The 128232-nt window shown below is 52.8% G+C and overlaps 9 protein-coding genes and 1 long non-coding RNA gene across 37 annotated transcripts; 5 read left to right on the forward strand and 5 right to left on the reverse strand.

Moving 5' to 3' along the window:
• Nucleotides 18522-41322, forward strand: AGFG2 (ArfGAP with FG repeats 2). 2 transcript variants are annotated; one of them, XM_005661910.3, is made up of 13 exons: nucleotides 18522-19077; nucleotides 27900-27993; nucleotides 28817-28932; nucleotides 30000-30153; nucleotides 30720-30885; nucleotides 31683-31808; nucleotides 32457-32489; nucleotides 38104-38224; nucleotides 38410-38492; nucleotides 38655-38735; nucleotides 39445-39576; nucleotides 39878-39963; nucleotides 40269-41322. In XM_005661910.3, exons 1-13 carry the CDS (start codon nucleotides 18857-18859, stop codon nucleotides 40326-40328), a joined length of 1473 nt encoding a protein of 490 aa, XP_005661967.1. In that variant the 5' UTR covers nucleotides 18522-18856; the 3' UTR covers nucleotides 40329-41322. The 2 variants fall into 2 exon arrangements, with proteins under 2 accessions (XP_005661967.1, XP_013850910.1); XM_013995456.2 differs by lacking the exon at nucleotides 18522-19077 and adding an exon at nucleotides 19124-22317.
• Nucleotides 33052-45635, reverse strand: LOC106509647. 15 transcript variants are annotated; one of them, XR_002342293.1, is made up of 7 exons: nucleotides 44733-45635; nucleotides 44232-44411; nucleotides 42628-42757; nucleotides 41636-41761; nucleotides 38361-38531; nucleotides 35380-35748; nucleotides 33052-33180 (listed from the first exon to the last, which is right to left on the reverse strand). It is a non-coding gene; the product is annotated as an uncharacterized LOC106509647 (long non-coding RNA). The 15 variants fall into 15 exon arrangements; XR_002342289.1 differs by lacking the exon at nucleotides 33052-33180 and adding an exon at nucleotides 42255-42443 and having other exon boundaries at nucleotides 34035-35748; nucleotides 42628-42687; XR_002342294.1 differs by lacking the exon at nucleotides 33052-33180 and having other exon boundaries at nucleotides 34035-35467; nucleotides 35589-35748.
• LOC100515824 (insulin receptor substrate 1-like) lies at nucleotides 45009-47822 on the forward strand. 2 transcript variants are annotated; one of them, XM_013995453.2, is made up of 2 exons: nucleotides 45009-45709; nucleotides 45899-47822. In XM_013995453.2, exons 1-2 carry the CDS (start codon nucleotides 45304-45306, stop codon nucleotides 47029-47031), a joined length of 1539 nt encoding a protein of 512 aa, XP_013850907.1. In that variant the 5' UTR covers nucleotides 45009-45303; the 3' UTR covers nucleotides 47032-47822. The 2 variants fall into 2 exon arrangements, with proteins under 2 accessions (XP_013850907.1, XP_013850906.1); XM_013995452.2 differs by having other exon boundaries at nucleotides 45291-45709; nucleotides 45788-47822.
• On the reverse strand, nucleotides 47922-51019 carry SAP25 (Sin3A associated protein 25). The gene is made up of 6 exons (XM_003124361.5): nucleotides 49295-51019; nucleotides 48992-49092; nucleotides 48796-48902; nucleotides 48555-48702; nucleotides 48378-48475; nucleotides 47922-48294 (listed from the first exon to the last, which is right to left on the reverse strand). The coding sequence occupies exons 1-6, from the start codon at nucleotides 49426-49428 to the stop codon at nucleotides 48001-48003; spliced, it is 882 nt and encodes a 293-aa protein (XP_003124409.3). The 5' UTR covers nucleotides 49429-51019; the 3' UTR covers nucleotides 47922-48000.
• Nucleotides 47929-61834, reverse strand: LRCH4 (leucine rich repeats and calponin homology domain containing 4). Of its 6 annotated transcripts, none has more exons than XR_002342282.1 (23): nucleotides 61468-61815; nucleotides 57870-58014; nucleotides 57584-57710; nucleotides 57294-57399; nucleotides 54427-54563; nucleotides 54169-54284; nucleotides 53936-54035; nucleotides 53601-53691; nucleotides 53437-53513; nucleotides 53267-53328; nucleotides 53034-53162; nucleotides 52835-52903; nucleotides 52624-52730; nucleotides 52433-52516; nucleotides 51848-51933; nucleotides 51567-51704; nucleotides 51396-51473; nucleotides 49295-50119; nucleotides 48992-49092; nucleotides 48796-48902; nucleotides 48555-48702; nucleotides 48378-48475; nucleotides 47929-48294 (listed from the first exon to the last, which is right to left on the reverse strand). XR_002342282.1 is itself a non-coding variant. In XM_021086231.1 (18 exons), the coding sequence occupies exons 1-18, from the start codon at nucleotides 61685-61687 to the stop codon at nucleotides 50888-50890; spliced, it is 2070 nt and encodes a 689-aa protein (XP_020941890.1). In that variant the 5' UTR covers nucleotides 61688-61756; the 3' UTR covers nucleotides 49742-50887. The 6 variants fall into 6 exon arrangements, 4 of the variants coding, with proteins under 4 accessions (XP_020941890.1, XP_020941888.1, XP_020941887.1 ...); XR_002342281.1 differs by having other exon boundaries at nucleotides 52624-52733; nucleotides 61468-61755; XM_021086231.1 differs by lacking the exons at nucleotides 47929-48294; nucleotides 48378-48475; nucleotides 48555-48702; nucleotides 48796-48902; nucleotides 48992-49092 and having other exon boundaries at nucleotides 49742-51085; nucleotides 61468-61756.
• FBXO24 (F-box protein 24) lies at nucleotides 61899-79216 on the forward strand. The gene is given in 20 exon segments (XM_021086233.1): nucleotides 61899-64031; nucleotides 64034-64171; nucleotides 64431-64529; nucleotides 64635-64818; nucleotides 66029-66267; nucleotides 66498-66732; nucleotides 67795-67953; nucleotides 68218-68339; nucleotides 68584-68715; nucleotides 71727-71897; nucleotides 72231-74245; nucleotides 75114-75222; nucleotides 75662-75920; nucleotides 76118-76191; nucleotides 76810-76934; nucleotides 77500-77636; nucleotides 77948-78219; nucleotides 78480-78557; nucleotides 78689-78859; nucleotides 79004-79216. Coding segments are annotated over 11 exon segments (1872 nt in total). The 5' UTR covers nucleotides 61899-64001; the 3' UTR covers nucleotides 72594-74245; nucleotides 75114-75222; nucleotides 75662-75920; nucleotides 76118-76191; nucleotides 76810-76934; nucleotides 77500-77636; nucleotides 77948-78219; nucleotides 78480-78557; nucleotides 78689-78859; nucleotides 79004-79216.
• Nucleotides 73928-79222, forward strand: PCOLCE (procollagen C-endopeptidase enhancer). Its single transcript, XM_003354474.4, has 9 exons — nucleotides 73928-74245; nucleotides 75114-75222; nucleotides 75662-75920; nucleotides 76810-76934; nucleotides 77500-77636; nucleotides 77948-78219; nucleotides 78480-78557; nucleotides 78689-78859; nucleotides 79004-79222. Exons 1-9 carry the CDS (start codon nucleotides 74151-74153, stop codon nucleotides 79168-79170), a joined length of 1413 nt encoding a protein of 470 aa, XP_003354522.1. The 5' UTR covers nucleotides 73928-74150; the 3' UTR covers nucleotides 79171-79222.
• MOSPD3 (motile sperm domain containing 3) lies at nucleotides 82218-84301 on the forward strand (the record flags this gene model as incomplete). Its single annotated transcript, NM_001195356.1, is given in 5 exon segments — nucleotides 82218-82477; nucleotides 82699-82774; nucleotides 83003-83232; nucleotides 83782-83946; nucleotides 84068-84301. Coding segments are annotated over 5 exon segments (708 nt in total). The 3' UTR covers nucleotides 84100-84301.
• TFR2 (transferrin receptor 2) lies at nucleotides 89789-104466 on the reverse strand. 5 transcript variants are annotated; one of them, XR_002342297.1, is made up of 19 exons: nucleotides 104385-104464; nucleotides 103185-103244; nucleotides 102694-102943; nucleotides 102408-102594; nucleotides 99582-99722; nucleotides 99386-99500; nucleotides 99139-99261; nucleotides 98439-98555; nucleotides 98168-98307; nucleotides 97641-97804; nucleotides 96610-96729; nucleotides 95978-96060; nucleotides 95835-95898; nucleotides 95679-95746; nucleotides 95521-95597; nucleotides 95349-95433; nucleotides 95033-95260; nucleotides 94311-94666; nucleotides 89789-90557 (listed from the first exon to the last, which is right to left on the reverse strand). XR_002342297.1 is itself a non-coding variant. In XM_003124374.5 (19 exons), exons 2-19 carry the CDS (start codon nucleotides 103215-103217, stop codon nucleotides 90279-90281), a joined length of 2415 nt encoding a protein of 804 aa, XP_003124422.2. In that variant the 5' UTR covers nucleotides 103218-103244; nucleotides 104385-104466; the 3' UTR covers nucleotides 89789-90278. The 5 variants fall into 5 exon arrangements, 4 of the variants coding, with proteins under 4 accessions (XP_003124422.2, XP_020941896.1, XP_020941895.1 ...); XM_003124374.5 differs by having other exon boundaries at nucleotides 94526-94666; nucleotides 104385-104466; XM_021086237.1 differs by having other exon boundaries at nucleotides 94526-94666; nucleotides 104148-104397.
• ACTL6B (actin like 6B) lies at nucleotides 104795-119247 on the reverse strand. Of its 3 annotated transcripts, none has more exons than XM_003124370.5 (14): nucleotides 119118-119247; nucleotides 118587-118663; nucleotides 118227-118392; nucleotides 117821-117921; nucleotides 111707-111804; nucleotides 110963-111057; nucleotides 110792-110898; nucleotides 110034-110123; nucleotides 109824-109885; nucleotides 109599-109713; nucleotides 109407-109487; nucleotides 109200-109295; nucleotides 108903-108989; nucleotides 104795-105096 (listed from the first exon to the last, which is right to left on the reverse strand). In XM_003124370.5, the coding sequence occupies exons 1-14, from the start codon at nucleotides 119140-119142 to the stop codon at nucleotides 105016-105018; spliced, it is 1281 nt and encodes a 426-aa protein (XP_003124418.1). In that variant the 5' UTR covers nucleotides 119143-119247; the 3' UTR covers nucleotides 104795-105015. The 3 variants fall into 3 exon arrangements, with proteins under 3 accessions (XP_003124418.1, XP_013850924.1, XP_013850925.1); XM_013995470.2 differs by having other exon boundaries at nucleotides 104795-105132; XM_013995471.2 differs by lacking the exons at nucleotides 117821-117921; nucleotides 118227-118392 and having other exon boundaries at nucleotides 104795-105132.

Below are 128232 nucleotides of genomic sequence, written 5' to 3' on the forward strand. Positions count from 1 at the left end.
AGATCCTTAACCTACTGCACTGGCCAGAGATGGAACCTGTGTGCCAGTGCTCCAGAGACGCCACCAATCCTGTTCGGCCACAGCAGGAACTCCAATTATATTTTGAATTCTTAGTTTTTCCAGTTTTAGCCCTACTCTATTGACTTACCACTGAGGACAATGCGATGAGATCCAGCTCTCTTTCCTTTCCCAGTCTCTCTCTCTCTTCCTCGCACACATGCACACACACACACACACACACACACATCCCATGCCACCACCTTCCACGTATGTTTGTGATTTTAATTAGCTATTTAGGATTATATTTTTATAACTATGTAAATGCTATTCACAACTGAGCCATATGATAGAATGTTATCATTTTTCCACATGTTTTCCTTGGCACTAATAACTGCCTGTCTAAAACCATAATTCAAAAAGATACATTCACCCTAATGTTCACTGCAGCACTATTCACGATAGCCAAGACATGAAGCAACCTAAATGTCCATCAAGAAATGAATGGATAGGAGTTCCCATCGTGGCACAGTGGAAATGAATATGAATAGGAACCATGAGGTTTCGCTCCCTGGCCTCTCTCAGTAGGTTAAGGATCCGACGTTGCCGTGAGCTGTGGTGTAGGTCACAGACATGGCTCGGACCTGGCACAGCTGTGGCTGTGGTGTAGGCCAGCAGCTGCAGCTCAGATTAGACCCCTAGCCTGGGAACCTCCATATGCTGTGGGTGTGGCCCTAAAAAGACAAAAAAAAAAAAAAAAGAATGGATAAAGCAGATGTGGTATATACATACAATGGAATATTACTCAGCCATAAAAAGAATAAAATAATACTATTTGAAGCAATATGGATGAACCTAAAGATTATCATACTAAGTGAAGTAAGCCAAAGATAAATAACAAATGATATTGCTTATATGTGGAATATTAAAAAAAAAAGATACAAATGAACTTATACATAAACCAGAAAAAGACCCACAGACATAGAAAACTTATGTTACCAAAGAAGAAAGAGGGAGAGAGGGACAAATTAGGAGTTTGTTGTTACCATATACACACTACTATACACAAAAAAGATAACCAACAAGAACCTAGTGTATAGCACAGAGAATTATACTCAATATTTTGTAATAATCTATAAGGGAAAGGAATCTGAAAAATAATATATATGCATATCTATATCTATATATCGTGTATGTCTATATCTCTCTATATAAATGTATTCATGTATCTGAATCATTTTGCCCTACACCTGAAACTAACACAATATTGTAAATTAACTCTACTTCAGTTTTTAAAAACTGAGTTGTTCTGTTTGTCTAGTTTTCTAGGTATTTATTCCTAATTAAACCCCTGATACATAAATGTCTTCTCATTATGTTCAAGCATATGGAGTAGACTATCACAGAGGGAAATGCATGTTGCTGTGCCTGCCAGGGGAAGGTAAATTATGAGGTCTTTCTGTCAGTTTCATCTCCTTAAAGAAATCCCTCCTAGAACCTTCTGATCTTTTCTACTCTGGGCTGGCTGCCATCTAGGCCCGTAGCTCAGCTGTCATCTTGAAATCTCCTTTCACCAATACCCAGGGAAGTATTTTTATCTTTCTGGGGTTGGATACCCTTTTTCATGAATCCTAAGTTTTCCTATTTCTTGCTTCATCCTTTCACTTTGGTAGTACAGCTGCCCTCCACAAGAACCCACAGATACAGAGGGCCAATTGTACTATAAATTACCACTTTATATAAGGGACTTGAGCATCATGGATATTGGTAAGGGGTGGGGGTTCTGAAACCAATCTCCTGCAAATACCAAGGGACAACTATATATTCCACCAGGAGTTCTGAAGAAGAGTGCTCAGGAAATATTCAAGACTATGTATCAGAGATTGCTACTTATTCTGCACATGTCCATCTTCTATTTTTTCCATTTAATAAGGGGTTTTTTTGGTCACACCCACAGCATGGGAAAGTTCCTAGGCCAGGGATCAAACCTATGCCACGGCAGTAACTTGAGCCACAGCAGTGACAATGCCAGGTCCTTAACCCACCAGAGAACTCCAACAAATTCTTTAGCTGGACACAAGACCATCCAAAATCAAGTCTTTATTTCTATGTATTCCAGCCTCGCTTTCAGCTATGTGTGGCCATCTGGTCAAACTCTGACCAATGGGATGTAAGCAGAAGTATTATTTGGCAGCTTCTGAGAATCTTCCTAAAGACACAGGTGACAAATGCCCCTTGTTCCTTCTTCATCATCCCTTCCTCCATCTGGTGTCTGGTACTCAGATGCTACCACCCTGAACCATGAGGATGAGGCCTACACTCTGGGAAGAGTGAGGGTGGAATGAACCTGAGTTGTTGACAGTTTCATGGAGCAGAGCCACTCTAGTGACCTGGATTTTTATGTGAGAAAGAAAATTGTAATTATTGTTTTGGGGTTTCTGTCACTTGCATCTGAACCTTGAATTAACGAAAATGCCTTTATTCTAGACTAATTCATAATTGTAGGTTAGCTGTGTATGGAATTGCAGGTTGGAAATTATTTTCCTACTGAATTTTTCATGCACTGCTCCTTTGCCTTCTAGCTTTCAGTGTTGCTATTATAAATTCTAATTTGGCCCATTTGTTTGTATCCTAAGAAATACATGTTAGAAACATTTCCGCGGCATATGGAGGTTCCCAGGCTAGGGGTCGAATCGGAGCTGTAGCCACTGGCCTATGCCAGAGCCACAGCAACGCAGGATCCGAGCCGCGTCTGCAACCTACACCACAGCTCACGGCAACGCCGGATCGTTAACCCACTGAGCAAGGGCAGGGACCGAACCTGCGACCTCATGGTTCCTAGTCGGATTCGTTAACCACTGCGCCACGACGGGAACTCCCCAGAAACATATATTTAATCTCCACTATTCTCAGTTTCATGAGGATGTGCCTTGGTGAGGCTCTTAGTTTTTTCAACTGTGCTGGGACACTTGATAATTCTTTTATATCTAGAAACTCATGCCCTTCTATTTTGGGACATTTCTTAAATTTTTTCAGTAATTCTTTTCACTCCATTTTTTTCTCTTCTCACATTTTTCATATTTTTAATTTCTAACATGTCTTTCTTGTTCTCTATTCTTTTTAAAATGCATCCTATTTCTGTTTCATGAAAGTACTATCTTCTCTTATCTCTAAGGATATTAATTATGGTGGGACATTTGTTGAAATGTTCTTCTCTTTGCATTGTATCTTCTTTCAAGTTGCTTACTTCTGTTTCTGGCTTTGGTTTTTGGTTTGATTTTGGTTTTGCACCTATGCCTTTCATATAAGAGGCTTTCCTCAGAAATACTGGTGATCCTTCGCAGGACCCTACAGGGAGTGCTACAAGTTGACTGGCAGCTCTGTGTGCCTGGGTGGAGCTTTTTGCCTGTGGGGTTCACTGAGCCAATTCCGTGGAGAAATTTCAAAGTCAGTGTCTTTAAGTCTGTTCTCTTGGGCTAGCCATATTTCAGAAAATACTTCTAAGCTTCTGCCTAGAGGATAAAGGCCTCCTGCCAGCATTCTGAGAACTGAGACTGGAGTTGGGGGTGGGTTGGAAGTCTCAACATACATCTGGTGCACTAGCTTAGGGCTGCACTCACAGCATGTGGAGGTTCCCAGGCTAGGGGTCGAAATGGAGCTACAGCTGCTGGCCTACGCCACAGCCACAGCAATGCCAGATCCAAGCAACAACGGATCCTTAACCCACTGAGCGAGGCCAGGGATCAAACCCATAACCTCATAGTTCCTAGTCGAATTCATTTCCATTGTGCCACGACGGGATCTCCCCGCACTAGCTCTCTTTCAATCCCCTTATTTTCAATCAGTTACCCTCACCCTCAACTGGGCTTATGTTCCAGGGTCCAGAAATCTTCTGTTTTATCTTGTCCAGGAATAAACTTCCATTGTTACTTCCAGGTGGAGAAGTCACCCACATGAGGTTCCCAAATAGGAAGGGAATCTAGTGGTGTAATGTCTTTTTTTAATTGAGTGAAATTCATATAATATACAAGTGACCATTATAAAGTATACAATTCGGTGACATTTAGTACATTCACAGTATCTATCTAGTTCTAAAGCATTTTCATCACCCCCAAAGAAAGCCTCAGAGACCTTAAGGAGACACTCCTCACGCCCCTCTCCCCCAGACCCAAGCAACCACCAATATGTGTTCTGTCTCGATATATTTACCTACTCTGGATATTTCATATAAATGGAATCATACAACTTGTGCCCTTTTGTACTGAATTCTTTTACGTAGCATAATGTTTTTGAGATTCCTCTACATTGCAGCATGTCAGCACTTCATTCCTTTTCATAGCTGAACAATATTCCATTGTATGTATATACCACAATTTCTTATCCATCTATTGATAGATGTGTGGGTTGTTTCCACCTTTTGGCTACTGTGAATAGTGCTGCTAGGAATGTTTGTGTACAAGTATTCGTTGAGTACCTGTTTTCAATCCTTTGGGTATATACAGGCATACCTTATTTCACCGCACTTCACATATTGTGTGTGTTTTTTTGTTGTTGTTTTTTGGTTTGTTTTTTACAAATTGAAGGTTTGTGGTAACCCTGTGTCAAGCAAGTTCATCTGCACCATTTTTTCCAATAGCATTTGTGCACTTCATGTCCCTATGTCATATTTTAGTAATTCTCAAGCTATTTCAATTTTTCATTGTTATTATATTTGTTATGGTCATCTGTGATCAGCAGTAATCCTTGATGTTACCAATGTAATTGTCTTAGGGCACCAGGAACTATGCCCATATAAGACAACAAACTGAAGCAATAAATGTTGTCTGTGTTCTGACTTCTCAACCGACTGGCCGTTCCCCCACATTTCTCCCTCTTTTGGGGCCTCTCTATTCCCTGAGACAACACTGAAATTAGACCAATTAATAACACTACAATGGCCTCTGAGAGTTCTAGTGGAAGGAAGAATCACACGTCTCTCACTTTAAATCAAAAGCTAGAAATGATTAAGCTTAATGAGGAAGGCATGCGGAAAGCAAAGACAGACCAATAACTAGGCCTCTTGCATCAAACAGCTAGCCAAATTATGAATGCAAAGGAAAAGTTCTTGAAGGAAATTAAAAGTGCTAGTTCAGTGAACACATAAATGAAAAGAAAGCAAAAAAGTCTTACTGCTGATATGGAGAAAGAGTTAGTGATCTGCAGAAAAGATCAAACCAGCCATAACCTTCCCTTTAGCCAACGCCTAATTCAGAGCAAGCCCCCCCTCCCCCGCCTTTTTGTCTTTTTAGGGGCACACATGGCATACGGAGGTTCCTAGGCTAGGGGTCAAATCGGAGCTGTAGCCCCTGGCCTACGCCACAGCAATTCCAGATCCGAGCCACATCTGCAACCTACACCACAGCTCATGGCAATGCCAGATCCTTAACCCGCTAAGCAGGGCCAGGGATAGAACCTGCTTCCTCATGAGTACTAGTCATATTTGTTTCTGCAGAGCCACAACAGGAACTCCAGAGCAAGGCCCTTTTACTTTCTTCAATTCTGTGAAGGCTGAGAGAGGTAAGGAAGATGCAGAAGAAAAATATGGAGCTATCAGAGGTTGGTTTAGGAGTTTAAAGGAAAAAGGCTGTTTCCATAATATGAAAGTACAAGGTAAAGCAGCAACTGCTGATGTAGAAGTTGCAGCAAGTTATCCAGAAGACTTAGTGAAGATAACGAATGAAGGTAGGTATGCTAAACAGATTTTTCAATGTAGATAAAACAGCCTTCTATTACAAGAAGTTGCCATCTAGGGCTTTCCTACCTAAAGAGAAGTCAATTGCCTGGCTTCAGAGCTTCAAAGGACTTCTCTTGTTAGGGGCTAATGCAGTTGGTGACTTTAGGTTGAAGCCAGTGCTCATTTACCATTCCAAAAATCCCAGTGCCCCTAAAAACTAGGCTAAATCTACTCTGCCTGTGTTCTATAAATGGAACAATGAAGCTTGGATGACAACACATCTGTTTACAACATGGTCTACTGAATATTTGAAGCCCACTGTTGAGATCTGCTGCTCAGAAAAAAAGGACCCCTTTCAAAATATTACTATTCACTGACAATGTACCCAGTCACCCAAGAGCTTTTTTTTTTTTTAATGTTTTATTTTGACCAAGAGATTGATGGAGATGGAGGAAATTAATGTTTTCATACCTGCTAACACAACATCCATTCTGCAGCCCATGGATCAAGGAGTCATTTTGACTTTCAAGTCTTTTTTTTTTTTTTTTTGATCTTTTTGTCTTTTTAGGGTCACACCTGAGGCATATGGAGGTTCCCAGGCTGAGGGTCCAATTGGAACTGTAGCCACCAGCCTGCACCACAGCCACAGCAACATGGGATCCGAGCCGAGTCTGCGACCTACACCACAGCTCCTGGCAACGCTGAATCCATAACCCACTGAGTGAGGCCAGGGATTGAACCCGCATCCCCATGGATGCTAGTTGGGTTCACTAACTTCTGAGCCACAATGGGAACTCCAACTTTCAAGTCTTATTATTTAAGAAATACATTTTGTAAGGTTATAGCTGCTACAGATAGTGATCCTTCTGATGAATCTGGGAAAAGTCAATTGAAAACCTTCTGGAGGAGTTCCCGTCGTGGCGCAGTGGTTAACGAATCTGACTAGGAACCATGAGGTTGCGGGTTCGGTCCCTGCCCTTGCTCAGTGGGTTAACGATCCGGCGTTGCCATGAGCTGTGGTGTAGGTTGCAGACACGGCTCGGATCCCACGTTGCTGTGGCTCTGGTGTAGCCTGGTGGCTACAGCTCCGATTCGACCCCTAGCCTGGGAACCTCCATGTGCCGCGGGAGCGGCCCAAGAAATAGCAACAACAACAACAACAAAAAGACAAAAGACAAAAAAAAAAAAAAAAGGAAAAAAGAAAACCTTCTGGAAAGGAGTCACCATTCTAGATGCCATGAAGAACATTCATAATTCATGGGAAGAAGTCAAAATATCAACATTAACAGGAGTGTGGAAGAAGTTGATTCCAACCCTCATGGATGACTTTGAGGGATTCAGGACTTCATTGGAAGGAGTAACTGCAGATGTGGTACAAACAATAAAAGAACTTCCACTAGAAGTGGAGCCTGATGATGTGACTGAATTGCTACAATTTCATGATAAAAGTTTCATAGACGAGGAGTTGCTTCTTATGGATGAGCAAAGAAAGTGGTTTCTTGAGGTGGAATCTACTTCTGGTGAAGATTCTGTGAAGATTGTTGAAACAACAAAAGAGGATTGAGAATAGTACAAAACTTAGTTGATAAAGCAGTGGCTGGCTTTGAGAGGATTAACTTCAGTTCTACTGTGGGTAAAAAGCTATCAAACAGCATTGCATGCTACCAAGAAATCATTTGTGAAAGGAAGAGTTAATTAATGTGTCAAACTTCATTGTTGTCTTATTTGAAGAAATTACAACAGCTACCCCAACCTTCATCAACCACCCCAATCAGTCAGCAGCCATCAACAAAGGCAAGGCCCTCTATCAGCAAAAAGATTATGACTTGCTGAAGGTTTGAATGGTGGTTAGCATTTTTTTAAGCAATAAAGTATTCTTAAATTAGCGTATGTACATTGTTTTTAAGACATAATCTATTGCACACTTAATAGACTACAGAATAGTGTAAATATAATTTTTACATGCACTGGGAAACAAAAAATTTGTGTGACTCACTTTACTATGATATTTGCTTTGTTTTGGTGGTCCAGAATCAAACCTACAATATCTTCAAGGTACGCCTATACCTAGGAGTGGAACTGCTGAGTCATATGATAATTCTATATTTGCCTTTTTGAGGAAGTGTCAAACTGTTTTCCATAGCGGCCGTAGCATTTTACATTTCCATCAGCAATGTACAAGGGTTCTAATTTCTCCATATCTTCACTGACAATTGTCACTTTTATTTTTCCTTTCTTTTTTTGCAAAATTATAGCCATTCTAGTGGGTGTGAGTGAAGTGGATATGATTTGCATTTCCTAATGACTAATGATATTGAGCATCTTTTCATGTGCTTATCGGCCATTTATACATATTCTTTGGAGAAATGTCTATTCAAGTCCTTTGCCTTTCTTTTTAATTGGGTGGTTTTTCTTTTTGCTGTTGAGCTTAATGCCATATAAACTGGCTTTCAATTAAATCTGAAATCTTGTTGTTAGTCCCCATATTAACCTTACTTCCACAAGTACTTGCTGCCACCAATTCCTAAAGGGTCCAATTAAAGTTTTGCCACAGCTTACTGGTGTTCCGTTTGTTTGTGGGGTTTTTCCCATCTTTTTTTTTTTTTCTTTTAATGGTTGCACTGGTGGCATATGGAAGTTCCCAGGCCAGGGATCAAACTGGAGCTGCAGTTGTGGCCTATGCCATACCCTGGCAATGCCAAATCCTTAACCTACTGAGCGAGGCCAGGGATTGAACCTGCATCATCACAGAAACATTAGTTCCTTAACCCATTGAGCCACAACAGGAACTCCTTTCCCAACTTCTTTTCCCCCCGTGCTTCATTTTTACTAGTTTCTACTAGTATGTCTTCAAGTTCATAATCTCTTCTTCTGTAATGCCTAGTCTGCTGTTAATCCCATTTGCCACACTTTTCATCTCAGACATTTTATTTTCATTTCTAGAACTTATATCACCTTTTATATCACCTTATATCACCTTATCTCCCCTTATCAAGCTCATACTTTGCTTCAAAAAATATTTTTCTTTTTACGGCTGCACCTGCCACCATAAGGAAGTTCCCAGGCTAGGGTCAAATAGGAGCTGCAGCTGCTGTCCTACACCACAGCCACAGGAGATCTGAGCCACATATGCAACCTATGCCACAGCTCACAGCAATGAGGGATCCTCAACACACTGAGCAAGGCCAGGGATCAAACCCACATCCTCATGAATACTAGTCAAGTTCATAAGCTGCTGAGCTATAATGGGAACACCATATGATATATATTTTTAATAGCTATTTTGATGTCTTTGTCTACTAAGTCTATCATGTCTTTTTTTTTTTTTTTTTTTTTGTCTTTTTGCCATTTCTTGGGCTGCTCCAGCAGCATATGGAGGTTCCCAGGCTAGGGGTCGAATCGGAGCTGTAGCCACCGGCCTACGCCAGAGCCACAGCAACGCAAGATCCGAGCCGCGTCTGCAACCTACACCACAGTTCACGGCAACGCCGGATCGTTAACCCACTGGGCAAGGTCAGGGATCGAACCCGCAACCTCATGGTTCCTAGTCAGATTCGTTAACCACTGCGCCACGACGGGAACGCCTATCATGTGTCATTTCTGAGTCTGATTCTTTTCTTTTTCTTCAACCACACCTACACACCTGGGCCAAGGATAGAATCTGAGCCACAGCTGGGACCTACACCACAGCTGCAGCAACACCAAATCCTTAACCCACTGCATGGGGCCGGGGACCAAACCCATGCCTCAGCAGCAACCTGAGCTGCTACAGAGACAATGCTAGGTCCTTAACCTGCTTTGCCACAGTGGGAACTCCTGGTTTCTATTGTTTGATTTTCTCACCTCACTATGGATTCTTTTCCTGCTTCTTTGAATTTCTGGTTCTTCTTTTACTGGATACCAGACATTGTGAATTTTACATTTGGATGCCGAATTTCTTTGTGTTTCTTTACATATTTTGGCCTCTCTGTTGGGATGTAGCTAAGCTATTTGGAAATAGTTTGTGATTTTTTTTTTCAAGGCTTGCTTTTAAGTTTTGTCAGTGGAGACCAAAGCAGCCTTTAGTCTAGGGCTAATTTGGCTATAATACTATTTAGCAAATACCCTTCAGAGTACTGTGATGCCTTGTGTATTTACAAAGTTTCTCCATTCCATCTATTAGGAATGTGAACTTCCCTAGATTTGTGAGGCCTCCAAAAATTATCTCACTTGTTCCTTTCTGGCAGTTCATTATCCCGCCTTGAGTAGTTTCTTTATCCACATGTGATGATAAGTACTCAGTCAAAGACTCAAGAGAAACCTGCTGAAGATTCAGGAGCTCTTTCTCTTCCTCTGTGCAGCCCCTTCCAATACTTTGCTCTGTAAACTCAAACTCTCTTGGTCTAAGTTCTGTTTCCTCAACTCAGGGAACCCAGTGGGCTGTGTGTGGGTTCCCCCTCTTTGTACTGAAGACTGGGAACTCTACCCAGGCAGTGAGCTGGGGCAATGATAAGGCTGACCTCATTCTTCCCTTTTCTCAGAGATCACTATCCTAGCCTGCCCATTGTCCAATGTCTGAAAACAATTTTTTCACATATTTCATCTATTTTTAAGTCATTTAAAGTAGGCCAGCGAGTGCAGACCCTGTTATTCCTTCATGGACAGAGCTGAAGTCTCCTTGCTTGTCTCGTTACACCAGACAATTTTTTTTTTTTTTTTTTGGCTGCACATATGGCATGTGGAAGTTCCCAGGCCAAGGATCACACCCACACTGCACTTGGGACAACTGCAGCTTTAGCAATGCCAGATCCTTAATCTGCTGCACCACAGAGAACTTTCTACACTGACAACTTTAAAGGCCACAGGCCATTGTGTGATTTGCCTGTCTTAGGATCATGGGTCTTCCCCAGTCAGTTGTGGCCAATGACCCTTAGTACAAAATGCTACAGTGGGCTGCCCATGCAGTGTGGACCATGGGTAGTCGGGTTGATATCCTTAGAAGAATCTGTGGGCCTGTGACCAACTTGCATAGAGCAAGCTTCCTTAGGAGTCCTTGTGACTCATTTACTGGTTGGTCTGAAAATATGAGGAGAAGACAAAAAAGGAAGTTTTGAAATTAGTCCAGGCGAGAGAGCACAACACCCTTATGGCCTTGCCAACCCAGTATTACTAGAGATGTCTAATCCAATGAACTTTGGCATGCCCAACAAAGAGTCACAGTGGGTTCCTGGGGGTTTGAAGCAAGACCACATTTCATCAGATACCTATTCTCCTTCTAGGAAACATCTTTTATCTTGCTGCTAAAGTATGGTATAAATACCTGGGATAAAAATTACCATGAAACCTGAACTGAGCATTATCTAATCCATCCTGCCTCAAAATGGGGCAATCTAGAGCTTTCCATTACTAAGTAGACTCCAGATTCTGAAGGCCTAACTTGAGCATGTTGTTTATATCTTCATACACTGCTCCCCTCCCCTGTCAGATATGCTTTCACTTGCCCCATTGCAGAAAGAATCACCTATGATTAGCTAAATAAGGCTGAAAAGACTCTAGGCAGATTTACAGATGGTTCCATGTGGTACTACCCAGAAGTGAACAGGTGCAACATTATTATATTAAAAGCCTATGGAAAGTTCTGTTTTAAAAACGGTAGCATATTTGACCCCTAGCCTGGGAACCTCCGTATGCCACATATGTGGCCCTAAAAAGACCAAAAACAGAAAAAAAGGAAAAATAAATAAGTAAACAAATAAATAAAATTTTAAAAAACAGTAGCATAAAAGGCCACGTTTCCTCTCTACCCTCCTGCAACCATCCAGGAGCAATGGAGAGAATAAGAAACAAAAATACAAATTTTAATTTCAGCAAAACAATGAACTTGCTCAATCTGCAAACCACAGTTCAAATGGAATGGCTGCCAACAGCAAAGGAGTTCTAGTGGAGGTGCATGCAGAAGGATAGGCAGCAAGGTCACTACTACTGCAGATCTCAAAAACTGCCAGGACTAGAACAAACAATCCTAAAATTTATATGGAACCATAAAAGATTCAGAATTGTGAAAGCAATCTGAGGAAAAAGATCAAAGCAGGAGGCATAGCCCTCCCAGACTTCAGACAATACCACAAAGCTACATTAACCAAAACAGCATGGTACTGGCACTGAAATGGACATATGGCTCAATGGAACAGAATAGACAGCCCATAAATAAACTCACACACCTCAGGTCAATTAATCTTTGACAAAGGAGACAAGAGTATACAATGGAAAAAAGACAGCCTCTTTAGCAAGAGGTATTGGGAAATTTGGATAGCTACATGGAAATCAATGAAGTTAAAACACACCCTCTCACCATACACAAAAATAAATTCAAAAATTGCCAGAATGATACAGGTCTCAAGGGTAAAGGGCATATCATGATGTGCAAAAGCCCCTCAGGGCCTGTCTCAGGTGTTCAACATGGGGGAACTGAGTAAGCAGGTGCTTACTAGACCCCGTTTAACTCAGAGAAAGAGAAGTGGAGTGAATGACAGTCTGGCAAGACATGGCATGACACTGTCTTTCTCTGGGGTAGCCATGTAAAAGACTTTACATTATGAAAAACTCTACAAGTAAGGAGTTGGATGAGCTCAACAGCATAATAAGGTAGGTCTGATATCATCAAACACATCATAGTTTCAGGTATCCAGAGAAAAATCACAGAAATTGGCTCTATATTAAGTTACAAAGAAAGTCTAGTTAAATTCAATGAAAAAGAACTAAAATCATTCTCCAATCACTATGTATATATAACTAAACATTAATATTAAAACTAAGAGAGGAGTTCCTGTCGTAGTTCAATGGTTAACGAACCCAACTAGTATCCATGAGGACGTAGGTTCGATCCCTGGCCTTGCACAGTGGGTTAAGGATCTAACATTGCGGTGAGCTGTGGTGTAGGTCACAGACATGGCTCAGATCTCACAGTGCTGTGGCTGTGGCATAGGCCGGTGGCTACAGCTCCGATTGGACCCCTAGCCTGGGAACCTCCACATGCCATGGGTGCAGCCCTAAAAAGACAAAAAAAAAAAAAAAAAAACCTAAGAGAAAAAAGTCCCTATCACCTGAATATTTTTTATTGTTCTTCCTCTCTCTTTGCAGGCTGAAGGCAAAGGGAACATGAACTGGGCAGTGAAGAGGGGAGGTTATTCATACCAGCAACAGCTTTATGGTAGAAAAAGTCTGTAGCCTCTACATACAGTTCTTTAAAAGAAACTCTTGAGTCAATAAAAAAGAACAGATTAAAAATGCAGAACATTTAGAAAATAATAGCAAAGGCCACAATATCTGAGAATCTACAAGATATAGCTGAAACAGTGCTTAGATGAAGTGTTTTGGTCTTAATTAACAAAAAATTAAAATGAATAAGCACCCAACTCAAGAAATTAAGATCTTTAAGAATGTTAACTGGTGCATGCATCACAGTGGAGCCATGCCTCTCCATTGCCTGCTGGACTGTGTGTGCCCCCTCCTCACTCTGCAGCCGGCAGAAAGCACGCCCCATCCCACATTCTGGCTATGGTCCCCCTACCAGCCCCTAGCCCTTCCCATGGTGCATCAAAGAACACAGGTACTACTTTGTGAAGACCCCTTCAAAAGCTTTATGCCTTGCCCTAGTCTGCACCAATTTCAACTCCAATTAACAAAGGAGAAGCAGCACCAGAATCGAGGCAGATGGTCACAGCCAGAGACGCTATAGCCTTCTTGCAGTTTCTTCTGACATTTCTCTCCATAGAGAGGGAGAAAAGATATCCGCTACTATTTAACTGACTCTAGATATTCAAACAACTATATTACACAAGACAAAGTAACTAGAGCTTTAAAAAACAACCAAAAGAAGTTAAAACTACCATTACTTAAATATAGTGTGGTTTCTACCAGAAAAAAATGAAGGAAATAACTGAAAAAAAAAGGTAATATCAACAGTAAGTGACAATGAGACACCAACATCAAATGCTTTCACTGACATGTGGAATCTGAGAAAAGGACGGACTGAACTTCTTTGCAGAATAGATGCTGACTCACAGACATTGAAAAACTTACGGTCTCCGGAGGAGACAGTTTGGGGGGGTGGGGGGATATGCTTGGGTTATGGGATAGAAATCCTGTGAAACTGGATTGTGATGATCATTATACAACTACAGATGTGATACATTCATTCGAGTAATAAAAAAAATAAAATGAAATGAAACAAAATAAATAAGTAAATAAATAAAATTAAAAACAAAAACAAAAAAAACAGTAAGTGAAATCCGGGAGGCTGGAATACAGTCTTGAGGCCCAAACCAAGCACAAGGCTTCTTAGGAAACGGTCAGGAATCTGGTGGCAGGTCAGCTCTGTCAGGTCCCTTCTGTCCCTGAGGGTGTGGTCATTTAAACATTCTGGAAGAAACACTTAATCTCTATTTGGGTTTTCTTTCCCAGCAGGTCATGCCTCTGACTACTTCACCATCCCAGGAATTACTGACTCTGTGTAACACAGGGTGGTCCAGACAAAATTGTCTCCAACCAAGAGAGTCATTCTCCAGTCAAAGAAATACGACAGTTGGCCAGCCATGGGCCATGATCATATTTCCCATCCACCAGAAGCAGCTGGTCTTATAGAACAATGAAACAGTGTTCTGAAAACACATCTAGCAGTATCCAGGAGACCGCACCTGTGAGGCTGGGACGCTTTCTGGTAGAAAGTGATACGTGATCTCATTCAATGACTGAAATGCAGTGTCAGTTCTCCCTCGGCCAATATCAGAGGTTCAGAAACCAAGGGCTGGGGTGGGGGTGGAAGGTGGCAGCTCTCACTATTACTTTTCTCTCTAAAAACGTTTGCTTTCTACCCCCGCCAAGTCACTCATGTTCTGTGGGCTTAGCTGTCCAAGTGCAAGGTATGTTCACCAGAGAACCCGATGAGGATTCCACCTGGTCCTCTGGAACACCTCCTCCCACCAGGGCAATGGCAGAAGAGGGTGTTTCTATGCTAGCTGTGCTCAGATTATAAAGGAGAAACAGGGTTGTTACTCCCCGATAGGGCCTGGGAGGGGCAGGGGTGGCTGCCGCCTTGCACCACCACACCCAGGGGCACAAATTAACAGAAAAAGATCACAATCCAAATTAACGTTCTCATTTTCCTCCCCCACGACTACTGTATACACCAGGGCTTGGGGGAGCTAAGTCTACCAACTTGTTCAAGCTTCCAGGATAGTAAGAAATAAGCCTTGGCTAACAAGAAATAATAAGAGGAATGGGCTGCCCTTGGAAACTGTGAACTCCAGAAGGAATGTTTAAAGGGGTCTGAGATGTCACAGCTGCATATCTGGATGTGACTTGGTGTTGCCTTTTTTTTTTTTTTAAAGGGGTGTTGAAATGCATTTGCAGCTGTGATAACTGTGAAGAAATGAAACAAAGTACACACGGCGGTGCCCAGAGGTTCTGGGCCCTCTTCTCTGTCTACCTGCTGTAGCTAAGCAACCTCACCCAGTCTTGTGGTTTAAGTAGCTCCTGTACACTGATGACTCCTAAACCTACATTTCCAGCTCTGGCCTTAACTGCAAATCCAAACTGTCTACTTGATCAACATACTTGGAAGCCTCATAAGCATCTCAGGTCAACACATCCAAAGCAAAACTACTGATGCCTGGCTATCCGGATCCCCTGACACTGCTCCAGACCTGCTCCTACTACTGTTTTCCTTTTTTCCCCCCAATAAATGGTACCATAAGCCACAAAAAATAATCTAGAGCTGTCCTGTCCAAAACGGTAAGCATTAACCATAAATGACTATACAAATTTGAATTTTAATTAAAACAAAATTTTCAGGTTCTCAGCCTTACTATTCACATTTCAAGTGCCCAGTGGCCACGTGTAGCTAGTAGCTGCCATAATGGACAGTCAGATACAACATTCCATCATCACAGAGAGTTCGATCAGCCAGCGCTTCTCTAGAGAGGCTGCCACTGATTTCTCTTTCCCTCCCATATGTAATCCATTAACAAATCCTAAAGATTTTACCTCCAGAACATTCCCTGAATCAATCCATTATTCTCCCATCTGCTCTTAGAACCCTGGTCTATGCCACATCACTTTCTTTTTTTTTTTTTTCTTTTTAGGGGGGCACCTGTGGCATATGGAGGTTCCCAGGCTAGGGGTCGAATTGGAGCTGGCAGCTGCCGGCCTACACCACAGCCACACCAATGCAGGATCTGGAGCCACATCTATAACCTATACCACAGTTCATGGCAGTTCACGGCAACACCCAATCCTTAACCCACTATTCAAGATCAGGGATCGAACCAACATCCTCATGAATAATAGTAGGGTTCTAAACTACAATGGGAACTTCCGCCACATCACTTTCTATCTGGACTGCTGAACTCACTTCTTTTTTTTTTTTGGTTTTTTTTTTTTGTCTTTTTGCTATTTCTTGGGCCGCTCCCGTGGCATATGGAGGATCCCAGGCTAGGGAGTCTATTTGGAGCTGTAGCCACCGGCCTACACCACAGCCACAGCCACAACCACACCAGATCTGAGCTGCGTCTGCGACCTACACCACAGCTCATGGCAACACAGGATCCTTAACCCACTGAGAGAGGCCAGGGATTGAACCCGCAACCTCATGGTTCCTAGTCAGATTCGTTTCCGCTGCGCCACGATGAGAACTTCTGAACTCACTTAATTGCCCTAGTTCCAACTGTCCCCATTATAACTATTTCCCCTCTATACACAGAATGATTTTTTTCAAAACTGAAAATTAGATCCTATCTTGCCCCTGATATAGTCCTTCCAATGGCTTCTGTGGCAGATACTGTGCTTTTATCCTATTGCCTTTCTCCCTTTTACTTTGGTAATTGGACCTCTGAAGTTTAGATGAGCACATAGAAGCCCAAAATAAAGGAGACATTTTCCAGAGTCCCTCCTTGCACTTAGGTGTGGACATGTGACTGAGTTCTGTCCAGGGAGAGCCAGTGAGGTTGTATGCATGTCCTTAAAAGGAGCAGGCTCTTTCCTGCTGCTGTAACACACATGATGGCTGAAGCTGGAATAGAGGGGAGCATGGGAGTGGAGGTAATGCAGTGGGGAGCAAAACGATCGGAGTGTGGTCCCCCACACAGTGGAGCAACCCGCCAGCCCTGGAACACTTACCTGGACTTTTCCATGAGAGAGAAAAAACTTCATCTAAGGCCCAATTATTTGAGGTATTCTGTCATCGACAGACTTCTTTTTTTCTTTTTTTTTAAGGCCACATCCGTGGCATATGGAAATTCCCCAGGATAAGGGTAGAATCGGAGCTACAGTTGCCGACCATAGCCAGGGCCACAGCCACGCCAGATCCAAGCCTCATCTGCAACCTACACCACAGCTCACAGCAATGCCAGATCCTTAACCCACTTAGTGAGGCCACGGTCAAACCTGCATCCTCACACATTCTTAACCCGCTTAACCTGTCGGGTTCTTAACCCGCTGAGCCAGGAGGACTCCAAGGGACCTAATTCTAACTAATACAGCGTCCCATCACACTTAGAAGAAAATCCAAATCCTTACCAAAGTCTGGAAGGTTCTACATGATCAGTTTCCACTTCAGTATAATCCACCCCCACCACCCCCACTCTCCCCTCACTCACCACACTCCAGTCACTCTGCTTTCCTTTCTCTGCGTCCACACACCAGGCTTCTTCATGCTTTAAGGCCTCCACAGGTGCTGTTTCTCCTGCCTGGGTTGCTCCTTCTCAAATCTCCTCACAGCTGACTCCTCTTTAGTTACTCAGGTCTTACCTTAAATATCACAGCTTCTGAGATGGTTCCCTGACTGGTCTGAAATACCCAAGTCATCACTTTTAGGATACCTTATTTTGATTCTCTGCCTAGAACTAATCACCTGCTGCTGATTCTCTGATTTATTGTCTGCCTCCCCGACTAGAATGTAAGCTCCATGAGGATAGGAATTTTGACTGGTTGGTGCACTGCTATACTCCCCGCATCTACAGCTGTGCCTGAAACCAAGTGTTTGTCAAATGAATGGTCAAATACTGTTCCACGGATACTGTGATGGTTAAAAGCAGAGTTTCTTTCTTTTTTTTTTTTTTTTTTTTTTTGTCTTTTAGGGCTGCACCCGTTGCATAGGAAGGTTCCCAGGCTAGGGGTCCAATTGGAACTGTAGCTGCCAGACTACGCCAGAGCCACAGCAACGCAGTTACAAACAGCATCTGCACCCTACACCACAGATCACGGCAATGCCGGATCCTTAACCCACTAAGCGAGGCCAGGGGATCTAACCCGCGTCCTCGTGAAAGCTAGTAGGGTTCGCGAACCGCTGAGCCACCACGGGAACTCCAAAAGCAGAGTTTCTGAAGTCAAATGACCTAAATCAGAAACCTGGCTGGGCCACGAAAGTTGCATGACCTACAGCAAGTTGTATACCTAAAGCTCTCTGTACAATGAGATTTCCTACGGCACAGGGTAGGAGTAAATACAGAAGCGTATAGAAAGCACTCTTTCCCCTTCTCCCTTCCTTCCTCTGAGAGCCCCCTACCCTGGGCGCCTCATACAGCCACTTCCCTTCGACTTTGAGTTCCTCTCAGCACAGTCTAGCTGAGACTAGGCCTTTGAAATTTAGCGGGAAATAACACCTGGCAGGAGGACCAGAGCTGCGCACGCGCGGGACACCCACTCTTTCTCGCGCGCTATCTTTGCGGCCTCGACAGCCAGTAGAGTCAGCGTGGAGGCCGAGTTCCGAGGACTCACCAATCGAGTGTGGGAGGCGGGCCGCCCTGGAGGCAGTGGCGAGAGGGGGCGGGGACAAGGAGAGAGCACGCACGGTGCTCGCGGCCAGGGTCTCTGCAGGCCAATCCGAGGGGCCTGAGGTCTGAAGGCAGTGGGGCGTGGCGTTGGCGGCTCCCTCAATTCTAGACCGTCCAATGTCGCGCCAATCAGAGTGAGGAGGCGGAGGAGACTAGCCAATCAGCGTGCAGGACAGGCGAAGCAGGGGGTTGAGGAGTCTCGCGCGGATGCCGCCGGCTCCCTAGCTTCTGTCAGGGGAGCCGGGCGTGCAGAGGCGGCAGAGGAGGCGGGAAGGCGGCAGTGGTTGAAGGGGCGATTGCTGACTTGCCGGGAGGAGGTCTGCGGGATTGAGCGGCCATGGTGATGGCGGCGAAGAAGGGCCCAGGACCAGGTGGCGGGGTCGGCGGGGGAAAGGCGGAGGCAGAGGCGGCCTCCGAGGTGTGGTGTCGTCGGGTGCGGGAGCTGGGAGGCTGCAGCCAGGCCGGGAACCGCCACTGCTTCGAGTGCGCCCAGCGCGGGGTCACCTACGTGGATATCACTGTGGGCAGCTTCGTCTGTACCACCTGCTCCGGCCTCCTGTGAGTGGAACGACACGGGGGGAGGACAGGGAAGAAGCAGCGGAGTGTTGGCGTTGGGGACAGTGGGACCCCGGGCAGAGGGACAGAGCTGAGGTTGGGGGCGGCGGGGAGGCCTGGGACGCGCGGGATGTGCAGAGAGGGTCGTCTGCTGCAGAATTGTCATGGGAAAGGGAGAGGATCAGAGGAGACAAGACACGCTTGGAGTCGCGTTGCAGGGGAAAGGAAGGAAATGAGAGAACTGGAGAAACTCCCTAAAGGAGGCGACAATTGAAGGATTCTGGGGGTGAGGGGGTTAGAGATTTTAAAAGCTGGAAGATGACAAAAACACCTTGAAAGGGAACTTCGTGTAGGTGGAGGGCAAGCAAGAAAGCAATAGAGCAAGCTAGGCTCAGAATGAAGGGGTACCTTTCTTCCCTCTGGCTTGTGCCCATCCTGGAGTGTGGGACGGAGAAAACGATTTAAAATAGGTAAGTTAACCCACCTCGACAAGAAGAGATAATGGCAGGTACAGAGCCCTGTTCCAATGTTCAGGAGAAGATTCTAATCTTTGGAATGCTACCCAGAGGGAAATTTCTTACAAATCTAAGAGATGCTGGTGGATTGCCCTGTTAGAGAACTTAACTTTTCCAAAGGTTTGGGGTTCTGGGTGAGCCATCCTTAAGTGTAATAATTTACACTTTTAAGCTCCTTGTTGCCATGCCTTGCTCCTGGTAGTAGCATCTGGCAGCTCTTCCTAGATTTGAGGGGGCTTTGTTGTATAATCTGCAATGCTACCCTAGAGGTTGGCACTCTGTTTGGTCATGCCTGAGCTAATTTAGAGCCATGGTTCCAGCCCAGATTTCTGGTTACATAGTAAGGTTCTTCTTACCCCTTAGGGAATTATCTGGTTAGATGCATGACTAACATGTGATACCAAGCCTGTCTATTTTTTATAAGTTTATCAAGGGATTTATTTTGACTTTTTAGTATGAATACATTGGTTGGTTGATTTCATTTTTAACTAGGAGTGCATCCCTTGTTTCTTCTCACACCTTTAGGAGCCGAAGAGGGAGCAGCATTGTTCTTGCGTGACAGATGGGAGAACAGAACCAAAGAGAGGTTTAGTAACTTATTCAGTGCCAGATGGGGGTTGCTGTTTTCAGCCTTTGTTGTTTGATATTAGCTCTGATCATGGCAGAACAGAAATGAGAATCCAGGTCTCCTCATACAGTTTAGGATTTCTCTATTCAGTTTTTACCTCCTTAGTCAATCTTCTATGTTGATCAACCTCGCTCGTGTGCTGTGAGGATAGACCTGATTTTAGCCTAAGTGAAAAGCACTGTGGCTCTTGGGACAGTGGTTTAGAACCAAACAGGAATGTGTCAAAAGTACAGAGAGGCTCAAATGAAGTAGAAGGATAGAGACCTGAGGCTGGGACCTACTTTGAGGAGAATAGGAGCAAAGTTTAGGAATATTTATAGCATAGTGTAGAAAGCAGATTCCTGAAGATCCTGTTATGAAAAGGCAAATCTGATTATAGAGTCTGGAGAGAAGTAAAAGGAAGCAGGGGGATAAAATTGATGGCATACCAGAGTCTAGGCCCCAAGAAGAAAATGTTAGGAAACAGTGTTAATTCATTCCCATGGTTACTGTGATGGCATGAAAGATAAAATACTGAATAAATGGCAAGTGCTGACATCATTATCATTAGTTCATAGATCTTGGTTTAAAGTATCCTGTAGATAACATTTCCCTTCTACAATGAATATCCCTCAATCAGGACAGAAGGAGGGCCAAGGGATGTGGCTCACATTAAAAACCTGGTTTCTTCTGCTGGAAAAGTTAACTCCTTCATATCAGTGCACAATTTGCAGAACTTTCCCACTTTCCCCTGTGGTCTTTATTGTTGATCTCACTGCTGACAAGTCAAAACATCTGTGATCTGGACAGACACTGGGTGGAGGTAAGTGTGGCCTAAGGATTGATTAATAGAGAAGTATTTTAAGAGGCTTGTCTCTGTCTGTGGTGTATGAACTTGCAACTAGGGGCTTAGCTCCTTAAGAACTTAAGTTACAGTAGGACCAGGTAGGGGGAGTCCACCAACCCTCCCCTCCTTTTTTTAGTTTCAAAAAATTCTAGAAAGAATATTTTTGCCTAGTATTTTTGGCGAAGCATTATGAGAATCGCTCAGAATGATTCTTGCGACAGTAGACTTGAGGGAACACATTTTGATAGTTGGGAAATGAGAAGCTAGGCCACCCCTTTGTTAGCCGGAAGAGTGAAGGGTCAAGAAGCTGGACCAATACGTGAAGCTGCACTGAAGGCATATAGAGATGATAAGGAGAGACAGGTCAGAAGCAGCTCTACAAGAAAGCTTTGACATCCCTGGCTGGGAAGGGCTGCCCTGGTTCTGGTGGTTTGGTACTTCTCCTTTGCTAATTGGAATTGTAATTAGCATACACTAGGACAAGGCATATAAAGCTTGAAGGGGAGCGGGGGCTTCACAAAGTGTTACCTGTGTCTTTTGATGGACTTCTGGGAGCTGGCAGGTGGGTCAGAGGCAGAATACGGGATGGGGCGTGCTTCCTGCTGCCTGCAGAGTTGGGAGGGGGCACACACAGTCCAGCAGGCAGTGGAGAGGCATGGCTCCTCCGTGATGCATACATCTTAAATCCACATGGTTGACCATAGGATTCTTTGGTGCTAGGAAGTGAAAAATTGTAGTAGGCCAATAGCACACACGTTCAGTCAGTCAGTCAACAAACATTTATTGTCTCTCAAGCCCCAGCCACTGTTATAGGCACTGGAGATATGGTAATGAACAAAACTGACAAAGTCTCATCTTCATGTAGCTTGCATCCTAGTGGAGGCCATAGGCTGTAAATAAATCATAAATACATAATATAAGGTAGTGGTAAGTGCTTTGAAGTAAACTAAGGCTCAGGATGGGTTAGAGAGTGAGGGGCTCATACTGAGGATGACGATGAAAAGGATGAAAAGAGAAGAAATACTCTTTCTCAAAATGAAGAGGATGTTGCCGGGGTTGAGGCCAGGGGTGTGCGGCGGAGTTGAAGTATCACACTTAGCCCTATAGGCAGCGAAAGGAGACAGCAGGATTGAAAGCCAGTTTTCTGTTGACTGTGTTACAAACATGTTTTCTACATAGGGGGATGGAGTGTCCTGGGGGCAGTGAGCAGAATTACCAGGGTTCCCATCTGGCTGGACTGACTGATAGAACAAAGTTGACTGTTCCAACTGAAGGTGAATTTCCCAAGATCTGAAGAAAAAACATGAGATTTTAATATTGGTGGGTGGGTATGATTATGCTTCCTCTCTGCGTGTGTGAGTTCATTCTTGCTCTCTTTTTAAATGAGAAGTATTTTCTCAGCTGTAGCAAAAGCCCACAGTGTTGGTGTGAAGGCCTGAGAGAGAAGCTGCTAGTTTCTGCTGTTTCTAAATTTACATGCATGCTGCCACAATTGTAGGTCCCAAATTTGACCTAGTTTTATTCATTTGGTTTTCTTCCAATACCTAGTTTCCTTAACCTGGATATAGATCCATTTATTTTCCCTATACATGTGCCTGTTTGTTTACTTTTATTTCTAACTCTTCCAATAGAAGATGATTCTGCTGCTTTTGAAAAGAATTTACTTCCAAAGCAGTGCCTCAGTATTCTTTCTTGTTCTGGTTGGCTTGGGTGCCTCAATGAATAAACCACTTTTCTTTTAAAAGAAAATAGATGGAGGCCTGAGATCTCACTGGCATCAGGGCAGGGCACTATCTTTGACACCCAGTTTTTCACCCAAGTACGTGACGTGCTTCCCGGACCAGGTCTGTGTTCTGGGAGGGGGGGTGTCTTTTTAGGGCCCCATGTGTGGCATATGGAGGTTCCCAGGCTACGGGTCGAATTGAGCTGTAGCCACTGGCCTACACCACAGCCACAGCAATGCCGGATCCTTAACCCACTGAGAAGGGCCAGGGATCGAACCTGAGTCTTCATGGATACTAGTCAGATTTGTTTCCACTGAGCCACGACAGGAACGCCCCCTGCCCTGTTTTTGCCTATCCTTAAATCCACCCTCCTTCAGGTCTCAGTCCTTGTCTCTCCTGCTTCTGCACAACTTTACTGACAATGGGATTAGGTCAGGATTAAGGTGGACAGAGCTCTGGACTGGGTGTCAGCTCTTTATTTGTGACACATTGCTACCCTCCTGGTGCCTTAGTTTCCCTGTCGGTCTCGCTAGTAGCTGTTCCAGCTGAAGCACTTTTATCTCCAGGGAAGGAAACGTGTAGTATGTTGTTCAATAATTCAGTACTTTTCCATCTGTCTGGGGTGGAGAGGTAGACGTATGCCTTGCTCTTATTTTCGTCCTCCCCCTCCATCCCCTCCACCTCACCTTTCATATTCACGTCTGCTGGGCAGAGGTGGACAGGGTCTCTCAAATGACAGATTTGACAACTTGTCAAATCTTGGACAACTTGAAAAGTCCCTAAGAAAATCATCAATTACCAAAGGGATGAGATTGCCAAAGAGGGGGCAGGAATGAGAAAGGATTGAGATTGCACCTGAAGAGGAAGGTAGCTGGTGATAGGATTCTACAAGGTTCTCTGTGAGGGCAGCTGTTTTTTTTTTGTGGGGGGCTTGTCTGGGAGTTTTCTGGGCTGCACCTGCAGAATATGGAAGTTCCCGGGCCAGGGAACAAATCTGAGCCACAGCTGCAGCAATGCCGGATCCTTAACCCACTGTACCATGGCTGGGGATAGAACCCGAGCCACTGCAGAGAAATGTCAGATCCTTAGCCCGCTGCGCCACAGCAGGAATTCCAAGGGGGCAGCTGTCTATTCTTGTCACTGAGAAAGAACTTCAGGAATGGACTGAAGCAGTGAGATAAAGAAGAAATCCCCCAAACTAGTGAAATTGACCTTGGAGCAAGGTCACAGGGGAGCCGTCCTAATAGCAACTCTTCTTGGCAAGGTCTGAGTCCAAGGTAAGAGCTAACCCGGCTTAGCCAAACCCTGCTCAGAGGCAGAGGAATAGAATTCCAGGAGCAAAGGAACACAATCTAGGGTGTTTGAATTTGAACACAAATATTCAGAGGTAAGGAATTCCCAGGTCCAAACCTGGCATGAGTGAAAGAACTTGGGCGCTGGGTAGAATGGTTTTTTTCCACTGTCGACCTGGCAGAACCTTCTTAGCTGAGCAGCTGAGCAGGTTTGAGGCTTTTACGAAGCAAGATAGAAGCAAAATAGAAGCAAAATATGGGCCAGTTCGAGGATGATGACCACAGAGAAACAGAAGGTGTGGTATTTGCAGAAGGAGTAGTATGCTTCCTAGAATCAAAGGGAAGGAAAGAAGCAGAGAGAGAGAGGCTTGGGCAGACTTCAGGATCTCTGCAAGTTGCTTCCCTTGCCAAGTAATTCCGAGTACTTCAAAGAATGATTCCGAGTACTTCACATGCCATTTAGGCGCCCTGTAAAAAAGAAACCCGAGGGAGTTCCCGTTGTGGCGCAGTGGTTAACGAATCCGACTAGGAACCATGAGGTTGCGGGTTCGGTCCCTGCCCTTGCTCAGTGGGTTAGCGATCCGGCGTTGCCGTGAGCTGTGGTGTAGGTTGCAGACTCGGCTCGGATCCCGCGTTGCTGTGGCTCTGGTGTAGGCCAGTGGCTACAGCTCCGATTCGACCCCTAGCCTGGGAACCTCCATATGCCGCGGGAGCGGCCCAAGAAATAGCAACAACAACAATAACAACAAAAAAAGACAAAAAAAAAAAAAAAAAAAAAAAAAAAAGAAACCCGAGTAGAAGACGACCATGACTGGCCTGAGGCTGGCGCACCAGCAGTTTACCTTGCTTTCAATTAGGACAGCTTGCCCTGTTCTGGGCAAACACACTTATCTCTATTTCCCCAGCTCCTCCTGGTTTGAAATAACGGAAGAGATTTGCTGTGATAACCAAAGGGCAGGGCCTCCATCTAGCTTTCACTTCTCTGGGGGAGAACCTGAGCGTTATGTTGGGGAGACTGGGTGCAAGCTGGAGAGCTGGGTCTGTTTAATCCAGCCCAGTGATTCCCATCTGGCCCAGTGAATGACTCTGGGAGGTACTAGTAACAGACAACACTCCTAGACCATTTGATTTCAGCTACTGGGAGGCAAGGGGCTCTGGTTTCTAAATGCCTTCTCTCAGCCAGCAGTGGCCTCTGTGATTCAGAGACAGACGCTCTGACTCATAGGCCATGTAACTAGGCCCTCGTCCCGGGCTGCAGAGGGTTGCCTTGTAGACTCTCCCTGCCCCCAAACCATGGCTCTGGTTATACATAATCCAGTCGACAGACATCAAGGTCAGAGCAGTGCTTTTTGTACCGTGCTATGGAAACATCCTGTTCCATGAGATTCATTTGGCCCAAAGCACCTAAATCACTTATTTTCTCTGCCTTTCCTTTATCCTCTCCCCCACACGCCCCCAAAAATCCCCTCCAGTCCCAGCTCAGCCATAGGAAGTTCTGTTGTTCACAGCATCGCTGCTAGACTGATGAGTGGGTCAAGTTCCCGGGCCCCCCCCCCCAAGGAAGCACACCTCCCTGTTTACACTCTGCTCACAGTTCCTGGTTGTCCTTTCAGGAAATGTCAATGACCTTTTTGTGATAGGCTTAGAATCTGTTTTGCTAGTGTAAACATAATACATTTTACTTTTCCCATGACCGCTTCTCTTCCCTCACTGCTGCATCCTGGTGCCACATCCTCCCCGACCTGACCATGTGCACCTAAATGGCACCCTGCTGCGCTGAGGCGTGCCCTTGTCTGGGCTCCCTGCACCCTTCTTGGAAACGAGTGCCTGGAAATTGAGAACTAGGTCCTCTAATTTTTGTATCCCCTACAGTGCCGACCACAATGCCTTGTATTTTGGCAAAGTAAATATTTGTTAGTGGGAGGTGAAGAGGCAGCCCGGGATCATAGAACAGAGAGGTCTGCTCTGGCCAGACCTCAGAAAGGCCTGGCATTCACGGGGGAAGGGCGTAGTGGTTAAGGGGAGAAGGGCTGAGGGTATAAAAGCAGACTGTCTTGACTTTGGGACAAAACAAAACCAAGCCATTACAAAAGAGAGGCTCTGGGAGAGAAAACTGGAATCTCTCTGACATGCACTCAGGAGGGCGTCCAGGTCAAATCAAGTTTAAGAGCTGTTGTTTGACACCTGGTTACAAAGCCTTGCTTTTGGTTTTCCCTGCTCTCATCTTTCCTCCGGGCATCCATCCTCTTTGATATTGCTTCTCTTTTAAAGGGGTATTTTGAGACCCATCAGAGTCTGAAAACACCCCCAAGTGTAGCGTCCAGTGTTCCTCCTGTCCTTGGTTAGAATCTCAAAATCAGCCATTTAGAGCAGCCGCCCTTCGCCGTGTACTGCGTACTCTGCGCCTTCTCCCCAGCCCAGCTGCCTTCACTTAGGCTAACCCACTCACTGCCCTGCTGCCAGGCTAGCCGGGCACCTTCTTCAGCACGTGCACCTATGAGCTTGAACGTGCACATTCTCCCTTTTCCGACGGTTGCCATTTGGCAAGTTTTGTTGGCTTTCCTGAGGGCATCGGCCAGGACCCTATTCTGGAGTTACTTTACTTTCATGTCTTGGTTTTCCCACTTTTTCCAGGGCAGTGAAAGCCTGAAGAGGCTCCTCAGTTGAGTCTGCCTTTCCTGCATGTGGTCTTTCACTCCCGGCCCCAGGGCCTAGTTTGTTTTGGTTCAGCCAGTTTTGTTTTAATCTAATGAAGGCAGTGAGTCTAGACTAGAATAAAACGGAAGGTAAAGAAAGGGGAACCTCTGAAACCCTGCCCGGTTCAGCTTGTAGTTCCTGCTAGAACACTCCGAAGGGCAGCGGAATGGGGCTAGGAAGCCTTCTCTGCTGTAATCTCCACAGGGCATCTGTGGGCAGAGCTGGACTCCCAGGGAGTTAACAGAACACACAGGGCCGGCACAAAACATCACTACAGGATGTGTGTTCCTGACTCTTGCCAGTCTCACATCCCATGCTTGAACCTGACTTCCTCCTGCTTCGCTGAAAGATCTAGAAGTAAGAAAGTCTGGAATACTTCTTTCCCCCAAGATCACTTCCTAAAAGACAAGGCCGCACTCCATCCTTACACCACGCCAGCCTCCCATGTAGACAAGAGGAGCAGCCAGCCTGGGCACTCTTTTGTCTCTGAATCTCCGTTGGTACTACAGTCACGTGCCTTCATTTTTGCCTTCCCTCGTGCTTGAGGGGTTCGTGTCTTCATGGGCTCTGGGACCTTGAGGATGTGCTGTAGATCTGAAACAATGATAAAGCCAGAACTGGGAAGTGGTCACAGGCCTGAGTTCCCACAAGTACCCCTTCAGCCTCAACACTGAACTGCTAGGGTCTGAGCCGAGGGAGAGCAGGCCACTGGGTGGGGGCCCCATCTTCTTCTGCAGAATGACTGGGGTCCCAGGATGTTCCCAGGATCTCTTATGAGAAGCATCCAGAACATTCTTGCTTCCCTTCTTTCCTTGAACGAGGAAGTAGCTTCAGAGAGTTTAACGTTTGTGTTGGTTTAGTCTTTCTCCCTCCCTCTCCTCCCACAAACAGAACTGCGGTGTTAACGGCCTTCTACTTTTTTTTCCTTTTTTTTTTCTTTTTTTTTTTTTTAACGGGTGCACCTCTGGCATGTGGAAGTTCCCAAGCTAGGGGTTGAATCAGAGCCAGTCGGATCCTGAACCCACTGAGCAAGGCCGGGGATCGAACCTGCATCCTCACAGACAGTGTCGGGTTTTTAACCCGCTGAGCCACAACCGCAACTCCGGCATTCGACTTCTTTTTCGTTCCATTTCGCTCCCACAGGAGAGGGCTGAACCCCCCTCATCGAGTCAAGTCCATCTCCATGACAACCTTCACAGAGCCTGAAGTAGTGTTCCTGCAGTCCCGGGGAAACGAGGTGAGCCCCCACTGCCAGCTCTGGTTGCCCTGTCAGCAGAGCTTTGCCTCATGATCATAGGAAAACCCTACTGTTTTCTTTTTTGTTCCAGTTCCTCTTATTTTTTAGTATGTAAGGTATCTTATCTCATGTCCACGTGTATGTGCATGAATCTTAGTTACACAGACTGTGGTTTGTCTGGGCCCCTTGGAGGAATCAGGGGAAGGAGCAGAATGCCTGTTGGGGTGGCCCCTGGGCACTGGAGGGGGCAGTGCCCCACACTAATGGGTGTTCAGGTTGACGGGCGCCTCTGAGGAAGAGCTCCGGGAGCCAGCTCCGCTGACTTGAGCCTCAGCAACCGGGTTTAAGCCCATGTTGTTAACTTGAAAATGAGTTAATCCCCTTCTCCGGCTAAATCTGCAGATGGGAAGATAGATGCCAGCCTGGGTGTTAGCAGCACCCCTAGCTCACGGGGGATGGACTTACTTGCAGGGTGCCAGCAAGGGCCTCTGGAGAGTGCTCGGGGAGCCACAGCTCTGAAAATTGTTCCTGACCCACCCCCATCCTAATTTGGTTCCCCGTACTTCTCACGGCCCTTTATTTTCTTTCACAAGGTTTGTCATGCGTCATTCTAAACGTATTTGTATTTATCTAAGGCATGACCTTGCCCTTAGATGAGGGGCTCTGTGAGGACAGGGGTCATATCTGTCGTGGAAGGGTACCCACATCCTTACCCTCTGTCCAGGCTCAAGAAATCTTTACTGATGAAGACGCTGGAAATGGCACTATTCCCATTCCAGGTTTTCTGCCCCAACTCCTCTGTCGCCTGACTTCATTCCTTTAGGTGTGCAGGAAGATTTGGCTGGGGCTTTTTGATGCTCGGACATCCTTAATACCAGATTCCAGGGATCCTCAGAAAGTGAAGGAGTTTCTCCAGGAAAAATATGAGAAGAAGAGATGGTAAGGGGGCGGAAGGGATCGCACTGGAGAGAGGTGTCCTAGGCGTGCTTCGTCCTACAGGCCAGTTTCCAGAGTTGAATCAGGGCTTCTCTCAAAGGCTAGATGAGGGTTGAGTCTCTTCCCCTCAGATTCAGTGAGGGCTAAGTTCTGACTTCAAACAATAAAGGCACAGGAAAGAACAACGTGCTCTTGGTCACTAAGCCTGCAGGTTGGGGACCCTCTTTTGGGAAGACAGTAGACTGGAGGGGAGAGCAAGGCCCCCGACTAGGGAATGTGGTCAATTTTGACGGCTCAGCTGATCTCGTTTATGGGGAGAGGTGGCAGGAAGCACTTGGCCCAAAGCTTTATGCTTTTAACCCATGATGTATACGTACCTTGTTTTCCTGCTGCGGAAACGGCATCTCTGTTCCCCCTTCTCTATCCCCAGGTGTCACTTCCTATTGTTGGATCTCTGGGGTGTGTGCATGCTGGGGGGTAGCTGTGGGGTGGAGAAGAGAATGCAGGGAGCAAAGAGACTGGGAGAGATAAAACAGCATTTTGGACACAGAAGATACATCCCAAGCAGAGACCACATCCACTGGAGTGCAAGGGGATTTTATGAGAAGTAGCGGGAGCCGGCGGGATGGATGGTGAGCACTTAGAAGACAAGGGGGCAGAGACTTTTTTATGGGGCTGAGAAGCAGGAGCTTGAAGACACTCCCAGCAAATAAAAGGGGCCCTTGAGTAGGAAGCTGGAAAATAGGGTCACCTAGGTCAGCATGATTGCGGGTGTTAGTACTTGAAACTCAGATGGTTTGACACGTCAGAAGGAGGTGGGAGAGGTGAGGGGCAAAGAGACACAAGCCAGAGCAAACGGAACATTCCTGAGGAAGAAAAGGAGCATCTGACAGTAGAGGAGAAGCTCAAGTTGGGCAGAACTTTGCTAAGTTGCTAAATTCCCTTTAAGTTCAGAAAATAGGAAAATGAGAAAAGGCTTTGACTGCTATTACCTGTGTTTTCTCAAGTACCTAAGCTGAGCGAGGTCCGAGGTCCCCCACCCCTCTCAGCGCAACTCTTCTTTCTCAAAGGTATGTCCCCCCAGACCAAGTCAAGGGGCCCGAGTATACCAAAGGCAGTGCCTCCACCCCAGTCCAGGGCTCCATCCCGGAAGGGAAGCCCCTGCGGACACTTCTGGGAGACCCCGTGCCATCTCTCTCAGCTGCTGCCTCCACCTCCAGCCAGGTAACTCTCAGATCTGTGCCCCAACATTACTTGGGGATTTGGGCGGTAGGGGTGTCAGTTTCCTCAATCAAATCTCCTGGACCTAGCAGACGGCGGTACAGGACATGTGAGTTGGTTCTTGGCCCCGCTGTTACCTCTGTCTTGCATCTCTCACTGTGGACTTGTATGTTTGGGAAGAAAGGACCCAACAGGAAGTGGCCTTTAGGGGTGTCAGAGTATCACCTTCAACCCTGACCCTCCCTCCAAGGAAAGACAGAGGGGCCAGGAAGCTGCTTCAAGCACCTGGGAAGGATGAGGCAGTAACAGCTCCGGGGGGGCTGTTGGGCAACACCCCTGTGTATCTCAGGCTTACCTTGACGAACAGGCTCCAAAGTGTGTGGTTCTGGGAGCTGGCGCACTGAGATGACGAGGGATTAGGTGTGAGCAGGGCTCAGGCAACTTCTGCCCAGGAAACCTCTCCCTCTCCTCTCTCCACCTGCCCATCTGGGGGCAGCCCGGGGTGCCGTGCAGGGGCCTGAGTCATGTCGGGGATTCCAAGCGCTGCGTGTACTGCCTTCTCTTCCAAGGCTGTCAGTCAGTCTCAGCCTCGGACGTCCCAGCCCCGGAGCTCTCAGCCAGCTCCCCACTCCTCAGTCAAAAAAGCCAGTACGGACCTGTTGGCTGACATCGGCGGAGACCCTTTCGCTGCTCCCCAGGTGGCACCAGCTTTTGCTGCATTCCCAGCCTTTGGGGGTAAGTGGACTTGGGATAGAACCTTTCCACAGCATAGGTCCCCCAACACAAGGAATTCACTTGCCTCTAGCTCTCTGCAGGAATGAACGTGCGGGTAACTCTGGGGGGGGTGGGGTTCAGGTGAGCACAGCCAGGCTTAGGGTTGGGAGTTTGACCGTAAAGCCGTACAGCTGGGGGGTCCTAGCACTCCCTTTTAGAGCACAGGAAAGAGCCTTTCCTACTGCTTTCTCTATTAAAATGGGGCAAGAGGGAGTTCCCTGCTGGTATAGTGGTTAGGACTCGGCATTTTCACTGCTGTGGCCCAGGTTCAATCCCTGATCTGGGAACTGATATCTCACATGATGGCACTGCATGGTGCAGCCAAAAAAAATCAATCAGTCAATCAAAGGAGGCTAGGGAATTGTCATGTGTTCCCCCGCCCTCTTCCCAGAGATCAGCGGTGCCAATAGAGTGTTGCCCGAAAGAGTTATCTAGTTTCCCTTTTGCCTCTTTAAGCCCTTTCCCCGCAACAAAAATTTTTTCCCATTATTCCGCCCAAACTGGGCCCTGACAGAAATGTTAATGCCTCATGGAGTAAAGATACAAAATGGAGAGTGAGCCTGGAGGCCGCTGAGATCCCCTATCCGTCTGCATGTGTCTGACCCTCTGTCTCAGGCTTCTGCCAGCTCCCTCTGAAGAGGACCCTGTGGGAAGCCGATGTCCCACTGGGTGGCCTTTGGCCTTGAGAGTTAGCCTGGGTGGCACAGATTCCATAGCATTCTATATAGACATAACCTTAACGCTCTCTCCACCTACAGGCCAAACGCCGTCCCACGGGGGCTTTGCCAACTTCGATGCCTTTGGCAGCAGCGCCAGCTCCTCTGCGTTTGGAAGCATTCCTCCTGCTGGCCAAGCCCCGTTCCCGGCCCAGCCGGTGCCCCCAGGTAAACTCTGCCCCTCCCACCTCCCCTCTCTCTCTCTCTCTCTCACACCCGCCCCAGCTGTCCACACGCATACATCACCCTCCATTCACGTGTGCGGCCAGCCCAAGGACCTGGACAAAGGGACGCTCCAGAAGGAGGAGAGGAGTGTGGTGCAGTTCCCATCAGGAAGAAGGGGCTCTGTTGTAGTTTTTTCTCATAAGGAAAATGGCTACGACCGCAGCAGGAGCCGTCTAGGTTGCTCGCCAGGAGGTCGCTGATAGGGACGCAGGGGAGACCTGAGTCCTAGGAACCCTGAGAATGGACATGGCCTTTCCCCTAGAGCGCCCCCAGGGCCAGGCTGGGTCAGCGTCCGAGGGGGTCTACAGACGTCCTCACGCAGCCCTCAGACAGCAGCAGCCTGCAGACCCTGTGTTGTGCTGGTCATGTACCATCAAGAGTCCAAAGGCCCCTAAAGCAGTGGGTTCCTCCCTACGCCCCCCTCGTCTGTCTTCAGAGCTGTCAGGCTGCCCCCTTCCTTTGGAAATCCTGCACCCTGGAGGGCAGGGCAGCACAGCGAGGACAGACGTCTGAGGACAGCCAGTGACTGACACTCTCTCTCTCTCCCCTCCCCACCTGCCCGGCCTTGCCCTTTCCCACCCTCACTGCCAGCCAGTCGGATGCTAGCGGGAAGTTACAGCTTTGGTAAGTTATTCTTCCACCCCACAGCCAACCCAAGGCAAGAGCCCCATCTCAGATCATCTGACCCCAGAGTTTTGAGGTCTGGAAGGAACCCCTCAAATGTAGCCCTTTTACAGAGGAGGCTACAGCTCAGGAGTTCCTGACTCTCTGCTCTGCCCACAGCCCTCCCACCTCCCACCAGGGACTGGTTGCTTTTGTTTTTATCTTTATATATATTTTGGGGGGGGGGGCACACCCTGGCATATGGAAGTTCCCAGGCTAGGGGTTGAATTGGAGCTGCAGCTGCCAGCCTACACTAGGGCCACATCAACATGGGATCCAAGCTGTGTCTGCGACCTAAACCACAGCTCAAGGCAACGCCAGATCCTTAACCCTCTGAGCGAGGCTAGGGATCAAACCTTCATCCTCATGGATACTAGTCAGCTTCGTTACTGCTGAGCCACGATGGGAACTCTTAATATTTTTGAATGGAACAAGAAGAGACATTTTATATTGATAGAAGTTAAAATTCACAACAAAGTTCTCACACTGTGAATTTAAAGTAACTGACAGGGTAGCCTTGAAATTCATAAAGCAAAAACAGACACGTGAAAATTTAATAAACCAGCAAGATTAATAGATGGTGTAGACAGACAGGAAGTAGACCATCTGAGTAACACTTGAAGGAGTCTGACCTAAGAAATATAGAGGAACTCTGTAACAAAAAAGAAAATATATATTGTTTTCAAACATATAACCCATGTATAATCTGACCATATGCTGGGAAACAAAATCGCAAATTCTAACAGAGAAATTGCATAGGTCACTTTCTATATGGTAAAAGATGTCCTGGAGTTCCCATCATGGCAAAGTGGTTAACGAATCCGACTAGGAACCATGAGGTTGCAGGTTTGGTCCCTGCCCTTGCTCAGTGGGTTAATGATCTGGCATTGCTGTGAGCTGTGGTGTAGGTTGCAGATGCAGCTCGGATCCCGCGTTGCTGTGGCTCTGGCGTAGGCTGGCGCCTACAGCTCCGATTCGACCCCTAGCCCGGGAACCTCCATATGCAGAAATAGCAAAAAGACAAAAAAAAAAAAAAAAAAAAGTCCTAAAAAATTTTCCTAAAACAGGAGTTCCCATTGTGGCTCAGCGGTAACAAACCCAGCTAGTGTCCATAAAGACATAGGTTCGATCCCTGGCCCTGCTCCGTGGGTTAAGGATCTGCCATTACTGTGAGCTGTGGTGTAGGTCACAGATGTGGTATTGCTGTGGCATAGGCTGGCAGCTGCAGCTCCGATTCGACCCCAAGCTTGGAAACTTCCATATGCCATGGGTACAGCCCTTTAAAAAAAAAAAATTCCTAAAACAGGAGTTCCCATTGTGGCGCAGCAGAAACGGAGACGACTAGTAACCTTGAGGTTGTGGGTTCGATCCTTGGCCTCCCTCAGTGGGTTAAGGATCCAGCGCTGCCATGAGCTGTGGTGTAGGGTGCAGACGCAGCTTGGATCCTGCGTGGCTGTGGCTGTGGTGTAGGCCGGCAGCTGTAGCTCCCGTCTGACCCCTAGTCTGGGAACCTCCACATGCTGCAGGTGCAGCCCTAGAAAGCAAAAAAAAATTTCCTAAAACAATATTTCATGTCCTTAAAGACCTGAAGCATCTAAGGAGAAGATACATACTTACAATGTGGAAAACAAACAAAAAGTTAGTAACCTTAACATAGATGCCTTTTTATTTTATTTTTTTATTTTTTCCCACCCTACAGCATGGGGATCAAGTTACTCTTACATGTATACATTTTTTTCCCCACCCTTTATAGATGCCTTTTTAAAGTCCTCTGAATAAGAGAGATTAGAATAATGGACAAGGGTTAGAAGTAAATTCTACCCCAAAGGGAAATAAAATCACAAATTGAAAATGACCTCAACCTAACTCATCAGAGAAAACGCAAATTAAGATAATAATGTGGCACATTATAGTCACACAAGTTTTAAAGATTTATAATGGCCAGTATTGGGTGGGGAAATAGGCCTTGTGTGTGCTGTTGGTAAGGGTGTAAACGACTACGGGAATGCTGAGTTGAGCGAGAGAGAGCGGTGGTCCCGGGAATGGGGCCAAGGTGGTTAGGAACGGCCGCATTTAGAGCTGCTTTCCTCGCGCGACTCATCAGAGCGCGCGCCGAGGAGAGAAGGGAGGCCTCCGCCCCGGAGCTGTCCTGGGCTGAACCTTCTGTCCAGTGTCAGCCCGCACTGGACGCAGAGCCCCCCAGCACCCCGATGGTGTGCAAGGACGCCCCCGTAGTAGCTCCCTGAGGAAAGAAAGTTCCCCATTTTGTAGCTGAGGACACTGGCTCCGCTTGGCCAGTGACTTGGCCAAAACCCAGGTGTCAGATCAGTGGCGGATGCCATTCACTTCCCAGCACACCGTGATCACAGGGGTGTCCCTGTGCGTGTGCCACGAAGAACCACTGGGTACAAAGTAGGAAGATCTGAGTGAGAGGCGGGTGTCTCTCTGACAAGCCCAGCTGTATTTTTATATCTGAGGGGGAGTAGGGAGAAGGGGAGGTTTCTAAAAGTGCAGTTTTCCTGAAACTCTTAGAAGCTCAGTCCACAAATCCAGCTGTGGGAAGTGAGGCTCTGGAAGTGGCTAAGAAGCCATCAGGAGCACGGCTGCTCCCGGGTCCTCCCAGCCTTGGCCTCCTTTCTGAGAACGGCCCTCTGTGCAGGGCGCCCGCCCGGGGAGCAAGGCCCGCCTCTGCCCTCTAGTGTCCACCAGGCGGCACAGCTCTGCGGGCCTGGAGGGCCCAGGAGCTGCTCTACACCCATGGGCGCGCCCTGACCCCAGGGCCCAGAGCAGGACTGAAGAGTCAGGCCTAAGTGAGGACAGGGAGCTGCATCCCCCTGGAAATTCCTCGTACCTCGAGTCAGGCAGGCAAAGGCAAGGGTGGGGTCTGAGAAGCAGAAGATCCAGCACAAGGTCTCAGGTTTTCCCGGCTTCCTCGAGGCCTGTGGACCGGAGAGGGGTGAAGTCCCGCACTGTTCCTCTGGGAAGCCAGGGGACAGGAGGAGAGCAGCCAAGGAGAGCTCCGTCTTCTGAGCGCTGGCCCTCCCTCAAAAAGCAGCCCACCTCTGGAACCTCTCGGCCGGCGGGCCCTGGCGTCTGTCATCCCCGCCCGTATCTTGGGTTCTCCAAGTCAGAGCCGGGGCCGGTCAGGAGCGCTCAGCTCAGCACCCAGCACAGGGAAGACCCCTTAACCCGGGGTCTGGACACACACAGCAGCCTGACCCTTTAGAAGAGAAGGCATGGAGACTCCCGTTACAGTTCTGAGGGGTTAAAAAAAAAAAACCAAACTTTCACAACAAGACACGGGGGCTGAGGTGTGAGGGGCTGGGGAGCAGCCTGGCTTTGAGAGCGAGGCTGGCTCTGCCATTTCCTTCCTTGCCTCTTGCCCTCCTCTTTGCCTTTTCCTTCTTCCTCTTGTGTCTGAAAAAGAAAAGTGCCTTCTGAAGGTTACTCCCCCTCATCCTTTCTGCAGGGTTTGGCTGTATCACCTTTCCTGTCTGAACTGCACCTCCACTTTCTCCACTCTGTGGGCGTCTTCCCCTTTTCCCACAAATGCGATGCAAGGTGCTGGTCCTGCAAAGTGTTTCCGCAGCCTTCCCCACGCTGGGCTCCCTCGTGTCCCCTCCTCTCCAAGGCCCTACCCCTGGGAAAAGGAGCTGGTGGCCTTTTTTTTTTTTTTTTGGCCATGCCTGCAGCAGGCAAAAGTTCCCAGACAAGGGATCAAACCTGCACCACAGCAGCAGCCTGAGCTGCCACAGTGACAATGCTGACTCCTTAACCCTCTGCACCACAAGGGAACTCCTTCATTTACTCATTTCTTATTGTCCTGTTTTTTAACGACATGTGTTATGGTCTAACACACACACTGTTCTGCACCCCGGTGTTTCTTTAAGGTACTGTTATATTTTCATTAGTACATTAAGAGCTCCCTCGGTCTTTTTTATAGCTGCACCCCAGTCCCCTTTATGTCTATCCTGTAATTTATTTCCTCAGTCCCCTGTTGCTAAATATGTAGGATGTTCCAAACTTTTGCTATTAAACAGAGCTGCAGGAGTTCCCTAGTGACACAGTGGGTTAAGGATCTGGCATTGTCAACTGCTATGGCTCAGGTCACTGCTGTGGCGTGGGTTTGATCCCTGGCCTGGGAACTTTCACCTGCCATGGGCACAGCCAGGAAAAAGAAAAAGAGCTGCATAGTTAATAACTTTCTTTGCACAATGGAAAGTTATATCTGTAAGGAAACTCCCAGCAGTGGAATTGGTCCAGTTGATACAGAAAATACATCACTACAAATTCATCAAGTGCTAGGAATGAAAAGAACAAGGTTCTAGGAGAGAAAAATCGAATTCACATCTGGGTCAGGAAGGCCCATGAAGATGGTTCTGTTAAGCCTGCAGGGTGAGTAGGAGTCAGCAGGTCATGTCAAGGGTAGGGCCACTTGTTCAAGACAAGACTGAAAAAAAAAAAGCAAGATTTTTCCCCTTTGTAGCCTCATTTTACCCTCACTACGGCTCAGGGTAGTTGACAGGATCCCACACTCTGGGTGAGACTTAGGTCCTCAGATAAGGAGGCTTTCTTAAAATGATGGGGCCTGGGCCTCTTCTTGCCACACCACAGTACTCAGGGTTTCTAGAACTTGCCCTGAGGGCAGTTTTGTAAAGCTTCCCCTAGGAGGCTTGCCCTCCCTGCTTTTTCTTTACCTTTTTTTCTTTCTTTCTTTTTTTTCTTTTTCTTTTTTTTTTTTTTTTGGTCTTTTGAGGGCTGCACCTGCAGCACATGGAGGTCCCCCAGGCTAGGGGTCTAATCAGAGCTGTTGCTGCCGGCCTGCGCCACAGCCACAGCAATGCCAGATCCAAGCCATGTCTGCGACCTACACCACAGCTCACAGCAACGCCAGATCCTTAACCCACTAAGTGAGGCCAGGCATTGAACCCGTGTCCTCATGGATGCTAGCCAGGTTCACTAACCACTGGGCCACGACGGGAACTCCCCTCCCTGCTTTTTCTGTTCAGCTGTGAAGACCAGGGAGCACAGGGTCCCAGCCCTGCGCTGAGGTCGTGACAGGGGTCTCCTGAGGGGCGGAGGTGGCTCGGCCGGCAGTGGGAACGGTGCTGGCGAAGATTTACGCCCCTCACCTCCACGGCCATCTCCTCATTCAGGAGTCTCCCGAGTGTCCCTGAGCCCCTCTGCCCTTCCCGGCTCCTCCCCAGCCCCTTCCCCTGCCCCTTCACATCATTTCTCCACACGTGGAAATGCTGGTTTAGGCAAAGGATGAATTTTCCATCTCTTAAGGAAAAAATGGGAAGCGGAAGCCAAACTAGAGCAGGAGGGACAAGGACCTGCCTGAGCAAACACTGCTCTCCTCTCAGGGCCGGCGGTTTGGAGCACTAGGGAGCCCGAGATTCAGGTTGCCTAGAATTCCCAGTGGGAGACAAGCCGTCCTGAACTGGGCGGTCAGGAGGAGGGGCTGGCTCAGAGGACCCCGCTGGGGCCGTCCCTCCACCGCACCCCTGCCTCCATCCCCCTCCAGTCCGGTCTCACGCCCGCACTCCCTGTTCTGCTTCTTGTGCCTGCCCAGGGAGCAGCCAAGCGACTCCATTTGGTGCCTCTCCTCTTGCACCTGCCGGTCAGCCCAACAACCTGGGAGATATGGGCAGCCTGCTGGGACCGGGGGCATCAGCTGGAGGCATCCCTAACAGGTAGGACCAGACGTCGGGAGCTTGGCGTCGGGCAGGAGAGCCAGCCAAGCAGGCCTGGCCTCGCCTTCCCAGCCCGCTCCGCCCCTCCCTTTGGGCAGGACGTGTTCGCTGTCTCCCCGTCCCATGCCCAGCTTACCCCTTGGTGCTGGATGACGTGCATGCTGACTTCTCTCCTTGTATGGCAGCGTCTTCGGGATAGCCAGCCAGGTCCCCACGCTTCAGTCAGCCCCCACTGGTGGAGGCAGCAGCACAGGGCTTGCCTTTGGAGGTGAGTCTCGTGTAGCCACCCAGAAGGAAATCGGAGACTCTGGACAGGGAGGAGGGGGGAGAGGCGGAGCAGGGCTGAGACGGATGCTGTTACCACAATATTAACCAAATGAGGAAAAATAACCATCCTTCCTCCTGCCTCTACCCCACGCCACCTGAGCAGCCTTCAACCCCTTCACGGCACCTGCTGCTCACCCCCAGCTGCCTTCCACCAACCCGTTCCAGCCCAATGGTTTGGCCACAGGTAAGCCTCCCCGACGTCCCCCCGGCCCTGACTCCAGAGTCACCAGCCCAGGACAGACCGGTTTAATTTCCAGGCCACCTAGTGGGCAAAAAGTAGAGGCACTCAGTCAGCAAGTCAGAACCTCAGAGTTAGAAAGAATTGCACCTCTCACCTGAGCCGCCCTTGGCTTCCCGCTGGGAGCCGGGCCTCCTCCTCCTCCTCTCCGGCTCCACCCGACACCACGGCCCCATCCCCTGCCCTCTCAGCCAGAGCCCTGGGGTCTCCTCAGCTTCAAGCTCATACCCCCCCCTTTTTTTTTTTGGTTCTCAAAGCCTTGAGGCCAGGAAGAGAACATCATACTTGCTACCAAGCTGACCCACGAGGCAGGCCCAACAACTGGGGCTTTGCCGCTGTTGTCTGACTTTCACGGCTTGGCCCCGGTCTTAGAGATGGGAGAACAGCGTTAGTTTATGCCGTTTAAGGGCAGCTGCCCCCAGTTCCATGCTGTACCCATGCTCATAACCACCCGGCTCTCCGGGCCACGGGCCCACGGGCAGGAGAGGGCAGGTTTGGCAGGATGCGTGGAAGCTCGGTCGGGGTCCCTCCACTGGGGGCCTCTGGGTAGGAAAAGACGACACCACATTTCCCCACCTTGGAGGGACTTAGGAAGAACTGTGCTCCCGCGTACCTTCCAGAACCTCACCTGAGCCCCCCGTCCCTCCCCCCACAGGACCCGGCTTCGGGATGAGCAGTGCGGGACCTGGCTTCCCCCAGACAGTGCCCCCCGCCGCAGGGGCCTTTTCCAGCCCCTTCCCACCCGCGCTCTTCCCCGCCCAGCCCTCCGGGCCGCAGCAACCGGACGGTAAGGGATTCAGACCTTCAGACCGCCCTCCTCTCTTCCCATGCCCGCCCGGCGGCCCGGGTGAGAGAACCAGTCAGGAGTATGTACCGTGGAGACGGCCCTCTGAGCTAGCGCCCCTCTGGACCAGGAAGCGGGGACCAGGGAAGCCACAGACCTGCCTGTGCCCCCTGACTGTTCCACACGGTCACTGCCGCCCTTGGGAAGGCCCCTGTGGCCGCTTCAGCCTCAGGATGTGGCTGTGCCTGCCCTGCAGGGAGCCGGGCTCAGGGGCGGCAGCTGAGCTTTTCCTCTTGCCTCCCAGGCTCTTCCTTCGGAGACCTGGGACCCGCCAAGCTGGGGCAGAGGCCCCTGAGCCAGCCGGCCGGGATCTCCACCAACCCCTTCATGGTGAGCGTCCCGGTGCGGTGCCAGCCCGGGTGTGAGACGGGGCCTTTCATGCTGGGGGCTGGGGACAGAACCGCCCCAGGAGCAGAGGGCCACATGGGACCCCTCATTCCCCTTCCTCGGGAAACTCCAAGCAGGGAAGCGTGGGCTCGTGAGGGGACCTCGTCTCAGCCCCACCGTTGTCCACACTCCCCCCGCCTCACCTCCCCAGTTATTTTGAGGGAAAAAGAATCCTGAGCTGCACTTCGTCTGGGGCCTCTGGCTTTTCCTCCCTAATCTAACGATTTGTGGTTGTTGTTTCTTTCTAGACTGGATCCTCATCAAGCCCATTTGCCTCCAAACCTCCGACCACCAACCCCTTCTTGTAGCACTGTGTCCTGGGGGGGCCTGCTCTCTGGGCCCCTCTTCTCCCTGGAGCTCTGATGACCACTAGCCTGTGGCATTTCTGCGGGTCTGAGACCAGATGGGTCTTGTTTTGCAGGGTGGGGGGCTGGGGATGGTGGAGGTGCTGACGCTTTGCTTGGGGCTTGCAGATCAAAGGGCAGCTCCCTCCAGCCCTGACCCAGGCAGGGGGCCCAGGAGGCGAGATGGCAGGGCCTGGCCTAGAGGAGCAGTGGTGTTTCATTCTGCAAATTATTAATTATGACAGTAATCCTCTGTCCCTCCTGCCCTTCACGCCCAGCCCTGTGGGCGGAGGAAGTCGTGGGCACAGCCCTCCCCCATGCCAGCTTTCCAGCGCTGTTCTCCTCGTGGACAGAAGCACAGTGGGGAAAGTAGGGCAAAGGGGGAGATGAGGCGTGCATGGTGTTGATGTGGTGACCAGACAGGCGAGGAGCGGGGCGGGGGGGTGTCAGCACCCCCTTTCCCCATGTGTTTGCTTCCCCAGCTCCTCCCATGTCCTGGGCACTCAGGATGAATGGTTTTAGCTGCGTACTTACACATGCCCAGCTCCTGGCAAGCACTTTAGTTCGCTGCGGTGTCATGTTTGGATATCAGTGTTTTATATTTATACATAGAGAATTTTCTAATATAGCCTATTATACATACAAATATATATATGCACACGCACGCACGCGCAGACCCCCACGCCGGCTCCCTCCCGCTCCAGACAGCTCCTTCCCATGGGGAATGGAACGAATCCCTATCTGTGCCTCAACCAGGGGGTCGGGGGGAGGGAGCCACACGTCCTGACCACCCCCAGAGCCTGGGCTTTTCCGGGGAAAGGCTTTGTGCAATTGGCTGTTTTTTTCCTTTCTTTTCCTCACGTGCCTTCCCCATCCTACCCCGCCCCCAGATCCCTGCACCAAAGCTGTTGCAGGCAATGTTGGAAAAGAACTGCATTTGAAAGAAAAAAAAAAAAAAGGCTCTCAGGGTCTTGCTTGGGACGAGCTTGAGGGGCCTCATGTCCATCAGTGTGACTGCCTGGGTTGGTGACAGCGTGGCTGTTGGCCAGGGACAGAGTCGGTCCCTGTCTGAGGTGGAGTCCAGTTTCAGCCGCTGGGAGAGCTGGGGGGAGCAGACTTTGGGGGCAGGAAGGGGGACCAGGGTGGGGCCTCATCAGATACAGCACTCCCAGGTCAGGGGCCTCCTCAGACCCTTTCCACGTGGGGTGTTGTGTCAACGGCTGGCCTGTTTGTGTGGTGACAAGACAGGTGGCTTGGGTTAAACACCTCACCTGGCGAAGAGGCCCAGTTTCGCCCTGCTGCCTCAAGCAGCTCCCTTTCCACCGTCACCGTCTGGCCCCTCTGCCGTCCCTTCTTGGGATTTCCCTGGGTCTCTCCACTCAGTGACCTTGAAGAGCCTGCCAGCAAGAAGCAGTGGGGACAGTGTTACCACTTACTTACTTTGAGGGTTTTTCTGTAAATACCTTCAACTGCTCTACCTTCCCAAGGCTCAGGCCCCAGCCTGTCCTGTTCCTGTTCTCCAGGCTCTACCCTCCTCCCATCTCCTGGTGGCGCCCCCAGGGTGGCTGGACCACCATCTGTTTTCCCCTGGGTGTTTCATGTTCTGGCCCCTCCACCTGTTACCTGTTTCCCATTCTCTGCCCAGAGCCAGGGAGGGAGGGAAGCTGAAATCTCTGTGGTCTTTTCTTCTTGTGCCCCCGCCCCCACCATTCCTAACCTCAAACTCTGAGGTTTGGATGTGAGATTTAAAGGACCAGGCGCTGCAGTGCCTCGTACTGTGTGTTTCAGTCACATGCCTGCTGTTTCCCAGGGATCTTGGACTGCTTGGTGCCTGAACCCAGGGACCTCCCTGCAGTCCCCCCTCCACGCCTCCCAGTCACTGTGTCCTACATGGACCCCAGCCAGCTCACTGGCCAGGGCAGGGTGATCGGGCAGCGAAGTTGAAGTTACGCTGGGTCAGCCTCCGACTCCAGGGCAGACAAAGCAAGAGTTCCCTAGGGAATAGGCTGACACCAGGACTGCAGCAGCCTCTGGGCACCCTTCCTCCAGGCAGGCAGCAAGGATGGAAAAATCCCCGGCCTGCAAGGAAATGTCCAAATGACAGGCTGTCTTCCCCCTGCCCTGCGGCCTCCAGGGCCTCCTTGCAGACCCTGCCTGGTGATTACAAATTGGGACCCACACTGTGAGACTGGAAGGACACCTGCACTGCCACCAGGCTTCTGACCAAGTCCTCATGTCCCCATGGCCAAGGCTGTGACCGTACCCCGCAGGCAACAGTCTTCTGATTTGAGCCCAGCCTTCAGCGGGTCCCCAACAGCTGCCTCTGTGGATGAAGAAGCAGGAGCTGGTCCCCAGGACCTCTGTCAAGCTCTCCATTCTCTCCACAGTGGAACCTGGTAGCCATGCGGCGGGGGGGGGGGGGGGGAGAGGGGGGATGAAGAAGGGGATGGCACTGTCCCTGAGTCCCCCTCCACAGAGGAGTGACAACTTGGGATGGAGGAGAGAGGGCCACAGGAGAAGATCCTGGCCTTAGTGCCCCAGTCTCCTCCCTGTAGGTGCCTCTTTGGTAACAAGTCTCCCGCAGGCACTTGGAATGCGGAGATCTCGCCCCAAGGGCGCGCTGCACCTGCGCCCGGCAGGGACACGCAGGTGGAGCCCCTCAGGTTGGGGGAGGTGCTCTCACCCAGCAGAGCTGAGGTTCTGCAACTTCCTGTCCCTAGGGAGCAACCCTAGTTACCAGGGCAACAGGCTAAAATAAATCTTGTCTGGGTAGAGCCAAGGGCAATACTGTTGCCAGGGCAACTGATGAGGTCAGTTGTTGGGCTCCAGGCTCTTCCTGGTACCCAGCAAGCTAAATCACCTGGCACTGATTACCAACCCACTCGACCACCCGCCCAGGACCCAGGCACTGGGATCCCTGCTGCTTCCTGCTTTATATGTACCCAGCACTTAGAGAGTCAAAGACGCGAGGCGGTCTAGGCTGGTCTCTGTGACAGTGGCTGTGATTTCACAAGCACTGGACTGCTGCAAGGGGGACTGGATGATGGGAGCAGGAAGGAGTGGCTGTGAAGAGCCCTCCTGTGGGTAGCTTCAAATCAAGCCTGGGGAGGAAGGCTCCAGCCAGGAGCACAGCAGGCACGTGGGCTCCATGGGTGCCCTGCTCCTTAGGGCAGCACCAAGACTAGGAAAGGGAGGGGCCAGCAGATGTCTTTTGTGTTCCTGCCACTTCGCACATGGTGCATATGTCAAGGCTACACTGGAGGCGATGGCCGGGGACATACTTATGTCCTGGTGTCAGCTTAAGGATCTATGACATATCTGCCTCTCCCTGGCCAACACCTATTGATGGTGGAGGCTGCCACAGGCCCCCCCATGTACCACGTGAGCTGCCAGCACCTCTCCCGCACCTTAGAGAGGCGCTGGCTGACCTGAGAGGCACCTGGAGTAGGCACTGGGTACCACCTGCCTGCTGGCCAGATGCCCATCCTCACAATGCCAGGCAGTGCCCTGCATCATGCTTGCAACATGACCTGTAAAGGATGTTCGAGGATGCCAGCCTCCCTGTCCACTAAACCATTGGCTCCTCTGGTATCCCAGCTCCTTCCTCCAAGGCCTGGGTGGGAAGCCCCGCCAGCCCTGCTTGGGCTTTCCTGACCCTTGAACTAGTCTATGAAAACGAACCAGATGGCCTTGCTTCAGTACTCCTGTTACAGCTCCTTCCTCACCTGAAGGCACTCCTCCCCCAAATACCATCTTTAACTGGGGCCACAGCTGCCCCCTTCCCCTCCCCAACCCTCAGCTCCCCCAGGGCCCTTCAGGTATCCTGCTTGCCAGGACAGGGATATCATAAGGTCCTCTAAGGCCCACCTGTCAACCCGTGGTTTGTCTTGCAGAGTGTACACTGACCAGCGCCATGGCCCCCGCCGTCAGCAGGTGGTCCTTGGAAGGATCAGAGGCGGGTGTAGGGCGTTCCTGCTATGGCACGGGTCGCAGCTGAGGCTCGGATTTGATTCCTGTCCCAGGAACCTTCATAGGTGGCAGGTGTGGCTGAAAAAGGGGAAAAAAGAAATGGATGTAAAAGTGCCTGAATCCCAACCCCATTTCAAACTTCTTGGGATGCAAGGGGGCAAAGGGTACCCCCATGAAGACACCTCCTGTCACCCCAACCCTGCAGAGAACCTGAACCTCCAGCTCCACCGAGGTCAACTTAGCCCAGTGCTCGGCGGCCCTGGCTCCTAGGATTACTTGGAAAGGAAGAGAACAGAACCATTCTGAGCGGGACCGGGGAGGCAGGGGACACGGGTGCTGGCGGCCTAGAGCCGGAAGGGGGTCCCGCTGTAAAGGCAGCCGGCTTAGCAGCCCCCTTACCTCCAGGACTGCGGACGAGGCCGCCAGCGGTCACCACGGACGTAGCTCCACGCACACTCTCTTCACCTCACAGCTTTCTCCGCGCTCAGGTCGGGTCAGAAGAGACGCCCCCAACACCTCCCCGCCCCGGCACCAGCCCAGGCCGAGGCCGCCTCTCCCGCACTCGGCAACTCAAACTCCACGCCCACCGCGCGGAGTCCAGCTCCGGGGCGCGTGAGGGTTAACCTCGCGGGGGTGGGGACTTGGGCGCAGTCGGCGTTGGGAGGGAGGGGAGAGGAGGCGGCGGGAGGCCACTGGGTTGAGGCTCCGAGCCCGGCGGAGCCTCGGGTGTCTCAGGCCGTCGAGCAGTCACTGGGTCACACGCTGCGCGCAGCGAGGGGCCACTGCAGACCCCCTGCCCCAAACTTCAAGTCGGGAGCGGGGGAGAGAGACGCCGGGCATTAAGGCAGTGGCAGCCTGTCAGGACGCTGCCCCCTCCCCCGGGACCGCTACCTCTAGAACCCCACCTCGGCGAGCCTCTTCCCAGCCGTCTCCGCTCCTGCTCCGGCCACTTGGTCGCCTTTGGCCCAGGATGAAGCCCAGAGGCGGCGGCGGCGGCAGCCCCACGACGGCCCCGGAGTCTGAGTCGGCCGACGTGGCCCTGGGTCCGCTGTCGCCCTGGGCCTGCCCGGCTGACGTGCGGCTCTGCGGCCACCTTCGGAAGCACAAGTCCCAGCACCGCCGCTTCTTCGTGCTCCGCGCGGACCCGCCGCGCCTCGAGTGTTACGAGAGCGAGAAGAAGTTCCACGCCGGCCGAGCGGCTCCCAAGCTCAGCGTGAGCCTGACGGGCGCGTGCACCATCAGCAAGCGCGTGGACGCGCGCCAGCGCCACCTGATCTTCCTCTTCACCGCCGACCGCAGCCTGGGCGTGGCGGCGGCCAGCGAGGCGGAGCAGCAGGCGTGGTACAGCGCCCTGCTTGAGGCGCGCGCCGCCGCCGGTGAGGCCCAAGCCCAGGGTGGGAGGGTGGGGGGGGTGATCGTGGATTTGGCTTATCCGTAGGCTGTCCCTCCCCCAGGTCTCCGAAATCCAATCCAAAATGAAGCGTTTACGCGTTGTCAGTCCCCGGGGCACACTGACTCCAAGCTCCCGGCCCAGAAGCTCTGTGACCCGCCTGTTGTCTCTCCAGGGCCCAGCTCCCACGAGGACCCCGAGGCCTGGATGCTCGCTCCGTTTCAGGACATCTGGCCCGTGACGCTGCGGCCCAAGGGGCTGGGGCAGACACGAGGCCTGGGCAGCGGCGGCTACTGCTTGTGCCTGGGTTCCGGGGTACTGAGCCTGCTGCGGAAGCCCAGGGGCAGAAGCTCCAGGGCCACCCAGGCACCTCCGCCCCCAGCCCTGCGCCTGTCCCTGCTCAGCGTGCGCCGCTGTGGTCACGCAGACTCTTTCTTCTTCCTGGAGCTCGGGCGCTCAGCACCCACAGGTCCCGGGGAGCTGTGGCTACAGGCGCCCGATGCTGTGATGGCCCAAAGCATTCACGAGACTGTCCTGGCCGCCATGAAGCGAATCGGGGACACTGGTGCTAGTGGCAGGACTGAGCCACTGCCAAGAAAGCCCCCGACGAGGGCCCCCAGACCCTCTGAGACCCCAGCCTCTGCGGCTCAGTCAGGCAGCCTGAACCGTCTGGGGTGCCCTAGTGAGAGGAGCGAGCAAGCAACCCCTAAGACGCTGGCGATGCTGGGGGCAGCGGCCTCACAGCCTGAGGGGTTGGGGCGGGGCGGGGGCTACATAACCATGGGAGCCAGGAGAGACTACGTGCCCATGGGAGACGGGCAAGCCAGCAGCTACGTGGTGATGGCGCCCCTGGGCCTCCCTGCCTCGGCCAAAGCCGCTCCCCATCAGCCACCTCTGGATGGCGGGCACTCTGAATACGTGTCCATGAGCCGCTGTGCACCACGGTCCCTTTTCTTGAGCTCTTTGCCCGGTTCCTACAGGCCTGGGGCCGGGGAGCCTGAAACGGGGCTCCAAAGCCCTCCTCTGCGCGTCGGAGGCAGCTGGGGCCCCACAGGGGCTCAGCCCTGCTTGCAGCCGCCGTCAGAGCTGGCCGGGGAGTACGTGTGCATCGAGTACTCGGACCACGTAGCCACACCCGAAACCCCCGCCAGCTGCCTCAACTACGTCGACCTGGACCTGGTCCCTCCCCTGGAGGCGGGAGGCAACGCCCCCGGGGCCAGGCACGGCCCGCACAGCTACGCCCGCATAGAGTTCCAGAACTCTGGGGAGGCCCGAGGGAGGAGACCCTGGCAACCCCGTCTGGTTTAACTGACAGACGGAGACGGCGGGAGAAAACAGGGCAAAGTTAAGAGTGCTTTCCTGCCCACGCCCCTCAACCCCACAGACCCCTTCCCTGAGACGGAGAGGCTCTAAAGCAGAGATGTCCCCTAGGAGGTGTGACCCGCAGAGGCTTGCTAAGCTGCTTCTTGGGGCCTGGTGCCCACTCCGCCCCTTTCAGCTGTGCCGCCTGGGAAATCTTTGGGAGGAGGTTCCCCAAGAAGCTGGATTCTTTTAAGGGAGAAAATTCTAGAACTCTCCCTCCCCTTGAAAACAAACCCCCAAAACCTCCACAACCTCACAGATTTCTGGACATTCTCAGCCAAAGCCCTGATCCTGTTTCCCCCAGAGGCCCCGCAGCATCACTCCAGAGCCTTAAGTCAGGCCCCTGCCCCGGCCTCGGCTGCGGAAGATATGGACCTGGACCTGCCCCTGCCCCTCCCCCGCAGGCCCGCAGGGCTGGCCTGGTGTATCTTTGGAGCCAAAGAACCACCCCCGAGACATACACACACGTCCAGCCTCAGGGCTGAACTCCTGGGGCCCCAGAGCACCAGGAGTCCTACACTAGGGCCTCCCCAAAGTGAGGCACCCCCTTACTCCCTAGTTTCCCTCTCCCAACGCCAGCTCTGTGCTCACGATCCTCCCTGCTCCCAGAGCTGGCAGAGCTGATGGAGTCCTTGCTTCCTATATAATTAGTCTAAGAGACTAGACTCCCCACCCCGCCCCCGACATTAAAGGTTCCCTGCTTGGTCAGCTGGAAAGATCTTAGGTCCATGGATTCCCCCGCCCTGGAGGGGGTGGGGAGGGCAGCCAAAACCGTGGTGGAGGAGGGGACCCCATCCCTGCCTCCACAACCCACTCTGCTATCTACCACGAGGAACTTGTCTGCAAACCAACACTGTTTTATTGTCAACAGAACCTGCCTGGGGAAGTAGGGGGCCCACTCTGCCCCCAGAGAGGCTATGGACCATGGGTGTCTGGGGTTCGTGGGAGAGATGGGTCAGTGCAGTGAGAACAGCTTTGGGCACCACTGGCACCCGGGTGGTCAGAGACGAGGTCTGGGGGGCCGGGAGGGGGCGGGGGAGCCCCGGAGAAGCTGGGCCTCGGCTCCCCCTGGCTCATCTGCAGGAGACCGGTGAGGGCGATCAGCTCGGGCCCACTGAGCCAGGCGGTGGGACAGCCAGAGGATGGAGTGGGGAGCACCCAGGGGGACATGATCGGGGGTGGGAGCAGCAGCTTCAGAGAGCCCATCACCTGAGGAGAGAGGAGGGGCAAGTGTCTCTTCCCAAGCCCTGCGGTGAGCGCTGGGGTGAGGCCAGGGCAGGAAGAGCGCTCACCTGCTGAGGGGGCTCGGACAGGTATAGGGGAACACGCTGCCCACAAGGCAGAAGAGGGTCTGAAAGAAAGACATCTTCACAGGACATCACAGGGAGCCCTGGGGAGGAGAAAGAAGCTACTAGGGCAGCAAGCTCTGCTCCGGTTCCCTGCAGAGCTGAGGGGACCAAGGGCAGTACCTGCATCCCTCGGCACCTGCTCTCGGCTCCAATGTCCTGTCAGACCCGGCCTGAGGCCTCTGCCTGAGACTGCCTCATACAGGGGCCAGAATGACGGATGACACAAAGTCCGGCCTGAGAAGGAGGCACCAGATGCACAGCTGGGTCCCTGGAGAGACAGGTGAGGTTCCTGCAGCTTCAGCCCCATCCCAAGGCAGCCCTGCCCCACCCGAGGCCAGAGCCGCAGGTACCCCCAACTCACCCACACCTGCCGTGGTTCTGCTTGAGCCTCATAGTTGGGGTCCCAAGGTGTTAGCAAGGTCATCCTTGATGGGGCCACCTCCCAGGTCATCTCGGGGGAGAGAGGACCTGGGGGGAGGGGACTTGAAGCAATTAAGACAGGCTCAGGAATCGGTAAAAGCGTCTTAGGAGAAAAAATGGCAGGACCTTAAACCTACCTGGGGTTCCCGAGGACCGCTCTGCAGCCAAGCATGGGGGCCTCCAAGGCAGCAGCTGCTCTTTCCAGGTCCAGGAAGGCCTTAGGGACCTGGGCTGAGGGCTGAGAGGGGGTGGTACTGAGATGCTCCAGTCACAGCCTCTCCCAGTCACCTCCCTGCTCCAAATCTGAGTTATTTCCAAGGCAGGCCCAAGGGTGCCCAGGGCGGGGAGAAGGCTCACACCCATTCTTCAGCAGGGACACTGAGATTTTCTCACATTGTGGGCTCCTGTTTCCCCCAAGAGCCGCCAGCCAAGCCCCTCACCTGTCCTGTGGTGGTGTTTCCGGCTCCTCTCCAGAGTCCCAGGTCTGGCCGGGGTTACTGCCCATCCAGGGGCCTTGTTCCTCGGGCGCCGGCTCCCCGCCCGCGCCCCACCGCCGGGGGGTCCAGGGCAACATGCCCCGTCTGGGTGCAGGGCTGGGCAGCACCTCCGCGCCCTCCGCCCGCCTGGCCGCTCCTGGAACCCACTCGGGCTCTACCTCCCTTAGCGGCCAGCGGAGCCCTAAGCGTCCCGGTCCCCGCGAGCCCAGGTCGGCCCACCTCTCAGGGCCTCGCGACGCCGGCGCCCAGCGCGTTTCCGGGCCACGTGGCGCGCGCTCCCGCCGGGATCCCGTGGGCGCCCCCTGGCGGCGGGGGACCTGTGGCGCCCAGTGGAGATGCGGGCGACCCAGCTTTCGTTCGCAGACACACACACATACACACACACCCCCCGAGGGGCAACCTAGATGGCTTCTGGCCTCTCTTTATTGCACTTGACACAATATTCAGGGCCCTCCTGCCATCCCAGACCCACGGCCGCACCCAGAGGTGACCACGCGCCTTGCTGGGCCGGCTTCCAATCTCTCAGGCCGAAGTGCCCGAGGAACAGGGCCAGGCCCGAGGCCGCCCTCACCAGTCCTCGCTAGAGAGCAGAGCCCAGGCGTGTCTGTCTTCTGTTCCTGGGGTCCTGGCCGGGTCGCGGCCCTGCACCCCCGACCTCAACCCCTAAGGCCGTTCCAGCAGTGCGTGGACGACAGCAGCGATGTAGGGGAGGCCCCTTCCCGGAGCCCCCTCCTCCTCCAGGATGTGGTGGGGCTGGCACAGGGACTCCTGGAGGGAGGGGCCAGGTTAAGTTCTTGTCACCTCCTCCTCTCGGCTGTAGGGTGGAAGGCACCCTGGAGGAGCCTGGGCAAAGGCGGCTGACAGCATGTAGGGGACAAAGGTCAGGGGCACCCTGGACATGGCTTGAGGACAAATGAGATGCAAGGAAGCTGCCAGTGGGTGACAGAAGGAAGATGACACAGGGGGCCAAGGCTCAGAGGGAAGGAGAGACCTGACATTTCCAGAGGGAAATGCTGGAGTAGGCAGGCTGGCACATGGAGCCCAAGGGACACGGCCAGGGCTGGGCCCAGGCACAGAGGGAGCAGACGCAAACACACATACACATACACACACACACACACACACACAGGTGGCCACAGTCTGTACAATTTATACAAGAGACAGGGACCCAGCCTGGGCCCCTCATCCCCTACAAATATAGAGTTCTCTCTACAAAATATAGATAATTTAGCCCCCCCTAGCGGGGGGGGGGAGATTAGGATCCACCCTCTGGGGAAGCAGAGGGCAGGGCAGGGAGAGGCTCGAAGGCACCGTCAGCGCTGAGAGGGGAGGGGCTACAGGAGGCGGGCCAGAGGCTGCGGGCCCAGGGTCTGGGGGCACCAGAGTGGGGCCTCTGAGGTCAGTGTTTCTGAGGGGAGGGGGCTCACTAGTGTCTTTGGTAGGGGCTGAAGGCACCACCGGTGGGGATGGGGCTCCCACGGGAGTCTTATAAATAGAAACAGGGCGAGGGGGTAAGGGCAGGGGTGACTTCAGGTCCTAAGAACCCAGGAGCCGAGTGTAGACGACACAGAGCAGCAGCATGAGGACGACGTAGAAGAAGATGAAGCCGCCCAGACCAGAGGGAGGCCAGAGGGGTGGGGGAGGCCTGCCCCCCACCCGCTTCACGGCCTCCAGGGTGGTCCACAGCCCCTGGGCGGTGCCCTGGAGGAGGTCCGAGGGCGAGCACAGGTCAGCCTGGGAAGGGAGAGTAGGACAGATGGACAAGGACAAAGGACACACGTCAGCAGCAGCAGCACGACGATCCTTCCCACCCCCTGCCCTCACGTGCCAGGGCCAGAGCCACGCCAACATGCAGAGTGCAGGGAAGGGGGGCACGCAGGGGACACATGCAGGCTCGGGGCTGGGGGACGTGCTTCCTTCTGGGGAGCAGACACCCCCCAGGAATGCAGTCCCGCCGTCCATGCAGAGTGCTCAGCTGAGCCCAGGACACGGCACTCTTTAGAGCAGAGACCAGCCCTGGGCTCCTGAGAACACACCCCCATACCTCAGGCACCCCCATTTTTCGACAGGCTTCTAAGAAACTCTCCACATTCTTCCGAGACTTGAGGGCACTGAGTTTTGGCTGGGGGTGGGTAAGGAAGAAAAAAAAAGTAAGGGAGAAGCCACAGGAGTCCCCCGTCCCAACCCCTACTTCCTGTCCTGGGCCCCAACTGACCACAGCAGGCGAGGGCACGTGAATGAAGGGCACAGACCGCGGCCGCAGCTGGTTGGCCAGCTGACAGAGGATGACCCCACTGGCCAGAGCCTCGGCCAGGTCCTCGGGCAGGGGCCGCTGCAGCCGTGACTCAAGGACCTGGGAGGCAGGGGGAGCCGGGAGAGAGGTCAGGGTCAGCAGGGAACCCCCTCCCGTCCCTTCCATCTTCCGCGGAAGTACCAGGGTGGGCGGAGAGGATGTCGAGGGAAGCCCAGGCCCCACGCAGACCCCGCCTCTCATACCTGGCGCAGCTGAGCCATCACCTCCTTTTCGTCCAACAGCTGAGGGGATCGCCGAGGTCTCAGGACAGAGTCTGGTGAGGAAGGGCCTGGAGAAAGAGGAAGGTGTGGGGCTGTCTCCACTGGCCTCCACCCACCTTGTAGCCAGTTCGCAGTGTCTGGCACCCACATCTCCTGCCTCTGTGCTCATGGGATTTGCAACACAAAAAGGCAACTGAGGAGTTCCCATGGTGGCGCAGTGGAAACGAATCCGACTAGGAACCATGAGGTTTGTGGGTTCGATCTTTGGCCTCGCTCAGTGGGTTAAGAATCCGGAGTTGCTGTGAGCTGTGGTGTAGGTCGCAGACGTGGCTCAGATCCCCTGTTGCTGTGGCTCTAGTATAGGCCGGCTGTTGTAGCTCCCATTGGATCCCTAGCCTAGGAACCTCCATATGCTGCGGGTGAGGCCCTAGAAAGCAAAAAAAAAAAGAAAGGGCAACTGAGCAGAGAACTCCCAGGCCAGCAGAAGGGATGACCCCAGCCCATGGCTTAGTACTGGGTTAGTACTGGATTAGCACTGGGTTAGTACTGGGGCGGGGGAAGACCCACCTGAGCCACTCTGAGAAGAAGAACGGAAGAGGAAGCTGTTTGGTCTCTGGATGGAGCCGAGCGGCCGGGGAGCCGGGGCGGTTGCTGGGGGCCAGAGCCAGGGGGCAGGGGCAGGTGAGAGAAACATCCCCGCAGGGTCCTACTCCCTCTCAGGCCACCAGGTCTCCCTCTTCCCAAAGCCCCTGTCCCACCTGGTTCAGCTACAGGAAGGGGCTCCTGGCAGGTGGAAGCCGGAGTGGGGGCAGGGGCTCCCTGCCCCCCTGAAGCTCCCTGCTGGGGGGCACTGGGCTTAGGTGTGCTGCTGAGGAGAAACAGAAGGAGAATGAGAGGGGGGAGTCAGGGGAGGGGTGTGAAGGGACAGGATGGAGTGGGGGGAGGGGGGGAGTCCAGGAGGACACATACTTGTAGGTGGCCTGAGCGGATGAGGCAGCAGCACCCCCACCAGCAGCCCTGACTCCCAACTTCAGAAAACTGGAAAATGGAGGAGGACATGTGGGGTGAGTAGTGCCAGGCAGGGGCCCCGCCAACCCTGACTGGCAGAGAAGCTCAGGAGGGCTTACTCCCAGAGCCCACCGCCCGGCAGTCACCCCCAGGCCCGCACCTGTCCTTCCTGGGGGCCCCCCACACCCCACTCTGCTGCTGCTGCTGCTGCTGCTGCCGCCGCTCACGCTCCTGCCACAACTGCAAGGTGTCTGGGCGCCGGCGCTCCTCCCCTGCAGGCTCCTCCCGCCTGAGGGGCAAAGGCAGAGGAGAGGTAGAGCCGGGTCCAGGGAGGGCAGAGGTGCGGGTGATGGGGTAAAGGGAGGAGGTGCAGGCTCAGGCAGCTCTGGGTACCTGCTGCTTGGCGCCCTCTCCCTGTCCCCTGCCACGGGGCTCGATTCTGGTGGCCGCTGCTCCTGAAGGAATAACAGCAGAGGGGCTGAGGGGGTCCCTCGAGCCTGCTCTAGTGCCCTCCCTGCAGCCCGCTGGTGGCGGACACACACGTGAAAGCAGGCAGCCCTCACCTCGCCAGCACCTCGATCTTCCTCCTCCCCAGGGACGTGGCTGTCGATGAAGTCAATCTGCTCGGGGTCTCCGTCGGCTGGAGAGAGGGCAGGTCAGCCAGCAGATGGGGGCCTTTAGGCCCTCATCCATTCCCCCGAGCCCCCAGCCTAACCCCACAACTCACCAGAGCCATCCTCCCTCCGCTCCCTGGGTCCCCGAGGCTCCCGGGCCAGCTCCGAGATCCGGAACGACAGCTCAGAAAACTCATCCGTCGACTGTAAATGCAGAGATGCACAGAAGGGAGACAGGCTCTCTGGGGTTGGGGGCTCCCAGTGCTCAGGGCCTCAGGCTCTGCTCCTGAGCCAGCCCTTCCCAGAGATACAAGGGCGAGGGAAGGAAGACGACAGCTCCAGCCACCAGCTGTCACTCTGAGATTTAGAGGCAGCAGGCAAAGGGTCCCAGCTCAGAGGCTCCCCCCAGGGTGGAGATGCCCAGTGTCCAGGGAAAGAAGGCCTTTACCTCATTTCCAGACCACCTCTTGCTGCCACTGTCAACGCTGTGGAAGCCTGAGTCCAGCCCACCGTCGTACCGACGTCCCGGAAACAAGTCCTCAGCTGGGCTGGGGTCAGCAGCGAGAGCTGCTCAGCCCTACTGTGGGCTGGGCAGCAACCTCCCAACCTGCCCTCCATGGGGTCCCTGCCAGGAAGGGGTTAAGTATCCAGGGGCTTCCTTCCTTCCCACTTGAAACTTACCAGGGACTGAAACTCGGGGGGCGGGAAGGGGCCAGGTCTCCCAGTGCAGACCCCCCGCGCCGCCCAGCCTCCGTTGACAAATACTTGAAGATGTGAAGTTTCCCCTTCAGGCAGACCTAGGTGTGGAGGCACATGGAGGGGTAGTTAGGGGACAGGAGGGTGCTCCCCAGATCCTGCTTGGCTACCGAAGGGACCGACGCCCCAACTTCTGCCCATTCTCAGCCCTGTCCGCATGGCCCAGCCCAGGCCACCCCTCACCTGAGCAGGTGGGCTTTGCAGGGGGTTGCTGTCCAGCAGAATGACCTGCAGGTGCCTGAGGCGGCAGAAGGAGACCGGGATGCGGGAGACACGGTTACAGGAGAAATCCAGGCGGACAAGAGGAAGGTCCCCCAGCTCTGGGGGTGGGTGAGGGGAGAGTCAGGAGCATGCCCAGGGGTGGGCTTTGTGCTCACTGCCTCTGCCCCCTGCTCTGACCAGCCGGTCACCCCTGGGGCCACCAAGCCTCACGTCCCAGGAACCACCTCCCTGCTCTTCTTCCCGCTCAAAGCGAGTTCAGCTGCTGCCCATCCCAGGTGCTGCCCCCCCCACCGCCCACTCCATTCCACCCTGCAGCCTTCCTCCTTCTCAAGTGACCGTCACAAGGCCCAAACCAAACTGGGACACCGCCTTGCTCAAAAGCCTTCCAGAGGAGTTCCCGTCGTGGCGCAGTGGTTAACGAATCCGACTAGGAATCATGAGGTTGTGGGTTCGGTCCCTGCCCTTGCTCAGTGGGTTAAGGATCCGGCGTTGCCGTGAGCTGTGGTGTAGGTTGCAGACGCGGCTCGGATCCCGCGTTGCTGTGGCTCTGGCGTAGGCCGGTGGCTACAGCTCCGATTCGACCCCTAGCCTGGGAACCTCCATATGCCACAGGAGCGGCCCAAGAAATAGCAAAAAGACCAAAAAAAAAATAAAAATAAAAAATAAAAGCCTTCCAGAACTTGCAGCCAGGGCTGCTGCGGCTGAGTGGACTGTGCCCTGCACAAAAGCACAGGCAGAAGGGGCTGCGACCCTGCTGCGCTCCATGAGCCAGGCCCTGGCCACCTGCAGGAAAGGGTGCCCTTCCCTTCTCCACTTCTCAAAAAGGCACGGCTGGATTAGTGGTGGCCGGAGACACAGGGTGAGAACAAAAACCACTGCTCTCCGGTCAGGCAGCACTCTCTGGTTAAGGAGCTCATGATCTGGCTCAGCCCAGGAGTTCCACCTTGCTGTCTACCCTCAGACCACATCAAACAACCCTCCAGCCCCTTGGCTTCTGGACTGTTCCACATGCTGTTTGCCCAGCTAGGAAATCTCCACTTTTCTGTCCATGCATCTTTCAAAGTTCACCTCAAGTGTCACCTCATCTATGAAATTTTTCCAGAGACTAGGTTGGAATTCATTGCTCCTTCCTCTGGGTTCCCAGGGCATTCTGCTGGGATCTCTTTTATGGCCCAGAGAGAGTTCTGACCAAATGCTTATTTGTACCCCTACCTACTTAGAAGGCAAAAGGGCGGGTATGGGGGGAGGGGCAGAGAAAACAGATGACCACCTGACTCCCCTCTCTTGTTCTTTTGTTTTGTTTTGTTTAGGGCCACACCCAGGGCACATGTAGGTTCCCAGGTTAGGGGTCCAACTGGAGCTACAGCCTCCAGCCACAGCAATGCCAGATCCAAGCCATGTCTGCAACCTACACCACAGCTCACGGCAACGATGGATCCTTAACCCACTGAGCAAGGCCAGGGATCGAACCTGCATCCTCATGCATGCTAGTCAGATTCATTTCCACTGTGCCACGATGGGAACTCCCTCTCTTGTTCTTTCAAACCATGGGTAGAATGACCCTGGTCCTTCCCACCTGGCCCTGGCTTGTCTTTCTCACTTCTATGCTGTGCACACAGGGTCTCTTCTGCCGGGTTGCAGAAGGGCGGAGAACTCATTCCATCAAAGGTCAGCTCCTCCGCACCTCTGGGGTGAGCTCTTCTCTGGGTCCCCAGGCAGAGCCACAAGGCTCCCTCTAGCTCCTGTGGCTCTTTAAGTATCCTGTTCTAGCACCTGCCTCTGCTTGTCTCTCCCCATTAAGCCATTAAATCTTTTTATTAATTTTTGCAGCACCTGCAGCATAAAGACATTCCCAGACCAGGGATGAGCCAGGGATCAAGTCTGAGCTGCAGCTGCAACCTGCACCACAGCTGTGGCAATGCCAGATCCTTAACCCCCTGTGCTGGGCTGGGGATCAAACCCTCACTGCCACAGAGACAACCTGGATCTTTAAACTACTGTGCCACAGGGGGAACTCCTAAGCCATTAAATCTTAAGAACTGGCTCAGGGAGTTCCCATCGTGGCTCAGCAGAAATGAATCTGACCAGTATCCATGAGGATACAGGTTCGATCCCTGGCCTCACTCAGTGGGTAAGGATCTGGCATTGCTGTGAGCTGTGGTACAGGCCATCAGCTACAGCACCAATTCAACCCATAGCCTGGGAACCTCCTTATGCTGCAGGTTCAGCCCTGAAAACACCAAAAAAAAAAAAAAAAAAAAAAGAGAGAGAGAGAGCTGGCCCAGATCTGAGTGACATCACTCACATCTACCTGGTCCCCACCTAAAACACAGGAAACACACGCACACAACCATGCTGGCTGAATAAAGGAAGGTGTGCCTGCTTTGGAGCACAGGCTATCAAATGTCAGAGGGCATCACAATTAGCTCATTAAAAAGCTGTTTGGGCTCCAGCACACGGCCTGGCCACACAGATTCAGAATCTCTGGGGAGGCGGCACAAGACCTCACCTGACTTGGGTTTTGAGAGCCTTGCTGGGGTGAGTGATGACATGGCTATGTGACCTGAAGGCCCCTTCTGAAATTCTACACAGCACTCACCTACCCTCCTCCCTGTACCTTTTCCTCCATTTGTCAGGTTCAGCTAGTAACCCACACCTTGGCCGCCTTAGGGGGTGCTGGTCAAGAGCAAGTAAAACAATCTACAGTGTGTTTCATACAATGCATCCCCCAGGCAACTAAGGCATTGCTTTTCCTTGAAGATTTCTTGTCTGTAACTCCTCCAAAGTAGACACACACACACACACCCTCACCCCCTCATTTTCCTCACCATCCGGCAGGGTGCTCAGCTGGTTCCTGCGAACATTGAGATCCCGCAGGGAAGGGAGACTGCACAGCTCTGAGGGCAGAGACTGCAACTCATTGCTGCTCACATCCTAGAATGAGGAAAGGAGGGCAGGAGCCACAAGACCAGGAGCATCAGAAACTGCCCCCGACCCTGGCCACCTCCTTCAGTCTCGGCCTTCCCCCAGGGAGCAGGCTGCCTTCCCCTGACGCCCCCGGAAAGGTCCCTAGTGCCTGGCTCGACAGTCCCTCCTCTCGCCCTGCCCCCATCCTCACAAGCTGTCGCAGGCTTCCCAGGGCGCTGATGTCGGGAGGCAGGGCTCCCAGTTTGTTGTTGCTGACAATGAGCACTCGCAGGGGCAGCTGGCAGATATAGGGTGGCAGCGATGACAGCTGGTTTCGGCTGTGGGAGGGAGAAAGGCAGTGGGCTCACGCCCCAGGCATGGCGTCCCAGCGACACTCTCCTCTCAGGGTCGCAGGGAGAGTCACTCTGGGCGCCATGCACCGGTACTTGGGGCCTAGAAGGACAACCCCCTACCCTCCAGTGGCCCTGCCTCCCTACCTGAGGTTGAGGTAGGTGAGAGCTGTGAGATTCCCCAAGGCTGGGTTCAGGCATCTCAGGCAATTGTGGTACAGGCTCAGGCCCTCCAGGGACACCAGCTGGCACGCTGCCTCTGGCACCTCGGGGAACCGGTTCCGGGACAGGTCTAGGGGAAGCAAGTGTCAGGGGAGAGTCTGCAAAGGCCTAGCCCTGGACAGAAGGACCCTGAGCCTCCCCAGAGCCGGTTGCCCAGACCTCTTCTTTCCCAGCAGACCTTAGGAATCAGACCTCAAGCGAGAGGAAAGCCTTCTGTAAACTGGAACACATTCCAAATGTGACCAGAAGGGCAAAGGGAAGGCGAAGGCCTTGGGGTCACTAGGCTGGAGAAGCCCAGACTTGGGCGGGCGGGGGGAGGTGGACAGGGCGAGCCACGAACACGATCTTCAAAACACACGAGTGCAGGGCAATTCTGCAAGAGTGGCTAAAGTCTCTAACTCTTGTGGTTCCTGTTTTGATGTCTGGAGATGTGGAAGGCCAAGGTCATAGGTGAAGGTTGGTGCTCCAAAGAAACTAGCAAGGTGATGGGCTGGGAGGCTCAAGATAAGACGACCAACAACCCCTGAGGAAGAAAGCTTATCCCTCCCAGGGGCCCTGTCTCCCAGCCCCAACCTATTTTCAACCCCGGGGGAGAAACCAAGGGTCATTACAGCCTGGCTCCAGACCTGACACCGCAACCAGCAGCCCCTGGGATCACAAGCCAGCCCCAAGGGACTGTGAGATTCCCAGAGACCAGGAGGGAAAGGCAAACGGCCCAAGCTGGAGGTGGGAGCTGGAGTCCCAGGCACACCTTCTCCAGGGCTGGCCTCCTTCCTACCCTCTTCTGGTCCCAAGAGCCCTCCTCTACTTCCTCTCTCACTGACCCAGACTTCAGACCAGCTTCTCTGCCTCTGGCATGATCGAGGAATAGGGAGGGTGGCAAGAAGGTAGAGTCCATTACCATTGTTTTAGCTCAACCAGGGGCTTGCTAGGCCAGTGCAAGGAGTCAGGCAGGGGACCCCCCAGCCTGGAGGCCTCGCTGCTTAGATCTCTACGGGCCTGGGTTTCTGTTTCCTCTGCTCAGCCTGTCCTGGGAGGGGCCCTGGGCCTGCTGAGGGAAGTCCCAGACAACAGAACTTGGGTGAGCTTCTTAGAGGGCCCTCCCCAGGGAGCGGCAAGCAAAAGCTGAGGGGAGGGGAAGCTGGGGTGTATCCCCCAAGGACATGAGTCTTGTGACAGGAAATGAAGCAGAAACAATCTGTCAGGTTCTGTCTCTGGTCGGCTCTGTGGTTCCCAGGGCGGATGACAGCCTGATGCCCCAGGAACCCTTCTCTCCGCCTCTGCTCCCAAGCCTGGTGTGCGCAGATAGAAGTCCTGTCACAAAAGACAGCTCCCGGGAGGGAGGGCAGAGGGATGAGGTGCAGTCCTCCCACCCCCCTCCACCTGCCCGCTTCCTCCGCATCCACTGAGGTGTGCGCTGCACGTGCCTGTGGATAAAGGGGGTGGAGGGCAAGTTCTGAGGGGGTAAGGTGGGCAAAAGCTAGGGCGGAAGGGAGCGGGCTGGAGGAGGCAGGGCACAGGAGGCACAGGATGTGGTCTGTGAGAGAATGAGCTGCACTTCTCTTTTGTGAGGGCAGCCCTTCCCCCACCTCAGATTCATCCTACTATCAGGGCCCAGGCACGAGTCCAAGGGACATGGGGACCTGCGCCACAGGACGCATGCAAGGAACACGCTGGTTCAGAAAGAGCTGAGAAAGCTGGAAGAGAGGGTTCCAAATGACTCGGGCAGCAGAGCGGTGGAGCCTGTAGTCTGTCAGGGATAAAGGGCGAGGGGATGTGGGGAGTAGGGTATGGGCACCACGGACTGGGTTTCTGCCACTTCCCCTTTCCACCCCAAGCTACAAGCACCCTGCCTGGGGAGCGGGGCCAGAGGAGAGAGTTCTGGGGACCAGAAAGGCCCGCCTGGCCTAGAACCTGGGCCCTGAAAGGCCTGAGGACTCGTGCGTGGAGAGCAGGGCACAGAGGGGTTCCCAGGAAGCTGGGATTTTCCCGCCTCCCTGCACAGGCTGGCTCACAGGAGGGGCGGCTGCACCCTGAGCCGGAATGCTGGGGGAGGAGAGCGGAGGGGGCAGGAGCTGGGAGGGCCTGGAGTTCTGGGTAGTTTTCCCCAGGAGTCCACGCACACAGACAGGGCCCTAAGGAAGTAAAGAATAACATTTGGTCTTTGTCAAAAAACAAGCAAGGGGGAGGGGCAAGGGAACAGACGGCCAGTGTCCCACAGCTGCTGAGGTCAATCTGGAGCTTGGGGGTTAGGCGGCTGGGGGAGACTGGGAGGGTCGGGAATGGCTCCTGGGGCTCACCCGCTCCCTGAACTCACTCGCTGCGGAGTGGGCAAGTTAGTTGACCTAGCAACCCGAGACAAGCCGAGTGGTTTCAACTGGTTCTCTCCAGAATGTTCGCGAGGAAGAGGAGAGCGTGCCAGTGCCTACAGGGTGTTTGCAGGTGATCAGGCACCTGCTGGGGAGAAATGCAGTCCCAGGGCAGGGTCATCCGGGGGACACTCTCATCCAGCTCCCAAGTCCTACCCTGGGCTCGGATGGGGTGGGGCTTTGGGAATGCAGTCCTCCACCCCTCTCTCAATCCCCACCCACCCCAGCTGCCAGCCCAAGGTCAGCGGTGGCCTCCTGAGCAGCTGAGGCCTGACTCACCTGTTACAGTGGCGTCCCCTACACCCTACCGTCAACAGACACCAGGATGGAAGACGCATGATTGTTAAGAGCCTATGGTAGGGGGAGTGGGAAGGACAGCTAGACGGTCTCTAGCTTCCCAGCACTCCCCGCTGGGAGATAAGATTTCCTTCCTTTCAGCAACTGCAAGTCCCCTCCCCTAGGGAAAGCAGAAACTGTACTGGGAATTCTAGGGTCTCTATGAGATCACAGGCTCCACAGTGATCTCACACACGCAAGGAGGAGGAGTTGCAGATAAAGGGATTAGGGATAATGGGAAGAGCTCAGGGAGAAAAGAGTTGGCGGGAGGTGGGAGATTTGCTTTTCTCCCACAGGCTGCCTGGGTGAAGAGCCGGGTCCGAGCAAAGGAAACAGAAACTTGGGGCTATCAGGGGCAAATCCATGGGAAGCCGCAGGGAACCTGGGGCTGCTCCTATCTTGGTGGAACAGGGGAAAGAGTTGGAGGCGAAGTGCAGAAAGAGAAATGAGTCATTAGAGGGGCTCGTGGGAACGATCAGAATTGAGGTTGAAGAGGTCACGCAAATAAGCCAAACTAGGGGAGGGGCGGGACCATTCTACAGGTGCGCAGATACGCAAATAAAGACAAACGGAGGTGGGGGCGCTCTCACAACGCTCGGCCGGGGACCCTGGGCGTTCCGTGCAAACGAGAAAAGTGTTCATTGTCTAGTAGTTCTTAAAATGGGGAAGGGGTGGCAGCTGACTTATGCAAAACAGCAGAATCCAGAACTCGGACCACCAGGTGAGGGAGCCGGCCAGGCTCCCTGGCTCCAGGAAAAACGAGGGGCGGGGCTATGCAAACGAGGGTCCCCGCGGGGCCCTGGGCCGGGTGCACTCACCAGCCTGGGTGATGTCTGACAGGTCGTAGCTGCGGGCCGCGCCCCGGGGGAAGTGCTTCAAACGCCGGTTAGACAGGTTCAGGGTCCCGGTGGCCACGGCCTCCTCTAGAGCCCGCTCTGCACTGCGGCTCCCGGGCAGACCCGGAGATCCTGGGACGGAGGTTGTGGCCGCCGCCTCCTCACCCCCAGCGGCGAGTGAGGCCGCTACCACCGCCGCCATCCGCTCCTGGCGGCTCCCGCTGCCTGACTGACGGGACCGGCCGTCCCTCCTTGCCCCTCCCCCTCCTCGGAGCCGCCGTAGTGGCTTCCAGGGGGAGGAAGCGGGCTCGAGGACCCGGCGGGCCAATCGCTGTCCCGGGACGCGTCGGAAGTGGCTAATCAGAACCCGCCGGGGGGGTGGGGACTCCGGCGCTGGAGTGAGGCGAGACACGGGAGGGGGACTAGAATGGAGCGCTCGCCAACGGCCGACGTTCCAGGCCGGCCCACCCCGCGCAGCCGCATCCAATCACAAATCTTAGGGGTGGAGATGGTCCAATCAGGTCCAGTCAGGAGGCGGGGACGCCGGCGCTCCACTTGAAATGATAGAGGCGGTGAAAAGCAAGGCCGTCTCTTTTTCCAACGAAGACAAATCGCAAGCCATACACAGGCGAGTGACTGTCGAGAAGGCCAATTAGATCCTCCAAAGGGAACCTGACCCGGCCTCTTCTCTGAGGGACGGCTCTATCTACCAATAGCATGGGCGAGAAGGCGGTCCCTTCACTAAGAAGGAGGCGGGTGAGCTAGAACTTTGAGACCGACGTAAAGAATGTGAGCGCTGCGTGTTGGGCAGGCTGGAAGGAGTAGAGGGACTGCAGTAGCGTGTGCGAGCTGGACATGTTAGGGAGCGAGCCTGCTGTGGTGGCAGCAGGCAGATTGTGGGTATAGGGGGAGCTGGAGGCAAGACGATATCTGAGGCCAGTGAACAGGGGGTCGTTGCAACCGCAGGGACCATGAATGTCATATCAGCTGCAGAGGCCGAGGCCCGGAGACAGTCTCCGGAGGCTGGGCGGACAGGCGGCTTCCCAGGGACCGGGGATGCCCAGCTCAACTCCTGGAGGGAGGGTTACGGGAGACCAGGAGATCCTCGAAAATAACCGCCCGATCTGCCCCCTTGCCCAAAGAAGTACGCCTGGGCAAATTGTGATGATCAGACCTGGGGGCTTAGTCTAGAAGGGACCTCATCTAGAAGAGGACCGCCGTTTCACAAACGAGGAAAGTGAGACAGAGGGAAGAGCTGTCAAGAGCAAACAGCAAGTTATCGACAGCTCGTTCTAGAGGCCAGGCTTCCTTCCCCCTGCATCAACTTTTGCAGTGGGCTTTTTTCTGTTCGCATCCTCTTCTTTGTCTCCCGAAGTGAAACTGAGTGGATAAAGGGGACCCAAATACAAGAGGAAGTTACCGATTCTTGCTCCGTCCACGGAGAGTCTTAACATCCTGTTAAGTGGCATAAGAACCCAATATAGTCCATTTAATTGGTTAATAGCTACCTAGCCACAAATAGCTCAAGGTTCTTTCCCATAAGTCACATCTCAGATGCTGACATTCCAGAACATTTATTGAGTTATTAAAATTCCATCCCAGGTGTCCCAAACTAGCTGTTTACTAGGCCCCCTGAATAAGGGAGTTTGATTGGCTGGCTGACAGTCTGTTCACCAGCAGAGTAAACGAATGAGTCTATAGTACTGTGCAGCTGAGGGCTGGTTGTCCAGGCCTGGATTCCTTGGAGTTCCGGGAAGATCCAGATATTCCTTGGTTGGACTGGTGCAGATCCTCTGCCCCCACAGGGACAGACACAGGCCCCACTCCTGCTGTTTCTCATCCGTGTCCCCCACCTGTCCCCTAAGACTAAGTGAACACCTTAGACTCTGGGAGAAATCCTACGCTTTCAGAGTAAACCTGTCCCTTCCTTCCACCTAATAGGCTGCCCTTTCTATGTGCAGTCATGTTATTGTCCCTGGAAAACTGTCCGCCTTTGGATGTGTTTCATGAGGCTGGAAAGCATGAGCTCAGTTGTACCCACTTTCATCTCATGTGTGCTTTCATGAGATAGGTGCTCTAGTTAGCAGGGTCACCTTCCCCCTCACCTGTCAAACTGAGTTTAAACTTTTTTTTTTATTTGAGTTTATATCTTTGAGGTAAAGATCCCGTGGAGGCTCTGGCCTGCTGAGATGTGAAGAATTCACCAGGGTTTCTCTACAGAATTAGTGCTAAAAAGGCATCAAGTGGAAAAACTTCCCACTACTCCCTGAAAGGCCTCATCTACCAGTAGTTCAGACTTTATTTCTCCTGTCACATGCATATTCCCTAAGCCACTGGGTGGCTAGAACTGCACTTGAACCAAGGAGCTAAGAGAAAATCCCGGGCAAGGTTGGGGAAAATAGGTCACAGTGGCTGGGTGGTGAGGTCACAGAGAGGTTTGTCTACCCCAGACTCCATGCGGGAGGGGCCTAGGAGGCAGAGGGGCCCCAGAGGTCCCCCAAGCCCAGGCAGGGGACATGGTGTGGGAAAGGCAGCAGGGACGGGGGCCAGGGAGCAGAGTACGAGGGGCCAAGGGGCCCGGAGAGATGAGGGCAGGAGCAGGGAGGGGGCAGTCAGGATGGTGAGGAGAAGCCGGAGACGGAAGCTGCAAAAGTTCACCGGGCTGTGCGGACGGGAGGGGCTCAGGGTGAGGGGGGGAAGGCGAGGGAAGGGCAGCAAGTCGGCAGCCAGAGGGCAGGGGAGGGACCGCTTGGAGAAGTCGGACCAGGAACCAGGTGGATGGGGAGGGGCGACCCTTGGATCTAGAGAGGAAAGATGGGAGGATATGACAGCACAGAGCTGGAAGTCAGAGCTGTGAACCCCCAAGATAGTGGTGAACAGAGAAAACGGAGACAGAGAGGCCTGACCCTCAGGGAAGCCCTGTGCGCGCCCTTCTCCTTGGGTAGGTGAAGTGGAGCTGCCCTTCGTGTGGCCCAGAGCCTGGGGGTGAAGAGAAGAAGGGGAGAGGAAACCCTATTTCTGTTCAGTTGTTTCCCCCAGAGCTGGTGAGTCTTTTTTTGGGGTGGGGGGGGCTTGGTGCTAAGACTAAAGGACTGGGGGCCAGATGGCTGAGGGGCCCCCACGACCCCTGCTTCTGCCCCTGCCCCCAGGTGGAGCACATCGTCTCCTTCCTCCCAGTCAGAGATGTGGTCGCTCTCAGCCAGACCTGCCACTACTTCCATGAAGTGTGCGACGCTGAGGGCGTGTGGAGACGCATCTGTCGCCGGCTCAGTCCTCGTCTTCGAGAGCAGGGTTCCGGGGTCCGGCCCTGGAAGAGAGCTGCCATTCTGAACTGTACACCTTCCCCAGAATCTCTAGTTGTCTCTGCCTCTGTCCTACCTTATTCCGGGATTCCTCCTGCTCCATAAAGTTGCCAGATGATCTTAGTCTTCCCGCCAACCTTCCAGGGCTCCCTTCTCTGGAAGGAATGCATTAGATTTAAACACACCCCATCAAGGACTTCCTCCAAGTCTCTAGGTCCGCTCTCAGACACATCACCCAGAGCCGCCACTGCCATGCCGTTACCATGCCCCGTCCCCTGCCATATTCAAACTCTTCCAAATCTTACCTTGAGATATTCTCACCTCCCCAGACCTACAGTTTTCACTCCCCTAAACCAGGACTTTCCAACTTTGTCACAATTACAATTTTGGGCCAAGTAACTCTTTGACGTGAGGGGCTGGAGTTCCCATTGTGGCTCAGCAGGTTAAGAACCAGACTAGTATCCATGAGGATGCGGGTTTGATCCCTGGCTTCGCTCAGTGGTTGAAGGACCCGGCGTTGCCATGAGTTGTGGTGTAGGTCACAGACATGGCTCGGATCCCGTGTTGCCGTGGCTGTGGTGCAGGCCGGCAGCTGCAACTCGGATTCAACCCCTAGCCTGGGAACCCCCATAAGGCTGCAGGTGCGGCCTTAAGAAGCAAAAGAAGAAATGAGGGGCTGTCCTTTGCATCGTAGGATGTTTAGCAACATTGCTGGCCTCTGCCCACTAGATACCGGTAGCACCTTCCCCAGGTGTGACAGCCAGTGTCCCATGAGGGACAGAAATCATCCCTGGGTTGAGAAATATGCTCTAACCCCCTTCCCCTCCCAGGAAGCCCCTATCCAATCTTTCTCTCTCACATGAAGGGAGATCCAGATGCCAGATCCAGAGCTAGCGGTGAGGGAGGGGTGCTGGTCTCTCCCAGTCATTCCTTTCCTCGCCTCTTTCTGCTTGTCTACAAATTCCTACATTTCCTTTGATGTCTCCGATGCAAGTTTGGACAAAGAAGTGCTCACTTAGAAGCACAGATAGGGCCCTGGGCTGAGGTGGGACAGAGAACTAAAGTTCAGACACGGGGCATCATTGCAGGCATCTTATAAGCTTTCCACATGCCCTTTGGAAGGGGTCTGTTCCCCTGAGCCTGGGGCTGGGAAGGAACTAAGCACCTCAGCATCTGAGAAATCTAGCTTGCCCAAGCTCTGACTCATCTCCCTTCAACCTCCCTCTCCTTCCCTCCTCCAGACACGAAGGGCCTGTATTTCCAGGCATTCGGAGGCCGCCGCCGCTGTCTCAGCAAGAGTGTAGCCCCCTTGCTGGCCCATGGCTACCGCCGCTTCTTGCCCACCAAGGACCACATCTTCATTCTTGACTACGCGGGGACCCTCTTCTTCCTCAAAAATGCCCTGGTCTCCTCCACCCTAGGCCAGATCCAGTGGAAGCGGGCCTGCCGCTATGTTGTGCTGTGTCGCGGAGCCAAGGATGTGAGTAGCAGGTCTCCAACCACCGAGACCCCACCTCTCTTCCCGGTACCCAGGGCCCACACCAGTCCTGAGGCGTCATCCTCAGGAGAGCCGCCCTCCCTGACCAGGAACGGGAAACCAAGCCTGCATTTCCCAAGCCAAGTATCTCACCTCCCACACCAGGATCCAGCTGCCCCGGCCTCATCCACTGCAGGGCCCCGGATCCCGGATCCCTTTGTCTTTTCCTACAGTTTGCCTCGGACCCAAGATGTGACACCGTTTACCGTAAATACCTCTACGTGTTGGCCACTCGGGAGCAGCCGGGAGTGGTGGGCTCGACCGGCAGCCGGACCTGCGACTGTGTCGAGGTCTACCTGCAGTCCAGTGGGCAGCGGGTCTTCAAGATGACCTTCCACCACTCCATGAGCTTCAAACAGATTGTGCTGGTTGGTCAGGAGACCCAGCGGGCTCTGCTGCTCCTCACAGGTGAGGCTGGGAGCAGGGGTTTGCAAATTGTTTGCTGCAGATTTCCCAGAACCTGCTGCAGGGGGTGGGGAGGGAGGCCTCTCACACAGGAATCTGTGTGCCACCTCGTCCTGGACTCGGACCAAGGCACTCTGCTTTTGTTTTTCTCCTGGTCTAAGAGTCTACATCGCGTGTCATAGGAATAAAGGGCCCTGCTGCAAAAAATAGTTGGGAATCCACTGTTCTAGTGAATGCCTGACTTTTTTTGTCTTTTTAGGGCCAAACCCGCGGCATATGGAGGTTCCCAGCGAGGGGTCCAATCAGAGCTGTAGCCACTGGCCTACACCACAGCCACAGCAACACGGGATCCGAGCCGCATCTGCAACCTACACTACGCTCATGGCAACGCGGGATCCATAACCCACTGCACGAGGTCAGGGATCAAACCCACAACCTCATGGTTCCTAGTCAGATACATTTCCGCTGTGCCACGACGGGAACTCCCTGGTTTTTTTTTTTTGGTTTTTTTTTTTGTGCCATGCCCACAGCATACGGAAGTTCCTGGGCCAGGGATCAAACCCATGCCACAGCAGTGAAAATGCTGGATCCTTTAACCACTAGGCCAGCAGGGAATTCTGAACGCCTGCTTTTTAAAATGCTAATTTCCCCAACCTCCCTGCCAGGCACTGTACTTTATACCCAAAACTTTCTCAGTGTTCCTCCTACTTGACCACACTCTCAAGCCTGAGAGCCTGGTCTCAGGACCTTCTGCTGAGCAGGGCCCTGAATCCCCAGAGGGCCTTCTTCCCAACACTCAAACTGGATCCAGCTGCTAGGTTTTCTCTCCACTCTTCGCTCACACTGAGGTCCCCTGGTTGATTTGTGGGGGTGGTGAGGGCTGGAGTCTGGGGAACCTGAGGTCCCTCTTTCCTTATTTCATCTCTACCCTTTTTCTTCCAAGCCCACTCCAGGGCAGTAAATGTCTCGTCCTGTGTGGCTTAGGGATTCTCTTGGGCAGTTCATGTGGATATTGGAGGGTCCCCCCCAACACGCAATTGTCTGCTTCCCCGCCCCCTCCCCCAGAGGAAGGAAAGATCTACTCTTTGGTAGTGAATGAAACCCAGCTGGACCAGCCACGCTCCTACACAGTCCAGCTGGCCCTGAGGAAGGTGTCCCGCTGCCTCCCGCACCTGCGCGTGGCCTGCATGGCTTCCAACCAGAGCAGTACTCTCTACATCACAGGTAAGAACCACCTCCCTTCTTCTCCAGACCCCAACCTCAGGCAGACCGTCCAGATAGACACCCTCCCTCGACCTTGTTCCAGCTCTCTGGGGAACCCTGAGGGCATCCTAGAAAAACATGTGTTTAGGTTCCCAGACCCCATAGCTGGTGCATTTCTAGTGGGTGTGAGACTCCCCACATCTTGCCTCTTCCATCCCAGGTAGGGCCTTATCTCTAGGAAATGGGTGCCCAAAGCTGCTGAGCTGAGGGCTCCCGACCCCCCAGACCAGGGGGGAGTGTATTTTGAGGTGCATACCCCAGGGGTGTATCGTGATCTCTTTGGGACCCTTCAAGCCTTTGACCCCCTGGACCAGCAGATGCCGCTGGCGCTCTCACTGCCTGCCAAGGTAGGATCCTGGAGGGGCGGGGCAGACCAGAGGGGGCGGGGCCTTAGGGACTGAAAGGCACCCAAGGTCTGACATATGAGCAGGAATCAAAAGATGGATCAGGGAGGGACAGGGGACCCAGGGAGGAGGGTGACTTAGAGGGCAAGACCGAAAGAAAGCCATCGGCTGGGGATGGCAGGTTAGCAGCTCAGAGTTCCTCCCGAGACAACTGAAGGCCCACCTCCCCTTCTGTCTTACCTCCTAGATCCTATTCTGTGCTCTTGGTTACAATCACCTTGGCCTGGTGGATGAATTTGGCCGAATCTTTATGCAGGGAAATAACAGATATGGGCAGCTGGGCACAGGGGACAAAATGGACCGAGGGGAACCCACACAGGTGAGACTGCCTCCCAGCTACTCTCATCCTCACCCCCTTCCTCTAATTCACTAACCTCTGAATCTCTCCATTTTCCCAATTTCCATATAATCCACTTTCTACTCCCCAGAAATTAGGCCAACCAGTATGTAATGCCTGCGATACTGTTGCGTGTCTGACCCAGGGTTGGAACCAGGAGGTGTGTTCTGTGTGGTGTGGCGCTGTCAGTTCAGGAGGAGTTTAGTGAAGCGGGGACAGGTGGGTGGGCTGAGGTAACTAGAGGAGGTGAGATGGGAGCAGGGCCTAGTGCATTCGATAGGATTTGGGTGGGTGCAGGAGAAGGCATTCTGTGTGATGACGATGCGACAGAGCTTACATGTGCCTGGGACAGTGGCAGGGTGTATGTTTGGAAATTGGTAGCTACGAGGTGATGTGGGTGGTTGCGAGTCTACAGAAGTGTGGATTTGGGAAAGTGTCCTTGCAGGTTCCCAAGCAGGCCCTGAATGATTGAGAACAGGTTACCTGGCTAGAGGGCCCATGGGGAGTCTGTTGATTGACACCAAGCACTTGAGATAAGGGCCTGGGGCTGGAATGATGTTAGCGAAAACAGAAAGGAACGGATTGGTGAAGTGTTTCCAACGAAAATGAAGAGCCTTGGAGTTCCCGTCTTGGCTCAGTGGTTAACGAACGCAACTAGCATCCATGAGGACGCAGGCTCAGAGCCCGAGTTGCTGTGGCTGCGACGTAGGCCGGCAGATGAAGCTCCGATTTAACCCCTAACCTGGGAACCTCCATGTGCTGCTGGTGCGGCCCTAAATGACTAAAAAAAAAAAAAAGAAGAGCCTCTGCAAGCTGATGAGATACGAGGACAGTGAGCTAGACCAGAGGTGGCTCTATGGCCCATAAACATGGGGGTTGGAAAGGAATGCTGGTTTGAGGAAAGAATGTGAATGTGGACTTTCCTGCAGGGAGAGTAAACCATTAGAGTAGAAAGTAGCTGGATTCCAAGCTGGAACAAGGTTAAAAGCAACAAAAGGAGAGACAGAGGAGCAAAGCTTGGGGGCAGATTTTGCCATTGTGGGCAGAGGGAGTGCGAGCTGACTCAGAGACAGAGACACACCCTCAGAGGCCAGATCCCAGAAGCCCCAGGCACAGGAAGGTTCACACAGGAGGGGTGACATGGTGACAGTGATAATGTAGGAACATACTCACTGACATGAAAAGGTGGTTGAGTCGTATTTCTAAGTAAAAAAAAAAAAAATCATAAAAAATTTCATGAAATGGCTTATACAGCACAATCCCATTTCTGTTTAAAACATACCCCTTGGGGAGTTCCTGTCGTGGCTCAGTGGTTAACGAATCCGACTAGGAACCATGAGGTTGCGGGTTCGATCCCTGGCCTCGCTCAGTGGGTTAAGGATCCGGCATTGCCGTGAGCTGTGGTGTAGGTCACAGATATGGCTCAGATCCCGCATTGCTGTGGCTCTGGCATAGGCGAGTGGCTACAGCTCTGATTAGACCCCTAGCTGGGAACCTCCATATGCTGTGGATGTGGCCCTAAAAAAGACAAAATACCAAATATATATATATATATGTGTGTGTGTGTGTGTATATATATGTGTGTGTGTGTGTGTGTGTGTGTGTGTGTGTATATGTGTGTGTGTGTGTGTATACATATATATATATATAAAATTATATATACCCTTGGGAGTTCCCACTGTGGCTCATAAGGTTAGAGACCCAATGTTGTCTCTGTGAGGATGCAGGTTCAGGATTGGGCGTTGCAGTATAGGTCAAAGATGCAGCTTCGATCTGGTGTGGCTGTGGCTGCAGTGAAGGCTGCAGCTGCAACCCCAATTCAACCTCTGGCCTGGGGATTTCAATATGCCACAGGTGCGGCCATAAAAAAAATTTTTTTTTAAATATATGTGTGTGTGTGTGTGTGTGTGTGTGTGTGTGTGTGTGTGTGTGTGTATACCCTTTGTTGGGAGTTCCCTGAGGTCTAGTGGTTAGGACTTGGTGCTTTCATCACTGCGGCCAGGGTTCAATCTCTGGGCTGAAATCCCACATCAAGCCGCTGCACAATACAGCCAAAAAAGACAAAAACAAAAACAAAACTACTTACCTGTATAAGTCTGTATAAGCAACAGTGAGGAGGACTCTCCAGCCAGATGTTAATAGTGCATGGGGGGGGGCTTCCAGTGATTTTGGGGAAAAAAATTATAGTTGATTTACATTCCAATGATTTTTCAATTAGTTTTGGCTTGCCAATATTTTATAATTTTCCTATAACGCCCATAAATGATTTATCTATACGTCTTCAAAATTAAAGCGCTCACAGTCTCAGGAGCAACGTGCAAGAGAGGCTCTGGGATTTGGCTGCTGGGAGGTCAAGTGCCTTTGGAGAGCTGTCATAGCATAGGAGAGAGAAAAACCAGATCACAGAAGGTTCAGGCAAGACTGGCTGTGGTGAGAACAAGAATGTGGCCCATCTCTGATCACCTAGCCAGCCCTGCTGCCTAAAAGGCAGAGGAAGGAGCAGCAGGAATCAGGTGGAAAATCAGGTTTTTCCAAAACAGGGTGGCCATTTCGAAAGATAATGTTATGACTAACTAACAGCGACGCTAGGAGGGAAGGAAGGCAGGTCCTTAGAGAGGAGCGCTCTTCCTCCCCAAGGCTGGCAGGCAGGATGAGACAGTGATGGGCAGAGGCATGGGGGTGAGACGAGGGAGCAGAGAGCAGGCCCTGGCCTCAGGCAAGAAGCCTGTCTTCCAGGGAGAAAGAGGAGGGACCCAGAGCCGCGCACGCACGTCGTCAGCCTGTGGCTACAGGGGAACAGAGGAGGAGAGACTGCTGCCAGTCTGCAGTCAGCAGGGCAGACCTCGTAGGGGAGGGGGGTGTATTTCAGGTCCCAGTTCCTGCCCCTCTAGCTTCCCAAGATTCTGCCCTGAGTCCTTCTGTCACTCTTGTCCAACCTGGGCCCCTGGTCCCTTGGGGTTCCCTGCTTAGCGACCCTGGCCCTGTGTCCTCAGGTACATTATCTGCAACGCCCCATCGCCCTGTGGTGTGGCCTCAACCATTCCCTGGTGCTGAGCCAGGGCTCAGACTTCAGCAAGGAGCTGCTGGGCTGTGGCTGTGGGGCCGGAGGCCGCCTCCCTGGCTGGCCTAAGGGGAGTGCCTCCTTCGTCAAGCTCCACGTCAAGGTCAGAGCCAGGTCGCCCAGGTGGGCAGCCAGGGAGGGACGGAGCAATAGGGCCAGGTAGCCCCCAGGGCTGTAGCTGGGCCCCCCACAGGGACCCAGGGGCCCCGTTTCCCAGCACCACCCACCTCCCTTTCCTGCCACGTACTGGGGCTCCAGGCTCCCTCCCTGAGCTGACCCTGCTGGCCCTCTCTGACCTCACACAACCTTGCGGCTCAGCCAGCCAGCTGCCTTGCTGGCTCAGGAGGGCTGGTCCGAGAGGGAGGAACGCAACAGCTGGGCTTCCTGGGAGCCCCTGGTCAAGGCCCCACTCAGCCATGCCCGTCTCTCCTCCAAGGTCCCTCTGTGTGCCTGCTCCCTCTGCTCTACCAGAGAGTGCCTCTACATGCTGTCCAGCCATGACATTGGGCACCAGCCTGCCTACCGGGACCTACCAGCCAGCAGGGTGCTGGGGACCGCCGAGCCCAGCCTGGGGGCCGGAGCACCCCAGGACCCTGGGGGCGCGGCCCGGGCCTGTGAGGAGTACCTCAGCCAGATCCACAGTTGCCCCACGTTGCAGGACCGCATGGAGAAGATGAAGGAGATCGTGGGCTGGATGCCCCTGATGGCTGCACAGAAGGATTTCTTCTGGGAGGCCCTGGACATGCTGCAGAGGGCTGCCGGAGGGGTTGGCCAAGGCCCCCCGACCCCCGAGAGCTGACCACCCGCCTCCTAGTCTCACCCCTGGAGGGAGAGTCCGGCCCTGGGCCAGGGGCGAAGGAGAGGTGGAGCGGGGGACAGTGTGTGCGCGTGGGGAGGGGACGCGGGGGGTGGGGCCTGCTAGCCACGCCAGGGTGGGCAGGGAACTGTTTTGTAAAATGTTCAGGGGCTGCCCAGGAGGGGCCCCCAACCTGACTATCATGGACAAAAGATTTGATGGACAAATAGAATAAAAGGCTGAAGCAAGGCCCGGTTTGGAAGCCTGGGGCCTGGGAGGAACACGGGGCAGGGGGTGGCAGATCTGCCACGCCGGGCTCGGTGGACGAGGAAGGGCAGGACCGTGGACAGGCAGGCGGGCGGAACAGATGCAGCAGCTTGAGCCGTCAGTTGCTACAGAACCGCCAGCACCTGGATCCTTCAGCTTCCTTTCCCCTCCAAGCCAAGCCCGAGACCCGACGCCCCACCCTCTGGGACGAGACCTGGTTCCCCGCCTCACCCCACCCCCGCCTCCGTGGGTCCTCCACCCACCAGACGCAAGAAGCCGCTGCCTTCTGACCAGAAAGCTTCCTACCCACCTCCCTTCTTCTCTATGAAGTCAACCCCCTGCTCTCTCCTCCTCCTATTTACCTTCCAGTCCAGATCTAATCTTTCTCTCTCTCTCTCTTTTTTTTTTTTTTTTGTCTTTTTGCCATTTCTTGGGCCACTCCTGCAACACATGGAGGTTCCCAGGCTAGGGGTCTAATCAGAGCTATAGCTGCTGGCCTATGCCAGAGCCACAGCAATGCGGGATCCGAGCCATGTCTGCAATCCTTAACCCACTGAGCAAGGCCAGGGATCAAACCCACAACGTCATGGTTCCTAGTCGGATTTGCTAACCACTGAGCCACGACGGGAACTCCTTACTTCCTTTCCACTCCATCCTCCTCTTCATCAACAGGGAACACACACCTTTTATTTATGTACTAAGGCTCCGTGCCCCACACCCACACCTCCAAATGTTTGGGAGAGAAGAAGGGTGAGCAGAAGTCTCTCTCTGTGGAGCAGACAGTAGAAATTTGAAGTGGAAAATAAACTGGAGCTGGGGGTGGTCAGGAAGAGGGTAAGTAATTAGAGGTTGGGTGTCCAGGGAAGGGCTTCCTCTGGGTACTGAGAAGTGGGAATGGGGAGAATCATGGGTGGGCTGGAGAGTCCTTGGGAAAGACCAGAGGCTGAGTTGGAAGGATGCTTGGGCACTGGACAGAGCGGGCTTCCAGATGACATTTCTGGATTGCCTGGCCGAGGCCGAGAGCCTGATGCTCCCTCTGCCCTTTGTTGCTCCACCCCCTCCTAGGTCAGTATTTACGTGTCCTGGACCTAGAGAGGCCCCTGGACTCGCCACTGTCCCGGCTCTACGCTCCCCGTCCCGCCTTCCCCGCCGCCCGCCCCACTGGCCAGTCCCCACGCCCACACGCCCGAGGCTGCCTCATCTGGCACTGATTATCCCTGCCGCTGCCGCTGCCGCTGCTCAACTCAGCTGCTGCCTCTGTCTTGAGGACCCCAGCGCCTCTCCCCCCCGACCATGCTGCCTGCTGCCACCGCCTCCCTCTTGGGGCCCCTCCTCACTGCCTGGGCTCTGCTGCCTTTTGCCCAGGGCCAGACCCCCAACTACACCAGGTAGGTCTCTTGGCACCTTGCAGACAGCTTGAGTCAGTTTCAAATCTCCGATTCTGGGGGTGGGGGTGGGGGGGTGGGGATATGCCTGTGTATCTTGCAGATTCTTTTGCTAACATAACAACCCCCCACCTCCCAGAGCCCCCACCCTCCTTGGGTCCCCAAGTCCTCCCTCCCTGCTGCAAGACCATTGTCTCCTGCAGGTCACCACTGCTCCCCATTCCTCTAACCTCCGTCTTCTGACCTCTGAGTCTCCCCATCTATCCAGACCCTTGGCCCCCCATGGAACCTGAGAACACCAAGACCTTGAACTTGCCTGGATTCCAGGAGGGAATTAGAGATGGGGAATGGGGTTGGGGAAGAGGGGCCTGTGAGGGGGAGACCTGGAAATCAGACACTCAGATATTTAGCTGGCACAGGAGCAGGGCAAAGGTTGGGAGCTCAGGGAGCCCAGTCTCCAGGTTCAATCTGAGGGCCCTCGCTGCTGCTTCTCCCTCATCTCCCCGCCCCCTACTCCCACCCCCCCCTTCGCCTCGTGGCTCTGTCCACATCTGGAAGTAGTTAGGCGGCTCCTGTCCCTGACTGCCAAGCAGGGCGAGGGGGGAGAATGAGGAAGGGGGGCCGAGGAGGATTCCGGGAATTCCTGTTGGGTGGGGGTGGGGACTCCGAAGGGCTGGAGGGACAGCCAAGTTGCTGGCCCCACTTTTTCCTGATCCTCGGCCGGAGTATTTCCTCCTCCAGTCCCGTCCCGGCTGCGGAGGCGCCCCAGATCCCTTGGGCCTTTCTCCCTCCTTGGCCTCTCCATCCTCATTCCCCTCTCCCGGTCTCCCCACTGCTCCCCCACATGGTTGACCTCTCTTCTGTTCTCCAGACCTGTGTTCCTGTGTGGAGGGGATGTGACCGGGGAGTCGGGTTACCTGGCAAGTGAGGGTTTCCCTAACCTCTACCCCCCCAATAAGGAGTGCATCTGGACAATAACGGTGAGAAGGCCCCCCGGCCACTGCCCCCTGGTCAAAGTCCTGTCAAGGTCTCCCGGGTGGCCAAAGGCCTGACTGCAGAGGGAACCCCACTCCCCTCCCCAGAAGCACAACCACCTCTCCCTGGGGAAGTCCAAGCTCCCCGCCTCTGGTCAGTGATGGCATCAGTGATGGCATCCGAGCCGGTAGTAACACGCGTCAAGTATCCTCACACCTTCCCTCAGAGGCTGCATCTCCATTCCAAACTTCACGCCCGCCGCTCTAGTCTCTCCACAGACCTCGGGTCTCGTCCCCTGCCCAAGCCCTCCACTCCACACCCTGATGGGGTCCCCTCCCCCTTAGGCCCAATTTCTATAGAAACTGCTTGGGGAAAGGGACGTGCCCTCGGCCCAGTCGTGCTGGGCCTGACTTTGCGGGTCCCCATCCCTGTCCCCACCATCAGGTCCCTGAGAGCCAGACTGTGTCCCTCTCCTTCCGAGTCTTTGACCTGGAGCTGCACCCCTCCTGCCGGTACGATGCTCTGGAGGTCTTTGCCGGGTCTGGAACCTCGGGTCAGCGGCTCGGACGCTTCTGCGGAACCTTCCGGCCGGCGCCCTTAGTCGCCCCTGGCAACCAGGTGACCCTGAGGATGACATCGGACGAGGGCACGGGAGGACGAGGCTTCCTGCTCTGGTACAGCGGGCGGGCCACCTCCGGCACTGGTGAGACCTCCCTCACCTCCGCCTTCCCCCTCTCCTGGCCCCGCCCCCGGCGCAGGCCCCACCCCGCCTTAACCTCCACCCCAAGAGCCTGGAGCCCCCATTGCCTCCCTTACCCTTTTTCCTCACTAACTGCCCCTTCAGTCCCTCCTCCCCGTCTTCTCTCCCCTTCCTCCCGCTCCCACCCACCCCTCTTCCAGGCCCCCCCCAGGCGCAAGGCGGAAATGGGTCACCGACCCGCGGGTGGAATGGGCGGCCTGGGGTTACTGGGACGGTGAGTAACTGCCCGCCCCCGTCCGCAATCGGGCTCCCTCAGACGGGCGCGAGGGGGCACTCCAGGCTGGGGGACTAGGTTCCCCCGACCCGGAGCCCCCTACACCCAGCCCGGGGCTCCCGATTGCGGTCCCATCACCCCCTCCTGGCGGCAGAAGTCTCCCGTTAAGTGTTTAAGGCAGGGACTTCTCCAAAGGGGCCTCGGGGGCTGTGCCCCAATTTGAGGGCACCCTCACAACACGAGGACTCGCCAGCCTCGAAAGAGACTTTGCTGCCGGGCCGGGGAGATGGGATCTCCCAGGGGAAGAGAAGCGATGTGGCCTCGGGTCAGGGGGAGGGGCAAGAAGGGAGCGTGCCCAGTCAATTCCTCTTCCCCCTCCCCCCCCCACCCCGTCCGGCTGGGTGCCTGGCGGTGCAAGACCTTATCCGCTGCGGTCCAAGACCTCCTGGAGCCCCGCTCCTCCGAGCCCCATCTCTGCTAACCTTACCTCCCCTCCTCCCCGTCTTCTCGAGACCCAGACATCTGAGCTTTCTGCACGGGCTCCCAGTCTAGAGCTCTCCTCCAGCTGACCGAGGGTCTCCACTGCCCCCCACCCCCACTCCTCTCTCCCCTCCCCAGAGCACCAATTTTGCGGGGGGCGGCTGGAGAAGGCCCAGGGAACCCTGACCACGCCCAACTGGCCCGAGTCCGATTACCCCCCGGGCATCAGCTGTTCCTGGCACATCATCGCGCCCCCGGACCAGGTACTGACCCCCTGCTCGGGCTGCCCCCGGGGATCCAGGCGGCGTTCTCCAGCATGCAGCCTGCAAAGACTTACTGAACGTCTACTATGTCCCGAGCACTGAGCTTGACATAGTGGGGAGCAAAACCAGACCCAGACCTGCTTTCACCCAAACAAAAATTGTAAAATCACAACTGTGAGGAGAGCCTTACGAGAGCGAGGTACCCAATGCCGACATATATACTGACTGGTGTGTGTGTGGGTGTGGGTGTGGGTGTGGTGTGGTGTGTGTGTAGGTGGTGGTGGTGGAGGAGATGGATTCTAGCTAGGTTCGTTCCTTGAGAATGAGCCCGGATTTGACCTTGCGGACTACGGCGACCGACGCCACTGCAGGGCTTCCGTGGATGTGTGTGTTCCTCAGAGCTGTGGTTTGAATGCATTAAGAGGAGAGCACGAAGGGACGTGGGAGAAGAGAGAGGAGACCACCGCAAACTTCCGGGAGGCGGAGGCGGGGTGGAGGTGAGAACTCCGCGCCCTTGGCCGCCCGGGGTCCCGCCGCGCAGCCTCCGCCTCTGCCCCGCCGCCAGGTGATCTCACTGACCTTCGGGAAGTTTGATCTGGAGCCCGACTCCTACTGCCGCTACGACTCGGTCAGCGTGTTCAACGGAGCCGTGAGCGACGACGCCAAGCGACTGGGGAAGTTCTGCGGCGACAAGGCCCCAGGGTGAGGGGGCGGGACCTGGGTGGGCGTCCCCGCGGCTCCGCCGCCGCAGGTGCGGGAGGGGCGGGGCTTAGCCGAAGACTCGGGACACGAACCTGGCTGCCCGGAACGGGTGGGCGGAGCAGAGAGCGGGCCCGGCGGATATCGAGGCTTGGCGCCTGCCAGGGGTCCGCGATCTAAAGGCGAGCGGCGCTTGCGAAATCGGGAAGCTAAGGCAGCCAACCCAGGGGCAGAGGTTAAAAGGCCACCGGCCCGGTTAGGGGGCACGAGGCGCTGCCCGCCTGACGCCTCCCCCACTGCCCCTCCGCCCGCAGCCCCATCTCCTCCGAAGGGAACGAGCTCCTCGTCCAATTCGTCTCGGACCTCAGCGTCACGGCCGACGGCTTCTCGGCCTCCTACAGGACCCTGCCGCGGGGCGCCACCGAGAAAGCGCCAGCCCAGAGCCCGGGGGAGGACGCCCGGCCAAGTCCCCCGCTCCTCGGCCCAGGCCCCAAGCCCGGAGCCGGGCCCAAAGTCAAGCCTGAACTCCCACCTGAGGAGAAACCGAAGGCCGCGCCCAAGGCGGAGGCAACTCCGGCGGGCTCCGGTGAGTCTGAAAAGGGATAGGAAGCGGAGGCCGACAGAAGGACCTGTATCTTTCTGCGCCCTTTCATTCCTTGTCCATTCACACAGCACTCACTGGTGCCATCTCTGTGCTAATGGCTGATACTGAGTCCTGCGACCCCAAACAGGATCGCATTCTGAACAAGTTCGAAGCAATGCTTTTGTGGGGATGGTGGTCCTTCCTACCTGCTGGGTAGGTCACCCTCCACGAACTCCACAGACAATGCCCCCCCTCCCCACCAGATGGACCCAGTGTCCCCTGCCCAAAGCAGTGCCGAAGGACAGGCACGTTGCAGAGCAACTTCTGTAACAGCAACCTGGGTAAGAAGCCCCATACCCCAGCTCTGCCCTTCCAACACCTGTAACCTCCCTTCCTGACCCCCAAGTTCCCCCCTCCTTCTGGTTCCAATCCTGTCCTCCTGTCTCCACACCTCTCCCTTTATCTTCCTCAGTGGTGACGGCAACAGTGAAGTCCATGGTTCGGGGCCCTGGGGAGGGCCTCACAGTCACCGTCAGTCTCATTGGTGTTTACAAAACCGGAGGCCTGGACCTGCCCTCTCCACCCACTGACACTTCCCTGAAGTTTTATGCACCCTGCAAGCAGTGTCCCCCCATGAAGAAAGGTAATGGAGATGTGGGGAAATGTAGAGGAGGACTTAGCCTCATGAAAATGACAGAGGTGACAACATCTGAGGTGCTGGGATGAGGAGGCACATCTGTAAGGTCTCTGTTACATGAACTCTCAATCCCTCCCTCCCTCTCCCTAGGAACCAGTTATCTGATGATGGGCCAGGTGGACGAGAACAGAGGTCCCATCCTTCCTCCAGAGAGCTTCGTGGTTCTCTACCGGCCCAACCAGGACCAGATCCTCACCAACCTCGCCAAGAGGAGGTGCCCTTCCCAGCCTGTTCAGGCTGCTGAGTCCCAGGCCTGAGCCCTAGGCACCCCTTTCTTATCCAAATAAATGTTTCTTGACTGAAGAAGGAGCCACATCTCCATGTCTGTGGTTTTAGTGCTCATCTTGGAGCGGATCTGTTTTCACTCATTAAACTGCACAGAGAGAAGTTCCCATTGTGGCTCAGTGGGTTAAGAACCCAACTACTATCCATGAGGATGCAGGTTCAATCCCTGGCTCAGTGGGTTAAGGATCTGGTGTTACTGCAAGCTGGAGTGTAGGTTGTAGATGTGGTTCAGATCCAGCAGATTTGGCATTGCTGTAGGGCCACAGCTGCAGCTCCAGTTCGACCCCTTGCCTGGGAACTTCCATATGCTGCAGGTGCAGCCCTAAAAGGACAGGAAAAAAAAAAAAAAAAAAAAAAACCTCCACAGTTACCATACAGAAGAATGTAAGTCAAATCTTGTCACCCCTTTGCTCAAAATCCTCCCATATTCCTAACACACACATACAAACACACAAAAATGGTAACTATGCAAAGGTAATGGATATGTAAATTAGCTTGATAATCTTCTCACAATGTATACATATATCAAAACATCAAATTGTACACCTTAAATTATACAATTTTTGGAGTTCCCTGGTGGCTCAGCAAGTTAATTATCCGGCATTGTCACTGCTGTTGCTGTGGTCATTGCTGTGGTGATGGTTCAATCCCTGGCCCTGGATACACATACATACACACACGTACACAGAATTTTTATGTTAAGGATATCTAGTTTTTTTTTTAGTTGTTTTATTTAGGAAGGGCTGTTCCTTTTTTTTTTTTTTTTGAAGCAGGGGGGCCACACCCACGGCACATGGAGGTTCCCTGGCTAGGAGTCCAATCAGAGCTCTTGCTGCCAACCTACACCACAGCCAGAGCAATGCCTGAACTGAGCCGCATCTGCGACCTACACCACAGCTCACAGCAAGAAGGGATCGAACCCGCAACCTCATGGTTCCTAGTCGGATTCGTTTCCGCTGCGCCACGACAGGAACTCCTAAATAAAGTTTTTCGTGGCACAGCGGAAACGAATCCGGTGGCTACAGCTCCAATTAGACCCCTAGCCTGGGAACCTCCCTATGCCATGGGTGCAGCCCTAAAAAAAAAGACAAAGACAAAAACAAAAAACAAAAACTCGGAGTTCTCCTCGTGGCACAGGGGAAAATTAATCCGACTAGGAACCATGAGGTTGCGGGTTCGATCCCTGGCCTTGCTCAGTGGGTTAACCATCTGGCGTTCCGTGAGCTGTGGTGTAGGTCGCAGTCCCGGCTTGGATCTGGCGTTGCTGTGGCTCTGGCGTAGGCCGGCAGCAACAGCTCCGATTAGACCCCTAACCAGGGAAACCCCATATGCCGCGGGTGCGGCCCTAAAAAGGACAAAAGAGACAAAATAAAATAAATAAAATAACAAGAAAACTCTCCCATAGTTTCCCATCAGTCTGTCTTACCGTGGGCCCTAAGGCTCTAGGTGATCAGCATCCCTCCTTCCACCTCATCTCAACGCTGAGTACTGTCTCCCTTAAAACCTCTGTTCCAGCCATACTGGTTCCTTGACCATTTCTATCTAGTACACATTTACTTCCGGCGTTTGCCTTTGCAGTTCCATCTGGAATTCTCTTCCACAGACATGTGTCGTGCTTCCAAACTTCAATCAGACCTCTGCTCAAGCTCATCCTAGTCACTCATTCATTGTTCACTCCACATGTTTTAGGTGCTGAAAATAAAACAAAACAAAGTCCCTACTGTTGTAGAGAGCAAGGTACATTCTACAGGAGCAGCGATAAACTAAAACATGCTATCAAGTAGCTCTATGAGTGCTGTGAAGAAAACAAAAGCGTGACAAAAGGACAGGCAAAGGGAGATTCTACATTTGATAGGGCGCTCAGAGAAGGGTTTCAGATAAGATAACTTTGTTTTGCTCCACTGCTGCTAACCAAAGGTGTGGCCTGGGGCAAGATTCTTCACCTTGTTGAAGCTGTTTCCTCCTCTGCGAAGGGAGTTGAAGATTCGGTGGGATGACGTAAGTAGCAAGGCTGACTCTTAATTCAGCAAGTAGCAAATATAAGTGATTTCCGAGTGAGTTCCGTGCAGGAAGGAATCAGAAGAACCTTGGGCTGAGATCCCAGTCCAACTGGGAGCTACTTCCAACTAGTTCTGTAGCAAACGGTTTTTGTTGCTGCGAAGGCTTCTAGGAGGACCTGGGATAGTAGAGAAAGAGGGCTCTCTCGTGGGAGGTAAATTCTAGTGATTCGGACGGGCTCAGAGTGGGGAGAAGGAACAAAGACCCATTCCCAGCCCCGCCCGGGTCCCCACCCCCGCTTATGCCAGGGTTAGCATTCTAGAGACGCTCGTAAAGTTTTACGTCACTAGGATGAAGCCAATCACCTCTTTACGTGCACCGATGGGCGCACTTACGGCTGAAACCAGGCGGCGCTGGCCAATGACAGAGCCCGTACGGCGGAAGAGTGAAACGGTCTCTCCGGAAGATGGCAGCCCTAGTACAGCCAAAAGCTGATTGGCAGGTGCTGTGACCAGAAGGCGAGCTTCATAGCAAGAGCGGCCATTCGGAGGCGGAAGTCCGAATAAGCGTCGGCTTGAGCTCAGGGAGGGGTCGGAGGCACAAATACAGGTCTCGGGAAAACAGAAGACGGAAAGGACAGCCCCGGAAGAGGCGGCTGCGGCAAGTAGAGTCTTGGGGGGGCAGACTGGGCAAGTGCCCAGGGACGCCCGGAAGGGGCGGGGCATGCTGCAGAGTGGGGCGGGGCTTATGGAGATCAGGAACCCGGACTGAAGACAAGGGCCCCGGCAGGGAGCTGGGAGGGGCAGGGTTTACGAGGTGGGCGTGACCCTCGAGGTAGAGCTTGGGGGCGGGGCCTAAGGGGACCCAAGGCAGAGCTGGAGAGGGGAAGGGTTTGGGGGGGCTGGGCCTGTCTTCTGGGGCCTCATCTAGCGGGATTCCGAGGCGGCGGCAGCATCAGTCCAGGCCCTGCCCTACGGTCTCATCCCGTTCCGTTTCACCCCTCTCGCCCCTCAGCTCTATCCTCCAGGCCCGTCCCCTGAACTCTGCCCTCGGATGTTCCACCGCCCAGAGCTTGCATGCGCCGTGGGGCGCCCCAGGACCAGGAGCTGGTGGGTTCGGGGGCTCCTGGGCGGGGGTCCCGGGGCGCCCCTGCTCCCTCGGGACCTGTTGTCCCGGTCCTCGTCTTTCCCCCGGATCTAGTATTCAGGGCGGACCAGCGGAGCGGCCCCCGGCAGTTGCTGACCCTCTATAACCCCACGGGAGCAGTGCTTCGCTTCCGAGGTGAAGGGGATGGGCGTCTCGCGCTAGGATCTGGGGACTGGCAGAAGAAAATTGGGGAGCTGTATGGATTGAGCAGTCAGATGAGTACGGTCGTATGTCCAGCCTAGGCAGAATGGATGATCGGAGGTGGGGGGGCGGGGTAGGAGGCAAAGGCGCTCCATGGGCGGGGCTTGTACAGGGTCCCTGAAGCAATAATCATTCTCTGTGCTTTCTTCCTCCAGTTCTGTGCACAGCACCTGCCAAATACACAGTGTTTGACGCGGAAGGATATGTGAAGCCTCAATCCTGCATTGACATGTGAGTTGGGAGGGGAGGGGTCGAGAGGCTGATGAAAGCCAGGGGTTGCTGCCAGAATAGTTCTCTGATTTACTGTGCTTTGGCCTTAGGTCCCAGACCTTGTCCTCTTCAATCTGTTTTACCCACCCCTCTGTCTGCGTCCCTAAGGGAAAGTTTCCTGGGAGGGTGGGGCCTGGATCCACTTGGATCACGGCCCCTCAATGGGCCTCTCTCCTTTCTTGAGACCAGTGTGATTCGCCACGTGGCCCCCAATCCCAGCCACTATGACGTCCAGGACCGCTTCCGCATTGAGCTGTCTGAGGAAGGAACAGAGGGCCGAGTGGTGGGGCGCAAGGACATCACCTCAGTTCTGAGGGCCCCAACGTACCCCCCTGAGCTTCAGGGACAGCCTGACCCAACGCCCCACCCAGGGCCCCCTTCCTGGACCGCTCCACCCTCGGCCCAACACTTCCCAGAGAGTGAGTTTGGGGATGGGAATTCTGAGAGTTCTGTAGGGAGGGAGGACCTAGCATGATCTTAGAGATGAGCTCAGTTGGAGGTGAAGAGGCCTCCGGTTCAGTCTTTTGCTTTTTGGTGGAAACCTACCTAGGAGTTGAGATTTTACATCAGGTTGGTTTCTGGCTTCCACTGAGGGGGAAAAAATGTTTCCCTTAGCTCTGACTTCAGTACTTCCCATCATGTATCAGCCAAGTTCAGTTCAATAAGAAGCGTAGGTTGAGCAACTCCTGCCGTCCCAAGTTGTGTATGTGTGGGAGACAGGGGTCTCTGCCCGATAGACCAGTAAGCAGGGCCAGTATTCAAGACAGAGTGAAGAGAGAGGAAGAATGATGAGGGACCAAAGGGGAGAGGGTGTCTTGTGGCTGTGGGGACAGAGGCTCCAGGGAGGAGAGGACACTTCCAGTGTCCAACGAAAAGTAGGTACACCTTCCATCTTCAGCCTCCTCCCTGTAGGACCTTGGGCTGGGCAGGAGTGCGGGCTGGAGCGTCTGACAGGCCTTGTTTCCCAGACCCCCACCCGCAACTGGCCACCAGCTCCTTCCTCCTCTTCTTGCTGATGGGCATCGTCTCGGTGGCCTTCCTGCTGCTCCCGCTCCAGGATGAACTTGGCAGCCAGCTGCCCCCAATCTTGCACGTCTCCCTGGGACAGAAGTTGGTGGCAGCCTACGTCTTGGGTGAGCACAGTGGTGGTGGTAGAGGATGTGGGCCCAGAGAGGGGGAGCCGGGACTGGAAAGGGGGCCTCCAGGGCCCCCGGCTGCATATACGACCTTGCTCTTTTGTTCTCCCCTCTCCAGGCCTCCTGACCATGGTGTTCCTCCGGATCTGAGCTCCCTGCTCCACCTCCACCACCCCCCTCCCCGGGCAGGGACGTGGACGTGGACATGAGACAGCCACTGTGATGCTCATAACCCTGCCGCCACGCCTGCTTCCTTCTTCCTCCCTCCTGCCCATCCCCCCACCCCTACACAGACAAAACCCAGGGATTTGTATTCATTTCCAAGTTGAATAAAATAAATTTGTAAAGTTGAGCTAAGACGTTTAGGGAACAGTCCCCTTTCTTTCCACTTTTTTTCCTCCAGTTCTTCCTACCCACTGGGGACCTGGCACCTGGGGCCGTGAAGAGGCCCAGTGAAGAACTGGGTGCTAGGCCTTGTGCTGCCCCAGAAGAACAGTGTACCTTGAGCAAGTCATTTCATTTCTCTTGAGCTTCAGTTTCTGCTTCTAAAATGAGGGAATTGGGGAGTTCCCACTGTGGCACAATGGGATTGGGACAAAGTTTCCATCCCTGGCCCACCACAGTGGGTTAAGGATCCGGCGTTTAGGTCACAGCTGTGGCTTGCATCAGATCCCCGGCCCAGGAACTCTTTATGCCAAAGGGTGGCATACATGCATAAATTGATTGATTAATTAATTAAGGGAACTGGGAAAGTTGATTCTTAATATTTGCCCTTAGCCCTATCCTAGGGATTAGGTCCTATCCCTAAGGAACCCACCTAAGCTAAAAAGAAACAAACAAAAATAGCATCTAATCATACCTGCTGCAGAACTCAGGTCTCACCATCTTGAGCCATCAGAGCCTCTTGCCAGGGTTGCTGGAGGCTTCCCATCCCCAGAATCCTAGTCTGCCTTTTCGCCCCTTTATCTGCTATTATGTTGCCTCCTCCTTTGACTTCGACCCCTGTGGGTCAGAAGCACTAAGGTCCTTGCCAAGATGGGGGAGAAAGAGCCCTGCCCGACATGACCTCAGCCTAACCAGGCAGGAGACATTTAGGCAAAGGAAAAGAACAGGATTCTTGAAAGGCAGGCTTCCGGCCCTCCTTCAGATGCAAGGCTAGGCGGGAGGAAAGGAGGAGGGGCAGCCAGTGACACTGGCAGATTGTTGATTGGGAACAAGACAACATGAAGACAGACTCAGTCTGTTATGCTGCTGGAAGGTTATCAGTTGTTCCAGTTTTACTTTGGGGGCCTTGGGAACCGCCTCCCTGCCCTGAGTCCTGTCCTTCCCACAGCCAGAGCTGGTGCAAATGGGGTGTGGGCCCAATCATGAGCAGAGAATGGCTCTGTAGCCTGTGTCTAGGATAGGGCGCTCACCGTGGCCCAGCAAACCCCTCACCAATTGCAAGTGTATGAATGATAACCACTCACACTGGGCTGGCTCTGCCCAGGACTCCAAGAAGGCATTTAAGATAGCACACGTTAATGATCTTGCTGGTATTTGCTGAGAAAAGGCCTCTCGTTGTCTGTGGGATCAGGAGACTTTCTGAGGCAAAGCTATGAAGGGGTGACAGGGGCTTCAAACACAGACTTTTTTGGGGGGTGGGGTCTGCACCTCGTGGCATGTGGAAGTTCCAGGGCCACAGCAGCAACCCCAGGCACAGCAGTGACAACACCAGATCCTGAACTCACTGTGCCACCAGGGAACTCTGGGACAGACTGTTTTTAAGTAAATTTCTTAGAAAACAATACTGAGTTGGCGGTAGTTGGAGGAGGTGGGTATTAGGTTCCTGTGGCTTCTGTAACGGTTTTTCACAAACTAGTGACTTAACCCAAATTAATTCTCTTACCATTCTGGGGATCCAGAGTCCAAAATGAGTCTTCTGGGGATAAAATCAGGGTGTCAGCGTGGCTGGTTCCTTCTGGAGGCACCTGGGGAAAATGTTTCCTTGAACTTCTCAGCTTCTAGAGGCCATCTGCGTTCCTTAGGTGGTGACCCCTTCCTGCATCTTTAAAGCCAAGAGTGGAAACAACAAACGATCATTGTTTTAAGTCACACACACACACACACACACACACACACACACACACGGGGAACTCCCTTGTGGCACAGCAGGTAACCTAGTATTGTCACTGCAGCAGCTTGGGTAGCTGCTATGGTGCCAGTTCAATCCCTAGCCTGGGAACTTCTATATGCCTCAGGCATGGCCAAAAAAAATATTTCAGGAGTTTCAGTTGTGGCTCAGCAGTGAATGAACCCCAACTGGCACCCAGGGTTTGAACCCTGGCCTCACTTAGTGGGTTAAGGATCCAGCATTGCTGTGAGCTGTGGTGTAATCTGAAGATGCGGCTCAGATCCCGCGTTGCTGTGGCTGTGGTGTAGGCTCCCGTCTGTAGCTCTGATTCAACCCTTGGCCTGGGAACTTCCATATGCTGCGTGTGCAGCCCTAAAAAGACAAACAAACAAACGAAAACAAACAAAAAAAAAGCACAAATTAGAAGTTCCCATTGTGGATCAGCGGGTTAACCCAACTAGTATCCATGAAGATTTGGGTCCTATCCCTGGGCTTGTTCAGTGGGTTAATGGATCCAGCGTTGCCACAAGCTGTGGTATAGGTCACAGACATGGCTGGGATCTGGTGTTGGTGTAGCTGTGGTGTAGGCTGGCAGCTGCAGCTCTGATTTGACCAATAGCCTGGGAATTTCTACATGCTGCACGTGCAGCCCTAAAAACAAACAAAACACCAACAACAAAAAAAAACCCAGACATTAATTTCTTCACAGTTCTGGAGGCTTTGTCCAAGATTTGATGTCAGCAGGTTTGGTTTTTCCAGAAGCTTCTCTCCTTGGCTTATAGATAGCTGCCTTTTCACTGTGTCCTCACTGGGCCTTTCCCCTGAGCACCTGTGTCCCTGGTGTCTCTCTGGACACCCAATTTCCTCCCCTTTTAAGGACATCAGTCAGACTGGATTAGGGCCACACTCTGATGGCCTTGTTTTAACTTACATCTTTAAAGGCCCCCATCTCCAAATACAAACATTCTCAGGTACCAGAAGTTAGGGCTTCAGTATATGAATTGGGAGGGATACAATTCAAGATTCTCAACTTAAACAACAAAGTCTTACTTTTTTTTTTCTTTTAGGGCCACACCTGTGGCATAGGGAAGTTTCTAGCCTAGGAGCTGGAGTTGCCAGCCTACACCACAGCCACAGCAATGTGGGGTCCAAGCCTCATCTACAACCTACACCACAGTTCACGGCAATGTCAGATCCTTAACCCACTGATCGAGGCCAGGGATCGAACTCTTGTTCTCATGGACAGTAGTCAGGTCCATTACTGCTGAGCCATGATAGGAACTTCCCAAAGTTCTACTCATAGCAGAGGAGACAGTATTCAATTTATTGTCATGAGCCATAATGGAAAAGAATATATAAAAAAGATACGTGTGTGTGTGAATAACTGAATCACTTTGATGTAGAGCAGAAATTAATATAACATTGCAAATCAACTATACTTCAATTTAAAAAAGAATTAACTATGCTTGGGAGTTCCTGTTGCAGCTCAGTGGTAAGGAACCTAACTAGTACCCATGAGGATGCTCGTTTGATTCCTGGCCCCAAGCAGTGGGTTAAGGATCTGGTGTTGCCATGAGCTGCAGTATAGGTCACAGATGTGGCTTGGATGCGTTGCTGTGGCTGTGGCATAGGCCGACAACCCCTAGCCCAGGGACTTCCCTATGCCACAGGTTTGGCCCTAAAAAAAGCAAAGACAAAACAAAAAAACAGGCAAAAAAACCCCACACACAAAACTATGCTTAGAGTTCCCTTAAGGATCTGACATTGTCACTGTAGCAACTTGGGTCACTGCTGTGGTGCAGGTCCCATCCCTGGCCCAGGAGCTTCCACATGCCTAGGGAGTGGACGAAAAGTAAGATACAATAAATAGCTATGCAAAAAAAAAGAGAGAGAGATTCTCAACCTCATCACATCAGCAAAGTCCTTTTTGTCATGTAAGGTACCACTCAACACAGATTTGGGGGTTTAGGACGTGGACCTCTCTGTCCAGAACTCCATTCTGTCCACTCCAGGGAGTAAATGGACAAGGTGGAGAAGGACTGAGCAACAAACTCAGTCCCATGGAAATTTGTTCTGGACAGTATCTCAGGGAAGCAAGGAGTTGAGGAGGCTTCTGACTCCCGGTCCAGGCTCCTAAGAACCCAATAGGTCAGACTCAAAGGACTAAGGAGGGGACAGTTTCACCCTGGAACCCAGGGGCATCCCAAGCCCTAAACTAACAAGCCTTCGCTTCTCAGCATCCTGGGGAGCAGGCTAGAACCTCTCATGTCACACTGGGAGCAAGAGATGACCAGAAGCCTGAGAGCCAGGCCCTAGGATTTACACAGTCACCAGGAGGTGAGAATCTGGGCCACAGCCTCCCGAGGCCATGATTACGGGTAAAGTGGTGCAGCAGCACCTGTAATACCCTGTCTCCTGCAGCTTCCACCTCACTGAACAGATGGGCCAAAGGGGACCCTCGAGGGGAGACAGGTCCCAGGCTGGGCCAACCTAATGGCTGTGTAACCATTGCAGCTTCGCAGGGCTCCAAGCTCAAAAGGAGGCCCTGTGCTTGAGGGGGGGTGCTCAGTAGGCTCTGTCTTGAAATTCCTTTTTGCTTTTTAGGGCCACACCTGCAGCACATGGAGGTTCCCAGGCTAGGGGTCTAATTGGAGCTGTAGCCGCCAGCCTACGCCACAGCCACAGCAATGTGGGATCCAAGCTGTTTCTGCGACCTACACCACAGCTCACGGCCAACAGTGGATGCTTAAACCACTGAGCAAAGTCAGAGATCAAACCTGCAACCTCATGGTTACATCAGATTGTTTCCACTGGGCCACAGCAGGAACTCCTGCCTTGAAATTCTTAATGATTTTACCTTCGAGCTCTTTTTTTTTTTTCCCCATCTTTTTGTCTTTTTAGGGCCACACCTGTGGCATACGGAGGTTCCCAGGCTGAGGGTCCAATTGGAGCTGTAGCCACTGGCCTATGCCACAGCCACGCCAGATCCTTAACCCACTGATTGAGGCTAGGGATCGAACCTGCAACCTCATGGTTCCTAGTTGGATTCATTTCCTCTGCGCCACTTCGAGAACTCCTACCTTTGATTTCATGATTTGGAAAGTGCAGTCCAATGAGACAATGGAGCATGTGCTGAGGATCCTGCCTCTCCTGGATGGGTTCTCACCTCTCAGCTCCCTGCCCCCTCCCATCCACAGCTGCTACCTTCCCCAGCAGAGACCTGGGTGCAGGCATAGGGAGGGTCTCGGTCTGGGTCTGGGTCAGGGTTGGGGACACATTCTGTCTGTACCAAGTTGCGGGGCAGAACCCTGAGTGCCTAAGGGGATCTGGCCCAGAGTACCTCCTTGTCTGAGGGATCTGGTCATTAAATAACAAATTAAAAACCACCAGGACAGGTTGAGAGGCTGTGGAAGCAGACAAAAGCTTTGTTCTCGCTTTTTGAACAAGAGGCTCCACGTTTTCATTTTGTACCAGCCCTCGCAAATTATGTAGCCATCCCTGGTCCAAGGAGACGGTACAGAGCCAGCCCCTCACCCTGTGGTGGTCTTTGGAAATGGGCCCTTATTTCCTCAGGCAGTTTCCTTAGGTAACAGGAACATTGCTTTTCCCAGTGGTGACAGTATTCCCACTTGCACGGTCCCTGGCTTCTTCTACCCAACACTTCCCTAGGTGTCAAGGGAGGGAACAACTGGGGGAGGTGAAGGGGAGGAAGATGCATACAAGTGCTTATAAACAACAGATGCCACGAGGTGGTTTATTGAGCTCCAAACCCCAGCCACTCCTACCACAGGCTACGTGTTGGCGGCCATAAGGCTATGGTCCCAGCGATCTCTCCCACCAAAAGGCCTGGCCAGGTCCCAGGGACTAGGAAACCTTCCAGAAGTCTCTAGCTGTGGCGAGGGGGATGGGGGATCTCACTCCTGAAGAGGAAGGGGCTATGAGTGAGGGAGAGGGTGCTGCTCTCTGATTAATTGACAGTATGGCCCATTATGAAAGGCGCTGCTCACCACCTCCTACATTGCAGGGCCTGGGGTGTGTGGGTGTCTGCTCTGGCATCATTGCTGGGTCCCTTGGAGGTACCTTAACGACTAAGGAGAAAACGGTCGGTCAGCAACCGGAGGTGCACAAGGGGGTCTCCATCACCCAGAAATCACTCAAGGGTGGAAAGCAGGCGATTTCGGCAGGGGTCAGGGGCACGTGCCCCCCTCCACCGGCCTCAGAAGTTGTTATCGATATTCCAGACGTCCCCACTCAGCGCGTTGGCCGCCCCCTGCAGCGTCCAGGTGAGCAGGGCCAGCTGGCGCCGGAAGCGGCTCTCCTGGAAGCCGGGTGCCACGTGGGAGGAGGTGGCCCCAAGGGCCCCAGGGCCGCCCGAGCGTAGCAGCCGCACGTGGTCCAGCAAGGCGGTCAGCGTGTGGTCTCCGTGACCCAGGAAGATGTGGCGGAACGGGGAGTCGGCCGGCGACACGTACTGGGACAGGAAGTAGAACTCCACCTGCGCCGAGAGGTCAGGTGGGAGTCAGGATTCTGCCGTAAAGCGAAGATCTGAACGCCAATCCCAAACCAAGTTTGGGGCCCGCTCACTCGCTTAAACAGTGCTGAGCAGCTTCTTAAGTCCCACCCTCCTTTTACCTACCCAATGAGAAAGTGCCATTACGTGACGTAACCAGTAGCCAGGTAGGATGCATCCTCCGCTGTGTTTTGCGTTGGATCCCTTTCTTCCTATTCCTTGAGCCTCCAAGCCTGCATCTAGGTCTCCCAGTCTTCCTTCCTTATCCATTCACTTCCCTGCCCAAAGCTTCAAAGAACTGTCCATCTTCTCGCTGTTCCTCACCTCCCCGCCTGTTTAAATGTCCTCAGCCCAGAGCCAAAGGACAAGGGGACAAGCCAGTCTGAATGAAGTGTCTGACTCTGGGTTCTCACCCTCTGGACTGATGCTGTTCATCTTTCTTGAGATGGGCACGATCCTGGCCCAGTTCTCCCACCTTTCTGCCAACCTCTCTTGTTCCTTCTGCTCCCAACACCTGCGGGCAGGCCCAAGGTTTTTCCCTCTACCTTCTGCTCTTCCTATTACCTACAAGCCAATGGTTTTCAACCCTGGCTGCACATTAGAATCACTTGGGGAAGCTTTTTAATTTACTGTTGCGTGGGTGCTGCCCCAGCACAATCAAGATCTCTAAGAGTGGTCTCACACACTGTTTTGTTTGTTTGTTTGTTTGTCTTTTTGCTATTTCTAGGGCCACTTCCACGGCATATGGAGGTTCCCAGGCTAGGGGTTGAATCGGAGCTGTAGCCACCGGCCTACGCCAGAGCCACAGCAACACCAGATTCGAGCCGCGTCTGCAACCTACACCACAGCTCACGGCAACGCTGGATCGTTAACCCACTGAGCAAGGGCAGGGACCGAACCTGCAACCTCATGGTTCCTAGTTGAATTCGTTAACCACTGCGCCACGACGGGAACTCCACACTGGTATTTTCTTAAGGTCTCTTACTGTGGTGTGGTTGCGATCCCCAGCCCAGTGCAGTTGGTTAAAGGATCTGACTTTGCCAAAGCTGCGGTGAAGGTCACAGCTGTGGCTCAGATTCCCTGGCCCGGGGAACTTTCATATTCCACAGGTGCAGCCATAAAATAATTAAAAAAAAAAAAAAAAAAAGAGGAGCCCTGGTTTCAACGGGGAGCTGGTGGAGACAGGTGCAAAGCTGAAAAATCATCCACTGGAATCCTGTCCCCCAGTCTGCTGGACCTTCCCACTGGGGTAAGGGGCCTCATACACATGACCCTCATGAGCTCCATGGTATATACCCAGGTGTCAGGCTCTCAACCTCAAAGATGACAAGAGTGGGGTGAACACAGGATCACACTCCAGTTTTTCTTTGCGGTCGGACTGTGTGGTTTCTAATTTTGGCTTCACCACTAACTATCTGATTTTGGATAAGTCACTTAGCCTCTCTGGGCCTACTTCTGTGTATAATACTAGCAAACTCACAGGAGTTGAAGGAGTCCTATGGGAGGAAGTGAAGAAAAGCCCTAGAACATGGTAGCCCTTGATACGTGGAAGATACTGTTATTATTCTCCTCGTCTTCCCTCGACACCCAGTCTGTTCGTTTTTCCTTCCAAATGTGTCACAGCAGTCCTGTCCGCTCAACCTACAGATGGCATTTGCCGCTCTCACCCAGAGCTCAGCCATCCCTAACTTCATTCCCTCTTCAGGCCATTTACATTTCTGGCCAAGTCCTTCTTAAAACTCCACTTTGCCCACATCACCTCCCTGCTCAAAAACCTTCCTGAGTTTCCATCGTGGCTCAGTGGTTAACAAACCCAACTAGTATCCATGAGGACGTGGGTTCGATCCCTGGTCTTGCTCAGTGGGTTAAGGATCCAGCATTGCCATGAGCTGTGGTGTAGGTCACACATGCAGCTCAGATCCTACGTTGCTGTGGCTGTGGTGCAGGCTGGCAGCTACAGCTCCAATTCGACCCCTAGCCTGGGAACTTCCATATGTCCTGGGTGCAGCCCTAAAAAGACAAAAAGGAAACAAAACGAAACAAAAAAAACCTTTCTAATTTCCTTGATGCCCAGACCCTAAAAACCTAAACTTTTTATCGGGGCATTCAAGGCTCCCTATAGATATCCCTACCCCACTCCCCTCCTCTCTCCATGGGGCTTCTTTTCTGGCTCTCCTGGTCCACATCTGGCTCCCGAGGAAAGCCAGTCCTGTTTCACTAACACCGCTTATTCTTGGTCTCTCCACCTTGGAGCATCCTCTTTGCATCAACCCATGTTCCGCCCATTCTTCAAGACCCACATCATCGTCTAAAGCAGGGGTCAGCAAACAGTTTTTTGCAAAAAGCCAGAGAGTAACTATTTTAGGCTTTGAAGGCCACACTGTTTCTGTTGCAACCGCTCAGCTTTGCTGCTGTAGCACTAGAGCAGCCACACACAATAATAAAAAAAAAAAAAAAACTAATGAGCGGGACTGTGTTATAATAAAACTTTATTGACAAAAACAGGTGGCAGGCCAAATTTGGCCTGCTGGCCATAGTTTACCAACCCCTGGTCTAGAACCACAAAGTTCCCTGGGTGTGGCCCAGCCCTGTGTTTCAGACTCTGAAAGTTTGCATCTTTTACTCTCTAGCCCTGAGTCTGAATCATGTCTTTCACAGAAAGATGCCCTTTATCCCCTATGGGCACATGGCAACAGGGGTAGGGTGAATGGGTGCCTTTTTGTGTCTCTGGAGTTTGGCACAGCAGGGGTTAAAGCAAGATTTGTGAATGAGAATGACCCACACCTGAGCCAGGATGAAAGAGCAAGACAGGTGGGTTTGTGAACACAAAATATGAGTGATGCCAGGGAAATAGGCAGGGACACACAGGAAAAAGGAAGGGGGAGAAAGAGCAAGACCTTGCAAGGGCCAGACATGGCATCCCAAACTACACGTGTGTGCAGTGTGGAGTCCTTGCTCGCCCCACACTCGCCAGGGATGGCCCTGCTTATCATTTTGCTCTATAGACTTTTCCCCCTGCCCACAGCCCCTACCCACTTCCAGAGATGGAAGGGTTGCAGGGTTGAGTTCTTGGGGTGAGGAAATGGAAGGAAGAGGAGGGGTTGGAGCTGGAGATGCGATGCATGTTGCCAAGTATTCGAAGCTAAGCAGGAGGGATTGGCAAGGGAATAATAATAATCGTGTGGAGTTCCTCTTGCAGCTCAGGGGAAATCCGACTAGTATCCAAGAGGATGCGGGTTCGATTCCTGGCCTCCCTCAGTGCCTTAAGGATCCGTCTAAGGAACACGTCTAAGTTGTTGTGAGCTGTGGTAGCTATAGCTCAAATTCGACCCCTAGCCTGGGAACTTCCATGTGCCATGGGGGCTGCCCTAAAAAGACAGGAAAAACAAAAAACAAAACAAAAACCCTCATACAACTCAACAGTGAAATTAAAAAAAAAATTAAAAAATAATGATCATCTTCTATAAGTTTCACATGACATCTCTTCCAGGTAGCCTTTCTGGATTTCATCCATCTCACCAGGAGGAAGAGAGCTCTCTACATGCTGAATTTCTTAAGCCTTCTGTACCTCCTGAGCCATAATCCTGTGTTTCTTAGTCCCATGCACCACTGTGGACATACTTTTTCTCTCCAGATGGGTGGAGAACTGGGAGGGAGGGGGCGTTGTCCCAGTTCTGCCAAGGTGGCCCCTGTGGCGGAGGCACTGGCCCTCCCTACCTCATCACCTTGTGGGCTTACCTCAGTGGTCGCTCCAGCCTGGCAGGTCAGTCCGCAAAGCACAGTGCATCTAGGACTGGGAGTGCCCAGAGGCCAGGGACAAGTGATAGTGGAGCCAGGGGAGAGGAGTGCACAGGCTCGCAGGGCAGGGCAGAGCAGGGCGGGGAAGAGGGGCCTCAGGCAGCTGGAAAGGGCCGGGAGGCGGGGACGAGGCGACCCGGTGGGCGGGGCCTCACCCGCATGATGCGCACGTTGTACATGCGCGTCAGCCGCTCGTCGCTCTCCTCCGAGCTGTAGATCTCCTTCCGCAGCTTCTCTGCCGCCCGGATGTAGTCCCCCCGCGCCGAGTACACCCACTGGAGGGTCAGCCCGCGGGCCTGAGGGCGGAGGCGCGGGCTGGGGCCGGCGGCAAGAACCAAGACCCCGGCCTAGGGTGGGGGTCCGGGTGCTGGGGGACGGGGCTGGGACCCGGGGCCTGGCAGGAGTCGGGGGGTATAGGGAGACAGGATGCTGGGGGCAGAAGGAAGGGAGAGAGATCTGTGCGGTTGGGCAGGTACCGGCTGGGTCCTAGGGACGCAGTGACTGGCTCAAGAGTAAAAGGGCCAGGTTGCCAGATGGGACCTAGACCAAGGGGGAAAGGGGACAATCCCCTGGCCCGGGCAGCACTTTGAGGGGATATAGCGTGACCCCCCGCACCCCGGCACGCCCCACCACCAGAAGCCTGGCCTGTTGACATCTTCAACCTTGAGGTCCCCAGAGAACTCGTTGAGGCTGCCGATGTGCTTCAGGACCACGTCCCCGTAGCGGCCGAAGTCGAGGGGCAGCAGGCGATCGTGGCTGAGCCGGATGAGAAGCTGCCCGGCGAGCTGGGCCACAGCCAGGGCCACGGCGGGCAGGCGGCCCCGCAGTACCCTGTGCAGGTTCTCATAGGTGTCATCCTTGGTGTGCAGGAATGGGTACACCAGGCCATCCTGCAGGGACAGGGCGGGCTCTTGCGCGCAGGCTCTGGGCGGAGGGGCCCAGGGACGGCTGCTCTGGGGCAGGGCCCAGGAGTCTCACCTCCACGAAGGAGAACTCCACCGCAGGGACTCCCGCAAAGGCTGTGAAGGAATAGGCACTGCTCTCCATGGGCAGCGGCCGGATCCTGGGGATGGGCAGTTTGGAGTGCAGTGTGGGTTCAGGCTCCCCCTAAGCTGCCCAGCTCTCTTCCCTCCCCTCCTGCCCAGCTTACACCTCAGCTTCCCAGCTGTGATTGCTGAAGACCACCTGCTCGTAAAGGGTCTGCCCACTGCGGTTGGGAGAGTCCACCTGGAGGCAGGGTGGGGGCAGTGGTCAGGCTCTGGCAGCCACCAGCTTCCCTTTAGCCCCTGGTCCTGGCCAGACTCTTGCCTGCTTCAGGACGTTCTCGATGAGGCTGATCAGAAGGGGGCTGGTCTTGGCGTGGAACTTATCATCCCCTGTGGAGAGGGACACCAGGCTCAAGGCTTGGCCCGGAAGGCAGGGTGCACCTGAGGGGGCCCAAATGGTGGCAGTGCTCCAGCTCACCCAGCACTGCGTTGTCCAGGCTCACATAGACTACAGCTTTGAGGTGCAGCACGCTGAGGTAGCCCTGTGGGTGAAGGGTGTCAAAAATGAAATTCCCCCGCTTCTCCCCACCGCCTGACTACCTGCCCAGGCCCCCAGGTTACCTCCAGCCACTCCATGGAGCCCACACTCCCAAAGTCACCACCATCCCAGCTGATGAAGAGAAGACTTCTGCGGGGCCGGAAGCCTGGGGGGCAGCAGGGGGAGGGAGGAGGGGCTTGGCTGGGGGCCAAGGAAAGACCCTTTTCTTTGTCTCCCTCTGTCCTGGTCCCCTGGGGTCTCTCTTCCCTCCCATCAAGCCCTCATCCCATCCCATCTCCCCTGGTGTGCCTGACTCAGGTGTTATCAGTGATGGGGATGCTTACAAAGCAATAAGGAATATCCTGTTTAATCTTCACTCAGCCATGGACTATTAGTATTTTCTTTTTTTGGGGGGGGGCACACCCACAACATATGGAAGTTCCCTGGCCAGGGATCAAATCCAAGCCATCCAAGCCACAGCTGTGGCAACGTCAGATGCTTAACCCACTGTGCCACAGCAGGAACTCCAGTTTCAGATGAAGAAACGGAGGCAAAGCGACTTGCCCAGGGCCCTGCAGCCAGGACGGGGAGGGCCCAGGTTTTGAGCCCCTGGTGGTCTTGGTGGTCACCCTCCAGCCTGTGCTCCTAACTGCCCCTCTGCCTCGTCCTGGCTCAGGCCACAGCCCCGGCTGCCCGGCCCAGGCCCTGACCTTACCATTGCTCACCATGGAGGAGAAGGTCCGCACCAGCTCCAGCAGTATGGCGGTCCCCACGGCGGACTTGGCTGCCCCCGGGCCCCACGCATCCCTCTGGGCCCCGATGACAACGTAGTGGTCTGGGTGAGGGGATGTTGGGGGTCCAGCTCGTACATGGGCAGAACCCAGAGGCTTCTCCCTCAATCCTGGGAGGGTCCATTTCTCCAGGACCCCCACACCTCTGCAGCCCCAGCCCTGCAATCCCTGCTGTCCCTAAAGACAGTGCCTCTCCTCCCCAGGGCCCTTCCTGGATGGGCTGCTTCTTCACCGCAGTGCCTGGGCTCATTCGGGACTCCATAACCTCCCTGATCAGCGCGTCCTGCAGTTGACCAGGTCCTGACAGGACTGACTGATTGACTGACTTAGGCAGGCTGTGGTGAGGCATACGGAGGTTCCCAGGCCAGGGACTGAATCTGAGCCACAGCTGTGACCTCCACCACAGCTGTGACAATGTCAGATCCCCACTGAGCCAGGCAGGGGATTAAACCGGCACATACCACCTACTCAGTGACCTGAGCCGCTGCCATCTGATTCTTAACTCACGGCACTAGGGTGGGATCGCAGGTTTTCCCCTTTTAAATCCCTCTCTAATGCACTCATGCGCCCACCACTGGCATCCCCATCTGAGTTTCATCACAGGCCTCCTCTGCCTCTTCTTCAGCGCTATTTATAGTGCCACACTCTTGGGCTCCAGAACCCACTTTGATTCCCCACTGTTATCCATGTCAAATTATGCTTGAAGGGCTCACCTATCTAATCTGAGCTCCTTTTCATGCTATAACATCACCAACTTATGCTTGCTTACCTCTGGTGCTAGGGAACTCACTACTGTACAGAACTGCCCATTCCGTCTCTGGACAGCTTTGACCATGAGGTCCCCTCACTGCTACCCACCTCAGTACCAACCCAGCCCAACTTGCCAGCCTCCCTCCCTGTTAACTCCAGGGCCCCTCCTGCAAAGGTGTGGGTAACGTTAGGCAAGCAAGCACACCTGGCTCTGAGCGGCCCTCGATGCAGCCAAAGATGTTGCTGATGGGGGTGGAGGTCCTGTGGTTGTTGACCCCAAGGTGCAGGCCTGGCCCAGGGCCCAGGCGATAAGGGGAGACTGGGAGGTAGCCCTGCCACTCCTTGGGGGCCACAGGGCCTTCAAACTTCCTGGAGATGGGTGGGGCAGAAAGGGTTGGAAGTGGCAGAGAGGCTCAGGCTACAGAAGAGCCCAAAGCCCCCTCTTCACTCTTTCTCTCCCTCCCACCCTCTGGCTTCAGCTCTCTGTATCTGTACCCTGCCTGCAGGGCCAGTGCAGCCAGGACTGCCTTGGACAGTTGTGCAGGTTGTGTCTTGTTCAAAGGTGCTGAGCAGAGTGGGTGTGATATCCCGCTGGAGGTTCACTCACCAAACAGTGGGCCCTGGCAAGAGGCTGTGCCCACCCAGAGGAGTCACTTGGTTCTAGTTCACCCAAGGCTGGCTGCAGCCTCCCTGCCCCTGCCTCCTCCCCTCCTGTCACCCCATGTCCCTCACTTCAGTAGGAGAGAGGCAATGTCCGCACTGATGGGCTGGGCCGGGATGCTCGGGAGGCCCGAGGATTGGACTGGAGGGAACTGGGTTTGATTGAAGGAAGGGAAGCCAGGTGTGTAGGGGTCCCCTGTTCCCAGGTGCACCTGTGGGGAGAGGGGTGCCCACACTGAAACCGTGAGCTGGGTTTCCAAGAATAGCATAGCAGCCTCATCCTAGGCAAGGAAGTGCAGCCCTGGGACCCCAGGAGGGCACTACCGGCTCCCCCCAGACTCACATGTCCATACACAGCCCGGTGGCTGGACAGGCTGAGCTTGTGTGGGTCCTGGGAGAAGTCCGCTGGGTCTGGGTATATGAGCACTCCTTGGGCCCCAAAGTCCTGGGCACTGGCCACCTGGGCAAAGGAGGTGGCTAAAGGACTCCGTCTCCCAGAGAAAATGGATTTATAAAGGCAGGAGGAGCAGGTAAAAGCGGAATGGCTCAGCCTCCGTCTGCATCGTGGATCCACAGAAAGGCTATGGGCACCACCTGGACCTCACCTTCTGCCTTTCCACCGTGCCCCGGCCCCTAAACATCACTGCACCCCATATTCCTTCATGTTTCTGTTCGCCACCCCAGCCTCCTGGGGTTTTTCAATGGCCACACCCTCGGCATCTGGAAGTTCCCCAGGGCCAGGGACTGAATTTGAGCCGCAGGTGCAACCCACCCTGCAGCTGCTCCAAAGCTGGATCCTTTAACCCACTGCATCTGGCAGGGATTGAACTCGTGGCTCTACAGCAACCTGAGCTGCTGCAGTCAGATTCTTAACCCATTGCACCGTAGCGGGAAGTTCCAACCTCCTGATTTTGTTCCCTGACAACAGTGTCTTACGACCCATTTGGTTCTTTCTTTTCTCCCCCTGGCAGGTTCCTAGTAGACGCTTCCCATTTGCCGCCATCCGATTCTCGGGCTCCCCACCCCCAGACAGGGGCCCTCACCTTCTGGGCGAAGCTGATCAGCCCCAAGCGCACCAGCAGGAGGCGTCCCGCCGGCTCCACGCCCCGGGCCCGCAGGTCCTGCAGGTCCTCTGGCCGCCCGTAGTGGGCGTACACCAGCTCTCCCTGGGTGGGGAGGATGGGTGGATGGGGAGGATGGGTGGATGGTGGGGCGCGCTCCCCTCGTCCCTCCTCCGCCTCGGGAAAAGGCACCCTGCCTCGTCCTGGGGGCGGGTCAGGGGGCGCTCACCGTGGCGTTGCCCGTGGCGCTGTAGGGGCAGTAGACGTCGGGGTCCTCCAGGGGCAGCTGCTCCCCAGGCCTCCCGGTGGCGGCATCAACCCAGTGCAGGGTGTTGGGATGAGCCCTGAAGAGCAAGGGTGGTGAACGCCCCACCACCAGGCTCACTCTTCCCCGCGCCGTCCCGGCCCCCGCCCCTCGCACTCACCGGTCTGGGAACTGCAGCCCCACGTAGTGCGTGTCCATCCACACGTGGTCCAGCTTCTCTCGCAAGAGCGCAGCGCGGATGTCCTGAGCCAGGGCTGCCATCCCAGCCGAGCCGGCCACCCTTTCCCGATGGCTGGTTTGCCTGCGCAGAGAGAGGTGGCAGTGGGGAAGGAAGCCAGAAGTGTGGGGTCTCTCCTGCCATCACCAGCCATCCCATCACTATCAGGGCTGTGCCAGGGTCTCCAGGCCCTCCTTCTGCCTAACCCTCCGCATCTGATAGCCGGGGGCCTACGCACCACTCCTTAGGTTCTTCCCCGTGTCAGGCCAAATCACCCGTCCACTGTTGCCTCTACACGTACACACACTGGCCTGTGCTTTGCCTCAGGCATGAAAACACTTTTCTTCCAAAGGGCTATGTAGGCAGAGGTGAGGGGCCCTTCATCTCTCTTGACCTCCAGCTGGGCCTCCTGGAGACACCTTCCACCAAAGTTCCTGGTGGAATCTGGGGTCTCTCGTCTCGGAGACCTTGCCTTGTCTTCTTTCATAGTCACCACTTAACTGGCCAGCCCGTGGTCATCTGAACTCTCCCTGATCTTCCATCTCACCTTGGCCAGGCCCATCCCTACCCCCATCCCCACGCCACCAGTTGCATGGCCTCTCTGTCAACAGGCTCCACTTATGCTTCCTTCCTTCCTTCCTTTCGCTTTTTAGGGCTGCACCCTCCACATATGGATGTTGCCAGGCTATGGGTTGCATCGGAACTACAGCTGCCAGCCTATGCCACAGCTACAGCAACACCAGATCCGAGCCACGTCTACAACCTACACCACAGCTGATGGCAATGCCAGATCCTTAACCCACTGAGCAAGGCCAGGGATCGAACCTGCATTCTCAGGGATACTAGTCAGATGCGTGTCTGCTGCGCCACAATTGGGAACTCCGCCACCTGTGCTCTTTCTGTGGCAAACAGACTCCTCCCTCCTCAGCACCATCACCGAACACCTTCCTATCTTTTGTGTTGGCAGAAACCTGGCTGTCCCTTGGGAAGCCAGGTCTCCTTCAGGCACTTGAAGAAGGCAGCTCAGGCTCTCATACCACCCAAACACGTGCCCGGCTCCCCAGTTCACATTTCAGACCATTTCTTTACAGGTGAAACTCTCCTCCTTTGAAGCCAGTGCCACCCAGCAGCACCCCCCTCTGTCGTTCATCCCTGCTGTTGTCTTCTTTCATTGAGGACTTTGGCATCTGGCCACCTACTTCCCTGGCCACATCCTGGATCTTATCATTACCCAGAACTCCATCTTTGGAATATGGATCCAATTTACTGACCACCTACTAAATGCCAGGCACAGTAGTAGATGCTGGAGACTTCAAGCTAACTAGGACACAGTTTATCAGATAAATCTGAATCCAGAATCCCACTCTTTGACTAGAGCTTTTCAGGTTCCAACTTATTCCCTTAGCCTCAGTATACCTGTTCTTCAACCCCATCAAACATTGCAGACTGTCCAGTGTCTCCAGGTCTATCAGCTCCTCTCTGGCCTCCCTTCCCCCTTATCCAGCCTAGACTTTACATCACCTCACTGCCTGCTCCCCTCTCATGGCTTCCCTCCTGGCTCCCTGCCCTTGGATGGCATCCACACCCCACCCCGAGACCTATCAAACTGTCCACCTGCTCAGCCTGCACCCAGACTACCAAGTACTGTTCAAGAAAAAAAAAAAAAAAAAAAAAAAAGCCCTGCACGTTGTTGCTACCACAGATTTAAGGTCTAGCAAAATGGATCCAGTAGTGTATCAACATCTTGATCAAATTTATATTGATCTCATGAAGACAAGAAACTCTATTAATATAAACGACTATGCAAACATTAAAGAAGAATCATGTGATCATCTCAATACATTCCTGAAAAATATTTGAAAAAAATTTTGATTCCTGTTCCTCCTTTTGTGATCATTCAAAAAAAGTCTCAGTAAGCTAGAAATAGAAGGAAACTTCCTGAATTCTCTTTTTTTAAAAGCCATCCAGAATCTGCAGCAAAGTCATACTCAATGACAAAATGTTATGAAAACATTCCTATGAGAGTTAGGAACTAGGCAAGGAAATCTATTGTCATTATTATCTAAATTCATGTCCTTTTCAATGCAACACAAAATGAAAAAGACATAGAGGTAAAAACACTGGAAAAGAACCTATGTGTTTCCATCTATAGATTTTCTATCTATAGATTTCTATCTATGATTTTCTAAGTAGGGAAATCAAAGAGAATGCACTGAAAAAAAACAATTCCTCACCTCTTCTCCGGACCTATCTGGGTAGCAGTAGTCAAAGGTGACCTCAGCAGAACAAAAGAAACGCTGGGCCTTCTTGTGCTGGGGCCAGCATCCCCCGTAATGGAGATGAGGGATGGCCTGGGTCACAAACACATTTGCTTCTTTTTCTGATTCCCTAAAATGGCCCCTTCTCAGATCCCCCCCACCCCCGCCCCAAGCTCCCCGCTGCCATAGGTCAAAATCCAAGCTCCTTGATGTTGTATTCAAGACTTTCCTGGGTCTGTCCTACCTCGTATCTGGATGCTGGACACCTCTGTGCTCATTTAGTCAGTTCCCTCAACTCCCAAATGTGTCCCCTGCACTCTCGTCTCTGGAACTGCCCTTCCTCTTCTCAGCTCCAAATGCCTGCCATCCCTCCCAGAGCATAGGCCAGGAGGCAGGTGGAAGGACTCAGAAGGGGCACCCCAACACCAGGGTCCCAGGAGAGGAGGAAGGGAAGCCGGTCTGAGTGGATGATGGGTTTTGAGGGCCAGGAAGGGGGCAGGCTGATCCTTACCTGATGGTGTCCTCCAGACGGCCCTCCCCCAGGAGCCGCAGGAACATGGCCTGGAGGTCGCTCCAGTACAGTGTGCCCTGGTGGGAGTCCAGGCCCAGCTCAGAGTTGACATCCTCGCTGACCACCAACACATCGTCCCCGCACGCCTGGCAGGACCCTCGGAAGGTCACATAGCCCAGGAGGAAAGCTGATGGGTGGCAAGGTGGAGATTCTCCTTGTGCTCTTCTCTGGACCCCAGATGTTCCCCCAGCCCAGACCCTCCACTGGGAGTGGGCCTGAATCTTACCCCCGGTGAAGATCAGCAGGGCGGTCAGGACCAGGTAGGGGGCGGCTCTTCGTCCTGCTGCCCAGAGCCCAAGGCTTTGCCGAGCTGGTCGAGAGCCCAGGGGCTCGGGGCCCCTCAGCTCCATGGGGCAGAAGTGGGAGGGTGGCTCAGCCCCCTCCTCCCCGTCTTCCTCCTCCTCCTCCAGGCGCCCCTGCTGGGTGCCCTCCACAAGCTTGTAGATGGTCTGGGAGGGTCGTGGGGACCACCTTTGCTGTGGGGGGTTCAATGGCTGTGAGATTGGGGAAAGAGGCCTGGGGAATGGGGAGGAATCTAGCGATAATAGGGTCAGGGACTTTGGGGTGCCATGAAACTAGGCAGGAGAGAGGGTCCTGAGAGGCGGGCTGGAGGGGAGAGTTGGAGGTGGGAAGGGAAGGGGTCAGCCTTGGGGTCTGTGGGGGAGCTGAGAACCTGGAGAGAAGGCCTAAGGGTCTCCCAATCCCACTCGATCTTACCACTCTCTGGAGTACACCCCAAAGCCGCTCCATGCTCGTGTCCTTCCTGAGCCCTGCAGGCTGTGCCCCCCACCAGTGATAAACCGTTTGTGGGAGCCCCCAGAGGCCCCTTATCAGCCCTGGCAGGCAGCCTGAGCCCAGACCGTTCCTCGCTTCCCCCACTCCCAGGGTTGGGGCACAGTCCTGGCTTTAGTCCAGCCTTCCAGGCATGGCCCCCCCGGCTCAGGCTAGAGGACGAGGGGCTGTGCCCTCCCCTGCCAATCCCTCCACAGTTCACTCCTGCCCTCTTCCTGCAAAACAATCAATTTTTTAACCTTGGGGCAGACTTTGGCCTCTAGTTCCCGGCAGGGCTGGGGGAGGAGGGCTGATGGCTGGGGAGGGTGGAGATGTGGGTGACCCCTCTTCCCTCCTGCTTCCTCCCCTCCCAGTGTTCTTGGGGACCCCCTCCTAAGCTCCCCACCATGAACACCTCTGCCCCTTCCTCATCTTGCTTACAGGCTCCCCAGTACCCAAACCCTGTAACACATAAGCTGCCCTCCCTGTCTGGACTCCTGCCCCAGTGGGAACCCTAGTTGAGGGGCCACGTGGTGTGACCTGGGTTTTGGTCTGGCCATGTGTTTGTTCCTTTGCAATCAGACTGAAGGGGGTGGGGGTGCAGGCTCCTGTGGGCTGCTGGGGTGGGAGGTGCAAGGGTGGGAGCACCTGGTCAGGCAGGACTGGTGAGTGCTCCAGGACCAGGGCCCGCCTGGAGTCAGGGAATCTGTGGATCAGGCCCCCTCAAGCAACGATGGAGAGAGTCCTGGCCATGGAATAGGCAGAGCTGGGTGACCCTGGACAAGTCATAGTCCTCTCTGGGCACCTGCACCTCTTTGACGACCAAAGGATTTGGACCACATGGGTTTCTACAGCTTTGGGGTCGAGGGACCTCACAACACATCACAGGCACAAACTGCTAAGCCTTACCTACAATTTCAGGCAGGGGCGCAGGTCCCTGAGCCCCGCAGAGGACCCCAAGACACGCAGCTCTAAAATGGAAGGGCTCAGGGGCCCGGATGTCAGGGGTCTCCCTGGGAAACCTCAGTGCCTACCCAAGTTGGGAGAGAAGTTCTCAGCTGCTGGGGCGCACTGTGCCTCTGTCCCCTCCCCACTCTTCTCACTGCCTATAACGCCCTGGGAAAAGACAGCGGTCGGTCGGCTCACCTGAGCTGTCGGTCCTGGGGTGCTTAGGTGCAGCCTCTCCTGAGGCCCGAAGCCCGGCCCACCCCAAGCCCCACCCCTCGCGCAGGCCCCGCCCCTGGGCCGGGCCCTCGGTTCCGTCCCGCCCCTGACGCCGCATCCCCTTCGCCAACTCCCATTTCCAGCCCCGACTCTTGCTCCTCGCTGGGGATTTCATTGAGGGGCTCTACCCGGTTCTCGCTGCGCGATCCTCCCTGGATTGCGGCCCCTTTGAAACCTGAGGCGTTCGTGGCTCCTGCCGCACTGCCCCCGCCCTCAGACCTTGCCCTGGCGTCCACCGTGCGATGCCACACCGCGGATTTAGGTGTGGCCCTCCCCTCTTCTCCCTCCAGAACCCTGACCCCACTGCCCACCCCTAAAGAGGCCAAACTTCCTTTTTCTTAAAACGTTTTTACTCCGTTCGACAACGCAATCTAAGAGGACGAGCGGGAAGGGGAAGAAAAGGGGGCGGTGGGAGCGTTGGGAGCTTGCGGTGCCGAGGCGGGGAGGCGGGGGGGGGGGCGGGAAGAACGGGGGCGGGGGTTAACCCTCTCCTTCCTTTCGCGTCCCCTCCCCCACTGCTGCAGGCAGGCCTGTGGGTGAGGAGGGGGCGCCCTCAGGGGCACTTCCGCTCCACGCACTGCTTCCCGCCCTCCTCATATTCCTGCTTGGAGATCCACATTTGCTGGAAAGTGCCCTGGGTCGGGGGACGACACTGGCGGTCAGGGAGGCCCTGAAGGAAGAGAGAAGCGCCTCCCCACACTCCACGCGTGCAGGCTCGACGCCCCGGAACCCTCCTCCGGGCCTCCCTGCCTCTCAATCCCACATCCCTCCCGCGACCACCAGCCTGCCCCATCTTCCAGTCCACCCCTTCGTAGTCAGAGGGCGAACACCCGCTGCCTGTCGTTCAATCCAGGATTCATTCATTCAACAAGCATCTACTGAGCACCTGTTCAATAGCTGTTTCCCAGCTGGGAGGTGGTGCTTACAGACCCTGGCCAGTGGCCAACGCTCCATACCTCTTCTTCTCCAGGTACCCTATAGGGCCTAACAAACATGTCAAGTCTCCCTACTTCCCAAGAAAATCTTCTCTCCACGCGCCTCACCAATGGACATCACCTAACATCAGGATGGGGCTGTCTTTACTCCCAAGTGGCCCCCGCCCCCCTTGAAACCTGCTCCTTGAGAGTCTCTGGTCCTGGGCATTTCAGGCTGTACCCACTCTTTCATGGTTTCTCTGCCTCTGCCTGCAAGTGTGTGTGTGTGTGTGTGTGTGTGTGTGTGTGTGTGTGTGTGTGTGTGTGTGTGGCTCTGCTTCTGTCCTGGGCATTTCAGGCTGTACCCACTCTTTCATGGTTTCTCTGCCTCTGCCTGCAAGTGTGTGTGTGTGTGTGTGTGTGTGTGTGTGTGTGTGTGTGTGTGTGTGTGTGTGTGTGTGTGTGTGTGTGGCTCTGCTTCTGTCCTGGGCATTTCAGGCTGTACCCACTCTTTCATGGTTTCTCTGCCTCTGCCTGCAAGTGTGTGTGTGTGTGTGTGTGTGTGTGTGTGTGTGTGTGTGTGTGTGTGTGGCTCTGCTTCTGTCCTGTGGCTCAAAGAACACGCCTTCCTGGACCATGTCATCTGCTAGGGTTTGCTCCTGCTCCTGTGCCAAAGCTCCACCCTTCCCACCATCTCTGGTTCCCAGTTTGGATCTCCATGCTGAGCTCCAGACCCTAATACTCAGATGTCTTTTGGACACCTCCTCCTTAGTGTCCCAAGGGACCTCACCCTGGACATGTCCACAGCTGCATTCACCATCTTCACCCACGCCTGCCCCAAACCTGCTTCTTTGACCTTTCTCACCTTCCACAGTTGCCCTGTCCAAACCCAGGGGTCCCTTGCCACACTGAACACTTGAAATTGAGCTACCGAGCACTCGAAGTGTGGCTAGTCCTGTCAAATACGCACCAGATATGGAAGACTAAGTCCAGAAAAAAGAATGTAAGGCACCTCCATTTTTATATTGATGATATTTAAATTATATTTTTGATGTATTGGATTCAATACTATATATATATATATATATATATATTTGGGGGGGGCATGCCTGTGGCATGCAGAAGTTCTCAGGCCAGGGGTTGAACCTGCACCATAGCCCTGACCCAAGCCACAGCAGTGACGATACCAGATCCTTAATCCACTGAGCCAGTAGGAGAACTCCAAATACAATATATATATATATATACTTTTTCTTTTTAGAGCAGCTCCTGCAGCATATGTAAGTTCCCAGGCTAGGGGTCAAACTGGAGCTGCAGCTGCCAGCCTACACTACAGCCATAGCAATGAGATCCGAGCCACATGTGTGACCTATGCAGCAGCTTGTGGCATACTATCCTCATGGGTACTAGTCAGAGTCTTTTATTTTTTTTATTTAATAATGAACTAGTCAGAGTCTTAACCTGCTGAGCCACAATGAGAGCTCCCCAAATATGATATATTCTTTTTTTTTTTTTTGTCTTTTTGCTATTTCTTTGGGCTGCTCCCACGACATATGGAGGTTCCCAGGCTAGGGGTCGAATTGGAACTGTAGCCACTGGCCTACGCCAGAGCCACAGCAACACCAAATTCAAGCCGCGTCTGCAACCTACACCACAGCTCACGGCAACACCGGATCATTAACCCACTGAGCAAGGGCAGGGACCGAACCCGTAACCTCATGGTTCCTAGTCGGATTCGTTAACCACTGAGCCACGACGGGAACTCCCCCCAAATACAATATATTCTTATTTTTTGGACTGTTTTTAAAAAATGGCTACTAAAATTTTTGAAATGACATACGTGGCTCCCATTACACTCCTGTTGGACAGCACTGCCAGGAGCCAGCATCCTGGGCCTCACCCTTGACCCTCTCCTTCTTACCTTGCACATCCAAAGAGTGTCCACATTCTGTCAGTCCGAACTCTGAGAAGCTGCCAGTTCCACCCCCCCAGTATCCGCTCCTCTGTCAAATCCAGGTCACAGTAGAGACCACAGTAGCCTCTCCAGTCCACTCTCCGCTCTGCAGCCCAAGCGAGCTTCCCAAACTCAGATCCCACAGCATCTGCCCATGGCCTTTGGCTTTGCCTGGCTTCCCCATGGGCCATGCACCCTCTCTCCCGCTTTGTCTCATGAGTTCTTACTCATTTCAGCTTGAAGGGTCCTCAGAGGTCCTTCATGATCCCTGAGCCACATCAGGTCCTCCTTTGACAGAACTCCCAACACTTTGGTTTTTTTGTTTGTTTGTTTGTTTGTTTGTTTGTCTTTTTTGCCTTTTCTAGGGCTGCTCCCACGGCATATGGAGGTTCCCAGGCTAGGGGTCAAATCGGAGCTGTAGCCACCAGCCTACGCCAGAGCCACAGCAATGTGGGATCCGAGCCACATCTGCAACCTACACCACAGCTCACAGCAACACCGGATCCTTAACCCACTGAGCAAGGGCAGGGATCGGACCCGAAACCTCATGGTTCCTAGTCGGATTTGTTAACCACTGAGCCACGAGGGGAACTCCTTAGGAACTCCCAACACTTTGTGGCGACCTCCTGCTTGTCTCGGCTTCCAGACTGTCCCCACTCATGGAGGCAGGGACTAGGTCCAGACGTCTGTCCACTTCAGGCACACGGGAGGCCTGGGGCAACTGGTGACTGGCATGCTCCCAGCTCTGAGTTAATTTCAGACCGTCAGCCTCCTGTTGTTCTGACCCTTGCTTCTATCTCTTTGGGGGCACCCCCTCCAGTGGGTGTCCTCCTTGTCCTGTCATCACCTTGCTCTCCTCTCTGTGTGGCTGACACTCCTCAGATACAGTTTGCATCTGCAGCTCTCTGCTCTGGAACCAATCTGCCTACTGCCTTCTTCTTCTTCTTCTTTTTTTTTTTAATTTTTTGGCTATCCCGCGGCATTTAGAGTTCCTGGGCCGGAGGTCAGATCTAAGCCATTTGTGACCTACACTGCAGCTGTGGCAATGCTGGATCCTTAACCCACTGTGCCGCGCCAGGGATTGAACCTGCATCCCAATGCTCCAGAGACACCCCTGATCCTGCTGTGCCACAGCGGGAACTCCTGCCTGCCTCCTCCTGTTTGCCCCTTTCTCGCTACCCCATCCACACTACTACCCGGGACTACAGAAAGAGCCTGCTGGCAAAGTCCCCTTGCGTCCAGCTCTTACCCTGATCTCCAAAGACTCATGTCTGACATAATCTTCCCAAACGTGCCTGTGGCAGTCACACCATCTTTCTCCAAGCAGTCAGTGTCCCGCCCTGGCCTATAAGACCACTATGACCTCATCCCAGCCAGCCTCTCCAGCTTCCTCTCCTCCGCTCCCAGATTTGTGTCCTGATGTCGCATCCGCCTTTCCAGGAGCACTGACTTCCCTTTCATCAAAATAAATGCTTGTTGAATGAATGAATGAGGAGGCAGGCAAGGCGGCAGGGGCCGTCTGGATCTGCCCCTTCCCCACATTCGGTGCTAGGCCAAGCCCTTCCCTCTCACCAGTGAGGCCAGGATGGAGCCACCAATCCAGGGGCTGAACTTGCGCTCCATGGTGCTGTTGCTGGCGATGAGCTTCAGTCTCATGCTCTGAGGGGAAAGAGGGGCTGGGGGAAGCCGACACCTGGGTTCTGGGAAGGGTCAGGGCTGGGGGTGGGGAGCACTGGGAAGCCACAGCAGGCAGCCATCTGCTCTGGTGGCCAGAACACTCCCTCCACGCGTGGGAAGGAGGAAGGACTCAGTCCTGAAGGACTAAGCCAGGACTGGAGTCCAAGGCCCTGGCCACGCATGGGCTCCTACCGGTGGAGTCTTCTGGGAAAGTTCTCGATTGAGCCTGTCAGTGAAGCCCTGGAGCAGTGTGTTCCCTCCAGTGACAATGACACTGCCATACAGGCCCTGACAACAGGGAGACGGAGTGAACCGTCAGGGAACGTCCCCTCCCTGCCACCCCGCCCCTCACAGACACACTTCTGGGCCACCCCACCCAGACACAGGCTTGGGCCTCACCGGGCGAATGTCAATGTCACACATGCCGATGCTGGTGGTCACCACGTGGCCCACGCCCAACATGGTGTTCCCCGACAGGCCCTGTGAGAAAGGTGACTGGACTTTGGGCCCTCTGTCCCCTCTCCCCAGACCCAAGTGATCCTTCCCAGCTTCCCCCACACCCTGAGGTCCAGGGACTCCAGCCAGCCTCACCTTGACATTGGAGGGATCGAACAGGCCCTCAGGGATGCGCAGTCGCTCGGCACCATAGTCGGTGTTGTAGCCGTTGGGCATCTCATAGTGCACTGTGGGCATCTGCGCAGCCACCCTACCCAGGAAGGAGCAAGGCTCTGCTTGGGGGTGCTCTCAAAAGACCAGAGGTCGCCGCTGAACCCCAGGCTGGCCGCCCCCCCACCTCAAGCTGTGGGCCCCACTCACTGCTCATCGTAGGGAGAGTCTGAGACCTGCAGCACGGAGGCCTGAAAGTCCTGGATCACCTCCTAAGAACGCGGGGAGGGGGTGAGGGCGGGGCTCCCTCCTGAGCCCCGCCCCCACCCGCAGGGCCTCAGGTCCCCTCCTGGCCTCACAGTGGGGCAGGGGACGAGGAGCTGGAGGCGGGGGCTCAGGGGACCCTCTCCAGTGCCTCACATTGCACATGTAGTTATGCCAGGACTTGGAAACCTGGGGTAACTTCTCTTTCTTCTTCCAGTTGGGGGGGGCACCCTCCCGAACGGGCTCCTGTGGGGACACAGCCTGTGAGCACCCATTCCCACCCTGCTGGCCGCACCCATGCTCCCAGCACTCACTGGTTCTCAGCTAACGGCCCAGATGCTCTGCTGCCCAGAAAAGGCGCTTCTCCCTCTCCCCTGTTAGAGGAGAGGGAACGAGGAGAGCCCATCACCATGGATGCCACGCGTGCAGTGGGCATAGCCGATCTGAAAGGCTCGGTAAGAGAAGGCTGAGGGCCCTGGGGAATCCTGTAGGAGGCCAAACCTTCAGGAATCAATCAGCCTTTAACTGAGCCATGTTCCACGTGGGGGTCCCTGGCATGCGGTATCTCACTGAACCCTCACGGCAGCCCTACGTGCTGTGATTCCACTTTACAGGGAGGAAACTGAGGCTTCGGTCTCATTTCTAGGTGACACAGCTTTTCTGTGGCAGAAGGAGACCTTGAACCTGGGTCTTTTGGCCCTCAGAACCCTCCCCAGCCCTCACACATATATCCTGCTGGCAGTTGGCTGTGGGACCTCGGCCATGTCCCTCCGCCTGTCTGGATCGTTGATGACTCAGTTACAAATTGAGGACCAGGGTCCTCTTGGGGCCCGGCTGCTCCCCTCTCTGCGATTTTATGGATCAGAGGGTTGACAGTCATAGGGTGAGTGCCCAGGACATCCCAGAGGCTCCACCTTGGCTGCGATCATGTAAGGTGGGATGATGTCAATGGCCATTTCCTGGAAGAGCTCTCGGCACTGCATGGAGATGAAGTCCCCTGCCAGGGGTGACTTGACAATGCCTAGAAAGGAGTGGGTGTCAGAGCCTGGTCCCCCAGGCACCCCCAACCCCTGCCGAGGCCCCACCTTGCTGCAGGACGTAGCCATCATGCACTGGAATGGCCGTGGTGTGGGTGGCCCCACTGTCCAGCACCAGACCTGTGGAGCGTCCATTTGCAAAGCTGGTGTGGGATGGGCGGTCAAAGAGACAGCAGCAGCAAACGAGGGAGCGGGACCTGAGTCTGGCCTAGTCGCTCTCTGTTCTCCCAGATCCAGCCCACTCCCAGTCTGCAAATCTCTCCTGGTTTGTGACCCATCCACTGGAGAAGGCTCTTGAGATGCCTGTCACGCTTCTCTTGTCTGAATCACACTTTCTGCCTTCCTTTTGTGCTCCCAGCTTCTCTTTAGTCTTCCTTCTCAGTCCCATGGGCTCCCTGAAATTAGGGGCCATATCACCCCAGGGCTTCGCATAGGGTTCAATGCAACGCACAGCCTTAAAAAAAAAAAAATGCTGCTTGGCTGCTTGGGAAGGGACCACCTCAGTGTCATATACCCTTCCCTCCTCTCTCCAGCCCCAGCCCCTGCTGCCTCCTTGTCCCAACTCTCCATGCTCAACCTGATCCAAGGAACGGGAAAGGGCTGCTGACGCGGCCATCTCAAGGTCCAAAGCACTTAGCCCCCAGGGGCCCTCTGCACTAATGGGGCTCAGAGGGGATGTCTGCCCATCCAGGATACTGATGGCCACAGAATCAGGCCCAGCCTCCAGCTCAGTGTGCCACACACCCCACCCTGGCCCTCCACCCTGGCAGAGCAGCTCAAGCCAGAGGATACGCGGTAAGCACAGCTGTCTTGCATAAGAAGAAGGCAGGAATGTTGTACTGCTCGAACATCAGCTCTGTCAGCTTCTCCCGCTTGGCCCGTGTGTTCCACTGGGGAGAAAGTGAAAGAGGGAAAGATTCAGGAAGGGAAAGGCAGAGATCCATGCACCTGCCCACACTCATATCCATCCATCTTGCACTGGGGACAGAGGTAAGGTCCCTTGACCCTCAGAGCTTTAGAATGTGAGAACTATAAAATACTTTAAAGATCACAATCCAAACCCAACTAAAGAAAACAACATTCAGAGAGGGATAGTGACATGGCCAAGGTCACACAGAAAGCTCTTGGTAGAGTTGGATTGGAGTCACATGGAGTCTCTTGACTCCTAGCCCAGTGCTCTTTACTGTGCAATACATCATATTTCAGGGCCCTCGCAGACCCCAGTACACCCCTCATCCCCGTTTTAGTCATCTCAGAGGCAAGAAAGCTGAGGAAGACGATTTATGGGTAAAAATGCTGGATTGAATACAAACATCTACTTTTATTCCCTCCTAAGATCACGGCAAAACTATAATAAAGGGGGAATTAAAAAAAAAAAACAAACCCATAAACCTATAAAAGCCAACAGGCACATAAAAATAAGGGAAGTGCAAATAAAAAGCACAATGAGATATCGCTTCACAACTAGGGTGGTGATAACAATTAAACAAAAGAAAAAGAAAATAATGAATGTTGGAAAAGATATGGAGAAATAAGAACCCTTGTGCATTGCTGGTGGGAAGGTCAAATGGTTCAGCTACTGTAAAAATGATTGGTGGTTGTTCAAAAATTATGCATAGAATGATCACAGGACCCAGCAATTTCACTCCTACTTATCCATCCCAAAGAATTTCAAACAGGTATGCAAATGAATCCTTCTACACAACTGCCCACGGCAGCACTATGCAAAATAGCCAAAGGTGGAAATAACTCAAATGTGCATCAATGTATGAAGAAAAAAATAAATTGTGGTATATTCATAAAAAGGAATATTGCTCAGTCAATACAACGCGGCTGAACCTTGTAAACATTATGCTAAGTGAAATAATACAGAGACAAAAAGTCACATGTTGTATGATCCACTTATATTAACAATCCCAGGATATATATATCCATAGAGAAAGAAAGTAGATTGATGGTTGCCACGTGCTGGGGGCAAGAGGAGTGAAGAGGAACTGCTTAATGAAAATGGGTTTTCTTTGGGGGTAATGAAAATATTTTGAAACTAGGCAGAGGTGATGCACAACATTGTGAATGGAGTGAATGCCACTGAATTGTTAACTTAAAAAAAGTTAATTTCAGAGTTTTCTTGTGGCTCAGCAGCTTACAAACCCAAGTATCCATGAGGATGTGGGTTTGATCTCTGGACTCACTCACTGGGTTAAGGATTCCATGTTGCCATGAGCTGTGATGTAGGTCACAGATGTGGCTTGAATCCTGCGTTGCTGTGGCTGCGGCGAAGGCCAGCAGCTGCAGCTCCAGTTTGACCCCTAGGCTGGGAACTTCCACACACTGTGAGTTGGGCCCTAAAAGGACAAAAAGAAAGAAAAGAAAAGAAAAGAAAGAAAGAAAGAAAGAAAGAAAGAAAGAAAGAAAGAAAGAAAGAAAGAGAGAGAGAGAAAGGGAACACAGCAAAAAAAATTTTGAATGTTGGAAATCAGGTGAGTGATAACTGACTTAACTGGTTCAAGAACACTGAGTTCTAAAACTGATATTGGAAGCAGCCAGCAACAGCCTGTTAAATCTCAGACTCCTCAGAGGGATCAGGAATTGGTAGTTTCAGGTACCTCTGGAAGCGGAGGGAAAGGGAAAATGAAAAAGATTTTTTTTTTCCTTTTTTGGTTGCCCCATGGCATATGGAGTTCCCAGGCCAGGAATCACATCTGAGCCACAATTGTGACCTACACTGCAGCTGTAGCAACGCCAGATCCTTAACCCACTGGTTTGCGCCTGGAATTGAACCTGCATCCTAGCACTCCTAAGAGGCTACCGATCCCATTGCACCAGAGCGAGAACTCCTAAATAAGAGTGTTTAAAGCTATTCAAGTAACAGATCCCTAAACTCTCTTCCTAATTCCATGTCACTAAGCTATTGCCCACTCCAACCTCAGAGAAGACTAGAAGGTTATTCTCTAGAGAGAGGAAAGCTGAGGGTCTGAAATGGTGGGACACTTGATACTGTTGGGAATGAGGACATTATATTTAAAAGAAGGGAATTAAGTGATACCATGCATATTGAATGCTGATAACATCATCCCTATTTGCTCACTTGGCTTCCACAAAGGGGGTGGGGCAGGCCTGTCTTCAGGGTGGAAGTCTTCCCAGTAAGTTACATCAAAGATCTAAAGATGCCAATTATCAGAGGCTGCCAAGTAAACACGCCAGTCAAATCATCCTATTGCAAAGATTTCAGCCAACAAGTCCCCTTGCCCAATCAGATTTTATTTTTTTTTAATGGCCACACCCAAGGCATATGGAAGATCCTGGACCAGGAAGTGAATCTGAGCCACAGCTGTAGAACATATGCAGAACATCAGATCCTTTAACCCACTGCTTGGGGCCAGGATTGAACCCATGCCTCCTCGTGACCTGAGCTGCTGCAGTCACTTAACTCACTGCACCACAGCTGAAATTCCATAGTGTCCCATCCTTAAACATATGCAGACAACCAAGGATTTACAGAAATCTAAGAAGAGCCCCCAAAAATAGAGACTCCCAAGAAAGGGCAGGGAAAGAAAGCAACTTGGAAGAACAATAATTATACAATGAGAAGAAAACTTCCAAAGACAAAACTAATAATACCTTTAGTGAGATAACGAATGACATTGCACATATGAAACAAGAATAGGATACCCTAAAGAGTAACATTTGTGGAACAAGAAAGACCTCCTGGGAAATAAAAACACAAGAGCAAGAATGAAAAAATTAATAGAAGGGTTGAAAAGTAAATTGAGGGACTATCTTGGAAATTAGAGGAAAAACATAAAGAGCTGGAAAACATAAGAGAAAAGATAAGAACATTAGGAGAACAATTTAGGAGGTACAAAATCCAAATAGATTTCCCAAAAGAGAAAACAGAAAATACTGAAAGAAATAAATCATCAAATAAGTAATTAAAGGGAGTTCCCGTCGTGGCGCAGTGGTTAACTAGGATCCGACTAGGAACCATGAGGTTGCGGGTTCGGTCCCTGCCCTTGATCAGTGGGTTAATGATCTGGCGTTGCTGTGAGCTGTGGTGTAGTTTGCAGACGCGGCTCGGATCCCGCGTTGCTGTGGCTCTGGCGTAGGCTGGTGACTATGGCTCCGATTAGACCCCTAGCCTGGGAACCTCCATATGCCGTGGGAGCGGCCCAAAGAAATAGCAAAAAAATATAAAAAAATAAAAAGAAAAATAAAAAAAACCATATAAGACTCAATATAAAAAAAAGATAAGTAATTAAAGTTTTTCCATGAAATTGAAAGACATAGGTTTCCAAATTAAAGGGACATATTGAGTGTCCACCGCCATGGACAAAAATAAACCAATATAAGACCATAAAATTATAATATACTGAGGACAAAGTGAAAATGTTATAAGCTCTCAGAAAGAAAAATAAGTTACATCAAAGGATCGGAAAGTAAATGGTTTTGGTCTTCTTGATGGCAACAGTAGATACTGGAAGACACTGGAGAAGTGCCTTCAAGAGTCCAAAAAAAAAAAAAAAAATGATTTCCAAATTGGAGTGTTACACCTAGCTAAACTATCAATCCAAGGTGAGACATGTAAGGTCTTAAAAATTTTATTTCCTGTGACCTTTCTAAGGCAGTTACTGGATGATGTGCTCCATGAAAACAAGGGAGTAAATCAAGGAAAGGGGTCATGAGATACAGGAAACAGAACTTTTAATACAGGAGAGAGACAAAGTATTTCCTTAAGGTGATGGTGGAGGGCAATGTCAGGATGATAGATACATTTTCTTTTCTTTTTTTTTTTCTTTTTGTCTTTTTGCTATTTCTTTGGGCCACTCCCGTGGCATATGGAGGTTCCCAGGCTAGGGGTCGAATCAGAGCTGTAGCCACCGGCCCACGCCAGAGCCACAGCAACACGGGATCCGAGCCGCGTCTGCAACCTACACCACAGCTCATGGCAACACCGGATTGTTAACCCACTGAGCAAGGGCAGGGACTGAACCTGCAACCTCATGGTTCCTAGTCGGATTTGTTAACCACTGCTCCACGACGGGAACTCCAGATACGTTTTCTATGTAGAAAGCAACTAATCCACAGCAGAGCAGGTCAGTGGGCTCCTGGGGAGATTTCTTCAAGATGAAACTGATACAACACTCTAAAGAATTAATGTCTTGAGAAAAGATATAGATAACTGAGGAACAATCTATCTACTGCGTTATTAGCAGATAGAAAACTAAGGAAAATAGGAACTAAGACAATTTTCAGTGCTAGAGAGAACAAAAAGTTTGCACAGAAAAGGTAAGAAACCATAGTTTATTGGTTGGCTCAGGCCTAATAAGCATATATAATAAGTGTAAATACTGAATATTGATCTTAAAAAAAAAAAACCCTAAACTACAACAGTACTTAAGGTGAGAAATAAGAAATGTATGTGGTGTGGGTAGAGAGGAAAGAGAGCTAAATGCTGATTTTCTATATTGGGAAATTCACAGATAACAAAGCTAAAAAAATTCACAATCAGGAGTTCCCATTGTGGTTCAGCAGTATTCATGACTAGTATTAGTGAGGATGCAGGTTCGATCCCTGGCCTCACTCAGTAGGTTAAGGATCCATCATTGCCCAGAGCTGTGGTGCAGGTCACAGATAAGGCTCAGATCCAGCCTTGCTGTGGCTGTGGTGTAGGCTGGCAGCTATAGCTCTGATTTGGCCCCTTGTCTGGGAACTTCCATATGCCTCAGGTGCAGCCCTAAAAATAAATAAATAAATAAATAAAAATCATGATCAGCAATTCAATTCAAGTGTGATAATCAGAGATATGAAAGGTAATGGGAAAAAAAAAAAGCTAAGAGAAAAGCAACTGCCTCTGGAAAAGGGTGAAGAGAAGAAAGAGGGTATGAATGCCAGTTTTTCCCTTAACATATTTTCTAAAGCAAATTGATTATCACTTTCACTTTATTTTTTACTTAAAAATTGACGTATAGGAGTTCCTGATGTGGCACAGTGGAAACGAATCCAATTAGGAACCATGAGGTTGCAGGTTCGATCCCTAGCCTCGCTCAGTGGGTTAAGGATCTGGTGTTGCCAGGAAATGTGCTGTAGGTTGCAGACCCAGCTCAGATCTGGCCTTGCTGTGGCTGTGGTGTAGGCCGGCAGCTATAGTTCCTATTAGACCCCTAGCCTGGGAACCTCCATATACCATGGGTACAGCCCTATAAAGCAAAAAAAAAAAAACAAAAAAAAAAAAAAACAAAAAAAAAAAACCACCCAACCAACCAACCAAAAAAACCCCAAAAAACCCAAAAATTGAAGTATAGTTCATTTACAATGTTGTGTTATTGTAAATTGACTATTGATGTGTATATATAATATGGACAACAATTTTAAGTTAAAAGTTCAAAAAAGATCTTGGGAGGAGGGGCAGTGGAGGGGCAGTGTAGGAGTCTGGCTGGGGGAAAAGCACGTGGATGGGGCGGGAAGAGCGAGGCATGGAGATTAAACCAGGGAGGAAAGAAAGTAGTTGAAGATGATGGTGTTGGAAGGAAACTCTGAGGGAGTTCCCCCTGTGGCTCAGCTATTAATGAACCCAACTAGCATCCATGAGGATGGGGGTTCAACCCCAGGCCTCGCTCAGTGGGTTAAGGATCCGGCGTTGTCATGAGCTGTGGTGTAGGTTGCACACGTGGCTTGGATCCTGTATTGGTGTGGCTGTCGTATAGGCCAGCAGCTACAGCTCCGATTGGACCCCTAGCCTGGGAACCTCCATATGTCACAGGTGTGGTCCTAAAAATAAAAAAAAGAAAAAAAGGAAGGAAAGTCCAAAAAGCGAAGTGGAGTGATTGATGGCAGTGGCTTGATGAGAGAGGTGAATGGTAAATGGTGGGACCCAGAGCTAAACTAGGGGCTGGATGAGGCACTTACCGGGGCCTCAGACATGAGCACTGGGTGCAGGTTTGGCTCGGACTTGACGTGTTTGCTGTAGGTGTGATCCAGGATCGCACGGAAGCACTCCCAGTCCTCGACTGGGGCCAGGAGACCAGGGGAGAGATGAAGGTGGGCAGGCGGGTGTCCAGGGACAGGAAGGAAAGGAAGGAGGGAGGCCAAGGCCAATGGAGGAGAGGTGAGACAAGCTCCCGTAGAAATTCCCCCTCCCCAGGAATCTGGTGGCCCCTGGTTAGGAACCAGGCAGCTGTGCAAAGTAGTGAGGGCATCCCTGGGACTTGGGCAGCTGCAAGGAAGACTCCTTGGGTGTGGAGTGCTGTGCCCTGGGGTGAGGGGGGGTGGGCTCCCAGTCTGTGTTAGGAGGCAGTGGGTGCGAGCCCCTTACTCATGCCATTCTTGAGGGGGGACATAACTTCTGCTCCATCCCGAGGCACGTGGAGGGCGTTGGTATCAATGTGAAAGATCTTCCCTTTCTTCTCTTTCTCCCCCTCCAACTCCAGCCCACCCCCCTCCTCTGCGGCCAGCAGCCCCACAGTGGTGGGGAAGTCAGCCTGGAGGGGGGCAAATACAGAGGAAAAATCAATCTCTTGCACCTACCCAGGCCCTTGGCAGGGCTCTCAGCCCATCCCTGGGCTTACTGCCAAATTCCAGCTCAGCAGAGCTTCTTTCTTGGCCTTGAGACCCTAGATCACTGAGAAGCCTGGGGGTGGGGGGCAGGATTTGGGGAGGGGGCTGGAAGGCTCACCTTGGGGCAGTCCTCCCCAGCATACCCAGCGCGGACTGAGAAGGAGCCAATGTCAAAGACCAGCGCGCCCACCTCATCTGTGCGGAGAGACAGACCTGTGAGGGGACCTGTCCCAAACTCTCTCCCCTTGGATTGCTCCGAGAGGAGGTCAGGGCAGAGCCACAGTCTCACCACCTTCAACGTCGGACGGGGCAGGTGGGAGCTCGGCCAGGAGTTCGGGGTCTTGGGAGTGGGGGTCAAGATTCCAAAGTCCCTTTTGACCCGTGGCCCGTGTGCAGGCCACTCTCCTTGCCAGGCTGGGGGCCGGGTGGAGGTGGGTTGAATGATGGAGAGGTTGGGCCGAGTGCGTGCGAGCGTCTGGGAAGGGTCTTAGGTTGGAGCGGTGCAGGACCCAAACCCCGGGTTGGACCCGCTGTAGCGCCGAGTGACAGGCCCCAGAGTGTCCAGAGCTTGGATCGCGCGGGTTCGGGGCGCTGGGCTTCGGGTGAGGCCGCGCCGGGCTGGGGAGCCCGAAGCCCGAGGCTCGCTCACCTCCGCCATAGACGCCCCCGCTCATAGTGCCCTCTCAGCGCTGCTCGCGGCCCGTGGGCGGCGGCGGCGGGATCAGCACCGAGGTGGCCGGACAGCTCCCGGAATCCCGGGAGGGGCGGGGCTCAGAGCGGCCTATCGGGAGGCCGGGTCCCCCGCCCCCAACGGCGCCGCCGATTGGCTGAGAGGGGAGACAATAACTCGACCGGGGGCTGCTGCTTTAAAGGGCCAGACACCTCAACATTAGGCGTCAGGGAGGGAATTAACGGGATCAAGGACCTCGAGGCCCGCCCTAAGGGATAGGCAGGCAAGAAGCAGGAGTAGGCAAGAGATGGAAACCTTGTCCATCCGGAGATCAGGACTCTGTATGGTGACCGACAGGGCTTCTGCTTCCTTATTTTAAAATGGGGTCGAGGAGAGGGCGCCATAGTCTCGCAGACTCGTCCATTCTCAGGCTCCTGAGCAAGGTTCTGCCATACCCTGAACTAAATGAAATCACCAGGAAAGTGGGGTAGGGAAGGAGGAGAGGTAAGGAAACAGGTGTGTCTCGATTTTCTCCCTGTTTCTTTCCACCCTTGTCCTTCTGATGACTCCTCTTTTCCTGCTCATCCCCTAGTGCCTACACCTTATACATACACACGTGTACACACATGTACACGTATTCATACATGGCACTCAGCTAACCTAGCTTTTGCTTCCTTTCCTTTTCGCTCTCTTTATCTATTCCTTTCTGGAGCTATTTATCAAGCAAGCAGGTTTTGTACCAGAGGCTCCTAGGTTTTTCTGGGCATCGCCTGAGGCCACTTGGGGGGGGGAGGGGGTGGGCGGGGTTTGCTTTTTTTTTTTTTTTTGCCATTCCTTGGGCCGCTCCCGCGGCGTATGGAGGTTCCCAGGCTAGGGGTCTAATTGGAGCTGGAGCCATCGGCCTACGCCAGAGCCACAGCAACGTGGCATCCAAGCCGCGTCTGCAACCTACACCACAGCTCACGGCAACGCCAGATCATTAACCCACTGAGCAGGGCCAGGGACGAACCCGCAACCTCGTGGTTCCTAGTCGGATTCGTTAACTACTGCGCCACGACGGGAACTCCGTTATTTTTCGTTTTTTGTTTTGTTTTTTTTTTTTTAGGACCACACCCCGAGGCAAAAGGAAGTTCCCAGGCTAGGGATTAAATCTGAGCTGCAGCTGCCGGCCTACACCACCACAGCCACAGCAACACCAGATCTGAGCCATGTCTTCCTTAAACCTACACCACAGCTTGGTCAATGCCAGATCCTTAACCCACTGATCAAGGCCAGGGATCTAAACTGCATCCTCATGGTTACTAGTTGGGTTTGTTTCCACTGAACCACAGTGGGAGCTCCTCCACAGCAGTTTTGATATTGAAGGCCAAGGATCAACTCTGAAAGTCTGGCTCAGCTGAGACACTCTTTTGTGAGCCTGTGTGTAGGTGTGTGCTTATCTGTGTGTGTTTGAGTGTGTCAGCATGTGTGTGCATATGCACATACATGAATGTATGTGTGAATACTTGTGTGGCTCAGGGGCACTCCTACCTACTTGTTTGGGGGTAAGGGGGACATTAAGACCAGAAGTAGCCAAGGAAGAGGGTTCTGAACAATGGCTGAATGCCCCTGAAGTTCACCAGATGCTCACACATGGTTTGAGCTGGCTCATCTGTTACCTACTTGGTGCCGGTGGCATTTCACATACTCAGAGTTGGTTCTTAGTCCAGGCCTGGCTCCCCAGACTGGAGGCTTCAGTAGGAGGGGTGAGCTGGAGGACAGAGAGCTGACTCAGGAGCTGGGAAATGGAAATATTCCAGAGTGACCCTAGGTCTGTCACTGGCCTCTATAAAGGGAGGCCTGGATGAACTGGATGAATTGGGTGAGCCCTTAACCTCTCAGCACCTGCATTTCCTCATCTTTCAAAATGCTGAGGTGAGATTAAAGGGAAACTGGAGGGGAAAGTGATGCTATCCATGGCCTGCACCTCTCCTTTGGTGGACATTGAATGAGGCTGCTTCACTTCCCCTGTAAATATACCTTGTCAATTCCCACTACCCCCTCCCCCATCCCAGTCAGGATCTAGGATTCAGAAACTGCCCAGGTCAGGAGGAACCTTACTGATCAGGGATCCAACTCCTAGATTTTACAGGGATATCTGCCAGGGAGAGGCAGGGCCTGGTCTTGGGTCACACAGCCCACTGGAGCAGAACCAGGACTAGAATTCACCTCTCTCATCAGCTAATTGACAGATGACATCTCTGTGTCTCTCCAGGCTTCACTGTCCCCATCTGGAGGAGAGACAATACTGAGGATTCAATCTGATGCCAGAATCAAATCCCTGGTTAAGAGCTGGGCACAAGGACTATTCAGCAAGCATTCGGTCCAAAGAAAATCCCTGGGGCATTTTTGAGGCTTTGGTGTTATTATTCATATGTTCATAGAAATCTGTGGTCGATCTGGTGAAGTGATTTTTCCTCTCATGGTTGGTGGAAGAGCTACAGTCAGCTAGCTACAGGACTAGACTTGATTTAAATTCCAGTTACCTGCAGCCAATTTTCATTTGTCATATGATCTGACATGATATTCTATTGCATTATGGAAATGGTTAAGTTAAAGTTTATTAATATATTTCATATATATATCACTGTATATATACTTCCTTCATCCATCATTGATTCAACAAACATCTTTTATGCCTACGGTGTACCAGACATTGTACAGGTACGGGAATACTAAGGCACATAAGATATATCCGTGCTCTCAAGGAGCTTTGGTGCAGTGGGGAACTTGGACTTGCATGAAAGGGGGTGAAATGGAGGTCCAGATGAGGGAAGGGCTACTTGTCTCTGAAAGTCTGGGGAGGCTTCTAATGTGAAGTCTGAGCTGTTGTGAAGGATGAAGAGGGATTCACTGGCGACCAAGGTGGGTAAGGTCTTCCATCCAGAGAACTGTGTGGGCAAAGGAAATAGGAGCTCAGTCTAGAAGAAGAGTTGGAGACGAGCTGGTGGCAGAGACCAGTGTAAGAGAAGATGAAACTGAAGAAACAGTCAAAGACTTACTTGTTCATGCCTGAACCCTATATATATATATATATATATATATAATTTTTTTTTTTTTGGCCATGCCCTCACATGCAGAAGTTTCTGGGCCAGGGACTGAACACAAGCCACAGCAGTAACTCAAGCAGTAACTGTCACAGCAGTGACAATGCCAAGTCTTTAACTGCTAGGCCACCAGGGAACTCCTGAATACTATTTTTATTTAACAAACACAAAGCATCTGCTATGTTCCAGGGACTGTTATAAATGCTTTACAAATATTAATATTTTAGTTCTCATAATGACCCAATTATCACCCCCATTTTGCAAGGGAGAGAGAGGCTTCTGGAGACGTTAAGTGACTTGGCCAAGGTCACTAAGCTGGAAAGGGACAGAGGTGAGATTTGAACTGTGAAAAGTATTGATCCTGGTGAAGATGTTGCCATGCTTCTATTTACTTCATAGATATTCTCTAGGTACCTGATTGGCACTGGGAATAAAATGGCTCGTACAATTTGATGTGGCTCGTACAATTTAATGTCTATTCTGGAAGACAGATGATTAAACAATTAGCTCAATAAAGTCATCTGGAGGTTCTCACATTAGAAGCCTGCACACCTGGTAATGACATTGAAGGTGGCAGGCCATGAGCCTGAGACCCCACACCTTGGATATAATTTGGCATCTTGTGAGGGTCTGTCATTGCTTAGTGAGCTCTCACTCAGACTTTTGCCAGACAAACCAAGTGTCCTGATTTCCCAGGGAGCCCCTAGGACAGGCAGCAAGTGCCAAGAAAGGAACAGTCCAGTAAAAGCTGCAATAGGAATGGAGCCAGCATTGCAGTGGGGCACAAAGAACAGTGTCGTCAGGGAGGCAATATTTAAACTAAGAGAGAAAAATGAAGTTTCCCGGCTGACAAGGAAGTGGAATTGGAGTAGGTACAGAAGGCATTCATGGTAGAGGGGACAAGACCCAGCCTGTGTGTCCTGCAAACAAGTTTGGCCCTTCTCACAGAACTGAGGAGGAACTACTGCCTAGTTTTGGATGGCAAAGTTGTACAACCCAACTTGTATTTGATTGATTGACTGATTTTTAATTAATTAATTTTTTCCTTGGTCTTTTTAGGGCCGCAACTGTGGCACATGGAAGTTCCCAGGCTGGGGTCAAATCGGAGCTGTAGCTGCTGGCCTACAATTTGAATTCAACTCGGAATTCAAGCCACATCTGCAACCTACACCATAGTTCATGACAACATTGGATCCTTAACTCACTGAACAAGGCCAGGGATCAAACCCGCGTCCTCATGGATACCAGTTGGGTTTGTGAACCACTGAGCCACAACAGGAACTCCTCCAACTTGCATTTTAGGAAGATACTTTCCGGAGTTTCCGCTGAGCCACCAAGGGAACCCCCCCCTTTCTTTATGAACAATGTTTTAGCTGGGTATGTGCCTAGAGACTACATTTTGTCTACATTTCCCAGCCTTCCTTGCACCTGGCCAACTTCTGAGCAGAAGGTAGCGGTGTCCTTAAACAGGAAAGAACTTGTGCATTCCATGCCACCCCCCTTCCCAAGAGATGAGCTTCAGATATAATAAAGGGAAATGCCCAGGCCACACTGGACACAGAGATGGAAGTCACATGTTGAGGATGGCCAAGTTACCGCACAGTCCCACAAGATCTATTTTGGGGTTGTCACTTAAGCCACTGAATTTTGGGGACTCTGTTATAGCTGCTTGGACTATAGCCTAACTAGTTGACCATTCTTTGGATACAGGGAATGAGGGAGTGAGAAGCTCCTGGGTGGATAGTGGTGCTGTTAGCTGCATTAAGAAATTCAGAGGAGGGGTAGGGTTGGGTAGGATGAGGTGGGATGGAAGAGGATTAATTTAGTTTTGAGTATGCTGAGTGTAAGACACCTGCGAACAGTGATATGTAGTAGCTGTTTTAACAACCAGCTCTTGGAGTTCCCAGGTGGTTCAGTGAGTTAAGGATCTGGTGTTGTCACTGCTATGGCTTGGGCCCCTGCTGTGGTATGGGTTCCATTCCTAGTCCAGGAACTTCCACATGCCACAGATGCAGCAAACAAAACAAAAAAAAAACCCAGCCAGCTCTTCAGGGAAGGGACCCTCAATCTGAAGCATTCATTGATTTCCATGGTGTAAATACTCCCACCATAACAATTACAAGTTACTACTATCAACATGACATCATTCCAGACCCCTATGGTCGATTAATCTTCTATAAAGGAAGCAAGAACATAAAATGTGAAAAAGACAGTCTTTTCAGCAGGTAGTGCTGGGAAAACTGGACAGCTGCATATAAATCAATGAAACTAGAACACACTCTTACACTGTGCACAAAAATAAACTCAAAATAGCTTAAAGACCTAAACATAAAATAAGATACTATAAAACTCCCAGAAGAAAATATAAGCAAAATATTCTCTTCAACCGTACAGATGTTTTCTTAGGTCAGTCTCCCAAAGCAACAGAAATAACAAAAATAAACCAATGGGACCTAATCAAACTTACAAGTTTTGCACAGCAAAGGAAACCATAAAAAAAAAAAAAAGACAACCTACGGAATGCGAGAAAATGATTTCAAATGATGCAACCGACAAGGGCTTAATCTCCAAAATATACAAACAATTTACACAAATCAACAGCAAAAAAAACAACAACCCAATTGAAAAATGGGCAGAAGACCTAAACAGACATTTCTCCAAAGAAGATACACAGGTAGCCAAGAGGCACATGAAAAATGCTCAACATCACTAATTATTAGAGAAATGCAAACCAAAACTACAATGAGGTACCACCTCACACTGGTCAGAATGGCCATCATTAACAAGTTAAATAACAAATGCTGGAGAGGGTGTGGAGAAAAGGATACCCACCTTCACTGTTGGTGGGATTGTAAATCAGTATAACCACTATGGAAAACAGTATGGAGGTACCTCAGAAAACTAAATATAGAACAACCGTATGATCCAGCAATCCCACTCCTGGGCATATATTCAGACAAAGCTCTCATTGAAAAAGATACATGTACCCCTATGTTCTTTGCAGCACCATTCACAATAGCCAACACATGGAAACAACCTAAATGTCCATCAACAGATGAATGGATAAGAAGATGTGGTACATATACACAATGGAATACTACTCAGCCATAAAAAAGAATGAAATAATGCCATTTGCAGCAACATGGATGGAACTAGAGACCCTCATACTAAGTGAAGTAAGTCAGAAAGAGAAAGACAAATACCATATGATATCACTTACATCTGGAATCTAGTATATGGCACAAATGAACCTATCTGCAGAAAAGAAACAAACTCATGGACATGGTGAACATGTCCTCCATGGCTGCCAAAGGGGAGGGGGAGGGAGTGGACAGACTACAAGTTTGGCGTTAACAGATGCAAACTATGACATTTGGAGTGGATAAGCAATGAGGTCCTGCTGTATAGCACAGGGAACTATATCTAGTCACTTGTGATGGAACATGATGGAGAATAAAGTAAGGAAAAGATTGTGTATATATACGTATGACTGGGTCACTTTGCTGTACAGCAGAAACTGATAGAACATTGTAAATCAACTATAATTTTTAAAAAAAGAGAAAAAAAAGAAAAAATTCTTATGTGCTAACATGATGTCATTGAACAAGGAAGGAGTTTCAAAGAGAGGTATACAGTGGGCTCTTGTGAGCTGGTATGAGCCAGCACGAGCTGACTCCAACACACCAGTGTCCATGAATATCCATCTGGAGAGGTACAATCTGTGGTGAACAGACACCAAGTCTGCACATGGAGATAGAGATTTGAGGAGTTCCCGTCGTGGCTCAGTGGTTAACGAATCCGACTAGGAACCATGAGGTTGCAGGTTCAATTCCTGGCCTTGCTCAATGGGTTAAGGATCCAGCATTGCCGTGAGCTGTAGTGTAGCTTGCAGACATGGCTCGGATCCTGTGTTGCTGTGGCTGTGGCGTAGGCTGGTGGCTACAGCTCCGATTCGACCCCTAGCCTGGGACCCTCCATATGCCACGGGGGCGGCCCAAGAAATGGCAAAAAGCAAAAAAAAAAAAAAAGAGAGAGAGAGAGAGATTTGAGAGTGATGAGCAATTAGGGGGTAATTAAAGTTCCAGTAGTGACTGAAGTCACTAGTGAATAACACAGAGAATGAGAGGAGGAAGCTGAAGTCAGGATCTTGAGAAAATCAACATTTACCCAGGGTCCTGAAGAGAGGCAGAGGCTGAGGAGAAGGCCTGAGAAAGAACAGTCAGAGGGGGGAGGAAGTGTCCCATGACCCGGCAGGGCCAGGTCTCCACATGTACTCCAGGGCTTCTGCTTTCTTGGAGAAACTGATCATGTAGTGGTCATACCCCATCTGTATCCTTCACCTTTCTCCTCTCACTGTCCTTTTTATCATCAAAATAATCTCCAGTAGCTCCAATCAAAACACAAATATCTGGACTCCACATTCTCTTCCTGCTGCTGCCCACCTTTCTACAACCCCTCCCAGCCAAGATTCCCAAAGCTTTACCACTTCATTGCTCCACTTGCCCTCATCCCACTGCAGAGCAGCCATTGCAAATGCTCTGGACCATCAGCAGTGGCCTCCACGGTGGTCAATCCCATGCCCACTTCCCAGTCCAGCCTTGATTCATCTTTCTGCAGCATTCAACACAGTTTACCATTCCTTTTTTGGAACACTCTTTTCTTTGGGGTTCCAGAACTCCACATTCTCCTGATTTTCTCAGCTCTCTGGTTTCTCCTTTGGCAGCTCCTCTGCCTGACCTTTAAGTGTTGGAGTTCTTCAAGGCTTGGTCTTAGGCCATCCTGTCTTTTCCCTGAACCTCTTTATGACTTCATCTGCTCTAAAATGCCACTCATTCTCAAGGCTCTATTCCAACAGACTCCTGCTGTGCCCCAGACTTGCTTCAACAGTACTGAGCATTCTTCCTTGTACTTCTCCTAGGGACCTTAAGCCTAACGTGTCCCAACTTCAAACTCCTGATCTTCCTCCCCAAATGTAACCCTTTCTAACTGTTTTGCTCTCAATGAATGACACTTCCAAAGCCCCCAGTACTAATAGTTATCTCCATGGTTGTCTATCGGCTGTTGTAAGCTCTCTGCAGGCAGAGGAGGGTGCACAAGTTTGAAGTTGTATTCCAAGTACCTAAGACAGTGCCTGATACATCATTGGGACCTAATAACTATTTGTTGAATGAGTTAAAACAAAGAAACATATCCACACAGAAACCAAAGCAAGAGGAAGCATGGAGTTCCTAGTGTGGCACAACGGGATCGGTGGCCTCTTGGGAGCACAGGGACACAGGTTGGATCCCACGCCCGGCACAGTGGGTTAAGGATCTAGTGTTGCTGCAGCTGTAGCTTAGGTCCTGAATGTGGCTAAGCTACATTGGCCCAGGAACTCCATGTGCTGCAGGGCAGCCAAAAAAAAAAAAAAGGAAAGAAAAGGAAAAAATGAGAGGAAGAATAGAAGAATAACTTGATGCCTATAGAGATTAACAAAATTGGGTTCCCGTTCTAGGCTGCTAGTTTTCTAAGTGACTTTAAGGAAGTCACTTTAATCCATCTGTAGATTGAGAGGAAACTGAGCTAAATTTTCTATAAGATCCCTTCCAAGTTCTTTTTGTTTTGTTTTTTAGGGCTGCGCCTGCAGCATATGGATGTTCCCAGGCTAGGGGTTGAATAGGAGCTGCAGCTGCTGGCCTATGCCACAGCCACAGAAATGCAGGATCCAGAAGTTCCCGTCGTGACGCAGTGGTTAACGAATCCGACTAGGAACCATGAGGTTGCGGGTTCGATCCCTGCCCTTGCTCAGTGGGTTAACGATCCGACGTTGCCGTGAGTTGTGGTGTAGGTTGCAGACGCGGCTCGGATCCCAGGTTGTTGTGGCTCTGGCGTAGGCCGGTGACTATGGCTCCGATTCGACCCCTAGCCTGGGAACCTCCATATGCCGTGGGAACGGCCCAAGAAATAGCAAAAAGACAAAACAAAAAACAACAACAAAAAAAGGAATGCAGGATCCAAAACCAGGCTGC

The sequence above is a fragment of the Sus scrofa genome, chromosome 3 (assembly GCF_000003025.6).
Source record: "Sus scrofa isolate TJ Tabasco breed Duroc chromosome 3, Sscrofa11.1, whole genome shotgun sequence".
In the NCBI taxonomy this organism is placed as follows: Eukaryota; Metazoa; Chordata; class Mammalia; order Artiodactyla; family Suidae; genus Sus; species Sus scrofa.

Excerpts from the sequence above, each read along its gene's own strand:
- AGFG2 (XM_005661910.3), top strand. The coding sequence starts at position 18,857 with ATGGTGATGGCGGCGAAGAAGGGCCCAGGACCAGGTGGCGGGGTCGGC. Across the intron at positions 19,078-27,899 it reads ACCACCTGCTCCGGCCTCCT|GAGAGGGCTGAACCCCCCTC; the intron begins GTGAGTGGAACG and ends TCGCTCCCACAG. Across the intron at positions 31,809-32,456 it reads GGCCCAGCCGGTGCCCCCAG|CCAGTCGGATGCTAGCGGGA; the intron begins GTAAACTCTGCC and ends CCTCACTGCCAG.
- LOC100515824 (XM_013995452.2), top strand. The coding sequence starts at position 45,304 with ATGAAGCCCAGAGGCGGCGGCGGCGGCAGCCCCACGACGGCCCCGGAG. Across the intron at positions 45,710-45,787 it reads TGAGGCGCGCGCCGCCGCCG|GTCTCCGAAATCCAATCCAA; the intron begins GTGAGGCCCAAG and ends TCCCTCCCCCAG.
- SAP25 (XM_003124361.5), bottom strand. The coding sequence starts at position 49,428 with ATGTTGCCCTGGACCCCCCGGCGGTGGGGCGCGGGCGGGGAGCCGGCG. Across the intron at positions 49,093-49,294 it reads GAAACACCACCACAGGACAG|CCCTCAGCCCAGGTCCCTAA; the intron begins GTGAGGGGCTTG and ends ACCCCCTCTCAG. Across the intron at positions 48,703-48,795 it reads CAGAACCACGGCAGGTGTGG|GGACCCAGCTGTGCATCTGG; the intron begins GTGAGTTGGGGG and ends CTGTCTCTCCAG.
- LRCH4 (XM_021086228.1), bottom strand. The coding sequence starts at position 61,687 with ATGGCGGCGGTGGTAGCGGCCTCACTCGCCGCTGGGGGTGAGGAGGCG. Across the intron at positions 58,015-61,467 it reads GTCAGACATCACCCAGGCTG|ACCTGTCCCGGAACCGGTTC; the intron begins GTGAGTGCACCC and ends TGCTTCCCCTAG. Across the intron at positions 54,564-57,293 it reads GCTGAGCACCCTGCCGGATG|AGCTGGGGGACCTTCCTCTT; the intron begins GTGAGGAAAATG and ends ACCCACCCCCAG.
- PCOLCE (XM_003354474.4), top strand. The coding sequence starts at position 74,151 with ATGCTGCCTGCTGCCACCGCCTCCCTCTTGGGGCCCCTCCTCACTGCC. Across the intron at positions 76,935-77,499 it reads TCATCGCGCCCCCGGACCAG|GTGATCTCACTGACCTTCGG; the intron begins GTACTGACCCCC and ends CCCCGCCGCCAG. Across the intron at positions 77,637-77,947 it reads TGCGGCGACAAGGCCCCAGG|CCCCATCTCCTCCGAAGGGA; the intron begins GTGAGGGGGCGG and ends CTCCGCCCGCAG.
- TFR2 (XM_021086235.1), bottom strand. The coding sequence starts at position 103,217 with ATGGAGCGGCTTTGGGGTGTACTCCAGAGAGTG. Across the intron at positions 102,944-103,184 it reads GGGGTGTACTCCAGAGAGTG|CAAAGGTGGTCCCCACGACC; the intron begins GTAAGATCGAGT and ends AACCCCCCACAG. Across the intron at positions 96,061-96,609 it reads CTCCTCCATGGTGAGCAATG|GCTTCCGGCCCCGCAGAAGT; the intron begins GTAAGGTCAGGG and ends GCTGCCCCCCAG.
- ACTL6B (XM_013995470.2), bottom strand. The coding sequence starts at position 119,142 with ATGAGCGGGGGCGTCTATGGCGGAG. Across the intron at positions 111,058-111,706 it reads AAGACAGCTGTGCTTACCGC|CTTTGCAAATGGACGCTCCA; the intron begins GTATCCTCTGGC and ends ATCCCACACCAG. Across the intron at positions 109,886-110,033 it reads GGCATAACTACATGTGCAAT|GAGGTGATCCAGGACTTTCA; the intron begins GTGAGGCACTGG and ends CCGCGTTCTTAG.